This window comes from Pipistrellus kuhlii, unplaced genomic scaffold, assembly GCF_014108245.1.
Source record: "Pipistrellus kuhlii isolate mPipKuh1 unplaced genomic scaffold, mPipKuh1.p scaffold_m20_p_22, whole genome shotgun sequence".
NCBI classification, from domain to species: Eukaryota; Metazoa; Chordata; class Mammalia; order Chiroptera; family Vespertilionidae; genus Pipistrellus; species Pipistrellus kuhlii.
The window spans coordinates 4,298,096-4,412,526 of record NW_023425521.1 but is presented as its reverse complement, the minus strand read 5'-3'; the positions used below and the strand labels follow the sequence as shown (position 1 = coordinate 4,412,526).

The 114,431-nt window shown below is 56.5% G+C and overlaps 7 protein-coding genes, 1 long non-coding RNA gene and 1 other non-coding gene across 45 annotated transcripts; 5 read left to right on the top strand and 4 right to left on the bottom strand.

The window, feature by feature from the left end:
- The first annotated feature begins 849 nt into the window (after window positions 1-849).
- Window positions 850-6,266, top strand: G6PC3 (glucose-6-phosphatase catalytic subunit 3). Of its 3 annotated transcripts, XM_036450980.2 has the most exons (6): window positions 860-1,207; window positions 3,869-3,975; window positions 4,353-4,443; window positions 5,025-5,143; window positions 5,282-5,423; window positions 5,630-6,266. In XM_036450980.2, the coding sequence occupies exons 1-6, from the start codon at window positions 990-992 to the stop codon at window positions 5,991-5,993; spliced, it is 1,041 nt and encodes a 346-aa protein (XP_036306873.1). In that variant the 5' UTR covers window positions 860-989; the 3' UTR covers window positions 5,994-6,266. The 3 variants fall into 3 exon arrangements, with proteins under 3 accessions (XP_036306874.1, XP_036306873.1, XP_045442163.1); XM_036450981.2 differs by lacking the exon at window positions 5,025-5,143 and having other exon boundaries at window positions 850-1,207; window positions 5,630-5,659; XM_045586207.1 differs by lacking the exon at window positions 3,869-3,975 and having other exon boundaries at window positions 986-1,207.
- Window positions 6,267-8,364: 2,098 nt separating this feature from the next.
- On the bottom strand, window positions 8,365-43,986 carry HDAC5 (histone deacetylase 5). 11 transcript variants are annotated; one of them, XM_036450950.1, is made up of 27 exons: window positions 43,829-43,986; window positions 38,350-38,563; window positions 31,543-31,617; window positions 20,352-20,611; window positions 20,113-20,254; window positions 19,894-20,008; window positions 19,501-19,631; window positions 19,248-19,394; window positions 19,048-19,160; window positions 18,662-18,793; window positions 18,280-18,502; window positions 16,329-16,540; window positions 15,535-15,837; window positions 14,666-14,831; window positions 13,724-13,857; window positions 13,267-13,387; window positions 12,718-12,818; window positions 12,451-12,558; window positions 11,975-12,030; window positions 11,753-11,840; window positions 10,497-10,616; window positions 10,145-10,242; window positions 9,860-9,978; window positions 9,197-9,330; window positions 8,858-8,942; window positions 8,563-8,728; window positions 8,365-8,484 (listed from the first exon to the last, which is right to left on the bottom strand). In XM_036450950.1, exons 2-27 carry the CDS (start codon window positions 38,369-38,371, stop codon window positions 8,445-8,447), a joined length of 3,411 nt encoding a protein of 1,136 aa, XP_036306843.1. In that variant the 5' UTR covers window positions 38,372-38,563; window positions 43,829-43,986; the 3' UTR covers window positions 8,365-8,444. The 11 variants fall into 11 exon arrangements, 10 of the variants coding, with proteins under 10 accessions (XP_036306843.1, XP_036306845.1, XP_036306839.2 ...); XM_036450952.1 differs by having other exon boundaries at window positions 12,718-12,767; XM_036450946.2 differs by having other exon boundaries at window positions 20,113-20,251.
- A 10,797-nt stretch (window positions 43,987-54,783) lies between these two features.
- HROB (homologous recombination factor with OB-fold) lies at window positions 54,784-67,752 on the top strand. Its single transcript, XM_036450960.2, has 10 exons — window positions 54,784-55,017; window positions 56,269-56,319; window positions 59,605-60,750; window positions 62,636-62,719; window positions 63,472-63,612; window positions 64,196-64,304; window positions 64,441-64,526; window positions 64,887-65,012; window positions 66,300-66,417; window positions 66,987-67,752. Exons 1-10 carry the CDS (start codon window positions 55,015-55,017, stop codon window positions 67,073-67,075), a joined length of 1,953 nt encoding a protein of 650 aa, XP_036306853.1. The 5' UTR covers window positions 54,784-55,014; the 3' UTR covers window positions 67,076-67,752.
- A 1,092-nt stretch (window positions 67,753-68,844) lies between these two features.
- On the bottom strand, window positions 68,845-68,968 carry LOC118726695. Its single transcript, XR_004990376.1, has one exon. It is a non-coding gene; the product is annotated as a small nucleolar RNA SNORA25 (small nucleolar RNA).
- Window positions 68,969-72,311: 3,343 nt separating this feature from the next.
- Window positions 72,312-77,266, top strand: ASB16 (ankyrin repeat and SOCS box containing 16). Its single transcript, XM_036450963.2, has 5 exons — window positions 72,312-72,702; window positions 73,651-73,918; window positions 74,404-74,896; window positions 75,234-75,347; window positions 76,070-77,266. The coding sequence occupies exons 1-5, from the start codon at window positions 72,321-72,323 to the stop codon at window positions 76,253-76,255; spliced, it is 1,443 nt and encodes a 480-aa protein (XP_036306856.2). The 5' UTR covers window positions 72,312-72,320; the 3' UTR covers window positions 76,256-77,266.
- A 2,342-nt stretch (window positions 77,267-79,608) lies between these two features.
- TMUB2 (transmembrane and ubiquitin like domain containing 2) lies at window positions 79,609-84,663 on the top strand. 4 transcript variants are annotated; one of them, XM_036450985.2, is made up of 3 exons: window positions 79,609-79,748; window positions 82,723-83,292; window positions 83,421-84,663. In XM_036450985.2, the coding sequence occupies exons 2-3, from the start codon at window positions 82,748-82,750 to the stop codon at window positions 83,782-83,784; spliced, it is 909 nt and encodes a 302-aa protein (XP_036306878.1). In that variant the 5' UTR covers window positions 79,609-79,748; window positions 82,723-82,747; the 3' UTR covers window positions 83,785-84,663. The 4 variants fall into 4 exon arrangements, with proteins under 4 accessions (XP_036306878.1, XP_036306877.1, XP_036306876.1 ...); XM_036450984.2 differs by having other exon boundaries at window positions 79,648-79,802; XM_036450983.2 differs by lacking the exon at window positions 79,609-79,748 and adding an exon at window positions 79,915-80,394.
- Window positions 84,664-84,745: 82 nt separating this feature from the next.
- Window positions 84,746-92,318, bottom strand: ATXN7L3 (ataxin 7 like 3). 16 transcript variants are annotated; one of them, XM_036450964.2, is made up of 13 exons: window positions 92,039-92,318; window positions 90,588-90,698; window positions 90,158-90,290; window positions 89,823-89,994; window positions 89,539-89,636; window positions 89,331-89,401; window positions 88,987-89,053; window positions 88,751-88,836; window positions 88,362-88,430; window positions 88,048-88,109; window positions 87,747-87,818; window positions 87,496-87,653; window positions 84,746-87,403 (listed from the first exon to the last, which is right to left on the bottom strand). In XM_036450964.2, the coding sequence occupies exons 2-13, from the start codon at window positions 90,636-90,638 to the stop codon at window positions 87,255-87,257; spliced, it is 1,188 nt and encodes a 395-aa protein (XP_036306857.1). In that variant the 5' UTR covers window positions 90,639-90,698; window positions 92,039-92,318; the 3' UTR covers window positions 84,746-87,254. The 16 variants fall into 16 exon arrangements, with proteins under 16 accessions (XP_036306857.1, XP_036306860.1, XP_036306863.1 ...); XM_036450967.2 differs by having other exon boundaries at window positions 88,987-89,032; XM_036450970.2 differs by having other exon boundaries at window positions 88,751-88,779; window positions 92,039-92,315.
- Window positions 92,319-92,556: 238 nt separating this feature from the next.
- On the top strand, window positions 92,557-93,590 carry LOC123652916. Its single transcript, XR_006742483.1, has 2 exons — window positions 92,557-92,849; window positions 93,283-93,590. It is a non-coding gene; the product is annotated as an uncharacterized LOC123652916 (long non-coding RNA).
- Window positions 93,591-97,874: 4,284 nt separating this feature from the next.
- On the bottom strand, window positions 97,875-113,952 carry UBTF (upstream binding transcription factor). 7 transcript variants are annotated; one of them, XM_036450858.2, is made up of 21 exons: window positions 113,529-113,952; window positions 110,514-110,651; window positions 108,946-109,121; window positions 108,347-108,430; window positions 108,088-108,243; window positions 105,219-105,283; window positions 104,813-104,933; window positions 104,352-104,462; window positions 103,878-104,011; window positions 103,592-103,733; window positions 103,326-103,367; window positions 103,116-103,229; window positions 102,869-103,024; window positions 102,355-102,510; window positions 102,141-102,251; window positions 101,610-101,698; window positions 101,331-101,520; window positions 100,604-100,651; window positions 100,438-100,509; window positions 100,209-100,352; window positions 97,875-100,125 (listed from the first exon to the last, which is right to left on the bottom strand). In XM_036450858.2, the coding sequence occupies exons 2-21, from the start codon at window positions 110,569-110,571 to the stop codon at window positions 100,000-100,002; spliced, it is 2,295 nt and encodes a 764-aa protein (XP_036306751.1). In that variant the 5' UTR covers window positions 110,572-110,651; window positions 113,529-113,952; the 3' UTR covers window positions 97,875-99,999. The 7 variants fall into 7 exon arrangements, with proteins under 7 accessions (XP_036306751.1, XP_036306749.1, XP_036306748.1 ...); XM_036450856.2 differs by lacking the exon at window positions 113,529-113,952 and adding an exon at window positions 113,062-113,200; XM_036450855.2 differs by lacking the exon at window positions 113,529-113,952 and adding an exon at window positions 111,780-111,917.
- Between the last annotated feature and the right edge of the window lie 479 nt (window positions 113,953-114,431).

Here is a 114,431-nt window from a genome sequence, read left to right as displayed (position 1 = left end):
TCTCCAAGAACACAGTTGCTTGAGGAAGAAAGGAACTGAGGAGTCACTTCAACAGCCTTGTGCCTCTATATGCAGGGCATTACCTACAATAGCTGAGATTTCTATTTTCTCTGTGTTCCTTCAAAAGATTATTCCAAATTCTGTCGTGTGTGTGTGTCCCCTCTTCTTCCAACATGGTTTTGGAAAACAAGAGGATTCAAGGAGGGGGGGAGGGCAAGACAAACTTAGAACTGGAATTATGACTTAGGACTGTGTGTAAGAATTCACAAGTCTTTAGGAAAGACTCCCCAAAATCAAAAGGCTTATCTGTCAGCCACCACACCCATACATAGTGAATTAACTCGGACCCGAGCGCATCAGGTTTGCGGAGGAAGTCACGGACTGAATAGCGGTGTGTGTAAATGAAAGGTCCCACTTCCACGCCTCGGGAATATGCGTGGCTCCCCGGAGGAGGAGAGGGTATGCGTAGCCCTCTCTTCAAGAGGTCTCAGAATTATCTTTGGAGGGTAGCGGTCCTGGGGAAGGGAGGTCCGATCTGGAAGGAACCTGGCCCTGGAGATTACACATCCCTCTTCGCAGCAGCAAAGCAAAACCCTGAGCACGCCGGTTAGCCCATCCCCGCACCCAGAGCAGCAGCGACAGCCACCTCTGCTCCCGAAACCCACGTGCGGACAGCGGCGGCCGCCACGTGGGGCTCCGCGGAAACGCCTTCGCGGAGGTTTGTCCGCCGCGCCGCCCCGTAGAAAGGAGAGCCGCCGGAGACGGCAGGAGGAAGTGCTCCAGGCAAGGGCCGCTCGCCAGAGCCTGGAACGGCCGAGGGCGGGGCGGGCGGGCGGGGGCGGGGCTTGTGCCGGCCTCGGGCGAAGAGGGCGGGGCCTGGGTCTCCCAGGGTGGGCTTAGGGCGGCGGTTGGTCGGCGCTTCCCAGCCGCGGGGATTCCTCAGCTTCTGCGCCGGAGCCAACCCCGGCCCGGCCGGCTCCCAGGTCGCCATGGAGTCCGTGCTGACCGCTGGCATCGCGATGGCGGAGGCGCTGCAGAACCAGCTGCCCTGGCTGGAGCCAGTGTGGCTCTGGGTTACGTTTCTGGGCGATCCCAAGAGCCTCTTCCTGTTCTACTTCCCCGCGGCCTACTATGCCTCTCGCCGCGTGGGCATCGCAGTGCTCTGGATCTGCCTCATCACCGAGTGGCTCAACCTGGTCTTCAAGTGGTGAGCGGCCAAGCCCCCGGCGACCTGCTCGCCCGCCCCCACGGGCCCTGAGTCCCGTGCGAGCCCTGATCGCCCAGCAGGTGCCCCAGGGGACCCCGCCTCCCGCCTCACCGGTGAACTCCGTGGCCTTAAAACCTCCCATCTTGGATTCAGACCTCCGAATCCCCAACATACTCATTAGAGTAGACCAGCTTTCTCAAAAGGCCCTTATCAGAAACCCCCCTGAAGGCAACGTTTAAAAATGCAAATACCCCATCCCACCGAAGACGTACTGAGTTAGAAACCAGCGCAAGGGCTGGGAATCCATATTTTAACAAATATCTATGGTGATTTAAGGAGCCTCTAGACCTGCTTCTCAACTCACTTTCATTCATCCAGTCACTCATTCCTTTGACATCGTTTTTAAGAAGCATGCTTTGAGACAGGCTTCGCATGAACTGCTGAGGTCAGAGAGGCTTGCCAATGAAGGTGTAGTCCCCAGAACATGACCACAGCATAGGGAGCACTTGGAAACTTGATAGAAATGTAGAATCTCAGGCCTGGGGCCAGAGCCACTGTATCAGAATCTGCATTTTAACAAGGACCCCCGTTGATTCCTGTGTACAGTGAAGTCTGAAAAGCCCTGAAATCAAGCACTGCCGTCCAGGGAGCACTTTCTCTTCTTTTTCCATTCATTCACTAGCAGGCTCTTAACACGGACTTACATGCCAGGAATCCCAGGGAAGTGGGTGGGGCTTTTGGGGCTTACCTCTGTGCCACCTGTTCTATCTTGGGTGTCAGAAGGTAGTTATACTTTTTACTGGGCGAGTAGCTGCATCTCCCTTCACCTCAGCCCTCGTTGCCAGATTCCCAGCCTGGCAGAGGGAAGGGAGGCTTATAGGAGACACTGGGCTGGGCTGGAATGTCTGGCTAAATAACGGAATTGGAGTTACCTTCCCTTGTAACTTCTCTGCAAGGCTTTCACCCCTTCTGTAAACGGAAAAGCCGTGTCTAATACTTTTCCTCTAACCCAGTGGTCGGCAAACTCCTTAGTCAACAGAGCCAAATATCAACAGGACAAAGGTTGAAATTTCTTTTGAGAGCCCAATTTTTTCAACTTAAACTTCTTCTAACGCCACTTCTTCAAAAATAGACTCGCCCGGGCCGTGGTATTTTGTGGAAGAGCCACACGCAAGGGGCCAAAGAGCTGCATGTGGCTCGCGAGCCGCAGTTTGCTGACAAGGGTTCTAACCTAATTGCCCTTTGCTCCGTGTTCTCTCCTCTTCAGTCTGTATAAGCATCCCTCTGTAGTCCTGTTCCCCTAGGAATCAGACCACCTCCTCAGGTGGACACTCCCCCCCAACTTGCCAAAACCCCCATTCATTTGCTAAGTGTGTATTGAGCACATGGTAGGTGTGAGAACAAGGCTGCGGACCCTTCTGTACTTCCCTCCCAGCTCTTGGTTTTCTGCCAGCCTCTCCTCTGCTCTCCCACCTCTTCTCTTTCTGGCCAAGCAACCTTCTCACTGGGTGATTTCACAGGGTCCGGCCAAGCATCTGCTAGGCCAGGGGATTTTGAATAGTTTGTTTTCCTTATTCTTCTTCAGCCTCCTCTGCCAATTCCCCACTCCCATTTCCAGACATAAGAAACTTACCCAAGTAATTCAGGGGGAGGTAATTCAGGTTGGAATTTGGGAAATGGGGAGAGAGGGGGAAGCAGGAGGCCCTGGGATCGCTATGGATTAGAAGAGCAGAGCTGGTCCTGTAGGGGGAGGGGTCAGAGTAGGACTTCTGAGCATCTCAGAGCATACACCCGCCCCCCACAATCTTTTACCTCCTTATCACTTTAAAAAAATATTTATGTTCTGCCCTAACCGGTTTGGCTCAGTGGATAGAGCATCGGGCTGTGGATTAAAAGGTACCAGGTTCAATTCCAGTCAAGGGCATGTACCTTGGTTGTGGGCACATCCCCAATGGGGGTGTGCAAGAGGCAGTTATTATATATATAATAACTCTCCACCCCTTTCCTCTCTCTGTGAAAAAATCAATAAAATATACTTAAAAATAAATAAATAAATAAATGTTTTAATGGTGTTAGGGGGAGAGGGAGATAGAAACATCAATGCTAAGAAAGAATCATTGATCGGCTGCCTCCTACAGGCCCCACACTGGGGATCGAGCCCACAACCCGGGCATGTGCCCTGACCTGGAATCGAATCCTGACCTCCTGGTTCATAGGTTGATGCTCAACCACTGAGCCATGCTGGCCGGGCTCCTTATCACTTTTTTAAAACAGTGTGCTTTCTTCCGCTCCAAGGTAAAGATCCATGGCAAAGCAACAGCACAGAATAGGAATCCTTTTATTTTCTTAAAAAAAAAAAAAAAAAAAAAAAAAAAAATATATATATATATATATATATATATATATATATATATATATATCGATTTCAGAGAGGAAGGGAGAGGGAGAGCAAGATAGCCCACAAACCAGGCGTGTGCCCTTTGCCAGAATCAAACCTGGGACCCTTCAGTCAGCAGGCTGACACTCTATCCACTGAGCAAACCAGCTAGGCCTGGACTCTCGTTCTGACTCTACCTCTAGAGTACCCCAGGCGTTCTGCCCCTCTCTTGTCCCCCTGGCTCTGTGTGAGCACAGTATCACCTTGCCTCTGTTCTCTTCTAGGCTCCTTTTCGGAGAAAGGCCGTTTTGGTGGGTCCATGAGTCTGGGTACTACCGCCATGCTCCAGTCCAGGTCCACCAGTTCCCCTCTTCTTGTGAAACTGGTCCAGGTACGAAGCCTCATACCTCCCTTCTCCTGTGTAGTTAGGATTTGGGGGAGTGTTTCAGAGTCCTTTTCAGCCAGGGTGGCCCAACCAAGAGGCCCACCTCACAGTTACACTGGGCCAGAGAATGAAGAAGCTCTAGGAGGACCACGTTGAATTGGAGGAGAGCACCTGTGCCAGTGCCCACCTTGTTTAGAGTAGAGCCAAGCCTGAGAGCAGTGCCTCGGAGAGGGGAGAAGGAAGCCACAGGGTGGAGGGAGCTCTGGGCTGTGCTGGGGAAAGGTTCTCTTCTCAGCCACGGGGAGGTGGCTCTGTTGAGCTATCACCAGGGGCACCTGGGTTCCACCCCCGTCCTCTCATCACAAGCTTCTTTCCCCCCACAGGCAGCCCCTCTGGACACTGCATGATCACAGGAGCAACCCTTTGGCCCCTAATGACAGCCATCTCTTCCGAGGTGGCCGCTCGGGTACACAGGTACACCTGGGCATTGCCCACCAGCAACAGGGCAGCTTGGGAGCTGGAGTTCTGGGGACCCTGGGCATTTGTGCTGTGGAAAACTGAACTGTATCCAGACGTCCCCTAGCCCCATGGTCAGCAAACTGCGGCTCGCAAGCCACATGCAGCTCTTTGGCCCCTTGAGTGTGGCTCTTCCTCAAAATACCAAGGCCTGGAAGAGTCTATTTTGAAGAAGTGGCATTAGAAGAAGTTTAAGTTTAGCCGAAACTGGTTTGGCTCAGTGGATAGAGCGTCGGCCTGTGAACTGAAAGGTTCTAGGTTCGATTCCGGTCAAGGGCATGTACCTTGGTTGCGGGCACATCCCCAGTGGGGGGGGTGCAAGAGGCAGCTGATTGATGATTCTCTCTCATCGATGTTTCTAATTGTCTCTCTTCCTCTCTGTAAAAAAATTAATAAAATATATATATTTTTTTTAAGTTGTTTAAGTTTAAAAAAATTGGCTCTCAAAAGAAATTTCAATCGTTGTACTGTTCATATTTGGCTCTGTTGACTGAGTTTGCCGACCACTGGCCTAGACCATTTGCCTCTCTTTTTTCTAGCCGCTGGGTGAGGGTGATGCCGATCCTGGCTTATTGCACCTTCCTACTGGCCATTGGTCTGTCCCGAATCTTCCTCTTGGCACATTTCCCTCACCAGGTGCTGGCCGGCCTGATAACTGGTGAGCAACTAGAACAGGATGGGCCCGGAGGGTGTTGTCGGCAGTGGGAAGACCAGCCTATTTTGCCAAACTGCATTGTAGCTCAGGGTGGGTCATGTCCCCAAACTCCTTGAAGCTGCTGTCACCCTACTCCTCCAGGTGCTGCCCTGGGCTGGCTGATGACCCCCCGGGTGCCTGCACAGCGGGAGCTAAGCTTCTACGGGTTGACCTCTCTGGCCCTCTTGCTGGGAGCCAGCCTCATCTATTGGATCCTCTTTTCACTGGGCCTGGATCTTTCATGGTAAGTTCTGCTTTAAAGCTTGGGCAGGCTGGGCCTGTCCTGCCTTACCTGTACCTAGCCTGGTGGGTCTCTGGTTCACTACATGAAAGGACAGAGACTGTCCTGGGGTCTCAGAAGAACATGGGGGTAGGCCCAATGGGGATGAGAGCCATTGGCTCTCTAAGTTCTGGGATCTCTCTCCTGGCAAAGACTTTTCCTCCCAACAGGTCCATCAGCCTAGCCACGAAGTGGTGTGAGCGGCCTGAGTGGCTGCACTTGGACAGCCGGCCCTTTGCCTCTCTGAGCCGCGATTCAGGGGCCGTCCTGGGTCTGGGCATCGCCCTCCACTCCCCCTGCTATGCCCCAGTACGGCGAGCACACCTGAGCAATGGACAGAAGATAGCCTGCCTCGTGTTGGCCATGGGGCTGCTGGGCCCCATGAATTGGCTGGGCTACCCCCCTCAGATCAGCCTTTTCTACATCTTCAATTTCCTCAAATTCACCCTCTGGCCATGCTTGGTCCTGGCCCTCGTGCCCTGGGTGGTGCTCACCTTCAGTGCCCAGGAAGCACCACCCATCCGCTCTTCCTAACCTCCACTCCAACAAAGCCAACGCTCCATGACCTCCACACTCCAGGAGGCAGGCCCATCCTCTTTCAGCCCCCCAAAGGCCCTACTCATCTTGAATTTCCGACTTCTCCCACCACCAGGCTTAGCTCCAAAGAAAGGCCCTCCCTCTCCCAGAAAGGCTGGTCCTCCTCCTGCCTCCTTTCCAAGCCCCCCAAAAGCAAAGGCACTAGCAAGCCCAGTGGGTTCCTGCAGCACTGTGAGGGGCTCAGTGGCCCCAATAAAGCCCTTAAACACTCTGGACTCTTACCTGTGTACGTATCCATTAAACGTGTCCGTGTGCACACACATGGATTCTGCCTGGGCCGCCTGTTCTCCACCCGCCTCCAACCCTGTTTCCACAGAGGCAGAGGGGAGGGGAAGGCTGTAAATATTCAGTTGAGACCTTCAGGCCTGAGCACCATCCCCCCTCGGCCATCCGAGAGGTCTTTTGTAGTGCTGTGGCTACCTTCAGTGAAGCCTTGTCTCTAACCTACTGGACAGAGATGCACCCAGCCTCCCGTTTCCTAAACTGGTTAGTCCAGGAGCTGGAGAGAAGAGCAGTTTATGTGGCCAAGAGGGGAAATAAGAACCACTCTTCCATTTGGGAGCCCAGAGGACAGAGACACTGGCTCCAGAAGGCACTGCCAGAAACAAATTTATTTATACAAGGACACACCATGTTATGGGTTACAAAATGCTTAACTGAAAACCATATCCGGGAGACAAAGCAAGGGGTGGGTTTACATGAGAACCAGACCAGCCACAGGAAGTTGGAAGGTAAGGGGTCCAGAGCTGGGGCTCAGCACGGGGAGGCCTGACACTGAGCCCAGGCCCACCCCCATCCCCCAGGAGTGTCTAGGACATACTAACAACATGTAAGAAGCGCGCAATGAGCTGATGGCGGTGGGACTCCTGCCCCTCCCCTGGCTCCTTTACCCTGCTCAGGCCCCAGCAGGGGAATACGTAAACAGATGGTGGGGCCCCAGGATGGGAAGAAAACAAGTACACATGGTATTGGGAAGGAGAGGAAGACTCAGTTCCCTGGGAGCCACGTCCTGTCTTTGGTTTCCTACAGGCTGGACAGCATCCCCAAGAAGCCTGTGGGCCCCCAGCCCCAGTATTGGGACTGAGCTGGGCTTCTGGGAAAGAGAAAGGCGGCACCCCCTCCTGATCTTAGCTTCCTTGGACTGGTGGCCAGCAAAGGAAGCCCAAGAGGAATGGAAGCTCCAGCTGAGGACAGACTTCTGTTTCTGGGTTCTGGCCCCGACCCTTCTAGAACCCCCATTCTCACCACCACAGACTTCATAAGGTCCCAGGAGAGCCAGGGCTGGTTTCGCTCAGTGGCTAGAGCATTGGCCTGCGGACTGAGGGTCCCAGGTTCGATTCCGGTCAGGGGATGTACCTCATTCCCAGTGGGGGTGTGCAGGAGGCAGCTGATCGATGTTTCTCTCTCATCGATGTTTCTAACTCTCTATCCCTCTCCCTTCCTCTCTGTAAAATATCAATAAAATATATATTTTTAAAAAGGTCCCAGGAGAGAGGGGGCCACTCTGCTTGCAGCATGCCAGAGGACTAGGGAAATCAGGTCCTGAACTCAAGGGCACTTTCACCAGCTTGCAGCGCCCCCTGCAGGGACCATTTTCTCCTTCCCCTCCCCCTGTCTGTGTCAGCAGAGGCAGGAAGGCCAACAGAGTACGTTGGAAAGCAGGCCTGGAGCTGAGGCTCCTCCAGGCCCCTCATAACCCAGGAGTCCAGCCCCATCCCTCCCACCCACCCCAGCCCCTGGAAGGGGAAACAGCCCCGCAGGAATGTAAAGGAAGACAGCCTACCCACAGACCAGGCCCACGTCCCCGGGCAAAAGCCTTCCCTTGGTGCTGAGGCCAGGAGGAAGGCGGAGAAAAGTCTGCAGAGATGGTGAGACAACAGAGTGGGGAAGAGGGTGGGGAGTCGTTGGGCAGGAGCCACCTCCCCTCCCCTCTACATCCTGACGGTAGAGACCCTTCAGGACCTCCCAAAGCCAGAGAGGAGGAGGGTGAAATTAAGGCATTTTCCCCCGTCAGCTGAAACCAAGGCACCGAACTTCCTGTTCCGTCTTCACTCAGGGAGACTCCAGAAACTAAAGGTACTACCTGGCCCCCTACCCACCTTGAGCTGGCCCAGGCTCCAAGGGGGGAAAGGATAGAATTTGGGAAGGTGGGTGTGAGATACAATATGGAGAGAGGCTGCACAAGGTAGCCCCATATCCTACAGAGGAAGCCAACTTTTCGAGCGGAGATGTGGGCCACAGGGGCAGAGGCCTGAGATAGCTTCGAGGAGCAGGAGGCGAGGCTGAGAGACCCACACGGCACACGGCGTTGAATGTGTGACTTTTTGCTTTTAATAGAAAAAATAAACAAAATCACAATGATGAAGCCCAGAGGACGGGGCCGGGGCGTCATAGGGCAGGCTCCTGCTCCATAGGCTCCTCCGTGGGCCTGTGGGAGAAGCACAGGGAGGGGCAGTGAGCGGCGTCCTCGGCGTAGGCGAGGGCAGAGGGGCGGGAGGAGCCTCACCTGGGGCTGTGCTCCCTGGCTGCAGCAGCCTGGGCCTGCTCGGCCCCCACGGACAGCAAGGCCATGGCGCTCACAGTCTCGGCCTCCTCCGTCTCACCTGCCTGGGCCTCGCGCAGGGAACGACCCAGACCAGCAGCAAACCTCTGCACACAACTCCAGTGTTTGCCTGTGGATGAGAGACGAGCAGGAGATCAGGGAGGGCAAAGCCACCATATGAACCTGTCCCCCAGCCCTGGCACACCCCCACATCCGGCCCTATGGTAAGGCCTGAGCCCCTCCGCCTGTCCCCACGTACTCTGGATCTCGATGACTTTCTCTAGCGTGGCCACTGCGTTGATGTTGGGCTTTTGCTGTAAGACTGTCTCATCCAAGGGCTGTAGCTGGCAGCAGAAGGAAGAGAAGGCTTAGGGTGGGGAATGGGTGGTGGTGCCCGACGTTCTAACCTCCCCATTCAGCCTCAGACATCTCTCATGATAGGAGGAACTCCTACTCAGAAAGCTCTCCTGGCCCCCAGCTGTCCGGAGGACCCAGGAAAACCTTCCCAAGGGCCCTCGGTACTGCTTGACCCAGGAAAGGGCCTTCCTCCCGGCCTCTCAGACATTGGCCTCCTGGCTTACATCCCTTCACCCCTCACCTCCACGCTGAGCAGAGCGGAGACACAGGCCTCAGAAGCATCACAGATGGCGGTCAAGTCGTGGCCTCCCTCCAGGGCCAGCACCACCCGGCCCCCTGCCAACGTCATCAGCTGCCTGGTCAAGTGGCCAAAACCTTTAGGGATGAGCAATGAGAGATGAAATGGTAAAAAGAAAAAGAAAAAAGAAGAAAAACAAACAATTCAAGAGAAGATAAGAAAGGAGAGAAATAGAAACAAGAAGTGGGACAAATAGCACAAAATAAGATGGGAGACTTCAACTCAAACGTGTGTATATATACCCATAATAAAATGTAATGTCAATGGACTAAATGCTCCATTAAAGACAAAACATAACAGATAAGCTTTAAAAATGCAATCAGATGTCTTTTAAAGAACACCACTGATACAGGATGGACCAACAAGCTCCATGCCCAGCCTCCGGGAGGAGACGCACCCTCTGCTATTCCCCCACCTCCTTCCTTGCTTGCCTCTCAAGGCCAGGATTGGCAGAGGGAGACTAGGGGGCGCTGCCAGGATTATTGCAAGTCTTGGACCTGCCCCAACTCTCCTCCCAACTGTGCAGCATCAGTCTAACTGCTCCACACCCCCACTTGACCCCTCCTTACTGTCCCACAGCCCCCCTTAATCCCCCAGCAGGCTCACATCTGGCGGTGACAGAGTAGCCACCCAGCGGAGACAGGTGTCCCTCAACAGCATCAAACCCGGCGGAGACTAGGACCATGTCAGGTGAGAACTCGTGGGCAATGGGCATCACCACTGTCCTGCAAAGGGAGGGCCCAAGCTGACCCTGGCAGGAGGCTGAGCCAGGCCTCGCCCCACTGTGCCCCCGAGACAACCCCCTCCACCTACAACAAACTGAGTGTCTCTGCCCTCCCACGGCAGGGCCCGGGGGCTCCCACCCCTCCCTTGGCCCTTCTCAGTCTTCACCTGAAGGCTGTTAGGTATTCCACGTCTCCGATGGGGGGGTCCACACCTCCCGTCCATGCCACGTTCACATTGTACCCCACGCCCGGCCCTCCGCCAACCTGGCAGCACGGTGGGGGAGGGGTTATTCTCACTGCCTAGGGATCCCAGAAGTTGCCCCCACCCTCAGCCCTACCTCCAGCCCTCACTCCACTGACCTCTGCTCTGCATGGAAGGGCAGTTGGCCGGTGTGGTCCTCCCACTAGGAGCCCAGACTCCCCAGGTACCAGCACCACCAAGGGCCTCCAGGACTCCCTGCCAGGTCCCGTTCTGCTACCTCCCTAAGGGGCCCCACATCTGCACCCAGGAGCTGTACCTCTTCAGGAGCCCCGGAGCCTGGGAAGAAGTTCCCATTGTCGTAGCGGTGCAGGGAGATGTAGAGCACGGAGGGGTCATTGTAGAATGCTTGCTGGGTGCCGTTGCCATGGTGAATGTCCTAGTGGGGAGGAGTGAGAGCATCAGGAAAATGGCGCAGGCTCTCGCCCACAGGTAAAAAAATTCCACTTGTCACCCCCAACCCCAATATGGTGAGCCTGGGGTACAGCCCACCACAAGCTACAGGGCATCTGTGTTCTGTTCACACCAGTATCACCCTATGCTTCTCTAACCAGGAGCTGTACAGGGCAGATGCAAAGCCACGAAGCGAATATGGCTACTCTCCCCAGGGCCCATTCTAGACAGCAGCGTGGAGGGCAGTGTTAAGGCTAGGAAGCCTTAGAGAACAAATGGATATAGCCAACCGGCATGGCTCAGTGGTTGAGCATCGACCTGTGAACCAGGTCACGGTCTGATTCCCGGTCAGGGCACATGCCCGCGTTGCAGGCTGGATCCCCAGTGGGGGGTGTGCAGGAGGCAGCCAATCAAATGATTCTCTCTCATCATTGATGTTTCTATCTCTCTTTTCCTCTCTGAAATCAATAAAAATATTTTTTTTAAAAAACCCACAGATACACTCTGAAGAAAAATCCAACATTAACATTAATTTTTAAGCCAAAGTTGGTCTTCCAAGAGATTCCACCCTTGATGAGGATTGCCCGTGGCTGCTTCCCCAGCTCCCAGGGAGTGGTGGGTGCCTTACCCTCTGCCAAGAGAGACAGGGTTTGAGAGGCGCTGTGCAGGAGCAAGAGTACAAGTGCTGGGGCCAGAAGGCTGATGTGAAACCCAGTGCCAACCTCCCAAACTGAGCGGCCTTGGCTGGGTAAGTCACCCAACAGCTCCGTGTCTCCACATACAGAAATGGACGTCCTGATTCTTCCTTCCTACATAAGGTGGCTGAGTCCACTGTGTGGAGCTATTACGATGGTATTGGTCTCTACTGTTCAAAGTAGGAAGTCCTTTCAGTTACTTGAAGCTGCAAGGTGGGGGCCCAGATGGACCAGGGGCTAAAGCCACTTTCGAGTCTCCTAGTGAGGAGGGAGTCCCAAGGACATGGAGGGTTGGGCTAAAGCTCCAGAAGGAGGATGTGAAGTAAGCCATCGGGCCCAGCTCCTGCGTGGGCACCCGAGGAAGAGGAGGCAGGGTTGGGTGGGGGCTTCCTGAAGGTTGACCCTGGCCCAGCAGCTCACTGCTTACCCAGTCCACGATGAGAACCTTGCCCACATTCAGCTTCTGCTGCAAGAGTTTGGTTGTGATGGCTACAGAGTTGAAGAAGCAGAATCCCCTGAGGGAAGGAGGAGAAAGGGCGGGGGGGGTCAGCCTTCGCAGTGTTTTGCTCCATGAGCAGGATACATCAGCTCGCTGAGTGGGGAAAAGGGTGAGGACTGCGGGTCTAGTGCAGGGCTGGGTGGCACTCACATGGCTGTGGATTCCTCAGCATGGTGTCCTGGCGGCCGGATGATGGCAAATCCATTCTGAAAAGTTGCAGACAGAGGGAAGGAGATAAGAGACAGGAAGGCAGGCAAGGTGGCCACAGAGGGGTGGACACAGAAGGACAGAAACATAAGCCAAGCAGGGAAGAAAACACAGATCAGAAACATGTATCATACACACCTGTGGCCAGCTGTGGGCCACGTGGGCAGACAGGCAGACCATCCCAGGTCTTGAGATGCCCATGAGAGCACCAGACACTAGTGCCACTTTGTTGGTCCCTCTTTAACCCTCATCCCCCAGCTGGCCTTAGAACTGTCACCTCCTCCCAACTCTGGCACCTGAAAGTTGAGGTTGCAAAGGACCATGCCTTACTGAAGGGAAAGCTAAGGCTGCCCCGTCCTCGGCTCCTGAGGATACAAGACCAAGGCAAGCAGTGCTTAGCTCCCCCTGCCAGTACTCACCTTAAGCTCTCCAGCTGCCACCTTGAAAGCCAGCTCCACCAGGCAGCCCACCGCCATGCGCACGGCACTGGAGGAGTGCATCTCGTTCCACACAGTGTCACTGTCCACCTGCAGGGGCAGGAGAGCAGGCTTCAGCGTGCCCCCTGCAGGGGGAGGGCAAGAATGGGGATGGACCCTTGGACAGCCAGCAGCTCTGTTGGGCAGGAAGGAAGGGGCCAAAATTGGGAGAACCATTCACCAACCCCCACTGGCAGGTGCCCTACTCACCCCGATACCCCCACAAGGCAGCATGGCGTACATCTTCTGGCTGATGGGGCCTGCAGGGGAGAGAAACAGAGCAACTCTAGAAGTTGCCTCCACTGCCAAGGCTGTAGGTTGGGGTGTGCAGAGGGCAGTGAGCTCAGTCATAGAAAAACACCCAAGCCCAGGACTGGCTTCTGCAGCCCATACCAGTTTGGAGATGTCTGTCCCCTGTGTTGGGGGTACATCCTGCCTCTGGGGCAGATAGCAGGGAGAAAGGGGCAGGATCATTTGGGAAGAAAAGCAAAACACACCCAAATCACCAAGCCGGACCCCTCACCTTCCACTCTGCAATGCACTCCCACCGGCACGCTCTGAGAATGTCATATTCTACATGAACAGAGTCCCTTGGAGGTATGCAATATGGCACTGAACCACCTCTGCCTTGGGGATGACCTGTGCTCAACAGGACCCACCTGCCTACCCTGGCCAAGCGGTCTTCCTGACAGCCCCCCATCCCACCCAGGCAGTGGACAAGGCCCGGCCCACAGCCTGCCTGTCAGTCTGCTCACTCACCAAGCAACTTCTTGCTGTCCAGCTTCTGTCGGTTGAGGGGGCTGGTCCCGTAGAGCAGGGTATGGTATTCAGAGTGCACCGTCTGAATCTCGTCCAGTGTGGCTTTTCGACCTCGGATCCGCTGGCAGGGGAGATCAGGGGAAGCGTGGCACTGAAGGTCCGGCTCTCCGTGAAGCCCAGACCCTCTCTCTGCACCACAGCCTGGGGCACATGGGGCCACTCTGACCTCAGGAGATCCAAAGGCTTTGAGAAGATATAACCTGGCCCCCCCGGACCCCAGGTCAGGATCCTCCCCGATTCAGCAGGGGACCATCGGGAAAAACGGGCTGTAAGAGATGAGGGGACTGGTCCTGAGGTCAGGGGTCGTACAGAGACACGGAAAGAGGCTTCACCAACAGGGAGCACAAAGGCCCTCGCTGGGTCTGAGTTGGAACTGGAGGAAGGAGGGCTCCCTTACCTCACACTTGCTGAGCAGGCCGGTCTCCTGCAGCCGGGACCAGATGCTCTGGATCCGGCCGGCATGCTCGGGGTGCACGTGTGTGTTTCCGCACATGCACTGGTGCTTCAGCATGAATGTGTCGTAAACCACGCCTGAGCCAGAGACACACTGCCCGTCAGCTCTGCTCTGGGCCACGTGACAGACTCGCCAGCGCAATCCTCAGAAGAGCTCATCGGCTCTCCCCAGCCACCCAGCCACCCTCCCACACACCACCCTTCTTCCCTCCTCCTGAAGTTTTCCCTCCATCACTGCCCGTCCAGCCTCCCTGCTCCTCAAACCTCCCCGAGGCTGACCTCGACACCCCCTGGTGTTTATCTCTGCCCACGATGCCCCTGGCACCGGACCCTCATGGCACATCCTCCTTTCCCCACTCCTGTCACAGCCCTCGGGTGCTGCTCCCCGCCCCACTCCCCACTGACGAGGAGAGACCATCCTCAGGCATCTGTGGCTGCAGCACAGGGCAGCGTCAAGGGGAAGGGCTTTCTGGAACGGACAGAGGCCTCCTGCTGGCCCTCACAGGGAGTCAGAGGAAGCAGGAAGGGCAGGATCCGACTGAGACAGTGGGCCTTCTCCACCCACTGGAGGGCTTGTGCGGTGATGGCACAAAACCAGGGGTCCCTCGGCAGGAGTGGTGGGGGCATGGAGAAGATGCTGCCCAGTGGGTATGGACAGGGGACCGCCACGCTCCCTCGCAGTGGGCAGAGAATGCCCCCACTACCACAGGTGGCTGGTGGTGCACAGGAAGAGGACAAAGGCCTGCTTCCCTCCCTCAGGGCACTCTGAGGGGCCCTGGCAATCCCTTCAGGGCAGGGGCTGTACCTCTGCACCGTTCCCACCAGGCTGGATGCACGCACAGGCCCCCGCACACGGGAGAAGGGCAGTCGGCAGCAGTGGGCTCACCTGTGGTGAAGAGGTGCTTGGTGGGCTGGTCTGGGGGGCTCTTCATGCCCCCAGGAGCAGCAGGGGAGGACTGGGTTCGGCCCAGGGCCTGGTGGGGCACAGTGGACAGGCTGAGAGGGGCCTGGTACACCTGTAGTGGCTGCAGCTGCTGGGCATCTGAGAACACCTGGGAAGGAGGAGTGGAGGAGGGGGCCTCGGTGAGGCTTTGTCTGAGATGGCTGTGAGGACAGGAGTCCTGGGCCTCCAGTGGGGTCCCCAAGCCAGCCTTTCTAAACCTCCTCCCTCTCTCCCACCCCCTCCCTCCAGGAACAGAAGAAACTCCAGCTTCATTGTCTCCCTCTCCGGGGAGGACAGCGGTGAGTCACGCAGAGCAGCACTGAGGTAAGCGTGTGGGAGGGGTGGGATGAGTCAGGCCCCGAGGGCTCAGCTGTGGCCGCAATGAATGAAGTGCGCTAGGCACAGGGCATACTGTAGTAACAGTGAGGGTGTGTGTGTACGCGCGCGCGCACACACACACACACACACACACACACACACACACGCACGCACAGGGACCAATGCACAACCGGCCCCACGTAGGCGGAAATGCAGATACGGCCACATTCGTACACACACACAAGCAGACAAGCGGGGGCGATCACAGACAGAGGCAGGGAGGGGCTGGCGACTGGTATTGGCAGCTGAGACCAACACCAGCAGCTCCCCCCCCCCCCCCTTCCACAGCTCCTTGTCTTTTCCTACTCCCGTTTTGCTCTCTTCACAAAGCTGGCCCCACGCAGCCTGGGCAGTGCAGACTGGGGAGGGGGAAGGGCAGGGTGGAAAGGAGGAAGGACAGAGGGATGGTGATCAAGGCCTGGGGGAGGGGGCACCTTTCTGTAACCAGTTCTGGACTCCTCCAAGTCAGGTCCCTCCTCAGCGCCACTCTCGCCCTCCTCATCCTTGACCTGGATGCAGTCCTCCTCCTCCTCTTCCTCCTCCTCTTCCTCCTCTTCCTCCTCCCCTTCCTCCTCTTCCAGGTCCTCCTGCGTGCTCTCACTCTCCGTGGAGCCTTCTCGGGGTATGGTGAGGGCTCCCTCCCCCAGCAGGGCCTCCTGCTGCTCCGTGAGCTCCTCCTCAGTCTCCTCAGGGTGCGTGGTGGGCTGTCGAGGCAGCTCCCCGGTCTTCGTGAGGATCTGGGAGCAGAGCAGAGAGAGCGCGTCAGCTGGGAGGGGGAGCAGCCGTGCTATCGGTGGCCCAGGAGGGTCCACCCTTCCCTCACCTCTCCCCTGCAGCCACCCGGCCCTTACAGAGCCTTGTGAACCAGAAAAAGGCAAGGTGCCGAAACCGGTTTGGCTCAGTGGATAGGGCGTTGGCCTGTGGACTGAAAGGTCCCGGGTTCGATTCTGGTCAAGGGCATGTACCTTGGTTGCGGGCACATCCCCAGTGGGGGGTGTGCAGGAGGCAGCTGGTTGATGTTTCTCTCTCATCGATGTTGCTAGCTCTTTATTGCTCTCCCTTCCTCTTTGTAAAAAAATCAATAAAAATATATATATTTTTTTAAAAAGAAAAGAAAAGGGCAAGGTGGCACGGGGGAGAGGCCTCGGGGGTCAGCCCCCTCTCTCTCCCTCCTGCCAGCCCGGCCCTGCCCCCAGCACAGCCCTGTGCGTCTGCTTCTCAGGCTCACCTTGCCCAGCTGCAGCTGCTGCTGTTTCTGCTTCTCCAGGAACTGCTGGTGCTGCTGCTGCATGACCAGCTGCTGCAGGGCCTGGGGGCTCTGGGGGAGTGGCGAGGACTGAGTGCGGCTCAGGGGCCGGTGCCTCGGGAGCTTGCCCACCGTCCGCATGCTGGTAGCCACTCGTTCACCCGTCACCAGTGGGGACTGCCCATGGAGCGGCACTGTCAGGGGCAGGGAGGAGAGTAACCATTACTGTCAGGCCCCTCAGCCCATCCCAGACTCTCCCCATCCCCAAAACACTTATACACTCAGGAGAAACTGTGGAGGGGCCTGGAGCCCCCCGCCCCCAAATCTGAGCCCCGTTCTTCCTCCTCCCCATAATGAAACAGTCTCACAGCTAAGAGCCACTGCCTCCCGTAAGCGCTCCTGGATTCTCCGTCCTCTCCCTTTGATTCACTTATGTTGGCACATGTATGCGTGGACCCTCCATGTGAAGTAACTGGCTCTTCCCATCTACAAGCCCTCCCTGCTCAGGAACATGGATCCTGGGCTGGGAAGCCCAGAGCCAGGACCACGTGTCTTTTAAGCAGAATCTCTTCTGAGGCCACTGGCTACTTAAGGGCTGACTGTCCCAGGCTGTGCTGTCCAATCCCACAGCTGCCAGCCACACTGACTACTGAGCACTTGAAATGTGGCCTGTCTAGCCCTAGCCGGCTTGGCTCAGTGGACAGAGCGTCAGCCTGGGGACTGAAGGGTCCCAGGTTCGATTCCGGCCAAGGGCACATGCCTGGGTGGCGGGCTCGATCCCCAGTGGGGGGTGTGCATGAGGCAGCAGATAAATGATTCTCTCTCATCATTAATGTTTCTGTCTCTCCCTCCTTCTCCCTTCCTCTCTGAAATCAATTTAAAAATTTATTTTTTTTAATTATTTTTTTTTAAAAAGAAATGTGACCTGTCTAAATTGAGATGTGCTCTAAGTGTGAAATACACACAGGTTTCAAGAGAGTGTAAAACACAAAATATCTCACTGATAACTCTTTATATTGCCTACATGTTGAAATGATAATATTCTAGATATAGTGAGTTAAATATGTTATTAAAATTAACTCCAGCTGAAACTGGTTTGGCTCAGTGGATAGAGCGTCGGCCTGCAGACTCAAGGGTCCCAGGTTCGATTCTGGTCAAGGGCATGTATCTTTTTTTTTTTTTTTTTTAATATATTTTATTGATTTTTCACAGAGAGGAAGGGAGAAGGATAGAGAGCTAGAAACATCGATGCGAGAGATACATTGACCAGCTGCCTCCTGCACACCCCCTACCGGGGATGTGAAGGGCATGTATCTTGGTTGCGGGAACATCTCCAATAGGGAATGTGCAGGAGGCAGCTGATCGATGTTTCTCTCTCATCGATGTTTCTAGCTCTCTGTCCCTCTCCCTTCTTCTCTGTGATAAATCAATAAAATATATATTTTTAAAAAATAATAAAATAAAATTAACTCCACCTGTTTCTCTTTATGTCTGAATGCAGCTACTAGGAAACTAAGTTACGGGGGGGCGCGGGGGCCTGTGTTCTCGGTTTACTGGGCAGCGCTGCTCTGGCCCGAGTGCGCCATCAGGGCAGCAGGAGCTGCGGAGCACAGGAGCCAGCCCCGCAGGCTGCAGACCGTGGAGAAATCACTGATGCCACTGAGGGGAGCTATGGCAGGGCTGGGAAGAATCCTTGGCTGCTTCTGTCTGAGGGTCCTGCCTTGAGCAAGGTGACCAGACGTCCCGATTTTTAACAGCTTGTCCCGCGGCGTTTTAAAGTTTTTTTAAAACGCCGCTGGACGCGGGACAAATTGCTGGAAATCGGGGCTGTCCCGCCAAAAGCGGGACGTCTGGCCACCTGAGCCCCGAGCCCGGGAAGTGGGGCTGCGCCTCCCCGCCCGCACAGACGCCGCCCACTCACCCGCCCACTCACCGGCGATGAGGGTGCTCTGCTGCCGGGCCTGCTCCAGCAACAGCACGTGCTGCAGCAGGGAGGCGTGCCCATGGGGGCTCGCCTCGCCCTCCAGGGCCACGCCCAGCAGGCAGCCCGGGATAGAGGACGTGCTCATGAACTTGCCGGTCAGCGCGCCACCCTGCCGCAGGGACTGAAGGGCCTGCCTCTCAGCCTCCTGCTGTGCTGACAGTTTCGGGGAGGCCTGGGGATGGAGAGGGGAGGCAGGTGAGGGAGGGGCTCATATCGGACCAGCACCCCTCGCCGACCCTCTGCCCATCTCCCAGCTCGGAGGCAGTGTGCGTGATCTCCCTCAGCGCTCGCTGGGGCATCCGGGACTAGCAGGGCAGGCGCCTGTACTCACAGTGAGGTGCGAGTTGGTGACAGTGACGGTGGCTTGCAGCCCTAGGGAGATGTTGGGCAGAGAGGGAGACGTGTAGAGGCTGAACTGGTTGGGAGAGCTTTCCAGAGGGAGGGCCCGGTGCTGGGGGAGCATCTGGGGAGCAGTCAGGAGAGACAGGCATGAGCGCAGGCAAAGGGGAGCCACCTGGGGCTGAGACGAGAGCTTTGAAGGTGCCCTGCTCCCCCCACCAGGCCCCACCTGGGGGCGGGCCAAGAGTCACAGCCCTTCAGTGAGCACATCCCCCTCCAGGGCAGCAGGTCTCTCCAGCCTGTCTGCTGGGCACTCTCAGCAAGTCGGATGGGAAAAGGGGTGCCTCGGGCCCCCCCGCCCCGCCCGCAGGCCCGTACCTCGGTGGGGATGTTGGGGACGGAGCCAGTAAAGCCGTTCTCGGCGATGGTGCTGTGCGAGCTGTTGGGGGAGCTGGGGCCGGAGCCTGGCGCGCTGTTGCACACAGATGACACTGCGGGAGAGGCAGCTGTCAGCTCGGCCGGCTGGAGCCCCCGCTGCGCCCAGGCCCTGAGCACGGGCACAGGGGAGACGTCCTTACCGCCAGGCCCGGCGCCTGTGATCTCCACCGCTCTCTTCTTAAAGGTGCTGATGACAGTCCCGTCCTTCCGACGCAGGAGGGGACTGCTTCTCCGCTCGGCCACCTTCTGCTTTAGCCTCGAACGCACTTTCAAGTTAGGCTCAGAGGCTGCGGGGAAGGGAGCCAGGGCTCACACACATCCAGCAAACGGGCACCTGCCGCAGCCCAGCCCCCCCTCCAGGAGCCCCGTGCCGGAGGCCAGGCCGGCCCTCACCCGTTTTGCGGAGGGGGAAGTCATCGCGGCTGTCATAGGGCCCGAGCAAAGGCAGTTTGTAGGAGGGAGGCGTCCCAGGGGGGCCAGTCTGGGGAGGGGAACTCTGGTCCAAAGAAGCATGGTGGGCTCCCCTGGGGGTGAAGGGGGGCAGGGATAGAGACAGAGTTAAGGTATCACCTGTCACCTAGCACTCTACGTTTATGAAATATCCGCTGTGTGCAGCGATAGAAAAATGAATCCTGATGAGGGAAGCGAGAGAAACCAAGAGTGGGATTTCCGAGGAGGGACTGAGGGCCCATACGCGGCTTTAGGTCAGAAACCTCTTTCTAGCCTGCAGGCGGGCAGCCCCTGTGCAAGGCACCTCTGCCACCCACGCCTGCCAAGGGTCATTACCAGCACTTGGGATGCTGCGGGAGGGAATGGTTGAGGCCGCCTGGCGTGGGCTCCTTTGACTTCGACAGGAGGAATTCCTGGAGCCTCAGCTTCACCTCGGTGCTGGCGATGGCACCTGTGGGACAGGGGGCAGCTGACCTGGGTGCTCGGGCCAGGACCCCACAGCCTAGGGGAGACGGACAGGAGTCCCAGCTGGCCCCAGGAGGCCCCGGGCCTTACTCTCTTTGCTCTTCTCCTTATTCCGCAGGATGAGCAGCTGCTGTTCCAGCCGCTGCTTCTCCAGCTCCTCCTGCCGCTGCTGCTCCCGCTGCCGCTGCTGCTCCAGCTCCTGCTGCCTCTTGGCTGCCAACATCTGCTGCTGCTGCAAAGGCACCGGGGCGGGGCCGGGGGAGGCAGGGTGAGCAGGTCCAGGCGGGGGTCAGAGGTCAGGGCAGCCCCCCCGCACCCCCCTCGCTCACCTTGAGGTGCTTCTGCAGCTGGACCTCATGCTGCCGGGTCAGGTGGTCATGCTGCTTCTGGAACTCGGCGAACAGGAGCTGCTTCTGCAGCTGCTGCTGCTGCTTGAGCGCCAGGAGCTCCTGCTGCAGCTGCTGCTCCCGCAGCGCAGGGTCCACAGAGCCGGCCAGGGCGCCCCGCAGCTCCACTGGGCTGGGGCTGCCTCCAGCCCCACCACCCAGGGAGCTGGGCATGGCCCCTGGCAGCACCGGCTTCACCTCCACTGTGGGGAAAAGAGACAGAAGGGGGTCCCCGCTAAGCCCTGGCAGCCACGCCCGACACCCAGAGTGCTATCAAGCAGGACTACTAGACCAAGAGAGAACGGAGATGGGAAGTCAGAACCCTCTGCTCTGGGGATACAACCTTCTGCCTCAGTTAAAGGAGCCATAACTTCAATAAGAAAAGATGCGCCTGGCCGGCTCAGCTCAGTGGTGGAACATCGGTCTGCGGACTGGGGGGTCCCGGGTTCGATTCCGGTCAGGGGCATGTGCATTGGTTGTGGGCACATCCCCGGTGGGGGGGGGAGGGGTGCAGGAGGCAGCTGGTCGATGTTTCTCTCTCATCGACGTTTCTAGCTCTCTATCTCTCTCCCTTCCTCTCTGTAAAAAAATCAATGAAATATATTTTTTTTAAAAAAGAAAAAAGAAAGAAAAGAAAAGATGCGCCTGGCCGGCTTGGCTCAGTGGACAGAGCATTGGCCTGCGGACTGAAGGGTCCCAGGTTCGATTCCGGCCAAGGGCACACGTCTGGGTTGTGGGCTCGGCCCCCAGTCCTCGGTCCTCGGTCTCATCTCTCATCATTGATGTTTCTATCTCTCTCTCCTTCTCCCTTACTCTCTGAAATCAATAAAGAAATTCCTTTAAAAAAAAAAAAGAGAGAGAAAAGATACAAGCCCAGTACCTGGAAGACGGTGAGTGTTCAAAAGGTGCTACTGTCATTGAGAGCTAAAGCCACTGGGTTCTTTACTGATGAGGAAACTGAGGCTGCAAGAGGTTTAAGTAATATGACCAGAGACAGACAGCAGGTGACTGATGAACCAGGATATAACTACTGTCCTTGTGCCTCCTCCCTCACCTCTCAACGCCACACGCTCCCCGCCAAAAAGTCTGGACTCGAGAGACGCTGAGGCACAGAGGTCGGTTCTATTGATGAAATGACAGGACTGGCAGCCAGGCCCTCAGGGAACGCAGGAGGCCCTCGGGGGCCCTCTAGACACCCCTGTCCACTTCCCTTCCCTTCCCCTCACCCAGCTACGGGAGCTGAAAGCAGAGGCCACGGGAAGGGGGGTGAGCTGGAAGCCGGAGGCCTCAGGGGAAGGGGGTGCAGGGCTGCACCAAACCAGGGACAGGAGGGGGCTGGGACGCAGACTGGCTTCCTTCGCCGGATTATCTCCTTTCAACAGTTTTATTGTAATTACCCTGAAAATGCCGCTATATATAGAGTGAGCCAAACAGCAGCTGTGCGGGGGGAGGGGGGGGACGGGAGAACGGGAGAACGGGAGGGCAGGCGCAGAGAGGAGGTGGGAGGAGGAGACAGGAAAGGAAAGGGAATCAGACAGGAAGAAGGTAATAGCAGGGGGGCGGAGGGGGGACGGGAGCTGAGGCAGAGAGCTCCGAACTGCAGTCCCCGGGACAGCCTGCTGGGAAGCGAAAGGGAGTCTGGGGCCTGCTGGGTCCCCAGGCCCTGGGTCCAGGCCCCAAGTGGACAATGGGAATGGGCCGATGGCCCAGGGAGCGGCAGAGGGCTCCGAGGCGAAGGATAAGCCTCAGCCTCTTGATCGCTGTACGCTGTCCGCTGGGCACTGAACGTCACTTCCCATCGCTGCCGGGGGCTGCCAGGGCAAACACCGCGCCCGCAGGGAGCCCCAGCCCCAGCCACACCCCACACAGCCTCCGGCGCCAGCGGGAGGGGAAGGCAGCTCCCACCGCCTGGGAAGGAGGAAGTGAGAGGCAAGGCCAGCCCATCTCGTTTCTTTTCCGTCTCTTTCTCCAAAGAAAGCCCTGGCTTTCCTCACTCCAGCCCGGGGAGGCCCCGGGGCGTGGGGAGGACTCTATGGCCAGAGGCCCCGCCTGCCCAGCCTGGAGAAGCACCTAATATCCCTCGGCTGCGGCGCCTCCTGCCCCGAGCGGCTTCTGCCCGGGTTCCCCCAGCCCCTCGTCAGGAGTACGGGGGGGGGGGGGGGGCTGAGCTAAGAGAGGCCCCCACCCTGTGCAGTCAGCCTTTGGGCCTAGATCTGACAGAATGTCACGAGGCAGGGGCTAGGGGACCCCCTGGGGGAGGGGAGGTGCAGCCTGAGCAGAATGTCGCTCTCAGTCCCCATCGTCCCTTCTCCCCCAAGCACTGCGAGGCACATTCCTCTGTGGTCTGCCCGCCAGCCACACTGACGACTCTGCGGCCAGAAGGCAGAGCCACATCTGTAGGAGTGGCCAGATGCCGCCAGAGGGTGGGGCTACACACACACACACACACACACACACACACACACACACACATTCTATCCCAGCACCAGGACATTTCTGGAGGCGGCCCGCACCATCCAGGGGGCAAAACAGGGTGGCAGCAATGAGCCAGCAGCCAGCCTCAGGCCTCCCAGCTCTGGAAACACCCAGCAAGGCCCCAGCTGCCCTGCCCAGTGTGGCCCAGTTGGTTCTCATCTCATGCACGGAAAGGTCGCTGGTTCCACTCCTGGGTGGGCACATGCCAGTTACCAGCTCGATCCCCTGGGGGCATGCAGGAGGCAGATCGATACTTCTCTCTCCTCCGATCCTCTCTCTAAAATCAGTAAAAACTTTTTTTAATGAACCTTTAACATAAAGGCCCGAGCTGGCTGGAGAGTCTGTTCCTAGGTAAGCCTGGCTAGGCCCGGGGCACTCCAACCACGCAGCCAAAGGTAGACAAGCTTCAACCTGCTGCTCCCAGCAGTGCTGGGCTGCAGGAGCCAATGCCAGCCCGACCGCCCAGAGAAGGGCAGGGGTCCGAGTGATCCTGGCTCCTCGCAATCCTGACTTCCCTGGCAGGAGGCCTCCAGAGAGGGCACGGGCCCAGGTGAGGGGGATCTCCCACCACGGCTCCCTCCCAGCCTCCATCACTGCTGTCACGGAAATGCCAGGCCCCGCGCTGCAGTCAGAAATGCAGCCCATCGGTATGCGGGCGGTGGGGCAGCCAGCGGGCTCTGGGCTCCGCCACGTAGCACTGTTCCCACACAAGCAGGAAGCACGGGCGGCTGGAGACTATCAATACGCAGGCCCCGTGGAGCCTGGACCGGATGCAGCACCCCAGGGGGCCACCAGGTAGTTACCTGGCTCCATCCGAGATGGAAGGGGCTGCCGCGGAGCAGCTGGAATCAGAGAAAGGGCAGGGGGTAGGCACTGAGCCCCTGCATGTAGTCTGCTGGGCACAAGACCTGGGGCCTAACTGGCCTTGCGCCCCTCAAGGATCTGTGCCCTCTGCCAAACTGGCACAGGCACAGTAGGTGCCGTGGCTGCCCTCATCGCGAAGCGCCTGGAGGAGAAATGGGTGTGTCGCGAGAAGAGGCTCTCGATCGCCTCCCAGTGGACCCAGGGCGGTGGGAGGACCTCTGAAAGGGAGGGAGGACTGAGGACACTGCTCCTCACGAGGACAGTTGAGGAGACCTATGAGAGGCCAAGTGTGGGGTCACGTACAAGGGCAAGACCCTGGTCCTCCCTGAACCCCCGTACTTCCTTCTGATGGCGAGCTGCAGGGAACAGAAAGTGAGCCAGACAGCCTACAGGGGTCCTCAAACTTTTTAAAGTGGGGGCCAGATCACGGTCCCTCAGAGAGCTGGAGGCCGGACTATATGAACTACTGATTCCCACTGTAACACCTCGGCTGCGCTCACTGCCCAGAAAACCTGGCGGGCCGGATCAGACTCCTCTGCGGGCCGCATGTGGCCCGCGGGCCGTAGTTTGAAGACGCCTGGTACACAGTAACCTCCTACAGGAGAAGCATTGTCTGCCCGCTGCAGACGCTCCTTCCCAGGGACTCTGACCCTTTCTCCTGGGAGTGGCGGCCTTGGGAACAAACGGTAACACCATCCTGTCCTCTGGCCTTCTGTGGGTTGGACCCACCCTACCCTGTGGAGAAAGCCAGCCCAGGTAGCCGGGTGGGCAGGGCTAGACCCTTGCAGCCATCACAATGACCCCACTTGTACCAGGCTCTGGCTCAGAAGGAACCTCCCTGCCCAGCTCCTGGCACACCTGGGCAATGGAGAGACCTCAGTGACACTTCCTTTTTCTTTTATTTTTTAAATATATTTTTAAAATTGATTTTCTACAGAGAGGAAGGGAGAGAGATAGAAACATCGATGAGTCATCGATCAGCTGCCTCTTGCACGCCCCCTACTGGGGATGCGCCGGCAACCAAGGTACATGCCCTTGGCCGGAATTGAACCTGGGACTCTTCAGTCCGCAGGCCGATGCTCTATCCACTGAGCCAAACCGGTTTCAGCATCAGAGATACTTTCTTCCCGTCTAGCTGGGCCCCTGTCTCTCCAGGAACCCCTTTAGTCCAGTGGGGGTCCCACAGCAGATTCTCTGAGCAGCACGGCCAGGGATAGCTAGATCCTCGGGGGAATGGGGCAGGTACTTACGGGAAATCTTTGGGACAACTGCCAGCACAGCCTTAGACTACAAAGAGTGCCCAGGCCACGCCTCACTCCTGATCTGAACACACCACAGGCCATGCTCCAGCTCAGAGCCCGCTCGGGGAAGTCGCCAACTCCAGAATCCCTGGGGCCCAAGCCCTGGCAGCAGGGCACGGTGCCTCTAGCTGCCCTTGGAGGAGCCCTGGAGGGAGCAGGCGGCACCGTGTATGGCACAGTTGGCTCTAAAGTAAGGTGACCAGACATCCCGATTTTTAACAATCTGTCCCGGGGCCCGCGGCGTTGTCCAAAAATCGGGACTTTTTTTAAAACACTGCGGGACGCGGGACAAATTGTTAAAAATCGGGACTGTCCTGCCAAAAGTGGGACGTCTGGTCACCTTGCTCTAAAGAGACCCTCGTCCCCGGAAGTCCCGCCAAAGAAGTCGAGGGAAGAGGAGGAGACCACGTGAACGTAGACTAGGAGGGAGGTGTGCAATGAGCGGTTAGGAAGGTCTACATGGGACCAAAACGAGACCTTTGCTGATAAGCCCTGGGCCTGAGGGGCTCCCCTAACGAGAGAGGAGAGGGGGTGAGAGGGGCTTCTGAGATCATCTGCTTCAGTCCCCTTGCTGAACAGATGAGCAAACCCAGACTCAGGCTCCTGTGCAGACAATCCCACCAGCTAGGGAGCAGCAACTCGAAACCAAGTGTCCCCGCTCCCAGCTCAGACAGCCCGTGCGGCCTGGCTCCGAGGCGAGCACCCGGAGCTCAGCACCCACCAGACCTAGATAGCGACCTCTCTGGAGAGCACCAGGCTGGCAGCAGCACCAATACCCTCAGGAGCAGGTTGGGGAGTCAGCAGCTTCCTGAAACGTTTAACGACCTCACTCTGTCCCTCTGGAGAATGGGAGAAGGCCCCTGTCCCTCCGCCGGTCTTGAGGGATTCTGGAAGGAGGCACAGAGCAGCATTTCACACTCCTCCCCATGACGCCAATGACCCCGCCCCACGAAGGATGCTTTCCCATGATCTATTTCTGTGCTCCTACGTGATTAGGGAGGCCAATTTAGGCTCAACAGGTTCGACCACAATTCCGACAGCATTTCCACATGTGCACACTGGGGTGACTCTCACCTAGCAATTTTCCCAACGCCTCGCGTAACGCGCATCCCATCACGGGGAGGAACGAGGGCTGGAGTAAGAGAAGACCAGGGTTCAAGTCAGGCCCTGCCACGTCCCAGGACAAGGGACCGAGCACCTCCCTGTGCTCCGTGCAGGCATCTGTGAAATGGGAGGAGGCACAGCACCTACCGCCCAGGGCTGCTGAGCTCAGGAGAGGACACAGGCAGAGCGGCTTGGCACCAGGCCTGGGAAAGTCTCAGGAGGTGCCGGTCAGGGCTATTATTAATGACTCCTGACATTTCCCGGACCCCTGTGCCAATCTAGGGAAGCCTACGGACCACTTCTCAGCACGTTTCTAAAGGGAGTGACGTCAAATACGCAGAATTGCGTGGGGTCAAGTTCGCAGACCACCTGAGCTCCCAGGAAGCCAGGCTCAGCCTTCTGCCAGAGGGAGGCTCCAGCTCTCTCCTGATAGACTGCCCGGAGGCCGCCGTGGTCCCGCCCCAATCAAGGCCCTTCCTGTGGGCCACACGCAGCACAAGCTGGACTCGCCAGCCGCTGGACCCCAGCGCTGCGGAAGGCATCTCTGGGAACAGACTCTTCCCAAAGGCGGCTCCTCCGGGCTTTTCCTCCTGCCCTGCTACCTCCAAGGAAGGCCGCTCTGTCCTCTGCGGCCCTGCCCGGATCCCTCCTCTCCCTCAAAAGCATTATTTAGCCCAGATGAGCCCGAGTTTGGAGTCCTGCTCTCAGGGTCCCAGCCAGAAAGCCTTCCCTGGCGTCTAGCCTTACTGTGCCCGCTGCAGGCCACACCTCCCTCCGCAGTACTGTTCCACACCTTCCTGGGCCCCTCTTCTTGCAGAAGCAACGTGAACTGGCTTCAGAAACTCTCGGAATGACAGGGCAGGAAGGGCCTGTAAGTCAGCGGCTTAACGTCCCGTTGACAGAGGAGGACCGTAAGCCCAGAGGTGTCAGAAATTGGTCCGACGACACCTGGGAAGGAGGTGCAGGAGCCAGGCAGGGCTTCTGGCTCTCTCCCGTCCCACTGAAAAAGCAGGAGGGATCCTGAGGCTGCTCCTGAAATTAACGAGTGATGGAGTAAGGAGCCAAACTCAGTCTTCAGAATCCAGGGGTCTCGGGGCCCCCAAAACACCAGAGACCAGGCGCACGTAGGAGAAGGGAGCCAAGTTGATGGAATCCCCAGAAACCCCGAGGCAGACCGTGCCTCTACAGCCTGGGGGGCACAGAGCCAAGGGGAAGGTACAGAGTCCAAGTGGAAGGTACTGGTGACAATGGAGTTCGGCATTGATCTTGGGCTGCCACGTGAGGGAGAAATAGACTCACTTCTCGCAGCCCAGCCATTTCCAGGAAACACTTGGGCACCATGCTGGAGGCAATCAGGAGGCACGATAACCATTCAGAGCCTGCAGCTGCTGCTGAGAATGTTCACTCCACACCTGGGGTGGACAACAGGGGCCTCGGGACATCACCCAGCCCCGAACGTCCGGCAGAGCAGCCTGCCCACCTGCCCACCTGGCCGCTGGCCAAAACCCCCACCCCAGCTGGGGTTTAGCCACCTGCTCCCCAGCGTCTCAAGACATCCTCCCTCTCCAGACGGCCAGGCTGCTGAGCTGGATGTGACTCTGACCGGGGTAACCACCGCCCTCCCTCTGCACAAGGCCCTTCTCGAAAGAATCCTCGAGCCCACTGCGGCCTTCCAGGGAGGCCGGCGACGCCCACGGGCAGGCTGCTGGGCCCGTGACCACTGCCCACATGACCCCTCTCCACGCAGCCTTGACTCCAGCGTGGTCTGAGGCTGCTCCCGTCGGCGTCACCTGAGATGTGCTAAAATGCTGGTCCTGGGCTGCCCTAAAGGATCCGAGCCTGGGAGGGGGAGGGGCGAGACTTGGGAACCTGCATTTTAACAGATTCCTTTGGTAATTCGGACACATAACTGAAAGTTTGAGAACCACTTTCTCACAGGGTCCCTGGGGCGGCTGCACTCATTTTTTGCTGCCAACCTGACAGCTGTTACAGCTGTGTGTGTGGACACAGTTAATCTGATTTCCTGTCTGGCAGCTGTGCAGCAGGGAAGGGACAGCTGAGGGTCTCAAAAACAAGACGAGGGGTGAGGTGGGAGGGAATGGGGGCAGGGCGGGCCCTCTGAAGGGAGGGGCATGCCGCTCTGTCCCTGAGCTCCCCGCTCCTGTCGGGCTGACCTCCCTGCAGGAAGGGAAACGGTGACCGGGTGGTCCCCAGTATTTATAGAAAACAATCTCCTCTCTGAAGCCTCAGAAGTCCCCCCCAAGGCCAGCCTGGTCTCTGTTGTCTAGGAGCACAACGTGGAGGTACAGAAGCAGGCCTACCACACACGGCCGTGCAGGTTAGGCACTGCACAAGGGCGCCTGATGGGAGGGACAAGCTGGGGACTGAAGCCCAGCCCCCAGCCCAACTGCTAGGCCCTGCCCTCGGGCATGAGGATATCTACCTGAAAAGAAAAGGGCCACTTCCTACATTTTGCACACGGGAGCTCTTCTTGTGTGGGCTGGCAGCGGCCCTACCTAGAGACCTGAGTCCGAATCACAGCCGTCTCTTACTCTGTGACCTTGGGCAAGTTGCTTAACCTCTCTGATCCTCCCAATTATAAAACGTGGCTATGAATACCTCCCTGGAAGAGGAGGTAAGGAAAGCACCTGATATCCCGTCACTTAGTACCCTATATTAGTTCCCTTCCCGCCAGTCTCACCCTTCCTGGCCTCCCCACACCCTACACCCACACCCCCGCACACCCCCACGCCCCCACACCCAGCCAAGCTCGGGACGGTCTGAAGAACGTGAATAAGAATGTCTAGGGGAAACTCCAATGCCAATCCAGGGCACTTCTCAACATCCCAGCAGGCACAGCATCTCTTCCTGGCACAGGCAGGATGCCCGCCCGCCCGCCCGCCCGCCTCGTTGGGAAGGAGACTCCTCTTCCGTGCCTGCTCATCACATCCTGCCCAGTCCGGGCCAGAGGGGAATCCAGGGCTGCCCCAGCACTGCATTCTGGGGAATCCCTCCCTGCAGTTCAAGTTCCCAGCCTCCCCAAGCGGGGACCAGGCCGGGAAGAGGGGGTGCCCACTGTGTGCCGGGCTGCTGTGGAGGAGCCCTCCAGGAAGACCTAGGGTGGCACAAGACCTGTACCCCACGTCCCTCATGGGCGCCGTCTGCCAAGGGTCTGGCTCACCCACTGGGGCAACCATATCTGTCCATGTACCCAGAGGGCCACGCCCCAGAAAGAGCCTCGGAACCCTGCCATCAGCCCTGGACGCCAGCCCCTCGAGCATCATTCATTCACCCGTGTGCCAGGCACTGTGCTAACGCTGGGAAGTGGCTGTGACCAAGAGAGCCAGAGAGCCATGGATGCCCCTAAAATGGGTACCGTACTTGCTGCTGGAGTAGGCAGAGTCCACCCCGGAAAGCCCCACGCCCCAGCCCCTCATGCTGCAGAGGCCTGGCCCCAAAAGCATCCCTGACACCTGCCTTTTTAGCCTCCGGCTCTCGCATCCCGTGTCCAGAGATTGGGGGGAGGGAGAGACGGGGTGCCTGGGCCCTCACGGCCATGTTTATCCAGGGTGGAATTTTTTTAACCCAAAGGTTAACGTGTTTCTATTTGAAACATCTATTTACATTCCAGAGTGAAGAAAAAAAAGCCAAGGCCTCCGAGCTCCCGGCCTATATCTGTCCCCAGCCGCGTCACAGACACAGCATCAGAGCTGCGCGGGGGAGAACATTCTTCGCCCTCTCCCGGAGCCGCGAGGCGACTCACAGCTCCCTCCTGCCAGCACAGACCCCGCGGCGGCCGCTCGGAAGGCTAGGCCGTGAGGGTGTTTCGGGGGGAATTAAGGGGAGACGGGGATCTGGAGAGAGAAACTGGCGGGGGGTTCTATGCAGGCACAGACAGCCTTAGGGAAGAGATGTGGGTAGCGGGGTTCCAGCCTGCAAGGATTCTGGGGTTTCACTGGAAAGAAGGTGCGAGAACATGCTGAGGAGGTAACCTCAGCCCGACCACCAGCTGCTGCGGGAAGGCAAGGGGCAGTGGGAACAGGGCAGGAGGGTGAACTGATATGGCATCTGCCACATAGGGTAGAGCTGCCCCAAGCAGATGCTCTGCAGTCAGTCCCTGACTTCCCAAGAGAACACCCTGGCTGCTGCAGGCTTTGGGGTGGGGGTCAGCAGGCAGGGTCTTTAGCTAGAGCTGCAGACTCAAGTAGACCAGCCCTCCATGTTTATACTCCCTCCCAGGGGACTTTGCAGGGTTGGTGCCCAGGGTTATGCCCCTACCCTGGGAGACTACATGGGCATCCCCGCCCAGGCAGATGGCAAGCCTTGTTCCAAGGGTTTTCCTAATTTTCCCAAAACAGTCACCCACTGACACATCTCAATTCACCCGCTGCAACCTTATCCCTGGATGGTTTGAAGCCAAATTACACCAGCTCCCACCTTCCAATTCGAAGCTTGGGACCCACGCCCACGTACCCAGAGGCAAAGACTCCCCAAACGTACACACACAGACACCCACACCCAAGTGCCCAGCCACTGCCAGGAGGGGCCACGCGGGCACGGGTCCAGCGGGCCCCTCCCTCGAGGAAGCATCTTGTGGTGCCGGCCTGGTGGGAAGGCTGTGCCAGAAAAGCCTTGATGCTGCCAACAGGTTCCTGGGAGGGAGGGAAGGAGTGGCCCAGCTCTAGGGCACCCCACCCCCCAGCCAAGAGCCAAGAAAGTCCCTGCTGAGAAGGTGGCGGGGCTAGGGGGTCCCAAGCCTGGATGAAGGCACCTCTTTGCCCTCATGAGATGGGAACAAACCAAGGCCTGGGGGAAGGAGACATATGGGGGAGCCAAGGCCCAAGGCAGCAAAGGCCCCTGATACCCCAGCTGCCAGCCTCTGCCTAAGTCCACAGCTGGACAGCCTCCTCCTTAGGTGTCTGGTCCCCTGGGGACTCCTGACGAGGGACCTGCAGAAATCACTGCATGGACCCTCTGCTCCTCAGGTCCCAGCCGGAGGAGCGAAGGCAGCCTTCATGTGTGTGCACACTCAGCCGTGGCTTCTTCCCCTGCCCAACCTGGGGGGCGGGCAGCCTGGCGGCAGGTCACTGACCCACTTCCTCCCCTCTGACCACGGTGCCAACTAGGCCAGGCTCCTCCAGCGACCTGCAGCCCCCAGCAGGCAGTGCTGACCCCGCTGGAGGCCAGAGGGGCTGGGAGGGATGCGACACCGTGCAGCTGAGGGGAGGGCGGGAAACCCCACCTCCCTAACTACCCCCAGTCTCAGCACAAAGCCCCTAAGAGAGTCCTAAGCGAGACCCTATCCGGGCGAGGCTCAGAGCCAGACACTCAGCCCCAGAGACAAGGATGCCCAGCGGCAGAGGGCCAGGCGGGGTCGCCGAGGCACTTACCTGCCACAGGGATGCCGTGGAGAGGGGTCCGAGGCAGGATTTCCAAGGGTGGTTCCCGGCCTGACATCCCATCTGCTGAGAAACAGGATTCCGTCTCATAGATGGTCTGCAGCATCTCCACCAGCCCCTGAGCCTTGGGCACCAGCAGCATGCCCGAGCGGGGCCGCCAGAGGCGGGAGTCAGCAGAGGAAGGTGGTCGGGCAGGCCCTCACGGCTCAAGGGCTCCCTCAGGCCGCTGGGACCCGCGCTTGGGGAGGTGCCTCATCCGGCCTGGGCACTCCTGGCAGCGGGCGGAGCCGGAGGCCGGAGCCACAGGCCCAGCTCGGCCCCAGAGGGGCGCTGGACCACCGGCCTGCGCCCGGCTCTCGGGGAGCCGGAGGGTGGCAAAGCGCTCGGGGGCCAGGAAGGGGAGCTCAGCAGGCAGGCGGGCTCTCTGCGTTCCCTCCCAGCCCTGGGTGACAGCTCTGGGACCGGCTCCCTGCTCCTCCTTCCCGAATGAGCCGCCGGCAGCTGGCAGGAGACTGAAATAGCAATTGGGGGAGGGCCCTGTCTATAAATAGGTGGAGCATGCTCAGGGAGCTGCAGGCTGGCTGCCAGGAGCCAGGGCCTGGCGGAGGCCCCATGGGGGGAGGCGCGTTCCACCCCAGGAGGAAGCGCCAGGCAGGGGGATGGGAACCGGGAGGGCCGCGCGTGCTCGGGGCCAAGGCCGCGGAGGCGGGTGGCCAGAGGCGAGGCCGGGGAAGGGCACCCCCGGAGTATCCGTGCATCTGGGACGGCTCTGGTGCTGCTCTTGGCAGGCGAGGGGCCGGAGACCGAAAAACAGCTCCATCCTCTCTCTTCCCTCTCGCATCCAGGGCATGTTTAGGAACAAGAGAGGTCTTCAGGAGGGCAGATGGGGCCGCCTGGCCTAACCCGGCATCTTTCTTGGAGTTCTTCTCAAAGCCGGGGCGAAGTTTGTTTAACTTCCGCCCTCCCTCAGAGCTGAGAGGCGCCTCTTCAGCCCCTCAGCCAACATTGGGAACCCCGAGCAGCAGCTACATGGCAGCTTCCTTCAGCATATCGGGGTGTCACCTCTGGGGGCTGCTCTGCTTCCTTCTGGGGGCAGGACTCTTCCTGGACAGGACCCATCGCGCCCAGGGAAGGGGACCCGGGGGCACCTGCCCATTCTCAGAGCACAGGTGGTTTCTCCCTGCAATGTGCCAGGAGGAATGCCAACAGCAGCACATACATCCCCTCGTTTATTCCGCACGATGACCTCAGGAGATGGGTACAGAAGGGGAAACCAAGGCACTGAGAGCTGAAGTCACTCACCCTTGGTCATACACACCTGCTTACATGGTAGGGCTGGGCTGTCTTAGCGCTCACAGCCACAGCCCACTGCCTCCTGCACAGCAGGGCCAAGCTGCCCCGGGGTTTCTGTTAACAGGGACCCAGGAGGAACAGACTTGAGGGTGGAGGCCCTCTGAGAGGAATCAAGAAGCTGCCAGCACCCAGCCTTCCTCACCAGTCCCAGACCCGACAGAGCAGCTCCTGTCCTGGGGACCGAGGGCTGGTGCCCCCTGAGAACTGGTGCCCCGTACCTTCCCTGCCCACTGCTGGCCCATCCCTTCTCCTCAGATTGTGCTTCCCACTGGTACAGAGATCCCACTTGGCCCCCTGACCTCACTGGAGCCTTTTAATAGCCTGGTTATTCCTGGGTCTGTGCCCCCCTCCCCCTTCCTGATGTCACAGTTGCTATTTTGGAGGCCCCTCCTGGCCCCTTCTTGCCCCCAACTCCAGGCATGGAGCCAGGGACACCTGTCCTCTCCCGGGACTGGATGACCTCACCCTCCTGTCGGGAGCCGGGGGGAGCTGGCCAACCAAGGACACGGTGGCTGTGGGTCCTGAAGCCCATCTTCCCACCAGCTTCTGCCAGCCAGGTGCCTCCTGCCTCAGGTGGGTGCACACGGCCAGGGGAGGTGGCAGAGGTGGGCATTCCCAGGCTGCAGACTGGCTGGCAAGATGTATATGTGGGGGGGGCGGGGGGAGATAAGGGGGTACAGGACCTAAACAAATGTCTGGAGCCTCAGCTTCTTAGCCAAGGCAGATTCTAGAAAAATGGGGATGGAGCAGGACCCCCACAGGGGTCTGAAACTGGTGGACACCTCAAGGTAGGTGATGGGACCGTGTTTACCAGCCCCAACCACACCCTCATCCCGGCCAACCGGGTCCTCTGAACAAGAAGGGGAGGCCCAGGTCTCCTCAATGGGGTGCCGGGCAGCAGACTCAAAGGAGCCCAGAAATAGCCCCTCCCAACCCAGGACTCCACCCACCCACGCAGGGAGCAACCGGAAGGGCTGGCTGGCCCTGTCCCGGCTCCCCTGCCTGCCCCAGGCACAGGAGAGTCCGAGGCGGAGGAGCCCAGTTCTGGAGGAGAGGAATCACCGGTTATGATTCCAAGCAGGGCCTCCAGAACCTGCAGCAGCCAGAGGCCCGAGGAGAAAACGCTCTGCTTAGGGAAGGCTGGAGCACCCCGGAGACGGGGCATCCAGAAGTGGGCAAAGCCGGGGGGCGAGGGCAACTCCCAGCACTGCTCTGATGCACAGTCACAGCGAGAGGTGGGAAGGGAAGTGTCAGACACGGCCAGACAGTCCTCAGTACTGCTCCATGGGAATAGAGGGGAGGACTGGGAAGGAGGCAAGTCTCCTTTTTCACTTCTGAGATTCAAATGATGCAACAACATCTTCCTAACGTCCAACCTCAGTCTTTCCTGCGCTGTCGCCTTTCCTTTGGTTCATGTCTCTTCTGCATCCCCACTGATCCCATGAGTCACCCCACAAACCTTACAGAGCGCCCACCAAACATGAGCCTCATTCGGAGCCAGCGCCATCCCCTCCGAAGCACAGTGACCTTGTTCTGTCCCTCGGAGGCTTTGGGTCAGGCCTCCTAACCCCCTAAACCTCGAAGAAGGGAGTCCCATCCTTGTGCTCCTCCAGGTTTCCATTTCCTGGACCCCAAGACTGGGGTGGGGCCTGAGCTAAAGGAAGAAAGCAAGGTGGGCTCTGTGTATAACACGAAAGCCAAGGGCTGACTCGAGAGCACCCCGGAGGGAGTGTGGGGTGCCCGCTCTCCTGGGGTCCTGGAGACATGAGGCCTGCCTGCCCTCCCGTTTCCTCCTGCCCTCTGAGCCCAGTCCTGCTGGAGCCCGTTGGCATTGCCCGGGAGCTGCCATATGCCAGGTCCCATGCGAGGTGCTGGCTGAACCCTCTCATTTGAAACCGAGCCCAGGAAAAGCATAAACACCTACTTTGGCATCTTCGCATCCCCTCGGGGCTGACCCTGCCTCCTCCCACCATCCCATCCTAAGCCTCAGTCCCTTTGGAATGATGGCCCAAGGAGAGGGAGCCGAGCACAGAGATGCTCTGGGGGCCCCTAAGTGGAGAGGCGACACTAGGAGTCACTGCCCAGGACCCACCCCGCCCCCCACGGGCCCTGACCCACTTTCTCCTCCTCAGGGCTGGCTCCTTCCCCAGGGGCTCAGAGGCAGAGCCCGGGCTGAGACCGGGAGGCAGGACGCCGAGGTTCCTGGCTCCACCCCACGCCCGTGCCCCAGTTTCTCTGGTCACCAAAAAGGAGGGGCAGCCGCCCGCCCGCCCGCCCGCCCGCCCGGGAAAGGAAGGAGAGAAAGTGTGGAGTGTGCTGGGAGGTGCTGGGCAGGCAGGTGTTGTCAGAAAGCTTGTCTCCCTCCCACGCTGCGGGTGAGGAGCCCGGCTGCCTGCTCCTGGGGCCCTGCCACACCGAGGCTGGTCACACAGTGGGCCTCACTCCTGCCCTCTCCTCTGGGCAATGGCACAGAAGGCCGGGCAGTGACCAGGGCAGGCCTAGGTCCCAGGTCTCGGGTCAACCCCAGGTAAGGGACAGATCCTGCCAGTCCTCCAGTCCCCCGGAGGGGAGCAAAGGTGAAACGTTCCAAAAAGATAAAGAGAGCCTAACTCCCCAAGCCCCTTTCCCCGAAGAGAAGCCAGACACCGAGAGGGGGCTCCTCGGGGAAGCAGGCAGCCCCCCGACGGGCTCTGCCTTCACCCGGACAGGAAAGGAGACAGATCAGGGGCAAGGCTGGCGCTGGCCCCCTCTGGAGGTGAGCTGGTCAGCTCCCGCCACCCAGGGAGGGGAGCTCAGCCCCAGAAGCAAGCAGCCCGGAGTCTCTCCCTGCCGCCCCTCACCCAGAACTCCCTCTCACTGGCTCGTTCGCTCTGAGAGCAGAGATGACCCGCCTCCTACCTTTCTCCTGTTTTCCCACCGGCTGAGCTCAGGGTCCCACACGTTGGGTGTAGTCAGCAAGGACTTATCCAATAGGAAAGCTCCTGCGCTGAGAGGACTTTAGGGGAACCCCACAACAATGCTACCCTGTGTCCCAGGGAAAGAGGAAGGAGTCTGGGGATTCAGGAGAGGGTGGGGCCGCCCAGCACCTCCTCCCCCTGCCCACGTCTCTCCCAGCCTCGTGGTCCCTCGGTCTCCCTGGGCCTCTCCGAAGGGTATCCACCGGGGAGGCAGACACCACAGGCTCCAGCTCCAGCCCGTGGCTTCCCTTTACTTCTGTGAAGCCCAGAGGCACATGGTATCCACGGCTCTGCCTGGCGCAAGGCACCTGCGGCCCCAACCCAGATGCCACCTGAGCTCCGGGAACAGCAGATGCCAGGCCCCGTGAAGGGGACGAGCTGTGTGGAGGCGGCTGTCCCCGGAGCAGCTCAACCACAAGTGGGAGAGCCAGTCCTGGAGCCCCAGGAGCCCTCAGCAGGAAGGGCCTGGGGGGTGGGGGGGGTGCTCCCAAGGAATGACGCCACTTCTGAGGCCTCTCCACAGTCCTAAAATGAGGCCCCCAGGCCCTAGGCCCCTCTTTCTCCCTCCTTCCCACACACGAGCAGACAGCATCTCCCCCTACTGGGGAGAGCTGGAAGGCCAGACAGAAGGCACAGCCAATGCTACAGGCCCCGCTCCGGAGGCTCCTCCTGGCAGGGCCCGGCCAGCCGCCTGCCTCCCGGGCTGCTGGGAGCCTCCAGCTCCTACCACTCTCCTGCCAACCCTGGCAGAAGTGGCTGCAGGGGGACTGGGACCACCAGAGCCTAAGGAGGCGACCCCGTGACCTCACCAATCCAAGGCTGATGGTTTTACCCTTTTCTTAAGGGAGACGTCCTTCCCAAGCCATCAACAGATGCCTCTGGGCAGCTCTGTTCCTCGGCCATGGCTTCGGCCGCAGGCCTGGTGTGCCTGGAGGTGGCTCCTGGACCGGCCAGCATGCTAGCTCAGATGGCACTACTCCCAGGCACCCCTGACTCTGCCAGGAGAATGTCCGGCTGAGATAGATGGGCAAGGGACTCCTGAGCACCCACCAGGCCTCTCCTCTCCCTTCACCAGCCCAGTCAGAGGGGGAAGCAGGAAGTCAGGGCTCAGCAGCCCACCCTCCAGCACGGGAGTCACACACACCTCTCCGCCTGACAGCTGGCGCGGCCCCTACAGGGGGGCTGGAGGCCAGGGCAGAGGCGGAGGGTCTGAGAGGCAGCTCCTCAGGCAGGGCTCCTCAGGCGGGTCTCAGGAGCCCAGCCTCCTCCGGCTGGCACTCCCCTCTGCCTGCAGCCTGTGCCCTGGTGGGAAGGGAAAGGAGGGAGAGGGGGCACAGCCTTGACCAAAACAAATGGCACAAAGCCAACACCCCCACCAGCTTCCAGATCTCCTGAGTCTGCTGGACCCCCCACGACCCTGCTCAGGGCAGCTCCCACCTCCCGTCAGCACCGGGCCCACAACAGAGAGCACCGGTCCAGCACACGGACGGGGGGGGGGGGGGGGGGGGGGGGGAAGGGGCCCGGACTCCTCCCTGGTGCTGCTTCTGTCTCTCCTGCATTTGGGTTTTCATCTCTAGGCCAGTTTCCCTGTCTCCGAAAGAAGGAACAACACCCTCCGCCTCTACAGACAAAGCTGCGGGGCACAGGACAGGCTTGGTGAGCAACAAGGGCTCTGACCCTTTAAGACTGTCCAGAAGAAGGCAGCCACGGAGGGAAGGCGGTTATTACTTTGACCACACGGACCCATGACCCTCCTGGGAAACTCCTGAGGGTCCAGCTTGGGCACATGGTCACGGGCATACACCCAGACCCACCCACCCAGAGGGCCGCCTGTGTCCCACCCACAGACTATTTCTGGGGGCCCGAGGCAGGCTCCTAAGGGCAGAGAGGAATAGGAAATCTCGGAGGCAAGACCCCAAATCAGGCATCTGCCGTGTCTAGGGCCCAAGGGGGAAAGGGGCAGTGTACCTGACTCAAAGGAGAGAGCCGAGTCTTCTAGCCCACCCCAATACCACGCACCCCGGCAGGGGCCAAGGCCAACGGCCCCGCAAACCTCCCCTAAGAAGAAAGTGTGGGGCACAGAGAACCAGGCCAGCGGGAAGAGAGCCGCCACCACGAAAAGGAAGCCTGGCATTCGGCTATCGTAGGATCTTCTTCCCACAGCATCCCCAGACCGCCCCACGCCCCCCAGGCCCTGGTGAGCAGGACCGGACACCGCTAACACCAAAGGCCTGCTAGCCGGGAGGGCAGGCCTGGGGACAGAGCTGGACCCGTGCCCTCCGAGGGCCAGTCCGGACTGCTGGCCCATCGCTTCTCAGGTGTAACCCGGGATCAGTCGCTTCAGGTTCACCTCTGTCCTTTCTTGCGATGCTTCTCCGCCCCTGACCCCCCCGTCCCCTTACGGCTCAAACGGGCCCAGGCTCTCAGCACGCACAGCGCACTGCGCCAAAGCCACCCGGGCGCCCTCTTCCAGCCACCTGGCTCTTACCCGAGTCGGTGGGAGAGTTCATGCCGGCTCTGGGCCTGCAGGAAGCTGGCGTTGGGGGCAGGGACGGGAGGGAGTGGAGCTGCGGTGATGTCAAGAAAGACAGACGATAACAGACAGACGGACGGGACAGGAGCCCGGGGCCGCTGTGCCTCTAATGCCCATCCGAGGCCATCCTTCCGGGCGAGGAGGCAGTCAGGCACTCAACACGGCATCCCTGGGGAGAGAGGGAGAGGGTTAGAGGTCCGCACTCGGGAACCTGGGAGCTGCAGAAAACCCGGGGAAAAGGAGAGGGACAGCTGCCCAGGGGCACGGAGGAAAGCTGCAGACTGGACCTGACCCTGGTCTCTGCCCTGTCTAACTGGTGAGGCTGCCAGCACTCAAGGGCAGGGAAATGGCTACAGCAGTCCCACCCAAATCAACTCCTTTTCCAACGGCAGTGCCCACCGCCAGGTGGGAACCCGCCAGGCTCCCAGGGTGCCCACGGGGGACTGGAGGCGCCCGAAGGAGAACGTGCAGGGAGGCCTCGAACTCTGTCCTCAGCCGTGGGGAGACGCGGGGCCGACCTGGAGCCCCTGGTGACGTGCGACACTGGTGCCCCAGCCCCAGAGCCTGAGTTGGGGCTCTCAGGTGAGTGCCACCTCCTCCTACTCTGCAATCCTTGTGCCAGCTCCTGAAATGTGATGTGCTTCTGGCTTGGTCTCCCCCACGTAACAACTGGTCAGGGAAAGAGGGTAACCCTCTCCCACACATAACCCACGCTGTTTCCAGGAATTTGGGAAGGCAGAGGTGTTCACCCCACATCCAGCGCCCCCAGACTTGGGTCCAGGGCCGAAGTCCGGGGCTTTGTGCATGTAGTGCAGGCTGTGCCCTGTGCAGGGTCTGAAATGCAGCCTGCGGTTTACCTGCCACATTAGGGGTCACCCAGGCTGAGTCCCATCCCCGAGCCCATCCCTAAACGGCCCACGCTCCACCCCATTTTCTTCCAAATGGAGGTAAGCCCCCAATACCCAGTGAAACTGCGGTGGCAGGTGGCAGGAAGTGATCCGAGGAGGCTGAGAGGAGCTGGGTGTTTAGGCTCTAACAATGCTCCCAGCCGGGAGCAGGCCATCAGCCCTGCCTCTGGATAGCCCCACCTCCTGGCAAGATAAATTCTCGGTGAGCCTTGAATTCTCATCAAGGATTCCCGGGGCGGGGTGTGTGTGTGTGTGTGTGTGTGTGTGTGTGTGTGTCCATATGGAGCAGAGTAGCCTTGCAGTCAGCCATGGCGGGGACACCGAACACACACACGCCCGTGCACACATGCACACACGCCCATGCACGCATGCACACACACGAGGAAGACTTCAGGTCTTCCTAGGCCTACTTGCTGCTTGCTCTTACCCACACGGGGTTTGGACTGTCGCTGGAGAGAGGTGCGCTCTGACTGGGGAAGTGGGAGGAGGCAGGGAGAAGGGGCTGAATGGCTCCAGCAGGCCCAGGTGTGGGGCAAGGACAAAAGAGGCTGTGCAGGGCTGGGGCCGACCTCAGGAATGCAGCAGGTGGAGCCGCTGGTGCCGTGCAGGGCCAGCGTGGGCAGGCCGCTCAGCCCGTGCCCAGCCCGTGCCCACCCGGGCTGGCGCCCAGTCCTGCTCACACCCTTTTCCGTGGGCTGTGGTACACAGCTTCAGAAATTCCCACGATTCCCAGCAGCCCAAGTAGCCCAGCCCATCTGCCTATAAAAGACTCCTCCACAGCAGGATGCACAGAAGGGGCCCGGCCTCAAAGGCACAAAGACTAAGTCAGTGTCAGCCCTGAGCCCCCATCATCCTCACCCCCTAGGGAGGGGAGGAGGGGTTCCTAGAACACCCAGGAGCTCAGGATTCCTCCCCTCCCTGCAGGATGAGACCCCTGGACCCTGTGCACCTGCAGTGTCTGCCAGTACCCCCATCGAGCCTTCGTAGGGAGCAGGGGCCCTCCTGGGAAACAAAGCCGCATTCACTGCCTAATCAGGACAAGTGTAGATTCTTGTCTGGGGCGGGGCATGAAGTGGGAAAAGGGCAGCGTGATGGTTAAAACCTGAGCTATGTGGTCCCTCCTCTGCCAGAGAAAAATCAGCGCTGGCCATGGTCACATGAGGGTCTCCGTGGGCAGTTGGGGGGGGACCAAGAGCTGTGTGGCTCCTGAGTGGCCAATGAGTGAGCAAGCCCTGCTTTCCTGACATAAGGAAGCAGACCCCCGGGCCCTGTCCCCGCCCCATCCACGCTCTCAGTCAGACCCCAGGATCCAAACCCACCTCCAACGTCCAGCCAGGATGGCAGGGCAAGGAATGAGGAAGCAGCTCACCCTACCAGCTCACGGCTAAGCCAGGGCAGTTAAGACACACACACACACACACACAAAAAAAACACACAACACAACACAACACAACACAAAAACCCACACCCCATTCATGAGCAATAAAAGCTCTGGCAGAGGGTGGGAAGAGACAGGCAGACAAGTGAGGGAGTACAGAGTCATGTCATGCCCCAAAGGCCACACGTTTATAGTGCTGCCCCGCGGGGGTCTTGCCCCTCACACAACGCCCTCAGAATTCCTGGGGAGTCAGGTGTCCACTCAAGGGCCTCTCTGGCACCAGCACCACCTGCAGCCTTCAAACACAACCCCGGCTCCGGCCCTGCTACCGGCAGGCCCTGTTCGGAGCACGGTGGCCAGGGTCCCTCCCCAGGTCCCAGGCGGCCAGGGGAGCTGTCTGAACCAAATCCTGTGAACCTAAAACTGCCCACAACCTGGTATCTGCCTCCAAAGACTTCATCCGAGAGACACAAGCCCAGACACCCCATCCCGAGGCGCCACGGGCCCCTCCTGACGTGGACACGGGAGACCCTTTTCCCCAGCCTCCCCGAGCTGCCACAGCCGTGTGCCTGCCCCAACCTGGGCCGCCAGAAGCCTGGGATTATCAGAGCCATGAGGGCTGGCTGACTCGGATGTCCAGGCCCCAAACTAAGAGAAAGGAGGGTGGTGGGGGGAAAAAAGGGCAGGAGGGAAAAAAAAGGCACCAGGCTGACAAATTCATCTCTGCAATCAGCCCGTTTCTGTTTGTCTGCTCAGACGCAGCTCCAGGCATCTGCACAAACCAGATGGAGGAGGCTGCTATTTCTAGAGAAAAAAAAAGGGGGGGGGGTGAGATGGGAGGCAGGGAGGAGGAGGCAGAGGCAGAGGGCAGAAGACCTGGTCTGTTTGCCCTAAAACCCCAGGCAGAATGGGATCCCCTCCCAGCACCACCAGACAGGGTCCCCGTTCCTGAGAGGGCCGGCCGGGCTGGGGTGCGGCGGGGCGGGGAGAAGATAGGCAGAGAAAGTTTAATCAGCCGAAGTCGACTATAGGCTACAGCAGGCCCCCTCACAGGCGGCATCGGGTTTTCATTCATGAGCAAGCGACAGTGCTCCAAAAACGCCAAGAACCGCCCCCCTGACAGTTCCCCCCCCCTACCCCCACCCACAGGAGTGCATCCTCTGGCTGGCTGGCTGAGCCTGGTGCCTGTTCCAGACAGCCCTCCTCAAAGGGATGTGAGTAGGAAGAATTAATTATTAAAGAGCAGCTGGTACTTCAGCACCGACTGTACTCCCCCCCCCTCCCCCCCGCTTCTATAGCTGGCCCCCCTTCCTCCTTCAGCAGAAACACAAACCAACCACACACACCCCCCTCCAATCCTGGGCCCCATTTATAAACAGACGGCTAAGATGCCACCCCTAGGGAAGGGAAAGCAAACCTTTGTTTCTGCAGCTCCTCGGAGGGGGTGGGGCATGTGATGCTGCTGCCCCCCACTCCCTCCAAATTGCCAGATCCAGCCCCAGAGGAGGGAATGCTGGGGAGGAGAAGCTGGCACAGAGCGAACGGCCTCCATCCTTGCCCCCAAGTAACTTGCGCCTGGGATCTGTCTCTCTGGCCCCCGGTGAGCACACAGGACGGAGTGGAGGTGCTGGGGGCCCCGCTCCCCTAACTCAGAGAGATCCGTCTGCCTTGTCAAAAGGTGGCCCAGATCCAAGTCCAAGGGGGGACAGAGCAAAGAGAGGGCTCAAGAGGAGGGGCAGGAGGCCAACCAGGATCTCCCCAAGCTCCGTGTTTAGGAAGGAGAGGACGGAGGGAAGACTGGAATGGAGGAGGAGGCAGCCCCCAACATGGCTCACCCGCCATCCCTGGCCCAGCATCTCAGAGCGGGGAGACTCGAAGGCCCTGGGACCTGGAACACAGACTGAGGACCCTCTCTTAGCCTCTGTCCTGTGAACCGGGAAAGGCCCAGGGCGAGACCCAGACCCTGGCTCAAACCCTGCACATAAGTCTGGTCAAGAGTCTCTCTGGCCGAGACTCCTGCGTCTCCCATCCGCTGCCTCCTTTTGTTCCTAGGACCTGGCTCCATTCTCCCCTCCACGTTGGACCCTGTACCCCATCACCGCCCCCCAAGAGCCAAAGCTGGTTCCAAGCTCCAGAACAACAGTGGTCACTGGAGCATCCCCCAAAAGCAACTGCAGTTGCTACTCCTCCCCTCATCTCAGGCGACCAACAGTGGGGATATCAGGTGGTCACCTCCTCCCCCAAATGGGGCACCCCATCTTCCTTTCTTCCCCCCTTCCAACCAGACTCCCAGATGAATTACTTATCACCCAACCAGTCTCATCTTCCCAGGGCCCCAGAGGAGGGTGAGGTAGCGAAGCAGCCTCCCCCAAGTTAAAAGGCGCAGGCAAGATCACCGCCTCCGTGAGATACGGCCCAGGATGAAAAATGAGGGGCATCCACCCCAGACCAGAAGCCGGGCGCTCGTGTCTCTCTGTCTCTCTGTCTCTGTCTTTCTCTCTCTCTCCCTGGCTTCAGGGTGTCAGACGGGAGGAGAGGGTGGGAACACACGCAGGAAGGCCTCCCGGGGGAGTGGGGAGAATAATGGGAGAGAAGTAAGGTGGGCCCACAGGCCCCCTCCTCTTGCACGAACTCAAGGACACAGAATGAAGAAGGCGTTCTCGGGTCTGGGGAGACACGCTGCGAGGTGAGCAGCGCTCCACTGAGTACCCAGCCAAGAGGGGTGCCCAGCCAAGAGGGGTCTGCCTGGAATCTGGGTGCAGGACTCAAAAAATCGCTCTGCAACCCAACATGCGCCACTCGGGAGGGGGCAAATCAGACAGATCCGGCCGCGTCCAGGCCGTTTGGGGCCGCGGTCACGGGAAGGTGGGCCCTCCCCTTACCTGCAGGAAGGCGCCCCTGCAGGGAGGGACGGGGAGGGGAGGGGCGCGCGCAGGAACCCCGAGGCCCAGCCCCGGGCCCGCGATGCCCCCGGAGGGACGCGGCCAGCGCCGGGAGCCGGGAGGAAGGAAGGGGGCGCGGGGCGCGGGGGGCGGGGGCGCCCGCGGACAGCGCCGGCGGCGGGAGAAGCTGCGCCGCCCCGCGCCCCGGGGGCCCGGGGAGGTGGGGTCCCGGGGGCCGTGGGGCCCGGGCGGCGCGCTGGGCTCACCCCCTGTGGATCGAGCTCCAGCTTCGCGGGCGGCGGCGGCAGCAGCGGCGGCGGCGGCAGCAGCGGCAGCGCCTCCCCGACGGCTCCTCCATCTTTGCGGCGGCTCCTCCGGCTCCGATCGCCGCCGCCACCAACAACAACATTCGGAGACGTCACTCCCGTCACGTGACCCGACCCGGAGCTAAAAATAGGCATTTCCCCCCCCCCCCCGCCTCCCGCCGCTTCTTCCACCACCAGCCCCGCCCCTCCCTAAGGCCCGCCCCGCGGGGCGGGGCCGGCGCCGCTGGAGCAGCTTCTTAAAGGGCCGGTGCCCGTAGTGGAGCTGGGTCGCGGAGCGGGTGGGAGGCTGGGGTCCGAGCCCCGCGGACAGCGCTGGAAGGAGCGCTGCAGGCGGCCGGGACTGCCTGCTGGGGCTCGGCCTTGGGGACACCTGGTCTTCCTCCCTGCGCTTCCTCGGCTTCCTTTTCAAACCCTGGATGGTGCAATCGCCGCCTGCCTGAGCTCCTTCCTAACACGCCCTTCTGCGGGGGGAGGAGGGGGGAACTAGAGGGGAGTTACTAGGGGCTAGGAGAGTCCTCCGAGGCCCCAGCCGACATGCTGGGGGTGGATGGCTTGACCTCACACGCTACATCCGTGACAGGGCAAAAAAGAAAAAATGGGAAAAGCCAGGGTATGGTTGTAACCGGCAAGGTCTTCAAAAGGAAGACTTCCGGTCTCTGGTGCCATCCTTATCTACAACCTGTCTTTGGTGCCATTCTCCTCTGCAAAGGACACCATAGAAATATGTGTGGTTAAACCCCGACAGTTTGTCAATAGTCTAGTAATGCCACTAGCAAATTTTATTCTAGGGAAATAAATATGTCCCTAAAAATGAACATGGAAGGAAAGAGATTGTTTATAATGATGTGAAAACCTTAAATATCCATGGATAGGAGGGGGCTGGCCAATAAACTGGGGCACATTCATTCAGCGGAATGCTATCCAGACATTAAAAATGATGTGTCGCCCTAACCGGTCTGGCTCAGTGGATAGAGCGTCGGCCTTTGGACTTAAGGGTTCCGGGTTCGATTCTGGTCAAGGGCATGTACCTTGGTTGCAGGCACATCCCCAGTAGGGGATGTGTAGGAAGCAGTTGATTGATGTCTCTCTCATTGATGTTTCTAATTCTCTCTCCCTCTCCCTTCCACTCTGTAAAAAAATCAATAAAGTATATTTTAAAAATAAAAAGTAAAAATGATATCTCCATAATGACCTGAAAGATGCTTATGCTATATTGTTTTCTTGAAAATCAGGATTCAAACTAGTAACTATAGAATTGCTCCGTTGTTGTAAACAACAAACTAGATCCATATGTCTGAGTATGTGTGCATAGAAAGAAGCCAGGAGAATAAATACCAAAATATTTACCTTTGTTTTCTCATTTATCTTTTCCTGTATGCCTGAAGTTTTGCAACTATCATGTGCCATCTAATAAGAAAAAGTAAGTGACATACATACATATTTCTGGAGCAAAATGATAAAGATAGTTTCTGCAAAGCATCTCATAAATCAGTTCCCGCTCCAGCCCCAGACACATCCACAGCCCCACCCCTTGCACTCAGCCAAATCACCCCTCCGCTCAGATACTATATCTGCCTTCCCAATTAGTCCACTCCCTGCACCCATCCCTGCCTTGTCCCAAAACCAGAGTGACTGCTTTCAGAAAACAAATATAATCAAAGAGAGGGTTCAAAACCTTTCTGATTTCCTCACTGAAATCTGTATCTGGCCCAGAAAAGTGGTTTTTAAACTTTAGGGTTCTTACAGATTAAGTGAGAAGTTTGTTCAAAAATGCTGATTTCTGAACCATCTCCAGAACTAATTTTATATATGCTTTCATTGACTCTGATAACCATTTGTAAATATATATCTATGTTTGGCATTATTGGTTCAGTGTCCACCTCTGTAAGCTTCTTGTGTGCAGAATCCACACATTTCCACCCAGCGGTGATTGGAACAAAAAAGGAAGTTTTTTAAATGACTATTTATTAAATGAAATGAAGGAGTACTAAAAGGTTAAGCCAAGGTGGGCATTTTTTTGACTGGACAATGGACTCTGAGCGGAAAGCCTGGCCCACCAAGTTACCCCATGTCACTCCAAGACAGGAGTCCTCCTGCCTCTGTTCTGCATGGATGGTGCCACCCATTTGCTGGTTCTTCTATTCAACCTGTGTGGTCTCCTGTTGGGTTGGGCTGGCACTTTGCTTTCTCCGTCCTTACGTTTTGCCTCCCCAAACGAGCATGAGCCACTTGAGAAAAGGGGTAAGGTCATATTTCTTGAGGCTTTTCCAGCACCTATTGCATCACCTTGCACAGAGCAGGTACTCCGTAAAGACTCTGGGATCCTGAAGGCTGGGATTTCTCCACTTGAGATCTCAGAATGTGAAGACAGAATCCCCCATCTGGCATAACATATGTCAAGGGCTGTCTTATGGGACACCTGCTAGGCACTGATTCCGTAGGTGAGAGAAATAAATAACTTGCCCCAGATCAGTGAGTGCATGCAAGCGAGAACAGGGATTCAAACCTAGGTCTCTCTGTCTGTCCCCTACACACAGGGAACAGGGTCGGGGGCAGCTGATCTCCCAAGCCCAGCACTCTAGCCCCCTTTTCTGGAGGTCCCTGACACTGTCACCTTGGTCCCCAGTGATCAAATGTCCTAAAAGTTAATATAATTCACCATATGGGGCCCTGACTCACCCTCATATTTCCCCTTTTTCCAGCTAAGTGTGTGTTAAGTAATTCTGCACTCATTCTACATGTTTCTTCAGTGCCTGTAGTAGGTGCTAGGAATATAGAAATGAATCCGTCTTTAAGGAACTTGGAGTTCCGCACAGAGAACAAAGTGTCTTTTGTTATGAGTAACCAGGGTAGGCCCTTGCGAGGGCCGTTTACCATGGAAACAGGTGTCCGGGGCTGGCTGTCCTGTTAACCACACCCTCCGTGTCCCAACGTAGAACTTCTGAGCCTGGGACCCAACGGTGAATTTGGCTTCTTGGTAGAAGAAAATCCGTCTTGGAGGAGAGCCAGGCAGTCAACCTAGCAGGTTGGAAGCACTATTGGACTTTGAGAAGAAGGCGTCGGGCTGGGGAGGGGAATGAGGAGCGTTAAGCAGCACCTCTAGGGGCTCTGGGAATTGCTACTCCTGCCTGGAATCATGGGAAGAGGCCTGGCCAGGACTTGGAGCAGGAGAGAGAGCAACGTTCCCCCCTGCTTGGTGGACACTGCTGTACTGACAGCTAGCCCCCTCCCCCTCCCCCAGGGTCTGTGCCCTCTGGAGTAAGTATTGCTCGGGGAACAGACAGGATACCCAGTTCCGCGGTGCCCTCCCTCACCTTCAAACTCTCACCCAGAATTTCTCCTGCGGTGCAAACCCTCAGATCCACGGGCAGCATTCCAGAGGCTCCGGGATTCTCCGCCCAGAGTGGTCTAGCTCACACTGTTGTCCTCTGGTGGGACAATACTTAAGCGGCCCTGAGGGCCTCCAGTGAGTGTCTGGGGTGGAAACAGTCTAGTTCTGCCTCAATACAGCCTCAGGCAGAAAATAATATAGAACAAGGAAGAGCTGAGCCGATAAACCCAAGCAATTCACTATGATCTCTGTGAAAGAAAAGATGCATTCTTTAAAGCTTTTACATTTACCAAGGGCAATCAGTACATAAGGCACTGTGTTCCTATTCCATTCAGCAAGAATGTATTGAGCATACTGACAGTTATGGCGTCACCAGGGGTTGGGGCTCCATGCTAGGGATGCCTTTATTGAGGACATCTCCACAATCTCTGATCTCTGAGGACAGGTCAGCGGTCTGGGTCTGCAGGTGTCTGACATCTATATATATTGACTCGGGGGCAGGGTTGGTGGGTGGTGGGGATTGTGGCACTTGTTGGGCGTGGGAGGTGGGGGAAGGACGGGGCGGGGGGGGGAGGGTAGGGGGGGGGCGGGCCTCTGGGTTCTGGGTCTTTTTCGGTATGGGTAAAGCGCAGTACTGTAAGCTGGAGCCTGATTGTGCCATGTCTTATCTGTGTGTTTTTGTCACATTATGTTATCTCAGGCACCTCAGTTTGTGCACCTGGAGAATGGTACCTCCCTTATAAGTCTGTGGTGACAAAGTACACACACACACACACACACACACATACACACAAAAGCTTAGCACAAAACCAGGCATAGCAATACACGGTCATTAGTATTGCTACAGAAAAAAAAAAAAGAAAGAAAATGTATGTGGCCAGCACAGTGCTAGGTACTGTGGAGACTACAAACAATCAAACAAGACAAGAGATGAGAAAACCTGGGTCCCCGGGCCAGCTCCATCCCTGTGAGCCGTTGGATGAGTCATTTCCCCTTTGGACCTTCCTGTCCTTATCTGGGAAACAGAACTTCTCTAAGGTCCCTTTCGGTTCTGACACTCATGGATTCCCTCTCCCATGTGATGGCAGATGGGGTCACACCCAGCACTGCAGCGAGCTCACCCCGTGGATGGAGCTCCATGGCTAAGGTTTCCATGTTGAAGCTGGACCTTCCTGCTTTTTGCCTGCTTTCAGGTCCAGGGCTGTCAATAGGCTTTTTACAGGATACTGAAGATCCAGAAGAGAATTTATTTCAGGGAAAAACAATTCACATGCTCAAGGCACGAAGCAAAGGCGGGGTCTTTGAGGACTGAGTTATGCGAGTTGAATTCAGGAAGCCTGAGTTTGGCCCGGGTCTCCCTGTGTGACAGTGTACAAGTCCCTTCCTCTCTCTGGGCCTTTGGTAGCATGAGGTGGTTGGACTAGATTCCCTTCCTTCCAGCTAAAGACAGTTTTGTTTTTAAAAATAGATATTTTATTGATTTTTTTTTTTTACAGAGAGGAAGAGAGAGGGATAGAGAGTTAGAAACATCGATAAGAGAGAATCATAAATCAGCTGCCTCTTGCACACCCCCTACTAGGGTTGTGCCTGCAACCAAGGTACATGCCCTTAACCGGAATCGAACCCAGGTTCCTTCAGTCCACAGGCCGACGAAGAGACAGTTCTGATGGTACCATGGGTGAAGTTGAAAAGGAAGGATGGCAAGACTGTTCCTCCCCCCACTCCCCTTTTCTTGAGGAAGAGCCACTGACAGGTTCCTAGGCAAGCCTTCGCCTCTCTGGGCTTCATTTTCCTCATCTGTAAAATGCTCTGATTGGATGGAGGACTCCTGAGGATTTTTCTAGCTCTGATAGCTAACAATTCCAGAGTTGTGGCTAAAGAGAAAAAAAAAAGGGGGGGGGGGGAGGAGGGCCTGATCGGAGACAGAACCTCAGTCATTCCTCACTTGAGAGCCTCACTTGTCCCTTGACACGTTCTGTCCCTTCCCAGGCCTCCTCGCTCCCGCCTTGCTGGGACAGATTGGGAGAAGGCCACTGGCTGTACACTCAGCAAGGACCCAGCCTGGGAAAGCCAGCTCCTAAAACAAGCTGTGGCTGAAGACTTCTGAATGCAGTTATCATCGTTTTTCATGGTGCAGTAAAGAGAGAGAGAGAGAGAGAGAGAGAGGAGAGCTACAGTCCCCTGGTCTCTAGTCCCACATCAGCCAAGAGCTCGCACAGCAGCCCCAGGACCGCAGGTGAGGGAGGCCTGGGACAGGGGTGGGACCCGCGGGCAAGGCTTCTCATCCTGGGACATGAGTGGCCCACAGGGAGCCTGCTGACCCTCTAACAGCAAGAGGAGCAGGGGCCCGGGGGGGATGACTAAAAAGGAAACCTGTTCTCTTCCCCACCTTCCTACTGGAACCCGGAGCTGGACTGTAGGTGGTCCCTGGCTTCCTTTTGGAAACATTTGGATTGTTTCCAATGTTTTACCATTTTAAATAATGCTGTGATGCACATTCTTGTAGCTAACTTGCTGCATATGTAAATTATTTTCTTAGAATAAATCCTTAGAAGTGGAGCTGTTTTATCTAAAAGTTCACACAATTTTTAAGGCTTTTGAAGATATTTTTACTTGATTTTATTATTTTTTTTCATTAGTTTTTTTTTTAAAGACTTTTTTATTGTTTTTTAAAGAGAGGAAGGGAGAGGGAGAGTGAGAAAGAGAGAGAAATCCATGTGAGAGCAAAGAATCAATTGGCTGAACTAGCAACCTTTTGGTGCACAGGACTATGCCCACCCAACTTAGCCACACCCACCAGGAATATTTTTATTGGAGAGAGAGAGAGAGAGAGAGAGAGAGAGAGAGAGAGAGAGAGAGAGAGAGAGAGACATCGATTTGTTGTTCCACTTATGTATGCATTCATTGGTTGATTCTTGTGTGCGCCCTGACCAGGGTTTGAACCTGAAATCCCAAGCCATGAGGAGGACACCCAACAACTGAGCCACCCAGCCGGGGCTGGTGACATCTTTTTCTGACCTAGTAAGGGACACCACCAGGGGACCCAAATGTCCAAGTCAGAATCCTCAACTAAGGCTCAGTCCGAGAGAAGAAGGCTGACTGATGGGGAGTAGTGGGGTACAGGTTTTGGGGAGCAGGTGAAGGAGTGCGGAGGAGAGAAGCTACTGGCTCTGAAGACTATCAGGTACTGGGGAGACACTGTGTGCGACTTCCCTGAAAAAATACACACACAGGATTATTCTTGCCCTCTCCAAATCCCCTCCTCCCCACCAGCCACAGGTGCTCCAGGCAGCAGCTCCAGCGACTCCTTCCCTGATGCCCCCGTGTTTGTCTTGATGCTCCTCCAAGCAAGCTGGGTGCCAGCTCCGAAGATCCACCAGCTGCACCAGCCCCGAGCCCTTCCCACACCGCAGCCCTGAGCAGGTCAGCCTGGCTCCCAAAGACCCAGCACGGCACCCCACCGGGGGCTCAGCCTCCCCGCCTGTCCTCCCGCCCCAACCTCCCGCCCCCAGCCTTGGAGGGAGACCAGCTCGGGGATGCTGAGGGCGGCGGGGGCTGCGTTGGGGGGTGCAGATCCTGAGATGACTCACAGCCTCGGAGGGGAGACAGGGGCTGGGCGGTGAATGGATTGCACAGCAGAGGGAGGGGCTGAGGGGCTGAGCTCTGGGGCCTGGATTCGCTCGCTCAATTTCCTCCACATCTGCAGTGCGTGGGGCTGAGCGATCCCGCCGGGGGCTGGAGGGGAGGGCCGGGCGGCTCGCTGACGTTTGCTTCCCGCCTGCCGGGTCGCGGGAGCAGTTCATGAATGACTCACTTCATTGTCAGGCTGATTCACTGCTCGCCTGGGGCCTGGGGAGGAGGGAGGGAGGCGGAGGCGCCCCTCTGTGCATCCCACGCGAGCACACGTGCGTCCGCGGGCGGGCTCCAGGGGCCCACAGATCTGCGAGGGGTCGGGACGTGTTAGCTGGGTTTCCCTGCGAAGGGGAAGGAGGATGCACACCACGGGCCTGTGCAGAACACGTTGGAGGTTTCTGTCTGGAGTCTTACCTGGGACGATTTCCATGCAGATTAATTTAAAAATTAAATACAATTAAAACTTGGTTCTCCCGTTGCTCTAGCCACGTTTCCAGAGATCAGTAGTTGCATGTGGCTACTGGTTGCTCCATGGAACAGCACAAACAGAAAATATTTCCATAAACACAGAGAGTTCTACCCCCCGCGCTGGTCTACGCAGCCTTCGTACACACAGAGCCACCAGCCCTTCCCCAGCTCCATACATTCAGATCCCCACCCTCAGAGGCAACACACAGCACACATTTTTTTCCACACGCATGTTACACACGCGCTCAACATGCATCCCCCACCAACACAGCCATGCAAGACCCTCAGCGTGTGTACAACCACACCGGTGAATGCCACTTTCCATACCAAGGGGAATGTCAATGGAAACACATAAAGACATCCATCCGCACACGGACTGGCATACAACTGTGCATATGATAAAAGTCCAAATTAGGACAAATGCAATGGCAAGTATGCCGAAACAGAGAAACTCAAAGCATGTGGTTCCCATAACAAATCTCAGCACGTGTTTGCACACTCAAGCAGGGGGAAAGGATCCCACATGGTTGAGCCCGTGCCAATGAGCCATGGAGTTGGCCATTTCAATGCATTAATTTTTTTTTTTTTAATTTCAAAGTGGAACGGGGGAGGGGGAAGGGAGAGAGAGAGAGAAAGAAACATCAATGATGAGAGAGAATCATTGATCAGCTCCCTCCTGCACATCCTTCGAGGAGAAGGACACCTGGGTCTGCCCGGGGCACTTAAGGAAGGCTTCTTAGCAGAGACAGCCTGGGACCTCGGGCATGAAAAGTAAGCGGTGAAAAGGCGGTGATAGTGACTGGGAGGCTGGTTGAAGGCAAGCTAGGGCCGTGACCCTGGGCATCTTATATGTCACCTCTGGTGTGACGGGGAGGGATTGAAGAATTTTTATTTTTTCCATTGATTTTTATTTATTTATTTATTTATTTATTTTTTAAATCAATCTTTATTGTTCATATTATTACAAAGGTTCCTCATTTCTTCTCCCTTCCACCAGGTTCCCACCCCATCCTCCGCCCCCTCCCTTTCCATTGATTTTTAGAGAGAGCGGGAGGGAGGGGGAGACACACAGAGAGAAACAGCAGTGTGAGAGACAGCGAGTAATTGCCTCCCACACATACCCAGCCTGGGACAGGGGTGGAGCCTGCAGCTGAGGTACGTGCCCTCGACCGGAATCGAATCTGAGACCCTTTTTTTTAAATTATTTAAAAAAAATTTTTAAATTAAATTATTATCTTTGTACATATACCATTTCCCCCTCCCCCCCGAATCAGAGACCCTTCAGTCTGTGGGCCAACACTCTATCCACTCAGCCAAACTGGCTAGAGCTGAAGAATTTTTAAAAAATACTTTTATATGTTTTTGTTAACTGATTTATGAGAGAGGGAGGGAGTGATAGAGATCAATTTGTTGTTCCTCTTATTTACGCATATGTTGGTTACCTCTTGTATGTGCCTGTCAGAAGACTGGGGACTGAGCCTAAAACCTTGGTATTAGGACAATGCTCTAACCAACTGAGCTATCCGACCAATTAATATTTTATATATATATATATATATATATATATATATATATATATATATATATAGTATATATATATATATTTAATTAAGGTATTATATGTGTACATCTTTCCATTGCCCCCCCCCCCACCTGACCAATTTTTAAATCACAGGCAACCTCCATATTGTGTCTTGTCAGGCCCTCCCCTAGGTCCACATTTTCCATTGGCTCCCATCCTCCCCTAGGTTCTCACAGGAAGTGGCGGCAACAGATGCTAAGTGTATTTAGCTGAGAAAGGTGATGGAGGAAAAAGCATAAGATTTCCAACCAGAAGATATACCACTGAGTGGCTGTGTGATCCTGAGAGAATCCCTTCCCACTCTGGGCCTCAGTTTCCTAATCTTTAAAGCAATACCTGCCCCTCACTCTGTACAGGATGTCTGTGACACACAATGAGGTCTTGGTTAAAACTGGAAGCTGCAGAGTATGGTGTGGATAAGAGCCATCATTATTCCTCTTGGCCTTTGGGGCTCCGTGATCTCCTGTCGACCTGAGCTGGCCAAGGTCAGAGCCACAGGGCGCCTTCTAACGGGGCCTCCGGGACCACCCGCAGTGGTGCAGGATGAGCGGTAGCCGGATTCCTGTGAGGAGAGAAGCCTGTAAACGGGAGGGTTGGAATTTTGTCCCCCAGATCAGAAGCACAGAGGCCTTGAGAGGATGGCTAACTTGGATGAAAGTCAGGAGTCCAGGTCCTCTTTCCCAGTGCCATTCTGGCCTCCATTCTGACATGTGACAAGAAAACTGGTCCACATGAAGTTATGAAAGAAGCCGTAGGCCAATGGACGCAAAACTCTGGGGAGGGAGGGCATGTATGGGGGGGGGGGGGATTGGTAAGATATGTACACATATAATACCTTAATAAAAAAAAAAAAGGAAAAAGAAAGAAAGAAGCCATAGGCTGTCAGAGGGGAGGCCAGGTGAGACAAGCCTAGGAAAGATTCAGGACTGGCTCAGATCAGATGGTTAAGAACTCAAGTCAGAGACCTTCCTCCTGCCTTTTGAATCCTCAACACCATGCAGCCCTCGCTGTCGTTCTGACTAGCCCTGTGATGACAAGCATAAGAGAAACTGAGTTCCGAGTAAGGGTCATTAACCACAGCAGGTTTAGTGACAGAACCTGGCCTTCTCAGCTCACTAGGCCCCTGTCCATCCCTCTACACAAATCTCCTGGACTCTTTTGGACCTGTGTCTCCCTGACTGGTGTGTGAACTTGAGGGCACAAGCAGCCATTCTTTCCTCTATCCCAGGATCAAGCGTGGCGCTCAGTACATAGTAGCCATTGTGCTATTCAATAACTCTATTGTGTATTGTGCTAAGTGCTGGGGATACAAACTTGAACAAGCCAGACAAGGTCCCTGCCTTCAGGGGCCTCATATTCTAGTGAGAAATACACATAACAGAGATGTAAACCAAGATAATGATAAACTATGAAAAGTGCTGAGAAGAAAATAGTGATGGGGTGGGGTGGGGAGGGATGCTACGTGAGAGCGTAGATGACAGGTAAGATCTGAAATCTCCGCTGAAACACGGAAGGATGGAAAGAGCCAGACGGAGAACATCTTTAACTTAATAAATGTTTTTGCAAAGATAGTCGGATGGAAAGATGAATAGACAAACCAACGGGGAGCCTTCTGGTGTGAATAAGTCACGCTCAAGCACCCACTCCCTAGTGTGCTTAACACAGTGGAGGAGGGCGGGCAGGATGGGGCGTAAGGCGACCAAATTGCCAACCTTGCTCTCATCAGAACACTTATTGAACCAGCTGACCCAGCCGGAGTGGCCGCTGGAGGGCGCCCGAGAGCCCGTCAGTTCCCCTTTAAGGCGGGGGCGGAAGACTGGCGGAAGTAGTGCCTTTGTGTCGGCGGGATAAAATAGGCCCGCCCCTTTAAGAGGGCGGAGACGCCGGAGTGGCGGCGGCTTCGAATGCGACTCAGGGCTGGACCTTCACCTTCCCGGCGACCCAGTCTCGGCCCCGGCCCGGGTCGCAGGGACCTCCCTCTCCGATCTCGCCCCAGAGATACTGTCACCCGGACTCCGACCCTCCCGCCCCGGGACAAGGCCGCGGCCCCGGCGACCCCTTGAACTGGGGCCTACCCGGCTCACCTCTGGCGGAAGCGCACCCGCCGTCGCCATGGTAATGCCGTGCCCGGGGCCCCTGGCCTCTGGGTCTGGGGCCCAACAGCTGCCTTTCGGGCTCCAGCCCCTCTCCTGGGGGAGCTGCAGGGCGGGTTTAGGGTTTGGGTGAGAGTTAGGTGGGGTCGGGAAGCCTGGGTTTGGCGTGGACGCGCCCGGAGACCCTGGGAAAGCTCTCTCTCCCCTCCTCTCCCTCTGGGCCTCAGTTTCCCTCCTGTGGCCTTCCATCTCTTCTAGGCGAACTCTCCTGTTCATCCTGCCCGATGCGCTCAACTGTCACGCCTCCTGAACCTGACCCTCTCCCCCCAACCCGTCCACTCTGGTCCTTGGACACTTGGGGGCAGGCACAGCTCTGGGCTCTGAGTCCCTAGCGCAGTGTTTTTCAACCTTTTTTGGGCAAAGGCACACTTGTTTCATGAAAAAAATCACGAGGCACACCACCATTAGAAAATGTTAAAAAATTTAACTCTGTGCCTATATTGACTATATATAAAGTAATTCTCTTGAATAGGAATCAAATAAACACAAAGAAAGTATTTTATAATTACTTTATTATGAAATATTAAGTAAACAAAATAGTGAAAAATTATAAAAGTCTTGTCTTGTCTGCACCTACGGCACACCAGGCAACATCTGCCGCGGAACAGCGGTTGAAAAACGCTGCCCTAGCTAAAGCTCTTGCTGCTGGAGCCTCTGGGTTTAGGCACAGCCCTTGGCTCAGCTGGACACGCATCTCAGAGCTGGCCAGGCAGCCCTGCTGCCCAGAAAGAAGGACCTGTGGCCGGGGGCATCCCACCTTCCTGGGACGCTGGCCTTTGGACATGGGATTAGAATAGAAGGAAACCACTGGCTTGGCATGTTTGGGTTCACGGTTGTGTCTTCTGTGTGACAAAGGTTGCTCAGGCCAGACCTTTGGGATGTTGCAAAATCCTCATGCCCATGTGTGCAGCGCCGAGTCTAAAGAGTGACCCATGCTTCCTTTGGCAGCCTTTCCTTGGCCTCTGCCCCTTCCAAGATTAACGCAGAGGGACCCGCGTGGGTCGTTTTATGGAGAGAGGATTTGAAATCAAGTCTCTTAAGTAAATCCCATCTCTTCTCATCCCTTATTCCTCCCCCAACACCAGCAAAACAAACGCACCAAAAACAGTGCACCTGATGGTCTCATTAGAATCAGGAAGAAGCAGAGTGAGAACAGGATGTACTTGTACATGGTGTTTCTCCTCCAACCTCAGATGCTTTGTTTTCCTTTCAGGCATGCAGTCTGCAGAAGCTATTTGCTGTGGAAGAGGAGTTTGAAGATGAGGTAAGGAGATGTTGGTGAACAGGTGTAAATACCCAGGGATATATGTAATACTTTCAACAATAAAGATTAAAAAAAATAAAGATGTCAACACCAGGCTCAGAACATTTTGAAGCAATGCCCCCTCCCCCACATACCCCTCCATCTCTTTTTACTTGATATATATACATTGATTTTTGTCTGTGAAAGATGAAGAATAATGAGAAATATAAACAATTTATTTAACTGTTTTAGAAATAAGTAAATGCCAGAGAGATGAGCTCCCTGATTATCACACTTTTTTTAAAAAAAAATTATTTATATATTTTATTGATTTCTTACAGAGAGGAAGGGAGAGGGATAAAGAGATAAAAACATCGATGAGAGAATCATCGATCAGCTGTCTCCCGCACACCCCCCACCGGGGATATGCCCGCAACCAAGGTACATGCCCTTAACCGGAATCGAACCTGGAACTCTTCAGTCCACAGGCCAACGCTCTATCCACTGAGCCAAACCAGTTCCGGCTGATTGCCATACTTTTAAGTAGAAGGGCCCCTGACTGGAAGCTGTGTCTGTAGATGACTTGATTTGCTTTCTTTTTTTTTTCAGTCCTCATTAAAGAACATGCTTTTCTGTTGATTTTAGAGGAAGAGGAAGGGAGAGGGAGAGAGAGAGAGAAACATCAATCAGTTGCCTCCTGTTCACTCCTGGGCTGACAATTGCACCGGAAACTTTGAGTATGTGCCCTGACTGGGAATCCAATCCAGTGCACACCTTTGGTGCACAGGACAATGCTCCAACCCACTGGGTCAAATGGCCAGGGCTGATCCATCTTGATGACGTGCTTGAAGCGGGAAGAAAGTTTGTGGAGAGCCAGACACAGCACGGCTATTGGACAGCAGGAGGCCTGGTGTCACTCTCTGGCCTTCCATTTTCTCTTCTGCAACATGTGAGGCATTCTGCCTCACGTGTTCCTTCCACCCCTCTCTCCTCAGAAGATGAGGGATTAGGCTAGATCTGAAGCTGGCACATTAGAATCACCCCTGTCGAGGCCTGTTACACACCAATTAAATCAGAATTTCCTGGGATGGACCCAGGCAGGGGTATTTCTACCCTCCGGGTACAGCCAGAGACTACTGAATTAGTGGGCCCATAGCCCTTTCCCACTCAGATCCGAAGGCCCAAAATTTGGGAGGCCCAAAATTTCTGTTTCAAATCCTTTTCACCAAGAAGTAGGACTCAAGTGAGTAAAGTCCAAAAAGGTAAATTAACCTGCTTGAGAATAAAGCACCAACAGCCAGAATGAGGTCTTGGCCCCGACTCAAGTCTTAACATACATGGAAGTTACTAAACTACGTTTATAGAATAAAATGGTTCTATTTTATCGGTGACAAGCCATTCAAAGCTACTTTTTGTGTCCCAGCACTTTGCTTTAAAAATCACACTTAGAATTTGTCCAGATGCCAAATTTGTGCTGAGTAGGATAGTGAATGCTGCTCCAGGGACCTTTCTGGCAGTACAACACCACACTGGTTCCTCGGAGGCCTTTGGGACATGAGGTTTGAAGGAGAGAATAAGCTTTGTTGAACCTCATAAAAATCAGTCCAGCCTGGCTAGTGTGGCTTAGTGGATTGAGCCTTCTCAGGCACCAAGAGATGACCTGTTCAATTCCTGTTCAGGACACAAGCCTGGGTTTTGGGCTAGATCCCCAGTTGAGGGTGTGCAGGAGGCAGCCAATCCATGTTTCTATCTCTTTCTCCCTCTTTAAAAAAAAAAAAAAAAATTTAAAAAGATCATTCATTGAGGACCTAAGACATAGTGACAAGGACACAAATAGGTTCTAGTTTGTGGTTCTGTGAAGTAACTTAACTCCTCTGAGTCTTAGTTTCTACATCCCCAAACCAGGAATAATACCAGTACCTAGTCATAGGGCCCATGTGAGAATTCATTGAGAAAATTCTGGTAAAATATTTACATGGTACCTGACACCTAGTGAAGTTTCAAATGTTAGATGTTTTTATTATCACTTGGGGACTTTTTTTAATTTATTTTTTATTTTATTGATTTTTTTACAGAGCGGAAGGGAGAAGGATAGAGAGCTAGAAACATCGACCAGCTGCCTCCTGCACAGCCCCACCGGGGATGTGCTCGCAACCAATGTACATGCCCTTGACCAGAATCGAACCTGGGACCTTCTAGTCCGTAGGCCGACTCTCTATCCACTGAGCCAAACTGGTTCCGGCAACTTGGGGACTTGACAGTTATTTTTACAAATAGTTAAAAACCTCCAGCTTTGTCAAGAAGATGCGTCCTTTGTCTTTTCGCTTTAGAGATGTGTGGTCACAGGCTGAAAAGGTGGCTGTTAAATTGACCCTTTTGAGTCTTACTGGGAGATGGTAGGACTGCCAGGCTGGTCGTGAAATTAAGAGGGAAGAACTCTGATAACTCCAGTTTCTGATCCATGACCAGATCCTTTTCCCCTTCCCAAGGCAGATAACATCACGCCTGAAAGTGAGGACTTCCTGGGAAAAGAGATCCGTCAACCCCTGAGGTCATCAGTATTTTACTGCCACAGAAACTCTGAAGTTATTAATATTATTGCTAAGTCCCAAGGTAGTGGCGTTGGAGAATGCTACTCTCCTGGCAATACACAAAGCAGGAAAAATCCTCTCTCTAGCCCAGACAATACAGTGCGGCAGCAGGGGGCGGGGGTGGTGGGGACCTTGTTGTCAGTTAAATCAGCAGTTCTGACTCAAAAACACCCTCGGAACAGGTCTGTTGCTCTTGAAGATGTCAATCTCACCTTGCTTCCCAACTGGAACCCATACTTAATTTAACTTGCCTGTAAAGCTATATTTAACTGCTGCCTATGAGGCCTCTCTGGCTTACTGACGGCTGTGTGTGTGTGTGTGTGTGTGTGTGTGTGTGTGGCGGGGGAAGGGGAGTGGTAAGGACAAACAGCGTGACCACTGGACACATCCCTGTTTCTCAGGCTGAACGGCAGAAAGCTCGACCCCTTGTGACCTTGGGGGATTGGTTTGACCTGTTGGTGTCCGAGTATATTTACTTCAGCTGCTCCCCCAACTGCCACCACTGCCCACCCCCACTCAAGACTGACTAATGAGAGTAAAGCTACTGAAGACTTAGCCTGTGAGTGTTTCTGGTAGAAGCCTGGAGGTAGGGCGTTCATGGCAAGATGACGCTTTGGTTTCTTGCTTTTGTGTGTCTGCACATGTATACATACCACGGGCCTGAGACAGTAAAAGCAGAGTGTTTCTTGATTTCTCACTGTCTGCTTCTTCGTAGGATTTCTTGTCTGCTGTGGAAGATGCAGAGAACCAATTTGCTGGCTCAGGGCCTATGAATGCCGGGTGTCTCAGACCTGTCTCTTCCAGGCCAGACACTGTGCAGGCACGGTCTTCTGGGCAGCTGCCATCATGCCCTCCTGCTTCCTCAGAGGCTGTGGACCTTCCGGCCCTGGGACTCCGCCTTCCTACCTCCAGCAGGGGTCCAGCTGCCACAGGAACAGCCCGCCTGAGGCCTGTCTCCACTTCCAGCAGCTGGACTAGCAATCAGAGACGAGTGCCACTGACAGAAGTGCTCAAAGAACCAGCAAGACCGCAGCCCTCGGCCGCCCGCCCCCTGCTTCCCTTTGAGAGCAAACAGCAGGCGATCGGCGGCTTCGAGGGACCTGAGCAGGATGAGTTTGACGAGATCCTGGCAAGCATGGAGCTGGAGGGGCCTGGCGTGGAGCTGGGACTTGGAGCTACCAGTGAGGCAACGGGAATCCTGCCCCCCGGGCAGCAGGGAGACTCAGCACTGACTAAACAGGCGCGGGTGGCTGAGCTGAGCACATCTTGCCAAAAGGGACCCAGGCCGGCCGCCCATGTGACTGGTATCCCATCAGCCCAGGGTCAGCCTCCAGAGCCTGTGGTCCACTGTAGGACTCCGCAGCCCCACTTGAGGACGGGTGCCGGGGGTAGCCTGCATGTCCCCACTGCCCCCACACTTCCCGCTCAGCAAACCCACTGGGAAGTCCGCCCCAAAGCTTCTCCAGCCCGAGGGCCCCAGCCTCTCCAAGCCACTGGGAGGCCTGTTCAGAGCAGCCCTCAACATCGTGTCCCCAGGCAGCCATTCCAATCTCCAAATGCCCACTTAAGTGGCAAACCTAATTTTCTACGAACTCCCAACTCAAGCTGTTCTACTCTCTCAAGGACCAGCTCTGGATTTTTCCCTCGGGGACCCTTACAACCCCGAGCTCCACTGTCTTCAATTGAGTCTCCTGTCAGCACCCCCAAGGGTCCCCAAGCAGCTCTGCAGACACCCATAGTGACCAACCACCTGGTACAGCTGGTCACTGCTGCCAACCGGACACCCCAGCAGCCCCCGCGCACTGCCACGCGGGCCAAAGCACGCCGCTTCCCTGGCCCAGCCGGGATCCTGCCTCACCAGGTGAGTGACAGCTTCTCTGGCTGAAGTCAGGGCCGCCCAGGATGTTGGGGGAAGGAGAGCGAAGGAAAGAAGCAGAGTTGCAGCACTGTCCAGTCCCAGAATGTCTTCACTCCTGGGGGGAGGAAAGGGGGAGATAGAAACATCAAATCTGTGGCAGAATCCAAAGAAGTGGGAAGGAAGAATTGAATGCTTGATAAACCACACATGATAGGAATGCACAAGGCTCTGAGAACTTCACGGTTTTCTTTTTTAAAATACTTTTATTGATTTCTGAGAGGAAGGGAGAGGGAGAGATAGAAACATCAATGATGAGAGAGAATCATTGATTGCCTCCTGCATGCTCCACACGGATTGAGCTCACAACCCCGAATATGCCCTGACCAGGAATTGAGCCATGACCTCCTGGTTAATAGGTGGGCCACTGAGCCACGCCAGCTGGGTGAGAACTTCACAGTTTTCATACGTTTGTTGAGTAACTATGTTTGCTAGCACTGAGAAAGGAATATTCGCTCACTTATATTTGCTAAGTTGGGCAATTTGCTTGGAACTCAGAATACAGATTAAGACAGCAATGGTTCCTGTCCTGAGGAGCTGCTTCTAGCACAGTGGTCGGCAAACTCATTAGTCCACAGAGCCAAATATCAACAGTACAACGATTGAAATTTCTTTTGAGAGCCAGATTTTTTTAAACTTAAACTTCTTCTAACGCCACTTCTTCAAAATAGACCCGCTCAGGCCATGGTATTTTGTGGAAGAGCCACACTCAAGGGGCCAAAGAGCCGCATGTGTCTCGCGAGCCGCAGTTTGCCGACCACAATTCTAGGGGAAGAAAGAAATGCAAACAAACAATTGTACATAGACTGCACAGTGTGAGCAGAGGGCATTCTCTGGGTACTAAGAGAGACTGGTTCCTTGGGCTTTCTGAATGGGCTTTGGGTGGACAGTAGGTTAACGGGGTGGGGGTGGGGGGAGTGGTGCCAGAAGGCTGGGCTCTGGAGGATATGTCAGGGAAGACAGACAGGAAGAGCATGTGCAAAGGTCCAGAGGCATGAGAGCAGATGCTCTCGGGAAGCCATGGAACAGTTCATTGTGACCGGCCTGTGGGGTCCACTCGGGGAAGCTGGGCTGTGCTGAGGGTTTGGGTTTCAGCGGTGGTGGGGGGACAGGACCCATCAGACTAGTCTTGAATCAGACCCTAGACCACATGTGTCAAACACAAGGCCCGCGGGCCAAATCCGTCCCGCCAGGCCTTGCAATGTGGCCCGCACCGCGCTGTCATCACTGCACTCCGCTGCGTTTTCATCACAATGACAGTTTATGACTGTTCAGTAAACCATTCGGCCCACGATTAAGGCTGGATTTTAGATTTTGGCCCCTTCTCTGATTGAGTTCGACACCCCTACCCTAGACCATGAGCATCTGGTCTGGTCATGGTGGGTGCACCCCTTCCCTGGCATTTGAAAGGCATTTAAAACAGTTTCTACCTGCTAGTTTCTCCTTCCTAGCACCTTAAGAGAAATCCAAGGAGGCCATATTTATCCTCCTGGGGTGGGTCTCTGCAGGGAAGGATTAGGTCCCTGAGAAGGGAGTTGGGGAAAGCTGTCCTTTGGCAGATCATGGGCCTCTCTATTCAGGTCAGCGCCCCCTTCAGGAAGCTCTGGGGTTTGCTCCTGGGCCAGCTCCATCTTCCTCGCATCCCCAAAACCACCCCCAGCGTCTTTTTTGAGCTGCCGATGAGGCTCCTGAGACTTTGTCAGGAGAGATGTAATATGTGTTAATTGTCCCTGATAGTTTCCTGAACTCATTATGTAACCCAGACAAGAAGCTCCACTTGTAAATAACAGCTGCTGAGTTTGCTTTCACCTTCTTCTCTCTCCCCTTGTAGTACAGCGGGAGAAACCTGGAGGAGATCATGGTTTCCACGCCCCAGACTCCGACTCACGGTGCTCTGGCTAAATTCCGGACAGAGGTAACCGATTCTGTGCAGACGTTAACTTCTTGGGCATCCTTTAAGAGGAGGGGCATCCCTGCACTTTGAGGAGTTGAGAATCAGAGCTGATGCTATGAGGCATCAGCTCTGATTCTCTGAATCAAAGAATTTCATTACAAAGGCTAATTGTTAAAGCCAGAGGCACCCCAAATAAAATGTGCTAGGGCGCTCTGCAAGCCTATAAATGTATGTGGGGTTCTCTAGCCCTGAGACTTTTCAAGTCTAATACAAGAGACAGGCATGGACAGCCTTTTGCTTTGATGAATTAAAATCAGGACCTAGCCGAAACTGGTTTGGCTCAGTGGATAGAGCATCGGCCTGCGGACTAGAAGGTCCCAGGTTCGATTTCAGTCAAGGGCATGTACCTTGGTTGCAGGCACATCCCCAGTAGTGGGGGTGCAGAAGGCAGCTGATCAATGTTTCTCTCTCATCATTGATGTTTCTAACTTTCTATCCCTCTCCCTTCCTCTCTGTAAAAAATCAATAAAATATTTTTAAAAAGAAATCAGGACCTGATGTAATATAAAAGAAAAGGAAGAGTGCCTCTGCTGTTGATGCTAAATATGATATTGTGATATACAGCACTATTTCCCATGTTGCTATCTGACCGGGAGATTCACAGAAGAAGACATTGTGGCCGCCTTTCTCTTCCTTTCCTCCCTCCTGTCTCAGTTGAGGTCTGTAGCAAGGCGGACCCATTCATGCAGCCCCCCTTTGCTTTGTGGTGCCAGATTGTTCCCAGTTCCCAGACATCAGCGGAAGAGGATTTCCAGCGAGGGCCCTGGCTGGCCATGAAAACTGCTCTGGGCCTGGATGAGAGAGACCCCACCTGCTTCCTCTGTACCTACAGCATCGTCATGGTGCTGAGGAAGGTGAGGGCCCGGCGCTGGGACACGAAAGGAAGACCATTTCGTCTTTTTCACCGCCCTCTGCCCTGCCCCACCTTACAAAGGGGCTTCTGTCTGCTCCTCTTACCCCAGGCCTTTTTCTGAACGGCAGCATGAAGTCCCTGTAGTGTTATCTTTCGTTTACCTACCTTCCCACTCTCATCACAGTATTGGGCACAAGCAGAAGGAGAGAGTGCATTAGGAGCATGTCTCTGCACAGTCAGGCCCTGGATTGGGGGGAAGGGGTAAGCACACTGCTCCCCAGAGGTCAAGGGTCACATGCAGACACGTTAGTAGGTGTGCTAACATATCCTTGCCCATGGCCTACCTTGATAGAGCTCTAATACATACATAGACATGAGAAAAGGAGGCGGGGAGAGAAATGAAAGCCTGCCAGAGGGAGATGAGATGAGCCCTTTGAACTGCTGCTTTGCCCTCCACAAGGGAGGGTCATCAGCACCCCTGTATTCTGTCCCCTCCCCCGCCACCCTCCAGTTTGCCCTGGCACCCTTGGGAATCTTACAAGTGGGATGTGGCTGGCTCAGCAAATGCCTCTCCTTGCACCCAGGCCGCCCTGAAGCAGCTTCCCAGGAACAAGGTCCCCAGCATGGCCGTGATGATCAAGTCCCTGACTCGGAGCACGATGGACGCCAGTGTGGTTTTCAAGGACCCCACAGGTGAGGAGTTAGGTCCTGGGAGTGTCTCCATTTGTAGATGAGAAAACTGAAATAGTGAGCAGCCCACTCCCCAGCCAGGGCCCAGCCGGTCTCTGTGCTGCCCTTGACCCTGAGACTGATGGCCGTGCATTTGCAGGAGAGATGCAGGGCACCGTGCATAGGTTGCTGCTTGAGACGCGCCAGAATGAGCTGAAGCCCGGCTCGGTGCTGCTGCTGAAGCAGGTATGGGAGCGGCTCTCACCCCTCCTGCTGGGAGGAGGCCCCCCACACTGGCTGTGTGGCTCTCTTTCCGCCCCTCCCCCCCCAGGACCTAGGCGAGGAGTTGGGCTGGTGCTGACCCGGGCTTACTGGACCTGAGTAAAGACACAACCCCATTCTTAGGGGGCGGATGGGATGCAATTGTGCTGTTGGGGAGGAGGGTGTGGTAGGTGGTTCTCCTTTGACCCCAGGGCTGGGGCTGGAGGATGTGTGTGACCCTGGTGCAAAGACTAACTACCAAGGGAGAGACACGTGGGACCGGTGGCTGGCTGGCAGCATCTGGTGCTTCATCAGGGCACTGACCTTCCTCTTCCTTGATTCCAGATTGGAGTGTTTTCTCCTTCGCTCCGAAACCACTACCTCAATGTGACGCCCAACAACCTGGTCCACATTTATAGCCCAGATGCCGGGGACGGGAGCTTCCTCAGGGCATCTCAGCCGCTCCCCGAGGTAAGAAGAGCGGATGCAACGGGGCCCGATAGAGCCACCCTCTGCGTGGGTCTTCTGGCTTCTCCCTTCCTCCACCCGGAGCTACAGAGATGGCTTTGGGCCAGGACCATCTCTCCCTGTCCCTGGTCCAGCGCCTGCCAGGTGGCACCGTCACAGGACCTAGAAGAATAGTTGGCTTCTTCGAGATCCCTGAGACACTCATGGCAGATTGAACATTGGAGAGGCTGGAGTCACTTGAGAACTAACAAGTTGAGGGTCCATGGGCGGGCAGGGGAGCGGGGAGGGGAGGTGGTCCTCGGTAAGTGACTGAGGAACAGATCTGCTATAGGTGGCCATGCAGAGAACAATGAGCTGCAAGCGGCCTGTCTGGTGAGCCAGCACTTGCTCTGCTTTTTCCCTTTGCTAAGTGTGGGGACACCCCTTTGGGAACTGAGGGGGCCTGGGCTTCCAGACACTACTCCAGGGTGTGAGCACGGAGCCTGGCTTGATTGGCACACAGCATCTCCTCTGTGGCCACTCCCATCCTCCCTGGGATCCTGGGCTGGTGCCATGGCCTGGCCTAGCGGTCAGGAGACCTGGGTCATGTCCCCACTCTGCTGGTAATGTGTAATGTGACCTTGGCAAGTCCTGTCTTCTCCCCGGCCGTTGCTTCATCTGTAAACGAGTGTGTTAGAATCAGTGGCTTCTAGTCAAGTTACACCCATAGTTCTAACTTGCAACTTCCATTTCCCTCATTTTTCTGTTTAACCTTCCACCTCACTTCAAATAAATCTTTATTTTTCTTTAAAATGTAGAGTCATTCATACTTATTGAAAAAAATTAAAATGGTACAGAATAAAGCAAATCATGAAATTTAACCTCCCCACTTCCATTCCCCAGAGCTAACCATGGTTAATGATTTAGTTACAAGTTTTAATTACCTGTCCATATATTAGCTAGTTTGGGGATTAACAGCTAATTCTTAATCCCAAGCTAACTGTTCAACATATTTCTGAATGACCCTTATTTTCCGCTCCAGTTATATAGATTCCCTGAAACATCAGATAAAAATAGAATTAGGAAAGAAAATCGGCCAGAAAGGTTTTGTTCTGTTCTGTGTTTTTAATTATCTGCTGTTTTGGATGTCTGGTGTTTTAGCATGGGCATGGGTGACTGGCCCTTGCCTCACTCCTTCGTCCCGTCTTTCCCGAGCCCCACCTATTCCTTTGAGGTTGTCTGCGTGGAGATAGTACTAACCAGAGGGGCTTCAGGGGCACGGGCATTGGTAACCAGATCCTGTGTCCCCAGGATCCAGGTAGCTTCCATGGCAGCCTCCAGCATGAGCCTGCAAAGCCTGGGAAAGACCTCGGACCAGCACAGAATCCAGAGGCGGGGCCATTCCCACGAGAAGTGCTCCCCGAAGCAGGTAAGACAGCCAGCCTGCCCGGAGCAGAGGAAATGCTCCAGTTCCTCTTGAATTGCTCAGCCAGATTCTTCTGGCTGCGTCTTGTTCCTCCCATTCATCTTTGGCTCTTAGGGGATCTTACAGAAATCAGATATGGTGCCTGCTCTGGCAAACCTGGAGGCCACAGAATAATTAACAGTGTGATGGGGGCCACATACAGCAAATAGAGTGTCATCCTCTGGTCACCCCCCATTTCCAGGCCGAGTACTGGTAGCCACAAGGAGGAGGGGGACTGGCACCATCCTTGTGCCACCTTGAGTCTCCTGTGGGCTGATGGTCAGATCACAGAGGCAGTTTCCCCATCCTGACTAAGCTGAGGGCTCTCCAGGCAGTGCTGAGGAGTCACACAGCCATGGGGTTAGGGTGGCGTCAGGATACAGAGCTATGAGGTTCAAACACAGATGTCTTAGGGAAGACCAGTTTGCTCATTAGGAGGCAGCATCACCCAAGTGCCACACCCAGGCCCTCCTAAATGGAAGAACCTTGGACTTGTCAGTCCTCTCATCCTCTCCACCCCCCACTCCCTGCAGATGACCTGGATGGACTCCTGAGTGAGCTCCCCGAGGACTTCTTCTGTGGAACCAGCACCTGGTGCCCGAAGGCAGGGCACCCACCATGAGCAGGCAGCTCTGAGCACCAGGCAAGGCTCTGGCTGTGTCAGGTCATCACAAGGGGAGGAAGACTGGCACGAAAGGAGTTGGCAAAGCTCGGGACTTCTGCGGCCGCTCCCACCCTGGGTGCCTTCCCTAAGAACACCCTTGTCCCTTGGAATCTGCACTGTCGTCACTTTGGTTTTCGTTGGCGAACAGAACTCGGCCCAAGACCGGCTCTCCTGCCCCGCTGTCTTCCAGGCCCTGGCGCATCGTTGTCCTGCCCACAGGGAAGGTGTGTCGCCCTCCCTCCTCATCTTGACTTTGCAGGACGTTGGACCTGCTTGGTCCCTTTACTCGTTACTCTCTGTTCGGCTGAGGAGCTCAGAGGAGCTGCTCCACAGCAGTGGCCATCTGTCCCTGTGGACAGGGAAGGACACACTCGGACTTCCCTCCGCTTTGTCTCTGGAGGCCTAGAGCTGTCCAGCTCACCTGTGTCCAGGGTTCACAGGTGCGGGGGACGGGGTGTGGCTGTGGTATCTTGTTCTGAAATAAAGCAGCTGCCTGCTTCACCGGCCTCTCCCTGCCATCCTCACTGCTCCTTGCCCTGTTCGCTCTGCCAGTGGTGCTTTGATCAAGCAGAGCTAGGCTACTCGTTTTCTCTCTCTTTTTTTTTTTTTAAATAAACTTTTTCTTTTAGACAGTTTTAGATTTATAGAATCATTGCAAAGGTATTACAGGGAGTTCCCATAATACCCCACATCCAGTTTCCCATATTATTATCATCAGACAGTATGGTAGCTTTGTCACAAAGAACCAGTACTGGCATATTATTAACTGAACTCCATACTGTATTCAGATTTACTAACTTTCTCCTGATGTCCTGACTCTGGACAGGATCCCACATTACATCTAGTCCTCATGTCTCTTTAGGTCTGAGGTGGGGAACTTCTGGCCCTGAGGCCCTCGAAATCAGTGGGTCTGGCCCTGCCAAGGCATTAGGGGTGAGTTAATTAAATGTTTGACCAAACAGGCTAATTTAAAAAAAAAAGTGTTTCTATTTATTTCAGAGAGGAAAGGAGAGGGAGAGAGAGAGATAGGAACATCAATGATTAGAGTGAATCATTGATTGGCTGCCTCCTGCATGTCCCGTACTAGGGGTGGAGCCCACAATCTTGGGCACGTGCCCTTGACTGGAATGGAACCTGGGACCCTTTGGTGTGCAGGCGGACACTGTCCACTGAGCCAAACCAGTGAAGGCCATAGGCCAATTTTTAAGTTGGTAATTTTGTATGGCTCGGGAATGATGTTACAAATATCCACATGGGCCTTGGCAGAAGAAAAGTCCCCAACACCTGCTTTAGGCTCTTCTTGGCTGTGGCTGTGTCTTAGACTTTCCTTGTTTTATGGCCTTGACAGCTTTGAGGAGAGTGGCTCGGGCATGTTATAGGGTGTCCCTCTGCAGGCATCTGCCTGATTTTTTTCATGACTAGACTGGGGTTATGTGCTTTTGGAGGAAGACCACAGAGGCAATGTGCTATTCACATCATGACAAGGGTTGATGTTGGCCTTGGTAGGGTTTGTCAGGTTTGTCCACTGTAAAGTTACCTTCTCCCTCCTCCCTCTCTGTACTGTCCTTCTTGGGAGGAAGTCACTGTGCAGTCCACACAAGGCATGAGGAGTTACACTTTACCTCCGGAAGGGAAGAATATTCACATAGATTATTCTCCCTTCTTTTAAACTTGGAAAACATTTATTTACTTTCCCACATCAGTACTCATTGATATGAGTAGCTAAATTTTATGTCTCCTCAGGAAAACAGCACTGGTGAGGATCTGGTACATCCTGTGGGGAACTTCAGTCTTAGGTCATAGCGTTAAGAGCTCCTGCTTTGGTCCCATAAGCTCTCTTTGAAATGACCTATCCCTCATTTTTTATTCGTTTATATCAGTATGGGCTCACGGGTATTTATTCTAAGCTTTGGGTTATAACCTAATACTACTTTATTTATTTTGTCAAGCAGCTCTTGGTCACTGTAGCTTCTCTATGCCACCTTTTAGACCAGAGCCGCACAGGGACATGGCTGCGGTGTAAAAGGCCTAATGGTACCAAGCTGCCAACTTTGTTTTCCTTTCCTGGAATAAAGGGAAGAAAGGATTTTTCTCTCAATTCATGGGTGAGGGGGTGTGGATTAAAGATCCCAATTTGGCCCAGCCAGTGTGGTTCAGTGGTTGATCATCAACCTTTGAACCCGGTGCTCATAGTTCGATTTTGGTCAGGGCTCATGCCTGGGTTGTGGGCTCGATCCCTAGTAGGGGGTGTGCAGGAGGCAGCCAATCAATGATTCTGTCTTACCATTGATGTTTCCATCGCCCTCTCTGAAATCAATAAAAATATATAATAAAAAAAACAAACACCTCAGTTTGACCACCAGCCTCCCGGTTTCCACCTGTCTTCACTAGGCAGCTGTGAGTCAGGGACCTCTCCTGGGAAGGTGCTGTTCTGGGGAAGGTGTGAACCTCCCTTTTCCCAAAGAGAGGCTGATCCCAGGGGTCCCATGTCAGGACTGAAGTGAACGAGTGCTTTAAGAACCCCATGCCCAGTTAGCTGCTGGCTGCAATCAGGCCCTGGAAGGCTTTTGTGTGCTAAGCCCAGGAGCAAGAAAGGACTAATCCTCCAGCACCCTTGCCCCTTTGCACTCCCATTTGGTCCTCCTACCTGCCCTTCTTGCTCTTCTGCCCACTGCTAACTCCCCAGTTCTGCCTTTGTAGCTGAGATCTGTGGTCTTCAGGCACCTAAACTACCCCCTGCCCCTGGCTGCAGTGTCTTTCCCCATTCAGCGCCCTGCCGCTCACAGTCCTGGCTGAGGTCCTGGTTTCTCTGGGTGTGCTTTCCCCCACAGGGCTGAGCTCCCAGAAGGCAGGCTGGGTGTCCAGTCACCTGGCATGGCTCCTTGCCAGTGGAACTGGGCTCCCTGTGAGCTCCTGTGTGGGTTGAAGTATAGGTCTTGGGATGTTAAGGCAGGGGACAGGGGACAGAAAGCCTGGTGTCCCTGGGGACTGATCTGTAGCCAGAGCACCTCCAGGCCTGTGATGAGAAAGTCACCGAGAGGCTGGGAAGGCCAGCACGATCATGGGCCCCCACGCCATGACTGCTGTGCACCTCACGAGGGAGGGGACGCCCACCCCACCTTGGCCCCTCTTGGCCCCACCTGGCCTTGCCAACTCCCAACCCTGGGAACCCAGCTGTGGGTGCTCAGTCCGGCCGTTGGTGGGGCAATTAAAACACTGAATGGGTTCCAACAGGGTTAATCACCGCTGTGTTTATAGAGGTGCCTTTCTCTGAGGATCGCTAAGCCCTCCTGTGCATGATCTCATTCCTCCTCTGGGATCCCTCACCCTGGAATACCACCAAGAGGCTGGGGCCAGAGTGGGTGAACAGCAGGAGAAAGGCAGCTCCGGAAGCAGCCCCGGCTGCCGCCGCCCACGTGGGCAGGCTGATGAGTGTTTGCTCTGGCAGAAGACAGGGCCCTCAGTGAATGCACTACACACAAGAGGCCAGCCTGCTCTGTGCCAAGTGCCCTAAACACCATGTCAAGACCTACTGTGTGCCAGGCCCTGCTGGGACCAGAAGCCTAACTAAATACATTCAGAGCCTCCTCTGGAGCCCACACCCAGCACGGCTGCAGAGACCCAGGCTCACAAAGTGCACGGACTGGGAGTGGCCGGAACCGGGGGAGTGGGGGACCCGGTGCTGCTGCAGCGGTGTCCCCCAGAGCAGGTGGACTTGAAGGGAAGCGTCAGAAGAGAATTCCAAGAAGAGGGAATGGCAGGGAAGGGTGAGGAGCCAGGATGAGAATGCGACATGATGTGAGGCCAAACCAAGGATCAGGGGCTTAGTTGGAGAGGGGCGGTGTTAGAAGTCGGCAGAAGTCTTCAAGCGAGGAAGTAACCATTTTAGTTAGGTCATTCCATGGAGGCGGTGAAGCTGAGGGATGGTGGTCAGAGGAGGAAGCACCTGGCAGGAGGCTGGGCTGGCCCCTGTTACAGACATTGAGATGGGGACTGAAAATGGGAGTCTGGGAGCTGGGACCTCTCGGGCAAGGGGACCAAGGAGGGGAAGAAGTCAGAGATAACTGAGCGAGGGCTGCTGCAGAACCAGGTAGGGGAGGCAGTGCAGGGACCTGGGAGCCAGGAGCCTACAGCACTGAGGAAGGCAGAGGAGAGCTGCTGATGCAGGGACCGGCACCCCTCCTGCCTCCCCTCGCCTGGCTTGGCCACCACACCCGCTAATGTCATTTCATGGCCTCATTCCTCCCCCTAGAGGCTCCTGGAAGCACAGCTGCTTTCTCCTGAGAGGGAATAGGTTCCTGGCTTTAAACAGGTCTCATTGGTCTGAATACCCAGAGTGGAAAGGTCAAGCCCTTGGCCCTCAGGCAGGCATGTGAGCCCTTTTATTTATTTTTAAAAATATATATATTTTTGCCGAAACCGGTTTGGCTCAGTGGTAGAGCGTTGGTCTGCGGACTGAAAGGTCCCAGGTTCGATTCCGGTCGGGGGCATGTACCTTGGTTGAGGGCACATCCCCGGTAGGGGGTGTGCAAGAGACAGCTGGTCGATGTTTCTCTTTCATTGACGTTTCTAGCTCTCTCTCTCCCTTCCTCTCTGTAAAAATCAATAAAATATATTTAAAATATATATATATTTTATTGATTTTTTACAGAGAGGAAAGAAGAGGGATAGAGAGTTAGAAACATCGATGAGAGTCATTGATCAGCTGCCTCTTGCACGCCTCCTACCGGGGATGTGCTCGCAACCAAGGTACATGCCCTTGACCGGAATAGAACTGGGACCCTTGAGTCTGCAGGCCAACGCTCTTCCCACTGAGCCAAACCGTTTTTGGCCATGTGAGCCCTTTTAGGTAAGGTGACCAGACGTCTCGTTTTTTGGCGGAGCTGGGGTGGGGTGAGGGGACTCACTGAAGGTAGTTTCTATAGCCCATGGTGTCCCTGCTAGGAGGGTGGGGAGAGGCTCACAGCTGTCTTGGCTCTCACCTCAGACCTTGCCAACCCAAGGTGCTCACTCCTAAGAGATGGGAGGATGAGGGCCCTGGGTTCAGGGATGGGTATCGGCAGGGCCAGGGCCAGGGCCAGGGCCAGGGCCAGGGGCAGGGGCTGCCCCAACACCTCTGCACCGGGATCAGGACTCTGGGCGAACGTGTTTACCGGAGATCCCAGGGCCTATTTATAGTGTCAGCTGCTGCTCTCTCCGGGCCATGGGGAGGGGCAGGGTGGCTCCTCACAACAAGGGTGGTATCGCTGGCTCTGCCCACCTGCTGCCAACCAGACCCCTTCCCATGGCAGAAGAGACCCTCCCCTCCCCCTCCGCCAGGCTGCGCGCTCTCCGCCTGCAGCGGGAGTGGCTGGAGTGGGAGGACAGGCGCCGGGCAGCAGCCCAGCTCTGCCGGAGCCAGAGGTGCCCCCCAGGTTCTCCGGCGCGCCTGGCGAGGCCCCGCCGCTCCTGCCGAGACCCAGCGGTCCACAGCGCCCTGTTCTCCGGCGACCTGCAGCAGGTCCAAGCCCTGTTCCAAGACGAGGATGCCGCCAACATGATCGTGGAGACAGTGAGCAACCAGCTGGCCTGGTCGCCGGAACAGGGTAGGGAGCAGCAGGTGTGGGCAGAAGGGGAGGATGAGGGGAGAAGGAAGGGGGTGGGGAGAGGGGGAGAGCCCCAGCCCCTCCCTGCAGTCCATAAACTACGGTATGCTATCCTTTCCCACAGCCTGTCCCAGTTCCCTGCCAAACAGCAATGAGGCATGGTTAGTGGTTTGTATGTTTTTTTCAGAATTAACATTATATGAACACATTAATAACATAAGAATACAAGTATATTCTTATGCAATTTTTTATGAATATATATTCACACATGGATATTTTTTCTTCCACAGAATGAAATTATAATCCACATGCTATTTTTTTAACCTGATTTTTTTTTTCATGTTAAAACATGTCAATAACCATAAGACAACATCATATTTTATATAGGGGCGTAAGTTCTGTATGGGTATGCCATGATTTATATAACTAGCCCCCAAATAGGTTGGAGAGAACCGGTTCCTTTTTTAAAAAAATATGTTTTATTGATTTCAGAGAGGAAGAGAGAGGGAGAGAGAGAGATAGAAACATCCATGATGAAAAAGAATCATTGATCGGCTGCCTCCCTCAAGCCCCACACTGGGGATCGAGCCCGTAACCCAGGCACGTGCCCTTGACCAGAATCGAACCTGGGACCTTTCCGTTCGAAGGCTGACGCTCTATCCACTGAGCCAAACCGGCTAGGGCAGTTGCCCTTATGGTTTTAAAGAGCAATTAATTTTGTCTCCAACACACATACTATGCGTTGTCACAGACTGACACACTGTTCTAAAAGGCTGTTCCGGTTTACCCCCAAACCAGGGCTTGAGTGAGCCCCTCTCCACAGGTACAACCTGGCCCGGAGTGTGTGCTCAGCCAGGGCACAGAAGGAAGCCCAGCATCAGCTGTTCACCGCAGCCTGCCCCGCTTCCGCGTCTCACCCCCCCGCCCCATACTGTCTGCTCTCCACAGGGCTCTGGATACTCACCCCCAAGACCAAGCAGACCCTGCCCCTCACCATTGCTGCGGCCCGAGGCTACACCGACTGTGCCCGCCACCTCATCCGCCAGGGAGCCGAGCTGGATGCCCGGGTTGGGGGCCGGGCTGCCCTGCACGAGGCATGTGCCCAGGCCCACTCCGACTGCGTGCGGCTGCTGCTGGCCTTCGGCGCCAAAGCCAACGTGCTGTCTGGGGAAGGCACAGCCCCCCTGCACCTCTGCACAGCGCCGGAGTCCTTACAGTAGGTGCTCAGGGCTTGACGTGATTTGGGGAGGGTGTGTGTGTGTGTGTGTGTGTGTGAAGCTCACAGCCTGGAGACAGGTCTCATTCTACAGATGAGAAAACATCAAAAAGGTTTAGTAACTTGTCCAAGATCAGCTGCCTCCTGCACACCCCCTACTGGGGATGTACCCCAAACCAAGGTACATGCCGGTGACCAGAATCAAACCTGGGACCCTTCAGTCTGCAGGCCGACGCTCTATCCACTGAGCCAAACCGGTTAGGGCTCTAACTAACTGGGCTGGTTTTTCACGTGGAAAGTGAAGATGCTCCTGGTGACTTCCATGGGCCTTCCCCAGGGGGTCTCCTGTGAGCCTGATGGCGGACACCAGGCTGGCCCTCGGGTGCAGGGGGTGGGGAGAAAGAGGGTGAAGGAAGACAGAGGTGCTCTCCGGCCAGGCCTTGGTCCCTCAAGACTTGCCTGGGTCCCTTGCGCCCGGCCCCCAGGTGCGCCAAGCTGCTGCTGGAGGCGGGAGCCGCTGTGGACGCGGCGGCGAGGGACAGCGAGGTGACAGCCCTGCACGTGGCGGCGGCGCGCGGCCTGCGGGGCCACGTGGCCCTGTACCTGGCGCACGGGGCCCGCGTGGGGCTGCGCACCAGCCAGGGCGAGACGGCGCTCAACGCGGCCTGCGCCGGCGCCGAGGGCCCCAGCGAGAGCCGGGAGCACCAGGCGGTGGCGCGCCAGCTGCTGGAGGCCGGGGCCGATGCCCGGGCGGCCGGCCGCAAGCGCCACACGCCCCTGCACAACGCCTGTGCCAACGGCCGCGGCGCCCTGGCCGAGCTGCTGCTGCGCCACGGGGCCTGCGCCGGGGTCTCCAACGCGGCGGGCCGCACGCCCATGGACTGCGCGCTGCAGGCCGCCCAGGACGCCCCCGGCGGGGAGCCCGAGGTCCTCTTCCGTGCGCTGCTGGACTATGGGGCCCAGCCAGTGCACCCTGAGGTGCGTAGGGGGAGCCTGTGGAAGGGGGGCCCAGGTGGGTGGGGGGATTGTGCCTGTGGGATTGCCCCCCCCGCAGGGGAGAGCCGGGGCCAAAAGCCTGGCCCTGTAAGTCCACCTTTTGTGGCCAGAGGTCTGTCCCCATCTTGGGAAAGACCGCTGGAGGCTATGGGGGAGAGATGCAAAGGAGAAAAGGGTCCCAAGGAAGCTAGCTGGGCCAGGAGGTCGTGGTGAACTGAGCATGGGAAGGAGGAGAGGCTCAGACCATGGTCTCTGGGTTTGGTCCTGCCCCTGGTTGGGGAGAGGCACGGCACCCCTGAGACCCTCTTTGGATTCCTAGATGCTGAAACTCTGTGCCAAACTACCTCGGGCCCTGGAAGTCCTACTTAATGCCTACCCCTGTGTTCCATCCTGCGACACCTGGGTGGAGGCAGTCCCCCCGGAGCTGTGGCAGGTATGTTCGCCCAGGGGCACAGGTCCAGCCCGGGCTCTGGGCGAGATGGAAAGGAAGGTTGGGCCCCAGGCGTATCCCTCCAGATTGGGCTGGAGGAGGACAGGCAGAGGGAAACCCCTGAATTCTAGGTTCCCTCTACCCCCTGGCAGCTCAGAACCACCTCTAATTCCACACCCTCTCCCGGCTCTCTTACCTGCATCTGCGCAGACATTTCTTTTTCTTTTACTAGAAAATATTTTTATTGATTTCAGAGAAGAAGGGAGAGAGAGAGAGAGAGAGAGAGAGAGAGAGAGAGAGAGAGAGAAACGTCAATGATGAGAGAAAATTATTCATCGGCTGCCTCCCACAGACCTCACACTGGGGATCAAGCTTGCATGTGCCCTTGACCGGAATCAAACGTGATATCCTTCAGTCCGCAGGCTGACGCTCTATCCACTGAGCCACGCCGGCCTGGCATTTCTTAGGCATCTCTGACTCCGTGTGCACTGTGCCGGCACCTTAGGAGTGGGGATGGGTGCAGAGATGGTGAAGACAGGGCTCTTCAGTGTGGTCCCAACTCCCATGATCCCTGCTGGGCCTCTCTGGCTCTGAACCTGAGTCTGTCAGGATGCATCAAATTTTACATGTTGCAACATCCTGGAGCCCTACCACTAGGTAGCCCCCGTTGGAAGGGCAGAATTAAGGGTCCTGGGCCATCTGACCCTGTGCCACTCTTGGCCTAGGAGCATGAAGCCTTCTACAGCTCGGCCCTGGCGATGGTGAACCAGCCCCGGCGGCTGCAGCACCTGGCCCGGCTGGCTGTGCGTGTCCAGTTGGGTAACCGCTGCCGCCAGGCTGCCGACCGCCTCCCGCTGCCCCAGCAACTCCGGGACTACCTGCTGCTGCCTGTGGAGGGGCGCATCCAGTGAGCACCCTGCCGGGCTGCTCCCACAGCGTGTCCTGCTTTCTCCATCCACCTTACTCCCACTCCACCCTGGACAGCCAGACCCTGGGCCTCAGTTTATACTCCCTGTCTCCCCACTGACTGCTTGAGACAACTGCTGGCCAGCCTTACCTGAGCTTCAGCTCATCTCTGATGGAAATGTCTGCAGACTCAGACCTCACCCATCTCACCTTTGCCTAAGTGGATGATGCCAGGAGGTGATTATCATTGCTGTAACCCTTCATCTTCTGCTGCCCATATGTCTTAATTCTGTAAAGAATGACAGGCTCTGCCTCTAGCTGTACTGCCTCTGCCCAACTTGTCATTGTCATTTGAAGGGAAAATCTCACTGCCTGGTCTTAAAACCCATGCTCTTGAAACCCTTTGTTCTCAGGTGTTCCCCCTCCTTGACATACCCTCCCCACGTTTTTTTTTCTTTCCCTGATTGAAGCTGATATCCTCAAGACAGCTCAATTTGATCAACCTAGCAGGTAGCCTTCCTTGGTATGATATCTATTTAAAACATTTTATTGATTTCAGAAAGGAAGAGAGTGAGAGAAACAGCAATGATAAGAATCATTGATCGACTGCCTCCTGCACGCCCCACAATGGGGATCAAGCCGACCCAGGCATATTCCCTGACTGGGAATCAAACCATGACCTCCTGGTTCATAGGTGGATGCTCAACCACGGAACCACACTGGCTGGTGGTATCATACCTATTTAAGAGCCTGTCTTCTCAACTAGGCTTGAACAGATATTTTGGTAAATGGTTGTTGGAGGAATAGATACATGATGCCTGGGAACAATTTATGGTTGCATTGTGCTCCCCTGCCACACACCTCAGTGATGCATGGTGTCTGAAACAGTGGTCACCACACTTGTGATCTCCGAGAGTCTGTGACAAGAGGACCAGCCACCAGCTGTCACCTGCCCCCTTCATTTCCTCTTCTGGTTCCAGAGTCAAATGCACCACCATTCATCTTCTTTTTGTTTGTTTGTGACCATTCATCTTTAAGAGGAAGCTTTTCAAGCCTCGCTAGTTTTTATGAAAGCAAATAAATGATTTGTTCACAGTACCAATGTGTGAATGTGGTTGAGTTGAAATGAGACAGAGATACCTATCACGTCATGTTTATTTCCCCCTCTTTGTCATCTTCCATGGTTCCCAAATTTTCTGCACTGAGCAGCTGTCACTCTTGTGATAGCAACAAGACCTCATCCCAGCCCCTGAGCCTAAAGTACCCACTGTGGGAGGGAACTGAGGAGGGACCCTGGGATCCCTGGCCATTCCCGTTTGCAGTCATGTGCTAAACAAGTCAGGAGTCCTGGAGCTGGCTTCCTCAGCTGTCACCCAGGCTCCTCTCCTATGTGGAGTTGTACCTGCAGAGATGCCCTTTGACTAACACAGAGCAGATCCATCCTGCACTCTGGGGGTGGATCTGTTTACCTCTTTATGTGGAGCAACATTGTTTCCTTTCTTGACATTTTCACTTTAATTTCACAGAGACCAAGGCCCAAGAGGAGAGGATGAAATCCTCTTTAGTCCTGGGCCCACGCTGGGGGCCGCCTCCTCAGGGGAGGATGCTGAACTGTCCATCCTCTCACAGCTACAACTACAAGATATCTGTTTAAATAAAACGAAAGATACCTGTGAAGATGTATATTATTTGGGGGTAGGGCAAAAGCACAAAAAAGATTAATAGATATGGATACAGAAAAAGCTTAATGAAAACACCAAGTCATACAAACAACTAAAAGGCAAAATATTGGAAAATGTACTGCAGCTAAAAGATTTTATTCTCTTGATCTGTGAGAGAAAGAATAACATGTTTTATTATCAGTATTGATTTGGTTTCTCTACAGTGTATATTAAAACAGTAATATGGCCAAAACTGGTTTGGCTCAGTGGCTAGAGCGTCAGCCTGCGGAATAAAGGGTTCCAGGTTCAATTCCAGTCAAGGGCATGTACCTTGGTTGTGGGCACATCTCCGGTGGGTGGTGTGCAGGAGGCAGCTGATGGATGTTTCTCTCTCATCATCGATGTTTCTAACTTTCTATCCCTCTCCCTTTTATTTTTTTTAAATTTATATTTTGTTGATTTTTTACAGAGAGGAAGAGAGAGTGATAGTTAGAAACATCGATGAGAGAGAGTCATTGATCAGTCACCTCTTGCACATCCCCTACTGGGGATGTGCCCACAACCAAGGTACATGCCCTTGACCAGAATCAAACCCAGGACCTTTCAGTCCACAGGCCAACGCTCTATCCACTGAGCCAAACCGGTTTTGGCCATATTACTGTTTTATTTTTAATTTTTAAAATTAAATATATCTTATTGATTTTTTATAGAAAAGAAGGGAGAGCGGAAACAGTGGATAGAGCGTCGGCCTGTGGACTGAAGGGTCCCAGGTTCGATTCCGGTCAAGGGCATGTACCTTGGTTGCAGCCACATCCCCAGTAGGGGATGTGCAAGAGGCAGCTAATCGATGATTCTTTCTCATCGATGTTTCTAACTATCCCTCTCCCTTCCTCTCTGTAAAATATCAATAAAATATATTTATTTAAAAAAACAGTAATATGATATTCCACTAGGTTGGGGGAAATTTTTTTAATGGCGGGGATATTTTTAAAAATTATGTTTTTATTTATTTCTTGATCCAAATGCCAGTTCCACCGGTGTTCAGTTGGTGAAAATTCTCTGAGCTCTTCGCTTATGAGTTTGCCCTGTTTGCATTATTTATAACATAAATAAATTGTTTACCAGAAAACAACCCAGCACGTCTTTAGAAAAAAACTTATTTGCAAAAATCTGGATAAGTTCTTGGAAGCTGAACCTTTTCTTGGCTCCTGCATTTATGTCCTAAACCGCCCCTGAATCTGTGTCTTCTTTGAAATGCTTTCTTGCATAATTTACCCAAGTCCCACGCTACCTGAGGCCGCTTTCTCGGAGCTCCGGATAGTAACTAGTCTCCCAGTTTGTCTCCCGACTAGCCCTGAATTCTTGGAGCTCGGAGAGACCAGACCTTACTGATCCCGCTAACTAACCCGGAACAGTAATAAATCCTATCAGACAGGGAGCCTAGGAGCAGGGCCGGAAGAGCAAGATTGGGAAGAGGGAAGTTCCGCCCAACGGTGCCAGCCAGCTCAACCTTCCAGACTCGGAACCACGCCCCCTACAAGCACCGCCCCCAACTTCCTCCTGACCCCACCCCTCAGCTCAGGGCTCCTCGGGCCCCGCCCACTGGGAGGGCCGAGATCCCGCTAACGACTCCGCCTCTCCTTCCGCTGAGAAACCTGTCCCTTTTAAAGAATACGCTTATGCCAGCCCGCCTTACGTAGAGTTTGCGTCATCAGTGCAAGGCGAGGAGGCGGGACTTCCTGTCTCTGGTTCTAACAGCTTCCGGGAGAAGCCGGAAGAGACTGGACCCTGGACAGAATCGGGGGTAGCCAGTCCCTTTCCCGGCCCCTACGGAAAGGTGAGTCCATCGGCCGTCCTAGAGAAGTCGAAATACTTGGTCTGGCCGTTTCAGGTGAGGTCCTCTTTCCTTATCCGGGCATAGTACCGGTCCGATCCCTTCTTAATTTCCCATGACTCCCCGCGTACACAAGCCCCGCCCCCAGCCCCCCGGCCCCGCCCCGGAGTTTGAGGGGTGTGGAAGGTTTGTGACCCACTCACCCGACTTTACCCCTCACCGGCGGGGAGACGTGGGCTCGGGCTCGGCGGCTGGGGCCGGGAGACCTTTCGGCCCACGGAACCCTCTCCTGTGAGAACAGGACCGCCCAAACGCGGAGCCTTCGCTTCCAGGAAAGGCAGGGACGCCCCCTCTCCGCCCCGCCAGGGTCGCTCACAGGCTGAGGAGAGAGAAGGCTCTGAGGCAGAAGCCCTGGGGTCTTGCCCGGCCCCCAGCCCACGAAAGTTTCCTGTGTCAGTGCCTTTTTAGCCTCCTCGCCACAGTTTCCTTTTCTGTAAATCGGTGTTAATGACATTAATCTTCTCACCATCAGGGGTTAGTCGTGTGATAATTACTACCATTTATTTATTGAACAGTTGCAATCCGCCAGGCACTCTGCTAAGTATTTTGCTTTGATATTTTCCCGTCATCTTTAAAACAACTTTATGAGGTAGGTACTGTTTTTAGCAGGGCAATAATGGGATCAGGTTTTTTAAAATAACCCTCACCTGAGGACATATTTTTATTGATTTTTAGAGAGAGAGGAAGGGAAAGAGAAAGAAACATCGAGAGGAACATTGATGGGTTGCCTCCCCTATGCGCCCCAACCAGAGATCGAACCTGCAACCTAGTTATCTGCCCTGACCGGGAATCGAACCCACAACTTTTTGGTGTATGGGACAACGCTCCAACCAACTGAGCCACCCAGCCAGGGCAGGTAGGTACTGTTTTTAATCCCATTTTACTTATGAGAAAGCTGACGTTCTGAGAAAATTGTCTGAAATTACATAGCTAGTAGGGGGCAAGACGAGGATTATAAATTAGTGGTCTTTTTCCCAGACTCCAGAGCTTATATATAAATAAGAATGTGGTAACTGGGCAGATGTTGATACATTCCACACATATTTTTTGAGCAACTCCTATGACATGCTGGGCACTACAGCACATAGATAAATACATGTGATCCTGTCGTGCAGGAGTCTAGCCGAGAGAGATGGACAGATAGATGCATATGAGTTTTATAGTTGCTGTGAGAAGAGTCTGGTAAGGATAGCCATTAGGCTGGATTTGCCCAGGGACAACGGTGAAAGCAGCAGATTCTCCAAGGGAAAGAGTAGGTCCTCCAAGGAGCAAGTCGTGATCCTTGCCTTTCTAAGAAACTGCTGAGGGAGAACCAGACAATATGAAGAGAGATGGAGGTATGGATTGTGACAGCTATTTTGGGAGTTTTCCAAATCTGTTCTACTCTGGTAGTGGTTTTTTAAGTTGTGAGCCTATAGTGATCCAATAGGGTGGTATGTCTGATGTCTGTCCTATTATACTTTGCTCCACAGAGCTTGCCAGAAAAGCTTCATAGACGCAGACACAATGCCTGCTGTATAGTGTTTGCTGATAACCTTTATAGGGCCAGCAGGGTTTTCTGACTTTCTTGTCCCTTCGGGAGATCTATGGAGGAAGGGAGAGAAAGAGAGAGAGAGAGAGAGGAGAGAGAGAGAGGGGGGGGGAGAGAGGGGAGAGAGAGTGAGAGTGAGAGAGAGAGAGAGAGAGGGAGAGAGAGAGAGAGAAAGAGAAAGGGAGGGAGAGAGAGAGAGAGAGAGAGAAACATCAATGACGAGAGAATCATCGATCTGCTGCCTCCTACATACTCTTACTGGGTATCAAGCCCAAAACCTGGACATGTGTCCTGACCCCGACCACCTGATTCCTGGGTTGACACTCAGCCACTGAGCCATATTGGTTGGGCTGAATCTGCTTTTGATGATAAATTGATTTTCTTTGACTCTTCATGTCTAGACCGTGAGATAGGTTCTTTTCCTTCCTTTTTTTTGAGATGGGATATTAAATGAGACAGTCTGGCAAGAGTGGTTGCAGTATGCCTCCAAAGGGGCTCCAAAATAAAATACCGGCTATTTGATCTCTCTGGGGTCACCTTGGAGGCTCTTCAAAGAGGCACAGTTGCTTGACTAAATGATAGACGTCTTAGAGAAACTCAGGGCTCAAAGAAGCAAGTGTTTTCCCCAGCTGCCAAAAAAGCAACAAGCAATTGCAACAGCAACACAGCTGTAAGCTTTTCCTTATGATCCATGTTCATTGGGTGGTTGGATTGTGAGAGAGGAAGGGTATGGAATTCGAGTTTCACAATGGAGATAAAGGGTAAGTCCTTAGCTTTAGGTTGGGCGTTCAGAGTTAGGAAGGTTTTCCCCTTCTGCAGGACAATGAACTCCATTTTGAAGCTAAACTAGAAACCAGATTACCCACTAGCCAGTTTGGCTCAGTGGATGGAGTGTGAGCCTGCGGACCAAAGGGTCCTGAGTTCGATTCCAGTCAAGGGCTCGTACGTTGGTTGTAGGCTCCTCCCTGGCCTGGGGCCTGATTCGGGCACATGCAGGAGGTTTCCAATTCATGTTTCTCTCGAATCGGTTTCTTTCCCTTTCATCAACTCGCTCTAAAAATTAGTGGAGCCGATACCGGTTTGGCCCAGTGGATAGAGCGATAGCCTGCGGACTGAAAGGTCCCAGGTTCAATTCCGGTCAAGGGCATGTACCTTGGTTGCGGGCACGTCCCTGGTAGGGGTTGTGCAGGAGGCAGCTGGTCGATGTTTCTCTCATTGATGTTTCTATCTCTCCCTCTCTCTTCCTCTCTGTGGAAAATCAACAAAATATATATATTTTTTAAAATCAGTGGAAAAATATCCTTGGATGAGGATTTAAAAAAATGAAAAGAAACCTGGCTGCAACCCCATAGGCCCTGCTGATGTTATCCCTCTTTGTTCCTGCAGTGTGGACCCTGTCAGCAGCCAGGCCATGGGACTCTCTGATGTCACCCTTATTGAAGGTGTGGGTAATGAGGTGACTGTGGTGGCAGGTGTGGTGGTGCTGATTCTAGCCTTGGTCCTAGCTTGGCTTTCTACCTACGTAGCAGACAGCAGTAGCAATCAGCTCTTAAACACTATTGTGTCAGCTGGCGACACATCCGTCCTCCACCTGGGGCACGTGGACCATCATCTGGTGGCGGCCCAAGGCACCCCAGAGCCAAATGAACTCCCCCATCCATCAGATGGTAATGATGAGAAGGCTGAAGAGGCTGGAGAAGGTGGCAGAGACTCTGCAGGGGATTCTGGAGCTGGAGGTGGCATTGAGCCCAGCCTTGAGCATCTCCTTGACATCCGAGGCCTGCCCAAAAGACAAGTGGACCCAGAGAGCAGCGGCCCAGAAGCCCCCCCGAGATCTGAGGATAGCACCTGCCTGCCTCCCAGCCCTGGCCTCATCAATGTGCGGCTCAAATTCCTCAATGACACGGAGGAGCTGGCTGTGGCCAGGCCAGAAGATACTGTGGGCACACTAAAGAGGTGAGTGAGCTGAAAGTGGGAGACTTAATAAGCCATGTCCCCAATTTCCCCCCATTTGCCCTGCTTTGTTGGTTCAGACCTGTTTGTCTTCTCATTCTTGCTTCTCTCCTTCTCTTTCACCTTAACAGTAAATACTTCCCTGGACAAGAGAGCCAGATGAAACTGATCTACCAGGGCCGCCTCCTGCAGGACCCAGGCCGCACACTGCGCTCCCTGAACATTACCGACAACTGTGTGATTCACTGCCACCACTCACCTCCAGGGTCAGCTGTTCCAGGCCCCTCAGCCTCCCTGGCCTCCTCAGTCACTGAGCCCCCCAGCCTCAGCATCAGTGTGGGCAGCCTCATGGTGCCCGTGTTTGTGGTGCTGTTGGGTGTGGTCTGGTACTTCCGTATCAATTACCGCCAGTTCTTCACAGCACCTGCCACTGTCTCCCTGGTTGGGGTCACTGTCTTCTTCAGCTTCCTAGTATTTGGGATGTATGGACGATAAGGACATAGGGAGGAAAATGAAAGGCATGGTCTTCCTCCTCATAGCCTCCCCCTTTCCTGGCCATAGCTGGGCCAATGGCCTGGGAGGGAGGGAGGGAAAGGATATGGTGGGTTCTCTTCCATAGGACAGAGGAGGCTGGTATGGGGCCTCCCCTTCATGTCCACAAGGGTATAGACATCCCCTCTGTGCAAGCACAACTCAGGTAGAAACGAGGATGTCATCTTCCTTCTTTTTAGGGTCCTGAGTTCAGAGCCACCCTGGTGGCCCAGCTCAGTGGGGAGCCTGGGCTCTGAGGATTTTCTCCTGTGACCCTAGCTCTTCCCACTGTCCTGCATGTTTGCTCCTCAGCGTTCAGGCGGCCTGCCGGGGCAGTGTAGCATGGCCCCAGCATAATCCTGTAGGGAGCCTGGAGTATCTTTCAGTTCCTTAGTGGAATAGCCATCTTTTGACTGAAATCACACAGGCAGGAATGAAGGTTGTCAGCTTGTCCTATAGGCACCGAGCTGCCCTCTCCCTTCTCCCTCTACCTCTGTAGCAGGAATAGAGTGTTCTCCATGTTCTGGACAGTTTCCAGTGTTCTTTTTTTCAAAGCACTTTGCTTGCATTCTTTTTTTTTTTTTTAGTCCTTTATAGAGCTCTGTCAGGAAGGGGATTGGGGCACAAAGCCAAGCCCCCACCATTGGGGGAGGCCAGGCCACAGCTGCTGCTACCCTAGGCCTAAGGCTGTAAGCAAGAAACGGCTCTGGCTCTCAGCCAGTGACCAGCACTGCCCAGCTCCAAGGAGCTCTGGGTATGGAGCACTGTGCCCCAGGCCCTTGTCTCAGGGGCTGTTGGATGGAGGGCCAGTGTCTGTGACTGAATAAAGTTCCATTTTGTGGCTATGGAGCTTCCTTCTGTGACATTCAGAGAATGGCTTTGCTCTGCCTCCAGCAACATGGTAATGAGGGTGGGTAGGCCCAGCTACCAACGGGAGATGCAGTTTATTTACACCAGCAGCCATGAGGGGCAGGGGAAATACACAGCGTTTACAAAGTTAGCTACCTGTACAAGATGGATTACATATGCAAAAATAAAAATCTCAAGACCACAGGACAGCGTGAGCCCCTCCCCCCTCCCCCAATGACCCCAGCATGCGGTAATGCCAGGCGGGTGGCCCCTGGGCATGCGGGGGGGAGTGATGCATGGAAGGAAAAGCCACCGGCCATGGAAATTAGTACAGAACCCCCCACACACACTCAGACACATGATAGGATACAGGGTGGACGACACCTAGCCAGGGTGGGAAGGATGGGAATTGAAACCCACACAGCCTGCTGTTAGAGGGAGGGGACTGGGGAGCTCGTAGCCCCTGTTCAACTACATGGTAGGGGGGCATACTCTCCTGGGAAGGAATGGGATCGGGATTTGTTCTCTCGGGGTCCCCGTCGGACCAAGCCCATCTCTTACCCAGCTTGGGCAGAGGGCTCTGCCCTGAGGGTGGCCTGAGGAACAAAAGGGAAGTGGATGTGGACAAACCCGTTCCCAAACTACTTCCCACTTCTCTCTCCTCCAACCAGAAGGGGAGAATGGGAGAGGCCAGAGGGGAAAGGGTATATTAGGGCCTGAACTGCAGCTGCCTCTCCGAAGGGAGAATGGCCCCTGGCCTTCCTCCCTTCACCTTCAACCTACTTCCAGAACGTCATTTGGAAGCAGGCTGGAGGCTGGCTGAAATCCTCCTTTACCTCTGGCTTCCCCTTCAAGGGAGAAGACTGGGGGCGGGAAATGGGGGATGGGGGTAGGGTGTCAAGAACAGAGGAGCCCAGGCCCCAGAATTTATTCTAACTCCTGACAAAATTTGTTTGGCTTCTTGAAAAATAATCACAATTCTTGAGTTAAAAACAAATTTGCAACCAGGCATCTGCCACAAGTAGAACCATCCCAGGGGGAGGTTGGGGTTCCAGACGGGGTACTGCAGCCCCATCTATGTTGCTCCCTTAACCCTCTAGGATCCCTAACCCAAATCAGTCCAACAAGTCCTGGGTACGAGCTACCCAATGTGGGATAACTCCTCCTGGGAGGAGGGCAGGGGACACATCCAGCAAATGCCAGAGAACTTGGCTTAGGGTCAACTCCACCCGTGTCAGTCAGCTCTGCTCCCAGCCCAGTCTCATTCCTCCAACTCGGCTCCCGGGAGTGAAGGTGCCTGCATGGAGGTGGGATTGCACATCTCTTTAGGATGTAGACCAGGCAGGTGGGCACACTGGCATGACAGTCCACAGAAGGGCAATGCCTAGACATGATATCCCTTCCCCTCTACTGATAATCCAGAGCACAGATTACCCTCTTCCCACCCCACTCCTAGCAAAGGGGAAGAGGTAAAGATCAGGATTTTCCTCAGAGCCCCAAACCACAAGTACAGAATAAATAACTTAAAAGCGGCTAAGGAAGGGGAGACAGGGCAGGCTTTGGAGGCAGGAGCATGGAGAGAGGAACTGAAGCTGGTCAAGGTGAAAGGGGGGGTAGCAAGCAGCAGTTGGGAACATGGGCTGCCCTGGAAGGCCAATGGGGCAGGGTAGGCAGGAGGAACATGGGGCCACCCCAGGAGGGTGAGGCTGACCCCTTCCTGGGGCAGGGAATGAGGTAAGAAAACATTTCAAATAAAGCAGCACCGTTCCCTCTCACCTTGGGGCCCCACTCCTCACCAGCCCTGGATCAGGGAGAGAAGGCAGGGGGAGTCATTTTGATACACAACTCCCTCCCCCTCCCTCCCCTTGCCCAGTCTTTGAAGCTGTAGAGGCTGGAGGCCCTTTCCTGGCACCCAACAACAAAAGGACAGCTCCTGCTGCTGAGGAGGCCCACGGGGACTGAGGGGAAAGGGCTGCCCCTGCGAGGGGCAGGGAAGGCAGCGGCAGTTCTGGATGCCTACCTCAGCAGACAGCTCACTGTGCCTGCCTACCCCTGGGATTTGGGGCATTTGGTAGGATTCTGCACACAGACAGGACATGCCCAGCCCTGCCCCTCAGCTCCAAGCACCGGACCCATTCACATTGCTGAGGGCAGCTGGGGGCGGCCCCCTCCAGGCTCAGCTTCTAACCCACAGCCTCCCAGGAAGCCACAATGCTCCTCGGCAGGGCTTAGTCCAGTTCCTGGGTTGGGGGGCAGGCAGTGCCCTGGCAGAGTGCCCAGGTCAGGCCCCTGGCCTAGCTGGACATCCAGTAACTCACAGAATAAATATGAAAACCGCCGCCCCACCAAACTTATGTCCAAGGCATAGTATGTCCAGGTCCGAGTCCTGCATGCCGAGGGGCCGTACTCCTCGCAGAGGATCCCGACACCCCCCAGGGGCGCATAACTGGATCCTCTGCCTGCCTGGCCCACCAAGCTTCCCAAGCCCAGACCCCCATCAGCCGTCCATGTGCCAGGCTATGCCACCTGGGTGGGGGTCGGGAGAGAGGGCTCTGCTTAGCCAAAGGCTATCCCTTGCACCCAAGTCAGTTGATGTCATCGTAGATGCTGGGCGTTGGGGGTGCCGGTGGCTTTGGCTTTTTCTTCTTGTTAGAGCCCAGGCCGGAGGCAGTCCCTACCAGGCTCAGGTGGGATTTCTTTTTCTTGGTTTTCCGTGACTCAGAGCTGTTGGTACCTGAAGAGAAAGAGGCACAAGGAATGAGGGCACGGTTGTGGCAGGACACAAGATGCCCCACTCCTTTGTTTGGACCCAGCGGGATCACCTACCTAGACCCCATCCCTGATTCTCACTCGTCTTGGAGGAGCCTGAATCAGAGGGTGAGAGATCCGAGGAGCCATCCCACTGCAGCCGGCTGATCAGGGCCTGGCTGTCAGTCATGTCAAAGCTGTCATTATCCAGAGAACTCTCGACCTCTGGAAGGACACTGGAAAGGGGATGGGCCAGAGAAGAACTTTACAGACAACAATTATCATCCTAACCTTTCAAAACCCACAACCCCTCTCGGAGGGTCACTTACGCGGAGGGTCCAAGGAAGTAAATCCGCACAGCTCGCCGCTGCTCATCGGTGTGCTGGGGGCAGCGCAGGGACCTGGTGGGGAGAGAATGATCAGACCCTGACAAGGCAGGAAGGGTCTAAGTGAGGCCCCTCCCCGCAGCAGAGGTGGGAGGGATGGACAATAGGGGAGGGATGAACAGAGAGCCCCCAGATTGTGGCCTAAGGCCTGCTCATTAGAGGAGGGGAGGAGAAGGGTACTCCCAACCCATGCCCAGGGTGAGTGCAGGAGGGCCCCTGGCCCCTTTCTAGGCTCGGAGCTCACCTTGTGCACATCTTCTTGGTGTGTTCAGAGATCACCCCACATTGCTGGAAGAGGAACATAAGCTGAAAGGAGGGATGGAGGAAAACCTACTCTAGACACTAGATGTTTTCTTCGGTGGGAATGCTAGCCAGCACATGCAGAAATGGCACAAGGTGTCCGGAGCAGACGGTCCCGACCACCATTGGCCAGGAAACCCAATTCCAGAGAAAGAACTACATGGCCCTGATTGCTATGTCGCCAGCTTTCTCCAGGGCCTTGACCACTGCCTGTGGCTCAGCCCACTCCCAACGGCCTCCCCTTCCCTGGTTCCTCACCGTGGTGAGCAGGCTACGCAGCTCCTCCGGTCCCAAGGTCTCATAGCTGATCCCAGTTGAGCTGTTATACTGGGGAGAACCAGAGGTACAGGTTAGAGAAGCAGCAGCCGAAGAAAAGAGAGTGGGGATGGGGTGCAGTCCAGTCCCTCTCAACCTTTTCTAAGTAAGGAGGGCTTAAGACTTCCCAGCAGCTTTTCAATGATTCCTTCCATCCCACCTGCACATGGTGAGGGGCCGGGGCCCAGAAAGAACATAAATATGCAAGATCTAAATACCCCATTGAGTGCTTCTGGCTGTCAGCATTCTGATCCCCACTTGTCTAAATCCCACCCAACCCACAACAAGGAAAATGAGAGGGAACCTAAGAGGGGCAGCCCCTACTCACTCACCTTAAAAGGATCCGAATTGCTAAGTTCCCCTGAAGAAGAAAAAAGAAGGGGAAGGGTGTTTGATGCAGAGGTACAGACAGAGAACCCTGAAAATAACCAGAGAGGAAGTGGGGGTGACAGAAGGATCACAGGCCCTCCCTCGACACCCGTCCCCCAAGCCTCCCACCTCCCACCCTCCAGCAATGAATCCCAGAAAACACAGCTAGAATCACTACAATTACTACAGCCCCACTTACCATTTTTGTGTTTTAAAGACTTGGATCTTCGAGGGGAATTGGGGTTCTGGAATGGGAGATACCATAGCTTTGGGGAAAGGGTAACGATAAGGGGGAGCCGAGAACCCAGGGAAGGAAAAAAGATTTGACAAAGAAACATCCTCAAATTTCTACTCTTTCTACCCACTCCCACCCCCATCCTCCCAAAGCCTCTGTGCCCTCCTGCCCACCAGACACCCTCATCCCAGAACCCAGAGGTACCCAATGACCTCAGACTCGAGTCAAGATACCCGAGGGCTCCCTGCCCAAAGGGGAGGGTATCTGTCCTTTGCCCAAATTTCCCTCATGCTTGCCCCGGCTCTCACCTTGTCTGATTTTCTCTTCTTGGCTGTGTAGGACAAAAGGATAAAGGGCAGGGTCACTTTAAGTTCCCAATCTAAGGGCACCGAAAGAAAAGTACAAAACTACATTCTCTGCCCTCATTCATGATAACAAAATGTAGTTTTGTTACCCAATTCCCCCTGGCCCACCTTACCCCCAATGCCCTCCAAGTTTCCCCAGATCCCCAAACACCTTTTTTCTCTGAGCCATAGGACCAGTCGTTGTCATTGATGTCATCGTTATCCTCTTGGTCACTCTCAGACTTGTTCATGCTGTTGCTATTGGCAATCCTGACAAAGGCAGACAGAGAAAGGCCAAGGCTGCCACCTCTCTCTTACCCCCCTATAGCGGAACATCTGGGGCCAAGCATGACCCACCCACCCTCTGTACCCTACAAAGGCCCCCAAGAGACTACACCATGTGATAAGCTGCAAATGATGAGCAGCTCCGGTTTTACCCGGAGGAGAAGCCCTCACCGGCGGTTGGCGATTCGGCTGCTGTTCCGACCCATTCCTAGGCACTTCTCCAGATGGGGAGCAAAGCGGGAAGCGGCGATGCTGCGGCTGCAATTGGGGCAAACACACTCCTTGCTCTTCCACTGGTTGAAAACCTGTCCAAAGATGTCCAACCCCGGCTGGTCCACGATCTCTGGGGACAGGAGAGGCGTGGCGATCAGGGTGGGCATTCCCACCCGTGGCCTCTTCCGACTCCCTGCCTGAGCTCACAGGAGCTCCAGGCTCTACGTGTGACATGATCTCCAGAGGAACCTCCGAGCACTACCAGGACCGCTCTCTTCAACCCCGAAGCTCACCAAAATCCTTCATGCTATCAGGATCCGTGTCGTCCAGGAAGAAGTAGCCACACTTGACAGCCCGGTGTACCTCAAAGCAGAATCCCAAACAAGAATCCTCGACCAGGTCAGCGTATATCTCCTGAGCGATGGCCTGGGTGTAGGGGAGAACATCCACAATCACGGGAGTCACGGCCCCGTGGACTGAAAGCAACTCTCACCAACCAAATCTCCTGCCAGTTGGGCCTGGCCAAAAATAATGCTTTCTTTGCCATTTCTCCCTTCTTGACTTTGCCTTCTTTCTTCTGGATCCTTGGGCCTTTTCAGCTGGCCCTATTCCATTTAAGGAACAAGGCTGGCTACCCAAATTCCTCTTTGGTTTGGATGTCAGACATAACGACGTAGAGACATCGAGAGAAAGAACCAGAGGCACACGTGGGGGAGCCCTCACCTCTAGTTTGCTGTTATCCAGGCCAGACAAAGACATTTCCTCCATTTTCATTTGTAAACTCTTGTGGAGACGGCGCTCTGACTGCTCATAGCACAGCGGGCGGCAACACGGCTGCACACATGGGAGTGGGGGTGTTGGTATGAGTCCAAGGCACCTCTGAACACAGCCACCTCCCCTCCATACCTCGATGCCCAGAGCTTAATCCTGGCATCAGGATATACCCTCCCTAAGGCCTAGGCTAAGTCTGGATGGTCCTTCAAGGCCTGAAACCCAAATACGGCCTAGTCCTTCCCAGGCCTTAACTCAGGCCCTGGCTCTGCTGCTAATCAGAGTCTGGGTCTATAGGAGGCAGCAGCTCACCCCAGGTCCCCAAAACTCAAAACCCTCTTTGATACCCATGGTGCAATGCAGCAGGGGGAGGAGAAGGAACTCTAAGGCCCCATAGGGTGTGGCAAAGAACTGCACAGACTCCTAAATACACTCCCCCCTCCCCAGGCTCTCCTTAAGAGTCACCTCTGCTTTCAGCCAGGATGTCCACTTGGGGGGGTACTGCTACCAGAAGTAGGAATGGCCCTAAGACCCTACAACCTTCACCCCAATGACTTCCCTTGAAATAAGCCTTCCACTGTAGGAGGGAAGCAAAGTCCACCGAACCCTGGAGCTAAAAGGGGCATTTCTCGTCACCATGAGCAAGAGGGGGCAGAGCCCGGTGGGATGACATGCCAGGAGTGGGCACTCCCCTTACCTGTTCTTCTTTTAGATAACCACCCTCCCGCCCTCAGGATCTGCCCGGAAGTCTCTCCAACAGCCCCAAAGTCCAGGAATTCCCACCAAAGGATTCAGAAACAGTGCCCACAGTGCGGGGCCCCTCGGAACGGTGGGTGCGAGTGGAAGGAGCAGCCGGCCTGGAGCGGGGTGGGGACTGACAAATGAGCCAGGGGCACTTGGGAGGGTCGGGGGCCGGGCCTCGGCTCGTCCCCCGTCCCTGCGGCACTGCTGCTGCATCATACCGGCTGGGGGAGGAGAGCCGCGCCGCCGGAGGGCCGGCGCCGGCCCGGGACAGCCCGACCCTCGGAGAGCGGACCGAGCGGGGCGCCTCCCGGCCCCTCTCCTCTCCCCGCCGCCGGCAGCCCCGGCCGGCCGGGGAGAGGACTCCGGGAGGGTGTCTCTATTGTCCCGGGGGCTGGGGCCTGGCTTCCTAACAAAGGCCCCGCGCCCCCTCCCCGGCCGGCCCTGCCCCGCCCCGCCCAAGGGGGACCCAGCCAGGGGGAGAGCAGGGGCCCCCGGCCGGGCCGGGACGCCGGGGGAAGCCGGGCGTTTCCGCGTCGGCCCGGGGGGAGGGGAAGGGGCGCTGACCCAGACCTGGGGGGGAGGGGGCCCAAGCCCCGCCTCGGACCCCGCCCCCCGCCTCCCGCAGGCCCCTCCCCCGTCCGTCTCCGTCCCGTACTTACCCCGCCCGGGGGGCCGCGCCGGGGCCCGGCGGCCTCTCAGGGCCGCGTCCTCCGGCGACGGCGGCGGCGGCGGCTGCTCCGGAGCCCCATGTCCGTCGGTCCGTCCTCGCCTCTCCCCGGGGCCCAGGGCCCGGGGCCGGAGGGTCGGGCCGCCCCCCCGCCTCGCCGCCTCACCGGGCGGCCATGGCCCCTTCCCCTCCCTTCTCGTCCCGTCGCCGCCTCCTCCTCCTCCTCCTCCTCACCTCACCCCGCCCGCGCGCACTCCGCGCGCCGTCCGCGCGGCCCTCCCCCCGCCCCCCACTCCAGCCCGCCTCTCCCGGGCGGGGGGTGCGGCGCGGGCCCGGAGCGCGCGCGCGTGCCGCGGCCGGAGGATGGATGGATGGAGCGGGCGAGAGCGCGAGCGTGCGCGCGCGCGCCCCTCTCCCCCTCCCTCCCTCCCTCCGCGCGGGCCCGAGGCCAGGCGCGAGCGCGCTCCAACCTCCTCCTCTTCCTCCTCCCGCCCCTCCTCAACACCCCGCCCCCGCCCTCCCTTCCTCTTCCTCCTTTCGCTTTCGCGCGCCCAGCGATGGCTCGCGCCTGCTAAGAGGCCCCGAGCGCGTGCATCTGCCCCGCGGCCGCCGCTCGGCAGCATTTGCTCCGGGGGGCGGGGACGGGCGGGGAGGAGGGGCGCCACGCCGCCGGCCAAAGTACCGGCGGACGGGCGCGGGGGCGGGTCCGGGGGCGGGGCCTCCCGGAGTCGGCTCGGCCAATCGCCGCCTTGCCTCGGCCGGGCCGGCCCAATAGGTTGGCGGTGAGTGGGGCGGCGTTCAAGGTGAGGTGCGCGGTGCGTCGGGGGCGGAACTTGGTGCCGTCCCGGCGGCTCCGGGGCGGGGGCAGCGGGTGGCGTCTAAAGAGAGCGCCGGCTCCCGGCCCGGCCCGGGACGCCTTCCGGCCCGGCTCCCCCGCCCTGCCCTCGGGGCTCCTGGCTCGCGCCCCCAAACCCGGCGTCGACGCTTAAGCGTGCAGCCACTTCTGCGGAGAGGCCGGAGTGAAAGCGGGGCGCGGTTAGCACCTCGGGGCCAACGAAGCCGTGGCGCTGAAGGGGCTCGTCTGAACCTCCGTCCCCCCTGTTTCTGGATGTATGTCTCAGCTTCCTCCAGGCCTGCGAACCCCAAAACACCTGAGAGGGGGGTCCTCCGGAGAGGGCGGAGGCCGGTCTCCGCGGCTCTGGGCAGAGCGTCCTCCCCGCCCTCATCCTAATATAGATCCCACACCTGCTCGCTTTTCCTGCTTCCGGAGCCCACGCTGGACCCCACCCCCACCGCGTAGACTGCCTGGCACCAGCCAGACCCTCCCCCGATCCAGCGCTGGTCTCCGGGTGTGCCCGCATCCGCCCGCATCCGCCCGCTCCCACAACCCCCTCTACCTTCTGGCCTTCCCAGCCTCCGGCCGCAGTGGCCGTTTAGACGGGCGCTCCCTTCTCGGTTACTCTCCTTGTCTGCAGTCCTGGAACGGGGTTTGACAGCCCTCTCCCCTCCGAAGATGAGATTAAAAGAGGAAAGACTTAAATCATGGACTTGGGGACCATCATTGGCTCTTTAGTTTTTAGCAAACATTTATTAGAGAAGACTGTAGTGATTAAGACCAGAAATCAGATCTGAGTTTTTTGTGTGTTTTTTTTTTAGAAATCAGATCTGAATTTCAACCTGTGGGTTTGACAAATGAGCTTAGGCAAATGGACTCTGTTGCCTCAGTTTCCTCTATTGTCACTGGATTTAAGTTGTGAGGGTTGACACACCAGTGCAGTGACAAGTTAGCTCAGTATAAGTGCCTGGTAAGCCTTAACTGTTATTCTTATGGCGCTCTGTAAGAATCCTTATCCGTGCTGGGATGCAAACATGAAATATAACAATTATATTCCCCCAAGTCAAAATTTGTAGTGTAGACGGTCTTGTAGGGAAATAATCACTAAACCACGTGATAAAAAACGAGAGGGATATACATAGGAAACAGGTGACAAGAATGAGGATTCAAGTGATGTGAGGGAAATGGTGGGTGGGGAAAGGCTGCTCGTAGTAGGAAATGAACCAAGTCAAGGTAAGCCACGCTTCAGAAGTATGGCTCAATCTGGAGACAAACTGGAACATAGGAATTGGTGGGGAAGCAGCAGGGGGTGAGGAAGTCAGATCACACAGGACTACGGGTGTGCTGAGGAGTCTGTGGGCTTGAACGCTATATGCCATGAGGCGTCTTCAAGGGGAATCCTTTGAACAGACTTGTATTCCAAGTCCATCACTCAGGAATGTGGAGTCTAGATACAACCTTAGAAGCAGTAGGTTTTTATTATCAATTGAGGTGTTGGAATAAAGGGGAGAGACCCTGAAAACACCTTCCACCAAGATGGGATAACTCTGAGGAGGAGACGTGAGGGTACGGAAGAATGACAAAGTTCATTCTGGGATATGTTGGACTTGCTATGAAATCAGCTGGTGGAGACTCTCAGAGGTGGTTGAACTTGGGTGCAGAGTCAAGGAGTGAGGCCAGGCCTTCAGGGACCTCTGCAGCGAGAATCCACTCCCATGATGTGGCTGCTTCTCTCAAAACGCCTAGTATATCCTGCCCTGAGGAATTTACACCTACCCAGGAAGCCTTCCTGTCTCCTCCATTTGCCTGAATCCTTCATCACTTACCCACCTGTGGCCATCCTCAGACCAAATTCCTTTACAACTGGATGGTACCATTCATTCAGCACTTGGCCTGGGCAGCTCCGTGGTGGTGACCTCTTTGGGCACATGCCCAGTCTCCACAGTTAGCACCAGTCAATAAACACTAAGGACCGCTTTGGGTAAGGCCCTGGGTTAAAGAGAGACATACTTGTCCTAATGGAATTTACAGCCTAGCAAAAGCCTGGTGTGGAAGAAATAAAATTGAGTGTGATGGCATCCAGGTTGCTGAAGAAACAAATGGCATGGAGATTTTTTGGGGAGAAGTCTTCCCTGGAGGGAATGATCTTTTAAATGGAGTCCTGCCCAGCTGGTGTGGCTCAGTGGTTGAGGCTCACCAGTTCAATTCCTGGTCGGGGTGCATGCGTGGGTTTCAGGCTCAGTCCCCAGAAGGGGCTTGCAGGAGGCTTGTTGATGTTTCTATATTTCTCCCTGTCCCTTTCTCTCTAAAATCAATTTTAAAAATATTTTTTAAAAGTAATTCTATATAATTAAAGGCTAATATGCAAATCGACCAAAGGCTGAATGACCGGTTGCTATGATGCACACTGACCACCAGGGAGCAGATGCTCAATGCAGGAGCTGCCCCCTGGTGGTCAGTGCGTTCTCACAGGGGAAGTACTACTCAACCAAAAGCCGGCTCAGGGCTGTTAGTGCAGCAGCGATGGCAGGAACCTCTCCCACTTCCGCAGCAGCGCTGAGAATGTCCAACTGACTTAGGCCCGCTCCCCACAACATCCCTGAAGGGCTCCCGGACTGCGAGGGCTCCCAGTCTGTGCAGGCCAGGCAGAGGATCCCCCCACCCCCACCCCCACCCCCGCCAAGTGCATAAATTTTGTGCTCCAGGCCTCTTGTTTAAAAAAATACAATAAATGGAGCCCTGAGTTAACCTCGGTGGAAAGATGCAGAGGGAACTGTTATGTGGATAGGCAGAATGTGTACAGGCCCGGGAAGAGAGTGTGGTATGTGTGGTATGGATGGCTGGTGTGGCTGAATTGGGGCAGAGAGGCCAGCAGGGACAGCAGCTCCCCCTGGGCCATGTAAGCCATACTTATTCACGGATTCAACAAATCTTTCCTGAGTGTCACATGTGTGCGAGGCAGTTTTACTTGGCAGAAGTTGAGCAATGGTGTGGACTACTGTAATGAACAAGCAGATAAAGAGTATCTTCTACTCGGGGAGATAGAAAATAAACAAATACATAAACAAGGAGCTGTAGGACAAGGCCTCTCTAGAGAGGGTGGTCAGGGAAGACCTGTTTGTGAGGTGACAGTTGAGCTGAGGCCTGAAAAATGAGAAAACTAGCTATTTGTAGAGTTGGAGGCATAGCATTTTGGGCAGAGAACACATGCAAAAGCCCTATGGTAGGCATATTTGAGGAACAAAAGGGATTACTTGGCTGGATAATTGCAAGTGGTTAGGAGGAGGGTGAAAGAAGGAAAGCAGGCCCAGACCTTGTATGGTCATGGTAAGGCATGGTGAATTATTAAGTACAGAAATAATCAAATTATTAAGTACACAAATTATTAAGTACACAAATAATCAAACAAATATGTATATATATATTTGTTTGGTTAATCCTCACCAGAAGATTATATATATATGTTGCTTCCTGCACCCACCCAACCAGGGCCTGGGATTGAGCCTGCAACCGAGGTACATGCCCTTGACTGGAATCGAACCCATGGCCCTTCAGTCTGAGGACAGACGTTCTAGCCACCATCTAGGATTAGATTTATTTAAAAATATTTTTATTGGTTTCAGAGAGGAAGATAGAAACATCAATGATAAGAGATAATCATTGATCGGCTGCCTACTGCATGCCTCCTACTGGGGACTGAGCTAGCAACCTAGGCATGTGCCCTGACCAGGAATCCAACAGTGACCTCCTGGTTCATCGATCGATGCTCAACCACTGAGCCACACTAGCTAGGCCAGGTGTTTTTAAATGATCTTTAAGCAACTTGCGTTGCTGTGTGCAGAATGGACTGTAGAGGGGAAGGTGCAGGCAGGAAAACCAACTTGAGAAGGTCTCAGCAGAAGTTGAGCAATGGTGTGGTCTTTAATAATATAGTATGGCAGCAGTGGAGAAGGGTAAATAGATTTCAGAGAGATACAGGAAGTAGAATGGGCAGGTCTGGCAAAAGGAATAAATGCGAAAATGAAAGGGAAAGAGGAATCAAGGCTAGGACCATGGTTTCTAGGTTGAATAACTATTGTAGATGGTTGGTGATCATTTTGCGTCTTGAGTTGTGAGATGGGGTTATCTTGAGGACCCCCACTCCCCCAGATATCCCAGAGGATACAAATAAGTCTGTACAGGTCTGTATCGTGGGAGAATGTTTTCTTAGATACTGCTTTTTGGAAAGCTTACCTATGGGTGATATTTGGAGATTGATTGACTTTGGGATAGAATGAGGAGAACTGATACCAGCAGAGTAGACCAAGTTAGGAGATAGACAAGTACCCGCCGGAGGTAACAAACTATTAGTGACTCCACGGGAGTGCTGAGTGGGAGGCGAGGACATAGGAGACCACGAGGGGCAATGAGCTTTTCAGCTTTGCCAAGAGGAAGACGGGTGTGGAGATGAGACAAGAGCTCCTGGACAGGGCCTGGTTTACAAGCCTCGGTGATTCCGGGAACCCTGACAAGGCCTGTGCAGGGAAGGCCGCCTTCCTGCACAGCAGAGAGCGAGTCATCAAGGCCCAGCCCACTTCCCATCAGAGGTCTGGGTGGGGTTAGCAAAGTCCCTCCTAACCTTGGGTGAGGCTGAGGACTCCAGGTGGCAAGGTTGCCCCAACTCCCAGTGATAAGCCCTTAGGTGACCGGGCTGAACCCCTGACCCCCGTTTCCCAAGGCAGTGCACTCTGGGAGGAAATGATGTCACTTTTCTCCTCAGCCCTTAGTGGTCTGACCACCCACGGTGAACCAACTGAAATGAGAAAGTACAAGAACCAGCAGCACAAAACAAGGTGAAGGTAGGTTGCCTATGGAATTTTCAGGAAAGAGAAAGATGGTTCTAGAAAAAGGGGCAAACAAGTTGGCTTCAAGGGTCTTCCCACATTGGACCCTGCCTCCCACTCTCATGGATTCCAGTGATCACATGGCAGTCAAACCATTTTTTTTTTCTTTCCACTTTATTGTACAAAAAAAGGGAAAACAAAACTTCCACAGTTGGCCTTTAGCTTAGGCAGACACCTCTAAGCCACTCCCTCCCCCTCCCATGATACAAATTCAAGTTGTGGTTGTTGTTGAAACCTACAAAAACACTCCTTAAATATTAGAAAAAAAAGGGGAGGGGGGATGTGGGGGTCCTCCCACCCCAGCCATCCCATCCCAGTGCCAAAATGCACTCAGAGTGACCTCTTACAGCACCAACACCCCCACCCCCACAGCCCTGTTTGCACTGTAAGAATTTTTCAATTTTTTAAAACAGGAAATAAAAAGCGCCCCATTCAAAGTTGTTTTTAAATGAAAACACATTCCACTAAAACACAACAGCACAGGGGCACTCACACAGGGACTGGGGTTCTCTGCAGGGGCTCCTGGTAAGAAATAGAACCTGTGAGGCCCTGTGCCTAACTCCAGGATAGGGACAAAGGAAGGGGCGTGGGAGTGGGGAGTATCCCTCCCTTAGCTCCCCTGACCCCAGCACCACGTCCAAGGCGAAGACTGCCTTCCTTTGGGAGCAGGATCCATGTTTCCCATCTCACCTCCGAGGTGGAGCTCCCACTCTCCCCCCATTTCTTGGCTTCCATGGGGGGGGGAAGGGGGAAGGTTGAAAAGCACAGAGACCCAATTAAATAGCTCACTGACATGATTGCAAAAAAAAAAAAAAAAAAAAAATTAAACCCACAGAGACAAGGTGGCTTGGCTTATTAAGGATCTAGGAATCAGAGTTCCAAAATTTTGGGGATAGCTGGGAAGGGTTAGAGGGACAGCTGCAAAAGCAGCTTTTATAGACCTCTTCCCCAGCTGTGGGTTCGGGCCGGGGTGTGGTGGGGGGACAGGAATGGAGCAGACCTGAGAAATCAAAGGAAATGGGGGCAGGGGAGCTGGAGGGTATGAAGGCAGGAGGGATAAGAGCTTGCGACACACCTCTTGAAGCCCAGGTCCTGCGCCTGGGACGGGCTTGAGGCTCTTTCCACCAAAGACAAGCTTTAATTTTCAGCTGGTCTGCCTCCCTCCCTGCCATCCTGCTGGAGACCAGCGGCAGCTCAGAGTCCTATGGCCCTGGCAGAGGGAAGCTGCTAGGAAGCATCAGAGAGGGGCTTCGGTACGCCCGCTTTAACTGAATCAGAGATTAGGCAAAGCAGAGGGTGTAGAGAAAGAGGCCGCCCCAGCCTGTCCCCACCAGGATCAACGTCACCCTGGCCTTTGTCAACCCTTTTACCAGATTCATGGACTGATGTGGGCTCCCCCCCCTTACACACACACACACACACACACACACACACACACACGTGCCTTTGCACACATCCACAGGTACACCCATGCTATGTACAGGGGACACACACACACACACACACATACACACACACACACTCACTTTTCCATTCGTATCAAGTTTTAAAAATTCCCAAACTTACCCCCCTAAACCCTCCCTCCCGGAGAAATGACAACAGAGACGGCAGCCGAGATCGGTAGGAAACGTCTCGTTGACAGCTCAGAGCTTAAAAAAAAATATATACACATATATAAAAAACACCTCTGCCCCCTCCCCCGCCAAGAGTGGGTCCAGGTAGCTCCTTCCTGCAGGGGGCAGGGGAGAGGGCAATGGGGCAGGGCCTGTGTTCTCACAGGCACGTGCCCTCCTCCCCACATTCCCTGCCTCTAGTTCCAACGTAGGGGGTCCAGGCAGCAAGCCCCTCTGGGAAGGGAGGGGTCCTTCCCAAGCTTCCTCCCCCCCTTAAGTTGGGCTGCAGGTTTAGAGGTCCTCACTGAACTCTTTGGGGGACCCCCACCCCCCCGCTCCCAGGTCCATTGTCCATGCCGGAACCGCAAGTGCAGAAGTGGTGGGCCGGCCCAGTCCAGGGGTGGCTCAGTCTGATGGTTTGCCCTCCCTGGAGAGTCCCCAGGGCTGATGTCTCTGAGGCTGCAGAGTCCTGGCCTGGGCTCCTCCAGCCCCTTCCCCCACCATGTTTTGTTTAAAAAAGAGAGAAAGAAAGAGAGTGGGGGAGGCCAGGGGCAGGGGACAGAACAAGGGGGGAAAACAAAGGCGTCCGTCGGAGAGGGGCGCCCCGGGTTGGGGCTGAGCCTCAGTTGGAGTCAGAGTCCGAAGAGTCCCCTGAGGAGGAAGAGCTGGAGCTGCTACCCTCAGACTCGTTGTCTTCATCCTCGTCGTCATCCTCATCCTCGTCGTCATCCTCATCGTCCTCCTCGTTCTGGGGGCAAGAAGCATGCCATCAGCAGGTGGCCCTCCTGGCAGGGCCCCCGCCTCCCTCCCCACCACGCCCGTCCACCCCACCTCATCCCCGTCCTCGCTCTCGTCCTCGCTGCTGGACTCGGAGGAGTCCCCGCCATCCTCAGAGGAGTCCCCATTCTCATCATCATCTTCCTCGTCATCCTCGTCCTCCTCGTCCTCATCTTCATCCTCCTCCTCCTCAGACTCCTAAGAGGGACAGGGCGGCGTCAGTGGTCTCTGCCTCAGCACTCCAGGTGCTGAGCCCCCCGCCCCCGCCAGCGGGACTCCTTACGGATTTGGACTGCAGTGCAGTCCGGCTGGACTTGGGGTTCGGGCCTCGCAGCTTGGTCATGCTCTTACGTTTCTGTAGGAGAGGACGGAGATACAGAGGGAGTGGCCGTGAGCCCCAGCACCCCCGATCTCTCCTGACCCCGGTGCCGCCCTGCTCCCGGACTTACGTTGGAGATGTACTCTTTGTATGCAGCCCGGTCTTGGGGAGACAGACTCTGGGAGAGACGGAGGAGGAGGAGGAGGTAAGCGTTGGAACACCACCTTGTGGGGCCAAGCACTTTCTAGGAACCTCCGTTCCTCCTCCCGGCCTCCCTAAGCTTGGGTCTCTGCAGAGAACCCCTGGGCTCTGAGAACCACGTGCCAGGATTTCTGCTTACGACGCCCCGAGTCCTTTTCGAGCCACCCTGTCCTAAGACTTGTTTTTCATGTCCCTTCAAACGAAAGCTCCAGAACTGGGGCCTTCCTCAATTCAGAAGTTCCCCATGGTAACTCCCTTCCCCCAGAGCCTGGCACCCCACTCACACCCCAAAACCACACCTGGGGGCCTCACCAAACTTCCTGAATACCCAAACCCTGCTATTTCCCTGGGTCCTTGGCCAGCCTGCCTGAGTGACAAACTCTTTCCAGACCTGACTGCTGAACCAAGGCCCTGAGAGGGGCCACGCTAGGCTCTAGGAGAGGCCCCCTGGTTCCAAACGGGAAGGAAAAGGCAGTCTGACTTAGATTTTTCTTCCTAGCTAGCTGTGTGGTCTTGGGTAAGTTACCTAACCTCTCTGAACACTGGTTTCCTTATCTTTGATAGTAATCATTACCTTGTGGGACACCAAATAAAATCATGCATGCAGACCAGCCAGCGCGATGCCTCCCTCTTCCCAGGGTCCCCCGCCCTCTCACCTTGACCCAGAGGTCCAGGTGCACTTTGTACTGCTTCTGCTGCTCCTCGGCCAGCTTCTTGTAGTGCTCCTTCTGGCCCTGGGAGATGCGCTGCCAGCGGCTGCCGATCTCCACCATGCGCTCCTTCAGGGGCAGGTGGTTCAGCTCCCCGTTGGACAGCAGCTCCTGGGAGAACTTCTGGTAACCGTTCCTGAGGAGCGGGCATGGTGTGGGGGAGGGTCAGCTTACCATCCCAGGAGCTCTGACCCTCCTTGCCTCCAGGGGGGGCTCCAGACTCACATGGGAGGTTTCTTGGGTTCTCCCTGGAACTTCATCTTCTTGGATGAGTTTGCAGCAGCCGGGGGTGCCCTCATCTCACTCAGCTCTCTCTGCGGGGATACGCAGAAAGGTTACAGGCATCCCGTCCCCAACCCCCCCCAACATATTTCTATCTCTTGTCCCATGCCATGAGTGTCTCCGCTGACTCCTTTTGTGTGCCAGGAAGGAGGAGAAACTGAGGCACAGCCAGGGAGCAACTTCCTAATAATCCACAGCTGCGGTGGGCACTGTGGTTTGAACGTGCTGCCGTAATTGCACTCGTGTGACTTCCACTGTCAGCTCCGTTTAACTGACGTGTGACTGAGGCTCAGAGAAGGAAGCTGAGAGACTTGTTCTGGGTCACACAACCAAGGCTGGGATTTGGGGCACGGAGCACCAAGCAGTGAAGAAAGCTGCACGCCAGAAAGGGGGCCCCCACATTGTAAGCGGAGGGTGGCAGCCCCGGCTCCATCCCACCCCATGGCACAACTCTAACCAGCAGCCCCTTCCCACCTCATAGCGCTTCTGATCTTCGGCCGCCTTCTTAATCCACATCAGCTTCTCCTTCTTCTCCATGTTGTTCCAGGTCATCTCCATGGCTTTCAAGGCCTTCACCCGGTCATTCTGGGGACAGACAGGGGTGTCAGCGGTGGGAGGGGTCCCCCGGGACTGGGGGGAGGCCTGGGTGGGCAGGCTGCAGAACCACCGTTCTGCGCCCCTTTCCTACCTTGAAGCGGGCCAGGTAGTCACCGATGACGCTCTGCTGCCAGATCTCCTCGGCTCTCTTGGGTGACTCGGGCAGTTTGCCCCTCTCCTCGCGCTCCCCAGCCGGCTTCCTCTCCGACTGGGCCTTCAGCGCTGCTTCCCGGGCCTTGTATTTGGCCTGCAGAGGGATGGCACCAGGCGTCAGCCTCTCAGCCACCCCCAGAGGGCGCTCGTTCCCCATCCAGCTGTCGGAAGGTTCCCACCGCAGCCAGGGCGGGACCAGCAGCCGCTGGGCCAGTGCAGAGTCTCCAGCCCCGGGCTCAGCCCCGCCCACCACGCTGCTCCCCAGGGAGCCAACAGCCCTCAGCTGACAGCTTCCCGCCTTCCGGCTCTCGCTGGGCGCCCAGCCCTGGCATCTGAGCCCGAGCACAAGTGTGGCTGGCCCAGGGCAGGGGCGAGGCAGTGCAGCCAGGCCCCAGAGGAGAAGCGGCCCACATCCAGATGCCTGGCAGCCCCTCTGGTCTGGCCCGCCTGACCTTCTTCTTCTCCGATAAGTCGTTCCACATGCGGGCCAGCAGGCGGGTCAGCTCGCTCTCCGAGAGCTCCGGCCGCTCCTCCTGCAGCTGCCGCCGCTTCTCCTCGGAGAAGATGAACATGGCTGACACCGGCCTCTTGGGCTTCTCGGAGCTGCCCTGTATGTGTGCAAAGAGGGTCAGTCAATGGAGTGCTGACAGGGAGCCTGCCTTCCCCACCCCCCCCAGCTCGGTGGTGCTCCCTGCCCACCTTGCCCCCTTCCTGGGAGGGCTTCTTGGAGGCCGGGCTGGTGGCTTGCTTCTTGTTGATGCTCAGCATCTTCTCTTCCCCCAGCACCCGCTGCTGCTCCTCCTCCGGCAGGCTCTGGTGCGGGGAGAAGAGGCAGCATGGGGTTGTGCGCTGTCCCCAGCTCACCCCCAAATGGTCCAGCGGGTCTCGCACCCTGCCTCACCCACTCACCTCCAGAAAACGGAGCAGTTCCACCTCGTAATCTTTCTTTTTCTGGGGAAGGAAGGGGAGCCAGGGTCAGTCTGGGTGGGGCAGGCTCACTGGGAACCCTCCACAGGTGTAAGCGAAAGGCCCAACGTTATCTGTTGGTCTATCCGGGTGCTAAACCCAGCACACCAACTCTGAAGCAGGTGCCCAAGGGGTCAGACCTCACGCTTCAAGGCTCTCCAGGCTCTCCGGGAACCCTCCCTCTGCAGGGCGCTCCGGCCGCAGCTCACCTGGTCGCACTTCTTGTGGTAGGCATCCTTCTCCTTCTGCGAGAGCAGCTTCCACTGCTGGCTGCATAGCACCATGCGCTCCGTGCTGGGCACGTCCTTCATGTTGGCCATCAGCTCCGCGCAGTACAGCGAGTAGCTGTTCCTGCCAGGACCAAAGCGAGGGAGGAGTGTCCCTGTGAGCCACGGGGCGGCCTGGGGCAGCAGAGCCTGGGCCCGGGGCCTTCACCAGGCAGCCCCCTGCCTGCCCAGGTGCCCGCTCGCCCCCCACCCCGGGGGCAGAGCTCACGGAGGCGGCTTGGTAGGTCGCCCATCGAATTTGTCCTTGAGCTGGCGCTCAGCCTTGGTGAGGGTGGACTTGGTGATGCCCTCCTCACTGATGTTCAGCTCAGGGTGCTTCTGGATATAGTCGCGCATAATCTCCTGCAGAGCGAGGTGGGAGGACGGAGGGCGACGGGGTGTGGGGTTAGCGGGGGGCCAGGAAGGAGGGGGGGAGAGCCGCTGGGAAGGGGGGGCAGGGAGCAAAGCTGGGGGGTGGCCGTGTGTGTGTGTGCGCCACACAAATGGTGCCCTGCCCTGCCCTAGCCTGAGATCTCACGGGGAGGGGGGTGTGGGGAAGGTAGGGGCAGAGGTGAGGGGCCAGAAGGCCCCTCCCTCAACGGAGGGACGGGAGTGACCGCCTCCCGCGGAGTGCGGGGGCCACCGAGTCGAGGGCAGAGGCTCATGAAGAGCCGGACGGGGAGGAGCGCAGCGGAAGCCTAACCTCGTACTCCTTCCGCTGCTCCAGGGCCTTATGAATCCATTTCAGCCTCTTTTTGTCCGAGAGCTGAGACCACTGCTTCCCCAGGGAGTCCTTCACCTCCTTCGTAGTGGCCTGCAAACCAAAAGCCGTCAGACACACGCAGGCAGCCAGGGGCGGGGGGAAGGGAGGGGGGTGGGGGGCACAGAGGCCCCGCCCCCTCGGGCCACAGGAGGTCACAGGAGTGTCCCCCACAGGCCAGGAGGAGAAGGCGGAGAGGCGGGGGTCCCGCCTGGGTGCAAGGGGACAGGCTCACTCACACGCGCACGCACACGCTTGCACGCCAGCTGGCCCAGGCCCTGTCCATGCAGCCCACCCCTGGGGAGGGGCCTCCTCTCCTGCTCCATGCCCGGCCGACCTGGCGCGGCTCCCCCCCTTGCCACCGCCACGTGCCCTCTGCCCCCGCCCCTCGGCCGGACACTCACATCTGGCCGAACCTTGAGATACACTTTCTTCTCGTGGGTGTACCACAGCTGCTGGGGGGTTTTGGGCTTCTCGGGGATGTCCGACTTCTTGGCATTCTGGATTAAGTCAGGGTGATCCTCCCTAGCCGGGGCACGGGGAGCAACAATCAGCCGTTTGGAGGGAGACCCTGCCAGGGCTGACCCCGCTAGCTGTCCCGCCCGCTGAGGCTCCTAGGACTGCCGATGGGGGACTAGTGGGACAGCGGCTGCCTGCCTGTCCCCGCCCGTGAGCAGGACCCACTAGGGTTTGCACCTGACCTGTCATCTCCCATGCCTCACGGATGGCAAGCTTGAGGCTCTGGTCAGTGTCGCCCTGTCCTGTCGCACCCGGTGCCCTGTGGCCCTTCTCTGGGCTCCACTGCCTTACCTGAATCGGGCCAGGTTTCGCTCGAACTCCTGTTTCTCCCTCTGGAAGTCCTGAATATACTTCATCTGGGGGGAGGAGGGGACGGGGTCATCCACAACCCAAGGCCTGAGTACCAAAGCCAGTCCTCCTTGCCAGCTGTTTTGCCTCCCAGCTTGTGACGCCGGCGAATGGAAGATGGCATGTGCGGGCGGAGGGTGTGGCCTGCCTTCCAGTCGGGGGGTGGCGGGTGGGGGCAGACCCCAGGTTAGTGAGAGCTTACAGGGGTCCCCCAGAACACACCCTATTCCTTTTGTTTATGACACCCAGGCAAACAGTAAACAGTGACAGGTCTGGGACTCCCCCCAAACCTTGCCCCCCACCTTCCCCAGCACCTCAAAACTCCCACAATGAGCTGTCAGGAGGTGTAGGAACCGCCTCCATCACGCCCTCCTCCCATGCCTGTGGCAACTGATACTGGTCTAGCCCAGTGGTCGGCAAACTCACTAGTCAACAGAGCCAAATATCAACAGTAGAACGACTTACCGTATTTTTCGGACCATAAGACGCACCTTTTCCCCCCAGAAGTGGGGGGGAAAAGTCCCTGCGTCTTATGGTCCAAATATAGCCTACACATATACTTTTAAAAAAAAGTTTTTTTACTTGCCCGGCTCTGTGTAGTCTGTGTGTGCTTGCCCGGCTCTAAAATGGTTCTAAATGCTGCTGTTTACTTTACAGGGTTGATTACATGTGTTTATGACTGTGATGTTGGGTTTTAATGCACATAAAATATTTTAGGACACTATTTGTTTCAGAATCTTTTTTTCTTCATTTCCCTTCTCTAAAAACTGGTGCGTCTTATGGTCCGAAAAATACGGTAAGTTTCTTTTGAGAGCCAAATTTTTTAAACTTAAACTAGATAGCTAGGTACATTGTTATTAACTCAATGAGGGCACTCCTAAAGCTGGCCTTTGCTAAAAACTCAAGGGGCCAAAGAGCCACAGTTTTCCGACCACTGGTCTAGCCCCTCAGAGGTAGTCCTGCTTCCAAGGCAGGAGAGGAGTGTGTTGAAGGGAACCCAGTGAATTCTCGCAATGCAAGTCACATCCTAATAGATATCCTAAATTGGGATATTTCCCCATCCACCACCTCTGGATCACAGTTCGGATACCATCCTCCTTCCCTCCTCAGCCATTGCCTTCTCCTCTGCCACTTGGCGTCCCCATTTTCTCCTTCAACCCCTCCCCCCCATTCCATCAGCCTGGTCCTCCTTCCCAACCATCACCCCTACTTCTCTCCTTCCTTCCCAACGTCTTTTCCTTTCTGATCTACCTTCGGTCATGGCTCCAGTCAGTGTTCACCTCCCTCTCCCCCGCCTGCTTGCCTAGATTCATAATCATTAGCCCTGGAAGAGGCCCGGGGCTCATAGTGTTTGAGCCCAACCCCTGCCTCTCACCAAAGAGACACCAGATGCGGGAAGCCCCGCTTTCCTCGGGCTCCCACAGAAAGCTGGGAGCAGAGCCCAGCCCGCCTCACACAACAGCAGCTTGGCGAGCTGGTGGCACTGCAGCCTCCACACCTGCCAGTGAGACCAGGACTGGAGAAGTGACGTGACTTACCGAAGGGCACACACAGCAGGTCAGCGGGAGCCAGGACAGGTCCGAGCCTCACGTCCCCCAGGCCAGCGCACTATCCACTCTATCAGTTCCTCCTTCCCGCCCCGGCCCTCACACCCTCTCTTCCTCCCATCCCGTGAGTGACTGCGTGTCGCTCGTACAGTTAGCTAGCTCTTCAATATCCCCTCAAAGGGTCAACAGCTCCAGCAATTCAGGCTCCTGCTCGCCTCAGGCAGCAGGGGAAGACAGCTGGTTTCACCCAGCCAAATCTGCTCCTTTGTGGAGCCGAAAACCAAGGGCATGAGAGCCCGCAGCCAGTGTGCATACACCGGGCAAAGGGTTACTCACAGGGCAGCGGCCAGTGCCACCTCCCGTGAGCTGGTTGTAGACAACTCTGATGCCCCTCATTCCCTCTCTGGCTCCATCCTGGCCGTCTAGCATCTCTTCTTTGAATCCCTCTCTCCCTGCCCCATCTCACTCACGTCCCAGCTGCAAGGTCCCCCAGGGCTTCGCTGCCTCTCTCTGAGGGCCTATTGCTCTCACTGTGCTTGACCGTCTCTCTCTGCCTCAGAGGCGAGGGCGACCTCTGCTCAAGGTGGACAGCCTCCAATGGTCTAGCATGGCATGAGGCCACCAGAGACCATGTGTATCCGTGGGCAAACGTGTGCGTGGGAAGGAAACCCACCTCACACACGGACGTGGCAATGAGAGGAGCACCAGGCAGGGAGTCTAGAGCACTAAAGGCGAGCCCGGCTCCAGCATCGTTAGTTCTGTGACCTGGGACTCCACGCCCTCCAGCACCCCGGGTCCCTGCTTACAGAATCGGGTAACCTGTTCTTCCGGGGTTGCCTTTACGAGGACACTGCCAGCCAGCGTCAAGGGAGACCATGTCGGGACATGTCAGAGGGGGAAGAACTGCTGTGCGGGCCTCACAGTGAGGGTGTGCGCTGGGAGCAGAGCTGTGTAAAGCAACCAACGCTGTGGACGGTGGTTGGTCCCAGCACCTAGCTCGGCCTGGGTTACACTGTGACAGTGCCCGCAATTTACGGTGTGTGAGCCGGGAAGTGGGTGGTCAGGCGTGGCTGCCCAAGACCCTACGCTGCTCTGCGGACCCACCCACATCCCTGACACCAAGTCCCTTTGTCTGGACCCACCCACATCCCCGACACCAAGTCCCTTTGTCCAAGTCCCACCCCCTGACCCCAGCAGCTGACCCGCACGACGCCAGCTGCTCCCAGCCCTTTCCCTCCCGGCCGCCTCGGCCCCCCTCCCCCCACCTTCTTCTTCTCGGGCAGTTCCTTGTATTTCTTGGACAGGATCTTGGTCAGGTCCAGGTTGCTCATCTCAGGGTGAAGCTTAGCGTACTTGGCCCGCTTCTCCATGAAGAAGCGGAAATAAGGGGTCAGGGGCTTCTTTGGGAAGTCGGGGTGTTTCTGGAACAAGGGACAAGGACACAGTGAAGGTCAGACACCGTCCGTTCTTTGGGCCATTCCGCTCTGACCCCCCGTGCTCCTCCTCCTCCTCCTGGAAACTCACCTTGAGCTTTTTGCCTTTGTAAGGGTTTTTAACATGTTCCTGGGCATCGAGGATCAGTTCTGTCAATGTACGGAACTTTCTCACCTGGAGGGAGGAGAAAGGTGAGTGGAAGGGGAAGTTCCGAAGAGGGGGCACCACCCAGGAGCATCCTCTCGTCTTCCTCTACCTCCCATTAGACTAAACTTAGCAAAAGAGGAGGAGCAGAGGCCAACAGCGCACAACCCGGGGGCTGCTGACATCAGAGCAGACGCCCGGGCACTGGCTTGGGCCTGCTGCAGAGGCCCAGGCAGTCAGACACAGCGAAGGGCACGGGGACCACCTGACCGCAATGTGGCTGTCTACGCCGGCACCCCATTCAGCCCCCAGGAGAGCTCAGGAAACAGAAGCTCCAAGGCCACAAAGCCAGAGACACTGGCAGAACGGAGAACGCTAGGCCAGTGCTGTCGACTGTACCGCCTCCCAAAATGCACTCGGTCTCTTCCTTCCTGTTCACAGATTTCTGTTTCATCTCCCACACCAGGAAGGTTAAGGCAGGGGTCTGTACAGATGTGTGTGCTCCTGTGTGTCGGGAAGGGGGAAGGGCGGGTGTCATCAGTTACCTCGTTAGAAATCTCCACCCATTTGAGCTTGCACATGTCTCCAGAAAAGTCTTTGAATGCTACTTTTTCCCAATCCATATGTGACTCAGTGGTTTTGAACTTGGAACTGTCGTTGGACGGAAGGTTGTTCTTCATGCATTCTAGCAAAGTCAGCATGTCTTCCTGAGACCAGCGGTCTGGAGAGGGGTAAGAAAGGTGGTCATGACTGGCTCGTGCTCTCCCCTCATCAATGCCCCAGTTCCTAAATGCTCAACTCTTCCTCCCCGGTCCCTGGTTCCCTCCCCTCTGGAGACACAAACATGGCCTAGCCCTGACCCCTGAGGAGGAACGGTGGCCGTATGAATTAGACCAGCGACGCCTGTCCAGACAGGGTCATACCTAGAAAGCCAGGCCTGAGCGCCACAAGGTACTATTTATTGTAGGGAAGGAGGAAATGGAGCTACTGTGATTGAGGCCCATTGGGAAAACAGCTTATCAGAGAGGGGAGGGAAGCAAGAGGCACCATTTCTAAATGTGCCGCCAAGTTCAAGTCCAAATTCTAGGCAGATACCCTAAGAGTTCAACAACTGAGGATGGAATGTGGGTAGTAAGGAGAAGCAATGCAGTGCTTCTCTCCAGCACAGCTGGGAACTAACATTAGAGAAATGGGCATTCCATCATCCCCCTACCTCCCGCCTCTGAAGGAAGGTCTGAGGAGAATTTGGGGCAAGTGAGAAAACCTGAATGGAAATGGTCATTCTGTGTCCATAAAGGAAAGCTTTAGTGCAAGGCAGGCGAAGGCCCTCGGAGCCTGCTCCCGGAGGACCCCCAGGACTCTGAGTTGTCTTCTCAGCCTGACTCCCGTGTAGGCCTAGAAGGGGTCTGGGCCAGTCACTGAAACGCAGCTGCAGTGAGGCCTACCCCAGAGAGTGCCTGGGAGAGAGCAGCGACCCAAGGCTCCTCATTTGCATTTACATCTGGTGACCCGGGCCTGGGTTCCTGAAAGGCAGGTCACATAAACCGATAGTCCCCTCTCCTCTCCGTGGCCCAGATGCTCAGCCTCCTCTTGCCCCCTGCCCCCCCATACACGCTGGATCCCTCCTGGTTGGGGTTAAGCTCTAGTTATAAAAATAACTCCCTGGGTTTAGGGCCTCAAACCATCCACCCACCCTTTCCAAGTACCTCACCAAAAAAACTCTTCCTCTTAGTAATAAAAAAAAAATACCCTGAAAATCTTTCCCAAGCCCTCTCCTCTCCCCCTGCCTCCACGTTCCTCCTCCTTCCTCCCATTCCAGGACACATCCCGGTCTGACTGGGAACCCCAGAAGGAAGGCTTACAGGGGCCTCCTCCTCTCTGACACAGGGGAGGGTGGTGTGGGGGAGGGGGCACACGGAGTGTGAAAAAGACAAGGCTTAATCACTTGGACTGAGCCAAACCCCCCGTGTGAGGGGTGCGTGACCCTTACAGACACCCTCGCCCTATCTCCATGCAGAGAATGCAGCGTGGAGAAGCCCTGAAGGAGGGGAGCGGAGACAGCCGTGTGGAAAAGGGGATTTAAGTTAAAGAGGACTAAGGACGGGGCTCCTACCTTGGCCTTTGGGGGCGGCCATTTCCAGGTCTGTGGGGCAGTCTGCTTCTCCGTTCATTCTCCAGCCGTCCGGCCACCTCCAGCCACCTCCTCCTCGGTCACGCTGGCCGGGCGATCCGGGTTCAACGCCACCTCACCCTTCAGAAGAGAGAGCAGCCTCTACTCAGGCGGGCAGAGGGAGTTTCTATTCCTCCCTCCCCCGGAGGGGAGGGGGGCCAACGTCCCCCTCTCCGAGACACCCTGTCAGGACCCTATAGGTTTAATGGGTAGGTGGGTGCGAGGGGACTCTCCCCCTCTCCCCCCCTAACCCCCACCCCCAGCCCTTGCAGCCAGGCTCGGCGGCGTGCGCCCTCCCCTGCCCACGCGAGACACTGCTCCAGCTCCCAGCTCCCAGCTCCCGCGTGCAGCTAGCGCCCGCCCTCCTCCCCCACCCCGGCCGGAGCTCCTCCTCCCTCCGCCCGCAGGGGAGGCCCCGGCTGCCGGGCGGGGAGGAGGAAGGGCGGGTAAAGGGCGCGCGCGGGCGCGGCGGCCGCGGGCACGCGCCGCAGTCTCCTCCTCCCGCCTCCCCCCGCCGGTTCCCCCCGCCTCCGCAGCCCGGCGGGGACCCGGACGCGACGCAGCCGCCGCCGGCCCCGGAGAGCAGCGGCCGCACCGCCCCCGGGGACCGGATCCGGATTCCCGCCGCCCCCCCTCGCGGGCACCCGACGCCGTCCCTGCCCGCCCGGGCGGGCGGGCGAGCAGCCGGAACGGAGCGGCCGGCCCCCACCCCCGCGCCACCCACCCGGGCCAGCGGCGCCGCCACCGCCCAGCCGCCCGGAGCGCACGGAGGAGCCCGGCGCAGAGGCGCGACCGCGGCGGGAGCCGCCCGCCGCCTTCCCCCCGAGCCGGCGGCCCAGCCCCGCCGGCGCCCCCGCCCCGGCCTCCGGGGAGCCGAGCCAAGGAGAGGGCGGGAGGACGGCGGCCCGGAGGCGGGGGCGCCGCGCTCCCCGGCCCCGCCGCCCCCTCCGGCGGCCGCGGAGAACTGCGCCCGCCGGCTCGCAGGAGCGCGGCCTCCTCCGCTCGCGGCCGGGGCTCGGCGGGGGCCTCGCTTCCTGCCCTCCCTCCCCTCCCCCGGTCCTCGGCGCCCTCTCCAGCACCCCGGTCCTCCCTCGCCCCGCGTTCTGCCCGGAGGTGGCCCCGGGACCCCTCCGGGCGCCCACCGCACCCGCGGTCCGCTCCCCGCCGCCCAGTCCTGGCCGCGGATGCGTCCCCAGCCGCTTCGGTTACCCGGCTCGGCGCGGCCTCCGGGCTTCCCGCTCCGGCGGCGCCCTCCCCGGTTCTGAGCGGCGGCGCCCTCCCCCGCTCGGCCGGGCACAGCCGCAGCTCCCTCCCGCGGCGGCAGCAGCTCCTCCTCCGGGCGCGGCGGCAGCGCTGGGGCGGCGGCTGCTGCTGCTGCTGCTGTGGCGGCGGCTGTGGCTGCGCCTGCTGCTCCTCGCGGCGAAAAGCACAAAGCACAGCGCCCTCCGCCTGCAGGCAGCCCGCCCGCCGCCGCCGCCCGCCCGCCGGCCCCGGCCTCAGCTCGCACACCCCCCGCCGCCGCAGCAGCCTCCGCCGCCGGAGCGGGGAGGAGGAGGGAGAAGGGAGGAGGAGGAGCGGGAGGGGGGCGGGAGAAGCGGGGCAGCGAGCGCGTCCTTCCCCGCGGAGCGCACACCGACCCCCGGGGAGCGAGCGCCAGCCCGCCCGCCTCGCCGGCTCCGCTCCCTCCCACAGCCTGCCCGGGCGGGCTCCGCGGGGGGCAGCGGGGAGGAGGGGCGGGAGCTGGGGGGACCCGGGCGGCCGAGGCGGAGGGAAGGAAGGAGAGGAGGGGGGGCGGTGTGGTGGTGGCGGCGGCGGCGGCGGCTGCTGCCGGGGAGGGGGGGGGCCGGGGCAGGGAGACACGCAGCCGCCCGGATGGCGGCGGAGCCCCGGAGCCGGGACGGGCGGGCGCCGAGAGCGACCTCGCCAGACCCGCGGGGGAACTGGCATGCTCGGCCGCGGGGAGGGAGGGCGCGAGGCGCGGGCTGCGAGGGCGCCCGAAGGGCCCCCCGGCGGCCTGGGAGGCTTCGGGGCGCCCGTAGCCCCGCTCCGGAGCTCTCCCCCAAGCCCTCTGGGCTCAGGTTCGGGCTTCCACGCCCGCTCCCGCCACCCGGAGCCGGCGGGCCGCTCCCACCCTCATCCCGGAGCGTGGCCACCGGCTCGGGGCGCACGCTGGTCGTACGCGGCGCCAGGCTTCGGCGCCTGCCTCGCGGTTCCCTCGCTACCGAAGGGAATACACACGAAAGTGAAATTTTTTTAAAAAAGGACAGTAAACCTACAAAATTCCTTTTCTGTAAATTTAAAAACAAAAGCCCTTTGCTTCTTACACCCCAGAAAAGGCGAGGGAGCGGCGGGCTCCGGCCGAGCAGCCTCTCGGGGAGCCGGTTCAATCCAGCCCGGCATGTCTCCCGGGCCTGGCCGGGCGCATGGAGCCGGCGCCGCCGCCTCCCCGGCAGCTCTCTCCCCGGAATCCGCGGCGCCGGGGCTCACTTACCGGGCGTGCGGAGGGGAGCGCGGGCCGGGGGCGCCGAGGGGCGCGGCGGGCCGGAGAGCCGAGCCGCAGCTCCGCCGCAGCCGACGCCGGGGCGGTGAGTCGCCAGACAAAGCCCGAGATGGCGAAGCGGAGCGACGGCTAATGGCGAGCCCCACGCGCCGCGCTCCGCCCGCCCCGCTCCGCCCGCCCGCCCGCCCGCCTCGGCGCAGCGCGGCGCCGCTCCGAGCGCTCGGCCGTCAGAGCCGCCTCGGCGCCGCCGCCTCCCCGGCCACCCAGGCCTCGCCTGGCCCCTCCGCCTCCTCCGGGCGGGCTGCTCAGCCTCACCCTTTCCCTCCCACCGCGCTGGGGGCTGCACGAAAGTAAATAAAAAAAAGAAAAATGCTTTTTTTTTTTTCTTTTTCTTTTTTTTGTTTGGCGGGGCGGGCGTGTGGGGACTTTCGGGGCTCTGGCCCCCAGCTCGCACTCACCTGCGGGGCTGCCGGGAGGGCCGGGGGTGGGGGCTCGCGGGGCTGGAGCCGGCGAGCGCGGGTTGAAAGCCAGCCAAGCTCTGCAGCGCCCGACCCGGGCGTGTACGCCGCCGCCAGTCCCCGCAGAGAACCGTCCTCCTACCCCCGCCTCCATCGCTCTGCGTTTCTCTTCCAATCAGCCGGGCGCCTGGCGGCTCCTCCGCGCTCCGGCCAAGCCCGCCGCCTGGAGCGAGCTGCCCTCCATCTGCTCGCCCGGCTCCTCGCTCCCCTGTCGGTCGGGGCCGACGAGGCGGCGCGGGGCTGGACGGGGATCTGCGTCCAGGGAATCTTCCAGCTTCCCGCTCCCATGGCTCCCTCCCGGCCGCCTCCTGCCTCCTGCCTCTCTCCTGCGTCTTTCCAACTCTCCCCTGTCGCCACTGGCGTGTGTCTGAGTGTGTGCGCGGCTTTTTTTTTTTTTTTTTTTTTTTTTATTGCTCTTTGCTTTTGCAACCCTAAAGCCAAAGCGGGGGGGAGGGGGGGTAGGAGGAGAGCAACGGGAGGGGGGTATTAAAAAAAAAAAAGAAAAGAAAAGAGGGGGGGGGGGAGGCAAGAAAGAAGCTCTTAGATTTGCAACACATGGAAAAACCCGGGGAGCAAGCACCCCGCCTCGTCCGATCTCCGGGCCCCGCGGGAGCCTTCCGGGTTTTCGGTCGAGCCTCTCGTCGTCCTCCATACGCCTCACCTCCGCCGGGCTGAGGATCCGAGGCGTCCGAGGAGCAAAAAGTTCTCCCCCTGAGCCACAGCGAGGGGTGTCAGGGTGGGAGTTGGGGGGTTTCTCTAGAAGCGGAGGCCATTCCTTGCGCCCAGGCTGCGCTAGCTGGGCCGGGGTGGGTGGGGGGCGGAGAGCGGAATCCCGGCGGGTGT

Excerpts from the sequence above, each read along its gene's own strand:
- G6PC3 (XM_036450980.2), top strand. The coding sequence starts at position 990 with ATGGAGTCCGTGCTGACCGCTGGCATCGCGATGGCGGAGGCGCTGCAG. Across the intron at positions 3,976-4,352 it reads TTCTTGTGAAACTGGTCCAG|GCAGCCCCTCTGGACACTGC; the intron begins GTACGAAGCCTC and ends TTCCCCCCACAG. Across the intron at positions 4,444-5,024 it reads GTGGCCGCTCGGGTACACAG|CCGCTGGGTGAGGGTGATGC; the intron begins GTACACCTGGGC and ends TCTTTTTTCTAG.
- HDAC5 (XM_036450949.2), bottom strand. The coding sequence starts at position 31,693 with ATGCTGCTGGTGCCCAAGGCTCAGGGGCTGGTGGAGATGCTGCAGACC. Across the intron at positions 16,541-18,279 it reads GCAGAGCACCCTCATCGCCG|TGCCGCTCCATGGGCAGTCC; the intron begins GTGAGTGGGCGG and ends TGCCCCTGACAG. Across the intron at positions 8,729-8,857 it reads GAAAGTCATCGAGATCCAGA|GCAAACACTGGAGTTGTGTG; the intron begins GTACGTGGGGAC and ends TCTCATCCACAG.
- HROB (XM_036450960.2), top strand. Across the intron at positions 62,720-63,471 it reads TGGCTAAATTCCGGACAGAG|ATTGTTCCCAGTTCCCAGAC; the intron begins GTAACCGATTCT and ends TTGTGGTGCCAG. Across the intron at positions 64,305-64,440 it reads GGTTTTCAAGGACCCCACAG|GAGAGATGCAGGGCACCGTG; the intron begins GTGAGGAGTTAG and ends GTGCATTTGCAG.
- ASB16 (XM_036450963.2), top strand. The coding sequence starts at position 72,321 with ATGGGGAGGGGCAGGGTGGCTCCTCACAACAAGGGTGGTATCGCTGGC. Across the intron at positions 72,703-73,650 it reads GGCCTGGTCGCCGGAACAGG|GGCTCTGGATACTCACCCCC; the intron begins GTAGGGAGCAGC and ends TGCTCTCCACAG. Across the intron at positions 75,348-76,069 it reads TCCCCCCGGAGCTGTGGCAG|GAGCATGAAGCCTTCTACAG; the intron begins GTATGTTCGCCC and ends CTCTTGGCCTAG.
- TMUB2 (XM_036450983.2), top strand. Across the intron at positions 83,293-83,420 it reads ACTGTGGGCACACTAAAGAG|TAAATACTTCCCTGGACAAG; the intron begins GTGAGTGAGCTG and ends TCACCTTAACAG.
- ATXN7L3 (XM_036450964.2), bottom strand. The coding sequence starts at position 90,638 with ATGAAAATGGAGGAAATGTCTTTGTCTGGCCTGGATAACAGCAAACTA. Across the intron at positions 89,054-89,330 it reads AGAAGAGAAAATCAGACAAG|CTATGGTATCTCCCATTCCA; the intron begins GTGAGAGCCGGG and ends CTTTCCCCAAAG. Across the intron at positions 87,654-87,746 it reads TACTTCCTTGGACCCTCCGC|TGTCCTTCCAGAGGTCGAGA; the intron begins GTAAGTGACCCT and ends TCCCCTTTCCAG.
- UBTF (XM_036450858.2), bottom strand. The coding sequence starts at position 110,571 with ATGAACGGAGAAGCAGACTGCCCCACAGACCTGGAAATGGCCGCCCCC. Across the intron at positions 103,368-103,591 it reads ACCACAAGAAGTGCGACCAG|AAAAAGAAAGATTACGAGGT; the intron begins GTGAGCTGCGGC and ends TTCCTTCCCCAG. Across the intron at positions 101,521-101,609 it reads GAACCCAAGAAACCTCCCAT|GAACGGTTACCAGAAGTTCT; the intron begins GTGAGTCTGGAG and ends CCCGCTCCTCAG.